General features: G+C 45.0%; 2 protein-coding genes and 1 long non-coding RNA gene across 3 annotated transcripts; 2 read left to right on the top strand and 1 right to left on the bottom strand.

Annotated features, from left to right (window-relative positions):
* Positions 1 to 6,202: 6,202 nt before the first annotated feature.
* LSG1 (large 60S subunit nuclear export GTPase 1) lies at positions 6,203 to 33,103 on the bottom strand. The gene is made up of 14 exons (XM_060404399.1): positions 32,929 to 33,103; positions 31,328 to 31,454; positions 27,175 to 27,295; positions 26,906 to 26,992; positions 26,328 to 26,414; positions 22,333 to 22,393; positions 21,084 to 21,260; positions 15,706 to 16,101; positions 15,159 to 15,260; positions 14,862 to 15,014; positions 14,310 to 14,424; positions 12,059 to 12,138; positions 9,916 to 10,089; positions 6,203 to 8,374 (listed from the first exon to the last, which is right to left on the bottom strand). The coding sequence occupies exons 1-14, from the start codon at positions 33,025 to 33,027 to the stop codon at positions 8,195 to 8,197; spliced, it is 1,959 nt and encodes a 652-aa protein (XP_060260382.1). The 5' UTR covers positions 33,028 to 33,103; the 3' UTR covers positions 6,203 to 8,194.
* A 13,723-nt stretch (positions 33,104 to 46,826) lies between these two features.
* On the top strand, positions 46,827 to 49,851 carry FAM43A (family with sequence similarity 43 member A). The gene has a single exon (XM_012108037.4). It carries the CDS (start codon positions 47,757 to 47,759, stop codon positions 49,020 to 49,022), a length of 1,266 nt encoding a protein of 421 aa, XP_011963427.3. The 5' UTR covers positions 46,827 to 47,756; the 3' UTR covers positions 49,023 to 49,851.
* A 4,015-nt stretch (positions 49,852 to 53,866) lies between these two features.
* Positions 53,867 to 60,289, top strand: LOC132658383 (uncharacterized). Its single transcript, XR_009597972.1, has 2 exons — positions 53,867 to 56,320; positions 58,338 to 60,289. It is a non-coding gene; the product is annotated as an uncharacterized LOC132658383 (long non-coding RNA).
* Positions 60,290 to 127,041: the final 66,752 nt, after the last annotated feature.

Here is a 127,041-nt window from a genome sequence, read left to right as displayed (position 1 = left end):
CGAATCACAAATTTCGTGGTTTAAAGCAACAAAAATGCATTCCCTCACAGTCCTGGAGGCCCAAAGTCTGCAATCAGTGTCACAGGACTAAAATCAAGGTGTTTCCTGGGCTGCCTGCTCTATCCCCTGGTGGTATCTGGTGCCTGCCCTACTCCCTGGCACTTTAAGGGAGAAGCTCCTTCTTGTCCCCTCTCTTCCAGCATCTGGTGGCTGTGAATATTCCCTGCCTTACAGCTGCATCACTCTGATCAGTCTCTGCCTCCTGTCTCCAGGTCTATATTGCCTTTTCCTCTTCTATGTTTAATCTCCCTCTGTCTTTCTTTTATAAAGACATTGTGTTTGCGGCCTCCTCAAATAATCCACAATAATCTCCCTGTCTTAAGATCCTTAACTAAACGACACCTGCAAAGACCCCTTCTTCCTACAAGGTAACATTTACAGGCTCCAAGGATCAGGACTTGATATCTTTGGGGGCCATTATCCAGCCAACTAACTGCACTGTTTTATGCAAGCTTCCTTGGAGAGGCTTATGAGAAACAGGGTTATGAGATGGCCCTCGCTTGGGGTGGAGAAAATGTGGGGAGCTGTTTCCAGTCACTGGATATCTGGGGACATTGGACAATGGATTAGGAAAGTGTGGGTTTATGATAATCTTCTACTGGAATTCACATGCTGCCTCCTTGCAGCTATGACTGGGTAAAGCGCTGATCCTTTCTGCACGGGAGTATTCTTACCTGTAAACTGATAACAAGAGTACCTACCATAGAGTTACTATGATTATTAGAAATCCTGCAGATAAAGCATCTGGCACATGCCAGTTGTGGCAATTGTTACTGTCTTTCCCAGGAAGAGCCTCAGATCTACTTAAAAACAAATGTGGAAGGACTTAACTGGTGGTCCAGTGGCTGGAGCTCTATGCTCTGGTCTGGGGACTAGGTCCCACATGCTGCAATTAAAGATTCATTGCACCACAAATAAGACCCAATGCAGCTAAATACATACATACATACATATCAGTTCAGTTCAGTTCAGTTGCTCAGTCATGTCTGACTCTTTGCGACCCCATGAATCGCAGCACGCCAGGCCTCCCTGTCCATCACCATCTCCCGGAGTTCACTCAGACTCACGTCCATCAAGTCCATGATGCCATCCAGCCATCTCATCCTCGGTCGTCCCCTTCTCCTCCTGCCCCCAATCCCTCCAAGCATCAGAGTCTTTTCCAGTGAGTCAACTCTTCGCATGAGGTGGCCAAAGTACTGGAGCTTCAGCTTTAGCATCATTCCTTCCAAAGAAATCCCAGGGTTGATCTCCTTCAGAATGGACTGGTTGGATCTCCTTGCAGTCCAAGGGACTCTCAAGAGTCTTCTCCAACACCACAGTTCAAAAGCATCAATTCTTCGGCACTCAGCCTTTTTCACAGTCCAACTCTCACATCCATACATGACCACAGGAAAAACCATAGCCTTGACTAGACGGACCTTAGTCAGCAAAGTAATGTCTCTGCTTTTGAATATACTATCTAGGTTGGTCATAACTTTTCTTCCAAGGAGTAAGCGTCTTTTAATTTCATGGCTGCAGTCACCATCTGCAGTGATTTTGGAGCCCCCCAAAATAAAGTCTGACACTGTTTCTACTGTTTCCCCATCTATTTCCCATGAAGTGATGGGGCCAGATGCCATGATCTTTGTTTTCTGAATGTTGAGCTTTAAGCCAACTTTTTCACTCTCCTCTTTCACTTTCATCAAGAGGTTTTTTAGTTCCTCTTCACTTTCTGCCATAAGGGTGCTGTCATCTGCATATCTGAGGTTATTGATATTTCTCCCAGCAATCTTGATTCCAGCTTGTGTTTCTTCCAGTCCAGCATTTCTCATGATGTACTCTGCATATAAGTTAAATAAGCAGGGTGAAAATATACAGCCTTGACGTACTCCTTTTCCTATTTGGAACCAGTCTGTTGTTCCATGTCCAGTTCTAACTGTTGCTTCCTGACCTGCATTCAGATTTCTCAAGAAGCAGGTCAGGTGGTCTGGTATCCCCATCTCTTGAAGAATTTTCCACAGTTTCTTGTGATCCACACAGTCAAAGGCGTTGGCATAGTCAATAAAGCAGAAATAGATGTTTTTCTGGAACTCTCTTGCTTTTCCATGATCCAGCGGATGTTGGCAATTTGATCTCTGCTTCCTCTGCCTTTTCTGAAACCAGCTTGAACATCAGGGAGTTCACGGTTCACATATTGCTGAAGCCTGGCTTGGAAAATTTTGAGCATTACTTTACTAGCATGTGAGATGAGTGCAATTGTGCGGTAGTTTGAGCATTCTTTTGCATTGCCTTTCTTTGGGATTGGAATGAAAACTGACCTTTTCCAGTCCTGGCCACTGCTGAATTTTCCAAATTTGCTGGTATATTGACTGCAGCACTTTCACAGCATCATCTTTCAGGATTTGAAATAGCTCAACTGGAATTCCATCACCTCCACTAGCTTTGTTCGTAGTGATGCTTTCTAAGGCCCACTTGACTTTACATTCCAAGATATCTGGCTCTAGATTAGTGATCACATCATCATGATTATCTGGGTCGTGAAGATCTTTTTTGTACAGGTCTTCCGTGTATTCTTGCCACCTCTTCTTAATATCATCTGCTTCTGTTAGGTCCATACCATTTCTATCCTTAATCGAGCCCATCTTTGCATGAAATGTTCCCTTGGTATCTCTAATTTTCTTGAAGAGATCTCTAGTCTTTCCTATTCTGTTCTTTTCCTCTATCTCTTTGCATTGATCGCTGAAGAAGGCTTTCTTATCTCTTCTTGCTATTCTTTGGAACTCTGCATTCAGATGCTTATATCTTTCCTTTTCTCCTTTGCTTTTCACCTCTCTTCTTTTCACAGCTATTTGTAAGGCCTCCCCAGACAGCCATTTTGCTTTTTTGCATTTCTTTTCCATGGGGATGGTCTTGATCCCTGTCTCCTGTACAATGTCACGAACCTCATTCCATAGTTCATCAGGCACTCTATCTATCAGATCTAGGCCCTTAAATCTATTTCTCACTTCCACTGTATAATCATAAGGGATTTGATTTAGGTCATACCTGAATGGTCTGGCAGTTTTCCCTACTTTCTTCAATTTGAGTCTGAATTTGGTAAAAAGGAGTTCATGATCTGAGCCACAGTCAGCTCCTGGTCTTGTTTTTGTTGACTGTATAGAGCTTCTCCATCTTTGGCTGCAAAGAATATAATCAATCTCATTTTGGTGTTGACCATCTGATGATGTCCATGTGTAGAGTCTTCTCTTGTGTTGTTGGAAGAGGGTGTTTGCTATGACCAGTGCATTTTCTTGGCAAAACTCTGTTAGTCTTTGCCCTGCTTCATTCCACATTCCAAGGCCAAATTTGCCTGTTACTCCAGGTGTTTCTTGACTTTCTACTTTTGCACTAGGACCACAGCCTTGTCTAACTCAAAGAAACCAAGCCATGACAGCGGGGCCACCCAAGACGGGTGGGTCATGGTGGAGTTCTGACAGAATGTGGTCCACTGGAGAAGGGAATGGCAAGTCACTTCAGTATTCTTGCCTTGAGAACCCCATGAACAGTATGAAAATGATAGGATACCAAAAGAGGAACTCCCCAGGTCAGTAGGTGCCCAATATGCTACTGGAGATCAGTGGAGAAATAATTCCAGAAGGAATGAAAGGATGGAGCCAAAGCAAAAACAATTCCCAGCTGTGGATGTGACTGGTGATAGAAGCAAGGTCCGATGCTGTAAAGAGCAATATTGCATAGGAATCTGGAATGTCAGGTCCATGAATCAAGGCAAATTGGAAGTGGTCAAACAAGAGATGGCAAGGCTGAACGTCGACATTCTAGGAATCAGCGAACTAAAATGGACTGGAATGGGTGAATTTAACTCAGATGACCATTATATCTACTACTGCTGGCAGGAATCCCTCAGAAGAAATGGAGTAGCCATCATGGTCAACAGAAGAGTCCGAAATGCAGTACTTGGATGCAACCTCAAAACGACAGAATGATCTGTTTGTCTCCAAGGCAAACCATTCAATATCGCAGTAATCCAAGTCTATGCCCCAGCCAGTAACACTGAAGAAGCTGAAGTTGAACGGTTTTATGAAGACCTACAAGACCTTTTACATACACATATACATATTATGTATAAATGTGGTTCAATGAAAATGTGAAAAGGAACATCAACTAATGGAGACACAGCTTAGTTCTTTGTTCTCTTTCCTACCACGTGCCAGGAGCATCCGTCTTCTGCTCCTGGGTCTCTGGAGTGAATTATCCACAGCTCAGAACTCCCACACTTCAGTCTCACATAGCAACTGCCTTTGTGACATGTCTTGCATAGCTTAATTGAGCACATCTACAATGAAACGGGATGATTTTCCTTTCCAAAGCTGCTCCACCTGGGTGGTCTTCCCTTACAGGTGATCAGGCATCTTGGTCCTGAGGGGTCCATTGCCTGCGCTACTCCTCTGTTAGGGACTTTCAAGCATGCTAAGTGTTGTCTTTCTACCAGGCTGTGAGCGCCTTGCCATGGTTTTGTTCCTATCTGTCTCCGCAACTCAGTGCTTGGCACATGGTAAGGAAAATACATATGGAATGAAAATATTGACTTTTAAACAGGCCAGAGAGATATGTACTTAAGAACATACTGGAAATGCTCTAACAATACCTAGTACTGTGTGAGTATGCTAGGGAAGGCTTTCAAGAAATACATTAGCTGAGCTTTGGAGATCAGGTGCTCGTGCTGGCAGAGGGGGCTGGCCTGCGGGCACAGGCAGCAGCAGAGGTGCTGCAGCAGGTAGAGCCAGGTGAGAGGGGTGGTCGGTCCAGTCCCAGGGGAGCCAGGACTCTGTCCTGTAGGGGACACTTAGGATGATGAATTCTAACCAACTCCCTCCCTCCCTCCCAAATTTTTCCAGTACCTTCCTTAGGGCTCTCCACTTGATCCATCCTCAGGAAGTGACTCAGTTCCTTCACCAGGCTCCTCCCAGGCCCAGGAGTGAATGTCTTCTGGCCATGGTCCAGAGTTTGACAAAAAGGAAAACTTAACAAGGGAACCATAACACACGTCCTCCTCGCACGGCTCGGCTCGTAAGCACATCCTGTTGGCAGAGGCACTGTAGCCACTGGCATTGTCCTAAAGAAGGAAGGGCTGCAGCAGGCTGACTAGCCCTGCCGGAGCGGGCAGCCAACTGGACCAATCCCAGCTGCCTGTGAAGAAGGGCGGGGTTGGGGTGAGAGGGTGGGAGGTGGCTGTGGGCAGCTGAGCAGCTCAACAGCTTTCCTCTTCTGAGGACACACTGTCTCCTGTCAATGTTCTTATAAAATGCATTATAAAGAGAAAGGGCTCGTGGCTACTCCTCTGCCATCTATGGGGTCGCAGAGAGTCAGACATGACTGAAGCGACTTAGCAGCAGCAGCAAAAAAAGTTCATCAATTTAATTCACCTGCTATGTAGAGAGAAATTAATTCTAAGATAATACATTTTTTAAAAATGTATGTTTACCTACTTGGCTACCCCAGGTCTTAGTTGCATCACACAAGATCTTTGATCTTTGTGGCAGCATGCAGGGTCTTTAGTTGAGGCATGTGGGATCTAGTTCCCTGATCCAGCATTGGGAGTGTGGAGTCTCAGGAAGTCCCTAAAGTATGCATTTTGAAACACTGGCCGTTCCAAATCTTAAGCAGTCCCATTGTGGACAAACTGGAGTTGAGATTGAAGTGATAGGATTGTTAGGGTCCTGAGTTCTATTTAGAACTTTGCCATCAACACACTGCACATCTTGAAAAGAAAAAGAAATCATTTTGTTGTTGTCTTGGCATGCCATGCATCACGGGAGATGTTGCCACACAAAGGACTGAACTCGCGGCCCCTGCAGTGGAATCGGAGCCTTAACCACAGGACCAGGTAAGTCGTTTCTAAATTGCTCAAGATGGTGGTTGTTACCTTTTAGTAAAGAGCCTTTTGAAAGCACTATCTTTCCTTTCTGTATGGCCTCTCACCCTCAACTAGTATACAGTACATTGAACACAACAGACAATAAATGGCTGTAAATGGTGGAAACTTAAATTTTCCTCACTTCTCCACAAAGACTGAAGAGGGGAAAGGGCTAATAAAACAAGGGAGCACTTGGATTTCTGGCCTGCTACCAATTTTTCCTGTTTATCCACGAAGAAAACATTGCTATTGGTTTCTTGACAAAACTTTACTTCCTTCTAATTTCCTCAAAGTAAACAGACGACACACATATAGCACATTCTGCTTTAAAAGGATGGTATGTCCCCTGTAATAAAATATGGGAAAAAACTTCAAAACAATAAAGTGATAATGACTGCCCTTCAAAAATCTCCAAATACTAACCTCTACAAGGGTGGGCATACTATTTACAAATTTCAAGTTTGCTTAACAAGACATATTCTAGGCAGAAGCAAAAGTGAAAACAGAAATTCTCTTTCAGGATGTCCTAGTTTGGATTCCTCAGACTCTAAGCAAAGGTTCAGTTAGTTTATTTGGGAGGCAACTCCATGAAGCAGAAGTGAGGAAGCAGCGAAACCGAGACAGGGTAGGGAGAAGAGCAAGGAAAGGTGAGTTAACAAGACAGTTTAACCGTGGGCAAATAGGGCTCAGTTCCACTAAGGATCTTGTGAGAAACTAGAATGTTCGTGCTGGGTGACAGGAAGCTGGAGTACTTACCAGCCGGCCCCCACTTCTTACCGGCTGGGGGCTACTCTGCGGGGGCTCAGCCTCCTGCCCTTCCAAGCTGCCCTTTGTGTAGGCTGAGCAAGCTCCTGGGGGTGCAGGGAAAGTCCTCAGGTGGGAAAGCAGGGAACACAGGGCTTGTGGCAAGCGGTCGGCCTGTACAGGAACTGGGCTGCAGGCAGGCGGATGCCATTTCACACTGAGGGATGTGGAGTGTGTATGTGTGTGGGGGGGCATCTGCAGAGACATCCATCTCTTACAAGTTATACTTGCTAGAAAGCTGAGTCCGATACTATTGACAGTGGTTATCCACTCATGAACGTTTGACTTGTCAAAGGTACATCTCTAGAAATGCCCTCACATTTATGCTTGATTTTCCACAAAGGTGCCCAAACAACTAAATGGGAGAAGACGAGCCTTTTCAATAAATGGTGCTGGGTCTACTGGATATGCGCCTGTGAAAGAATTAAGCTGATCCATTTCCTAACTCACACTACGTACAAAAGTGAACTCTGGTCCAGAGACCTGAATTTAAGAGCTAAAACCCTAAAACTCTTCAGAAAAAGAAAAATGAGTATATCTTAGTAATCTTGCATTTGGCAATACTTTGATTCTAACACCAAAGCACAAGCAACCAAAGAGAAAAGATAAATTTAGACTTCATCAAAATAGAAAAGTTGGTCAATGAGTATTTGTTAAATTGGTGAATAAAAAATTTTAAATTCCCCAGATAGAACACATTTTCAAATATACCAAATATATTACGGTCCGTTAAAGGCAAGTCTTCTTAACTGTGAATTCATGAACTTTGGGATTTACGACTCTCTAGATACATTTTGCATATCTGCGTAGGTGGTAATGCACATTTTTCTGGACAAAGTGTCCATAACTTTCATTAAATTTCCAAAACCATCTATGACACAAAAAAAACACATGCTCCCAGCTCTGAGGTGGACACTCAAATCTTCAGTAGGTCATGCTCTCCACAGGCTTTAAAACTCATCCATGCCAATCCCTGTTCCAAAATCTGATATGCCTTCTGCCATATCAGGGGCATAAGTTGGGTATGCGTGTGAGGCTGAGTATCACAAATTTAATCATGTACTAAAAAATCCAGCCATGTTTTAGCAAGTTAAAATCATTTAAAGAATCTGAAATGTCCAAATAGCAATAAATCTATAGGAGCCAATAAAAAACCCACAAGTAGCAGCTGAACTTTAATCTTTCCCCCAAATTCCCAATTTATAAATTACTCTGCACTTGTGTATATATTTACACAAATATACATCATAAATTCCCTCATCTTAAACTCGGCCTTCCACAGGAGCAGGGTCCTGGGAACCTGAGACAACTGTTAGTCTGAGCTGGTGCTCTAAGGAGCCCCTTGGTCTTAACACCGGCTGCTGTGTGTGCATCACAAGGGCCCACCCATAGCACCACAGATGCACAGCAAAGGTGCCAGTTCTGCTGCGTCCAAGTTCACGTATCCAGGTGCTTATAGAGTCTGCGGCTTTTCTCTTTTTTGTTTCTGTTGCCGTGTTTTTTCCAGGGCTTCCCAGCCCCCCTCTCAGAGCTCACAGCAGCTGCTGTCATCAAGCCACTCCCAGGCCTGTAGCCCATCACAGCCTGGACTCCTTTGGTCAGAGCTCTCACGTTTTCCTAGGAAATAAGGGAAGATATTAACGGCGGTGTCAGCAGTCTCCTTCAGAGGATACGCACAGAACTGTTTGTGGAGAACTCCAGGACAGTGGACTTCCGTCTCTCACTGCTCTTCTTTCTCTCCCCATTCTCGAAATAAGTTTCTCAGAGTTTTGTCTTCAATTCATTCTGCCTTCAACTTTTGTTTAGTCCCATGGCTTCAAACACCATCTATATCAATACTCATAATACCAGCTATTTTCTGGAAATCTCTCTCGATATCAAAATTCTACTTGTGCAACTCAGTTAGTTAGAAGCTGACTCTACATTCTTTATTTCGGCCAGTGGTATAAAAACCTGCTCAGCCCCCAAGATGACACACTCCATCTTATCTGTCACAACAGTTAGGCACTGAGTTCTGTGGACTCCAGTCTCTAGAACTTTGTACATCCTCCCCTCTTTTCCATCCCCACTGCTTTAACCCAGGTGTTCACTGGCCTTTACTGGGCCACCGCAAGACTCCTTGAGTCCGGAGTCCACACTTCCATCAGAGTTCTCTAATCCGTATCTAAGTCCTGTCCTCACAGATCTCTGAAGGGCCCCTGCAGACTGGGAAGCAAGTCCATATTCCTTCCAACAGCACACAGGGTCACCTGCAACATGGGTTTGGTGCTGATAAAGTCCACACTCCCATATCTTTTTGCCTCTGTTCATCTACTCCTTCTGCCTGGAAATTTCATCACTTCTTCCCACTGACACATTTTTATTTGTTTCTCAAACCCTAGCTTAAATATCTCTACCTTTCTGTAGTTTGGCAAGGATGTGGCGATATTAGAACCCTCATACATTGCTGGTGGGAATGTATAATGGTGTAGCCACTTTGGAAAATATGTCTGTCTGGGAGCTACTCAGAAGGTTAAATATACAGCAATTCCAATGACCCAGCAATCTTACTCCAAAGTATGCACCCAAGAGAAATGAAATACATGTGAACAGAAAAACCTTCATGTGAATGTACACAGCAGCTGTATTTATAATATACAAAATGTGTAAACAACCCAAATATCCATCAACTGATAAATGAATAAACAAAATGTGGTATATTCCATTTAATGAAATATTATTTGGCAATAGAAAGCAAAAGAAGTATGGATACGTGAATGAACCCTGAAGCTATTAGGTTTAGCTAAAGAAGCCAGCCACAAAGGATCATACAGTATATGATCCCATTTATATGAAATGTCCAGAACAATCTATTTATAGAGAAAGTAGATGGCTGGTTAGAAGTGGCTAGGGGAAGTGGGGAATGGGGAGTGAATGCTAATGGGTACAAGGTTTCCTTCTGGAGTGATAAAATGTTCTAAATTAGATGGTGGTGATGGTTAACACAACTCTGTGAATATACCATAAACTATTAAATCATATATTTTAAAAGGGTGAATTCAATGATATGCGAATGACATTTCAATAAAGCTGTTACTAAATAAAGCTGTTTCAATAAAGCTATTCAATAAAGTGTATTGGATCAGAAGTTAAAAAAAAAAAAACTTTAAAAAACTCACCTGATGGAAAAAAGCTTTGTCCACTACATTTTCAATCTGATATGCCTTTTTATTTCTAACCACCTGCAGTTTTATTTCCCCACCATTCACTTTTTTCTGCAGGAGTCGCTGGTGTTGGTACTGAAAGGTCACAGGATCTCTGCCAGGAGGAGGATGACAGTACAGGAGTTTACCCTGCAGAGATAACACATGTGGTAACAGCACACCCTCAGAGCATCTGTGTGAAGTTCACAGCGGTGGCCTCTCGCCAGGGCACATTGATGGAACTTTCGTTCTTTTCATAGCCGAGATGAGTTCTGGTCACTGCGACCAGACAGTCCTAACACCCAGACGACTATCCTTAGCGTTCTAGAGGCCTCACTCCTTCCATAGTCCTAAGTTAGAATGTAGTCTTTCTACTCTGTGCCCCTCTTTATCTTGTTTAATGTACTCCTCAGTACAAGTACGTGATTATATTGGGTTGGCCAAAAAGCTGTTTGGGGTTTTTCTGTAACATCTTATATAAAAACCTGAACAAACTTTTTGGCCAATCCAAAACTTAATGTGGTAGTTGGGGGTTTAGTCACTCAGTCGTGAACAACTCTTTGCATCCCCAGGGACTGCAGCCCACCAGAATCCTCTGTCCAGGGGATTTCCTAGGCAAGAACACTGGAGTGGGTTGCCATTTCCTTCTCCAGGGCATCTTCTGGCCCAGGGATTGAACTGGCCTCCTGCACTGCAGGCAGGCTCCTGCACTGTAGGTGGGCTCTTCACTGACTGAGTCTCACCAGGGAAGCCCTGTGCTTAATGCATTCTCCACAACAGAAGCCAGGCTGCAGGTGGACAGTGTGGCTGCACTAGTGGGGACACTGGGCCTGATGCCATTGCTCACTGGGTGCCAAGGTTCCTCTTCCTCCCATGTGTACTCTAAAGACTGTGCTTGTTTTTAAACTCATTTTCCCCATCCTCCACCTAGACAGCATATTAAAAACCAGAGACATCACTTTGTCGACAAAGGTCCGTCTAGTCAAAGCTATCGTTTTTTCAGTAGTCGTGTATGGATGTGAGAGCTGGATCATAAAGAAGGCTGAGCTCTGAAGAACTGATAGATTCAAACTGTGGTGCTAGAGAAGACTCTTGAAGAGTCCCTTGAACAGCAGGGAGATCAAATCAGTCAATCCTTAAGGAAACCAACCCTGAATATTCATTGGAAGGACTGTTGCTGGAGTTGAAGCCCCAATACTTTGGTCACTTGATGCAAAGAACTGACTCACTGGAAAAGATGGTGAAAGGGGGTGAAAGAGGATGAGATGGTTAGATACCATCAGAGACTCAATGGACATGAGTTTGAGCAAGCTCCAGGAGATGGTGAAGGAAGGGAAACCTGGCGTGCTGCAGTCCATGGTGTTGCAGAGAGCTGGACACGACTGAGCGACTGAACAACAATCACCACCCCTCTATCCTTCACAGATTGACAAATGGCAAAGAATAATTAATAAGTAATTCATCTGTACAAGTGCTCTATTTTCTTCCTAAACTGAAAAAAAAAGAACACGGCTGTCCTCTTTTATTTCTGTGCTCTCAAAGCCCCAGTGATGACATACTAAGACAAGGAGGGAATCAAGTGACATCCTCACAGCCAATTATTACAAGCCTCCCAGAATACCTTTTGTGGAAAGCAGCAGCTTACTACTGCTAATAATAAAAACTACTGGGGCTAATTTTACACTAGGCACAGAGCTAAGTGGTGTTTGTGTACATGGGGGTGTCTGTCTCCAACTCATATACACCATTCTCATTTATTTCCCACAATAATCTCATGAGATAGGTACTATGAACTCCTATTTTGCTGATGAGAAAAACCCAAAACTTACCATGTCTTCACTGTAACAGGGAAATAATAGCTCACAGGCTTACATACTTTATCACCTTTACTGATAACAGATATTCAGGGATGTTCATCTATCTCGTATCATGTCAGTCCTTTCTACGTTTTATATGACGCTGGCTCCCCTGGGTCAAGAGTATAATTCCAGTTATAAAACAGTATCAAAAAGAAAATATCTCCTTTATAACCCAGCTGGTTGCCATTACCCTAAACACATGTAATGGAAAAAGACCTCCTTACTTATTCGAGAGGGAACAAAAGGCAGGGCTCACTTACACTGACGTAATCCTTCAGGACGTAGCGCGCAGATCGAGGCTGGTCTGGCTGTCCATGTGCTGTCATGAATCCTCGCATACCTTGAGGAAAAATGAATTCCGTAAAGCCTCAGTTAGAAGGCACTGTAACAAGGAAACCTGAAGTTAATGGAAATCTAGCCTTTTCTGTTACTACACTGCATTCTTTTGCTACCTTAAAAAAAAATCAATTAACAACGTAGGAAATATTTTGGTTAGCATTACAAATATATCTGATAATCCAGGACCGGCTATACCGGTACATTTGATCTTTTGACAAACACCTAGCAACATGTTGTGATAAACACGTTCAGTCTCTCTCTACTCTAGTTATTTCTTTGATCTCTTTGATTTTAAACACTGATTCAAGGAGGCTACTTGTAGAATGCTATGTTGTCATTATCAGCAAAACCAAAAGCAACAGATCAAGTTTTCTTATTTAATGATATACCTACACTTTTTTCAGTTTTCCAAACATACAACAAAGATCCCTTTAATACTAATCCAATTAGAAGGGAACCACAGAGCACAGCTGATAATAACACAGGCTTTAGCTGACAGGTTCAAAACCCAGCTCCTCGTACCAGCCCTATGTTGGGTCCTTTAGTTTAGAAGAAAGTAGTTATAAATATACACAAAAATACCTTTGGGAGGACGATGAAAATCTAAAAATTAAAAAAAAAAATTATAGGAAAACAGCTTTTCCCAAGTAAAACACCAAACCCAACAAAATTAAAAACCGAACAAAACTGACTTCTAGAGAGCTGAAGAAAATATACATCAGGAAACACATTTGAAACATAGGTGGCAAAGAACTGCTACAAATCATTAAGGCACAAATGATGCAGAGAAAAAAGTGATTCTTAGAAGATAAAATGGTTAACAAATACACGGACAGATGATGAACTGTACTAGTATTTTAAGAATGTTTAGGCATGTGTTTTTACAAACTGGCTTTGTCCTCACTTTTTGATTTACCAGAGAGAATTAGATGAAAAATTTGAAAAGCCTCATATTACTTTCAGTTTTCTCTGGATATCAAACCAGATGGAAAGTCTGAAGCAAAGTCTACTTTTCCCAGTCTTTCAGGCCAGCACAAGGGAGAGATGGATTAGGAAAGAAACCTAGGTTCTCACTGAGGCTATGCCATGGACCAGACACCGCCTTGGGCAAGTCATTTCATGCTCGGAGCTCAGATTACTTGTTGTAAGGAAAGGGAGATGGGGGATGGGGGCATCTTTAAGACCCCTTCTTGTCCTATGATTTTGTGACTATACTAGTCTTACCACAAGTGCTTAATATCCATCCTCTTTAAAATATCTCAACTAAGACAAAAATTCAAGGTCTGATTTAACTGTGGTTTATATCAAATCACCTTTCTCTGCCAGTAAGCACTCCAATAACCTGAACTCTTTCCTAGCTGAGGGCAATTTCTTGAAAGGCAAGATACATATACATGGAAATTTTTTAACACTGATATTTCTTAAGGTAGATACAGGTCTCTCCAGATTAAAGTTTGTGTTTAAGATAGTAAATCACAGTCAACTGGAGAAATGACAAAGATAATTCTCATGTGTGTGTATGCTAAGTTGCTTTAGTCATGTCTGACTGTGCAACCCTATGGACTACAACCTGCTGGGCTCCTCTGCCCATGGGATTCTCCAGGCAATACTGGAGTGGGTTGCCATGCCCTCCTCCAGTGGATCTTCCCAACCCAGGGACTGAATCCTCGTCTCTCATGTCTCTTGCACTGGCAGGCAGGTTCTTTACCACCACCACCACCTGGAAAGTTCCTACATGGAACTCCCATGAAGAAAAGCCAACAGAGCCTCAGATCAGAACCCCTACGTCTACACTTGGGTCCAAGGCCTCCTACAGGAAAAAGCCTGAGACCACAAAGGCCTGGGAAGACACGTTTCCCAGGCACTGATTTCTATGATGAACACCTGAGAAGAGGCAAGGCACACAGCACACCTCCTTCTCCGACTCTAAAATGCACCTAACATGAAGTAAAATACCACTCAGGCAGCAGCCGGCTCCCCCTCCTTTACTGCTGGACCCCAAAACCACTACCAAGTCAGCTACCTGGAGGCTATTCTGCAGGAAAGACCAAAAGGATCACAAAAATATCAACCCTGAAAGACGACAAATGCTAAGGGAAAATTCTGAATTTGTTTCTGTCAGTAATTATATTGTTATTTTTTGTTCACATTTTAAAATAAATCACCACTCACATCCATAAGCCGTCAGCAGTTCTTCTGATGTTGGAGGTCGCTGGGGATCTTCATCCTCTCTAGGCTTTATGATGTCAATGCCGTATGTAGCTTCTAAAACATGTCTTGGAATATTCTGGCAAACATAAGCTTGTCAAGGAATCTCCTTCCCTGAACTGACCCTCCTCCTCCTCCCCATGGCATCTTCTAAGAACACTGTATTTCAGTACCATGGTGCCAAAAAATTTTCCACCTCTCCAAAGTAGTATGATTATTCTTAATTTTAAAAGACTTTCAGTCCCTCTTTTAAAAAAAAGCCTTATGCACCAATGATTACTTCCAAATGTATCCTTTAAAAATATTATCTCTGAAACAGACTTCAAGATGACAAATTTTTACCTAAATACACTACAGATTTGTGAGAAAATCCTAATTCAGAGATAAATCACACAATCTTTGTTTCTAATCCTTACAATTATGTAAGGAGGGATTATTTTTTCCTCCCCTGTTTAATTACCCAGATTTTTTTGAAGCTCCAATATACACAGAACCACCACAATTTTGGCATAGCACCAAGGATATCAGTGATACAGGTGGGACATGATCTCTCATCTGGTCAATTGGGAGGATTCCACTGCAAATCATCTCGGCTTTGGTAGAGACAAAGGACGGCATCACCAGGCCTGGGCAGTCACACAAGCAGAGGCCAGGCTCTACATAGAGAGTCTGAAGGACAAGTAAGGCGGTTAGGCTGGGCACACAGCACAGGAAGGGGAGAAGAGCAGCACACGAGTGGCAAAGAACTTCAGAAAACACTCAGAGGGAGGAACTGTCTGAGGAGTAAATGCGAGGCTGATGCTGTGCAAATACCTGAAAATGCTTGGTGTGACCAGGCGTAGCAGACACAGACACCTTCTTGTTGCCTAGGATGGTGTTGATTGTTGAACTCTTACCAACGTTTGGATAGCCCACCTAGAAGGGAGTCAGACGGAATGTCTACAGTTAAGGTTGGCAATCATCACAGGATGCCAAAAGCCTACCCTATCTAAAAAGCCTGCATCACAGGATGCCAAAGGCCTACCCTATCTAAAGGAAAGAACACTGGACCGGAGGGCAGAAGACAACCTTAAAAGTTTGCATTCTGGTATCTCTTGTAAGTCACGAAACATGGAGGGATTAACTGGGAGACTGCAGAAGGTAACTAATACGAACAGGGGTGTAACCAGTTTAAGCCTTGAGAAAGTTCATTCTTTGAGTTGGGCTTTGCCTGTCACACATGGCCTGCTCCCACGACGCCCATGGGCAAGAAGAAGTCTTTAGTGTTCCCTGTGACACCAGGGCCTGACTGGTCTCTGGGGTTCCAGTGCATGGGAATACAGACCCCCATGAATCAGTGTTATGACATATCTCATCTTACCAGTCCAACAGTAAGCTGTCCATCCTTCACCTTCTTTCCAGAGTGTAGCTGCTTAAAGACCTTGAGCAATTCCTGCTTTGATACCAAGTGACTAAAATTGTGTATTTGCCTCTTTTGTGGGGCGTTCCTTCCTTGAGCCTCAGAATCCACAGTATGGCCCTCCTTGCAGTCCTGGCCACAGGCTTCCTCATCAGGGCCGCTGCTGTCTTCCAAACACGTCTGCCAGTCCTCCTCCTCCTCCTGACAGTCCTCATACTCACTCTCATCTTCTTCACTACTGGCAACTTCACCAAGTGAAAGATGTTCAGTCTCTTTGTGTAGAATTTCAGCTTCGTCACAACTGGAGTTTTCAAACTCGGCTGTGATAGCTTCCCCAGGGTCTCCGTTTACTTCTTCCTGATGAAATAACAGAAACCACATTAAGTTCAGAAGCGTGTAACAACTGCACTTTTCACTCTGGTGAAAACACTCAGAGGTGGTTATCTAAGATGAACAGAGGACAAAAAACATGAAGAAGAGAAAAGGTGATAGATGGAGGAGATAACATGAGACTATAACTGAGCTATCAACAGTGGTGCCCTCTAGAGGTGGACCTTCACATCACACATTTTTATATTACTTGAACTTTGAACAAATAACATCTATTCTTTTTCTAACAGATAACTCTTGTCTAAGGCCATACTACCCTGAACACCTTGATCTTGTCTAATAGATAACTCTTTTATCTATTAAAAAAAGAGTAAGAATTTAGAAAAGCCTGTGTCAAGCTGAATTCCTTGGCAGTACTTTTGCAATGGGCTGTAGAATAAAATAAAAACATTCTCATTAACAGTAAAACAGTTAACATTCTCTTCTCTGCACAAAGCAAGACGGGTATAATTTATAATTAATATATATTTGCATTTTCAAAGACAGTGATTCTCACAGTTAAGAAAACTATTCTTTTATAACTGCCTTTAATAAATCAGAGCACCATGGAGCACAGGTCCCTGTGTGTGAAATATGAGAGCGACAAAACAACACCGTGCATGGAAATTATTCACCGAGCAATGATTTTTTTTTTTTGGAAAGAGAATGGTAAAAATCATTTACAATTCATGGGTATATTACTCCTGGATGAATTACAAGTTGGAGTCAAGATTGCCAAGAGAAGTAACAACCTCAAATATGCACATCATACCACTTCAATCACAGAAAGTGAAGAGGAACTGAAGAGCTTCTTGATGAGGGTAAAAGAGAAGAGTGAAAAAACTGGCTTAAAACTCAACATTCAAAAACTAAGATCATGTGATCTGGTCCCATCACTTCATGGCAAATAGATAGGGAAAAATGTAAACAGCGACAGACTTTATTTTCCTGGGTTCCAAAATAACTGTGGACGGTGACTGCAGCCATAAACTTCAAAGATACTTGCTCCTTGAGAGAAAAGCTATGACCAACCTAGACAGCATATTAAAAAAGCAGAGACATTACTTTGCCGACAAAAGTCTGTACAGTCAAAGCTATGTTTTTTTTCCAGTAGTCATGTATGGATGTGAGAGTTAAACCATAAAGAAGGCTGAGCATCAAAGAACTGACGCTTTCGAATTGTGGTGTTGGAGAAGACTCTTAAGAGTCCGCTGGACAGCAAGATCAAACCAGTCAATCCTCAAGGAAATCAGTCCTAAATATTCATTGGAAGGACTGATGCTGAAGCTGAAACTCCCCTTGGCCACCTGATATGAAGAACTGACACAGTGGAAAAGACCTTGATGCTGGGAAAGATAGAAGGCAGGAGAAGGGGACGACAGAGGATGAGACGGTTAGATGGCATTATCGACTCAATGGACATGAATTTGAGCAAAGTCCGGGAGATATTAAAGGACACAGAAGGCTGGTGTGCTGCAGTCCATGGGACCACAAAGAATTGGACATGACTTGGCAACTTAACAACAATCATTCTGAATTCTTATGGACACTAAAGCAGAAATACAACAATTTACAGTATTACCAATTCTTATCAATAAGGGTGAATTGATTTAGATTTAGAAATGATGCAAACCTGTCATTTCCAAATAATCTGCAGGAGAGGGCATGATGGACTCAGTTAAACAGGTACCCTACATTGTAGGGAAGAGAAACAGTCAGTGAGAAGAGGCATGATTTCACTGTCATTTCAGGCGACTCAAAAAGAAACTTGGCGTTGGAAGCAATTTCTATAATGAATGTCAAGAAGTCAGTATGTGCTATTCCGAATCACTTAAGAGTATGAAAGAGGCAGAACACAAGAATGTGAACTAAACGTGGGTATGTACTAGGAAAACTAAGGCTTGAAGCAGTTCAGGTTCAGGAAAAATGATACAGGCAACAAAAGGACTTTGCGGTAGTTACATCAAAAATTAAAAGAAAGAAGGGACCAACTGAAAAAGTATATATAGCTCCCTTGCTAAGACTAGAGTGAGGCACTCTCCACCCCCTTCTGATGTCTATGTCAGAAGCTTTATCTGTCCCTTTTCCACTTTAATAAAACTCTGCTACACACATACCAAAAAAAAAAAAAAAAAAAAGAAAGAAAGAAGGGAAAAGTCCATCTTTTGGGAAACACAGTGCAATTTAACAAATGGCCAAGAGAAAACAAAAGTACTCAATTAAAAAAAAAGTCCCATTAAAAAAAAAAGAAGAATGGTTAAACAACCACGGCGGCTGCTGCTGCTGCTAAGTCGCTTCAGTCGTGTCTGACTCTGTGCGACCCCATAGACGGCAGCCCACCGGGCTCCTCTGTCCCTGGGATTCTCCAGGCAAGAATACTGGAGTGGGTTGCCATTTCCTTCTCCAAACAACCATGGAGAAAGAACTAAACTTCAGATAGGTGAAAAAATAGTGAATATCTATTTTTAATAAGTTCATGCTTGATATTCAAATGACAGATGTGATTAGATACGATATCACAACAGCAGCTGGTAACAACGTGGAAGATCACGAACAGAGATTTCAGAAGACTTCAGTTGCTCAGTTGTGTCCCACTCTTTGCGCCCCCATGAATCGCAGCACGCCAGGCCTCCCTGTCCATCACCAACTCCCAGAGTTCACTCAGACTCACGTCCATCGAGTCAGTGATGCCATCCAGCCATCCCATCCTGGGTCGTCCCCTTCTCCTCCAGTGTCTTTTAATTTCATGGCTGCAGTCACCATCTGCAGTGATTTTGGAGCCCAAATATATATGGTTCAATTTTTAAAAAGGAAAAAAGAATATCTTCCATAAACCAAGCACTGGTAATCCAGTCTGACAGGGAAACAATTCCCCAAGTTAGCTGACAGTCAGCAACAGGAGGCAGCAAAGATTACCTGAGAACAGATCTTGCAAACAAATCCCATTTCCCTTGGGAATCTACTCCTTGATTGTCAGTTCAGGGAATACCACAGATGTAAAAACTGATCCTTTTCCCACTTTCAACAGGGCCACTGGGTTGGTGCATCAGGGCTGAGTGATATATTGATAAATAATTATTCAGCACCACAACTAGACACCAACTTCCAGGAAGGATTTGAAACAAGAGAAGCCATGGTGAAGGGGACAGACTATGAAGCCAGATTGCCCAAGGATTACAAGCAGTTACACTCTTTCTGGAGAAGATGAAATAAAACACAGCAAGCACTCAGAACAGCAGCGCCTGCTAAGAACAGGTTTTCTGTGGATTAGCTTTTATTAACAACAGTAATAGCACAATAACCACTTTTATAGCCTTTCAAATACATCTTAAATGCTTGGTACACCTGTGCTTATTAAGTCCACGAAAGGTCGCCGAACTCTGTCCTCGGCCCCAGACTACTCAACAGCGTTATCCATGAACATTAAGAATAAACAGAAGGACCAACACAAAATCTGCAGATGATTCAACGCTGGAAGAAGAGAAAAGCAAATGACACATCCGAAATGAATTCTACCTTGTCCGCAAACCACTAATATTTAAAAGGAACATGTCCTAAGCTGAGCTAAAAATAAAGTGAGAAACTCCCCCCCCACATGTAAAGATAGATGAGCTCTGCTTGGTAAAATCTTATCTTTTAAATACTGAGTTGGCCAAAAAGTTCATATGGGTTTTTCCTTTAAGGTAGTACAGGAAAATCAGAACAAACCTTTTGGCCAACCCAATATTTGAGGGATATGGTTGTACATAGGTTTAACGAGCCAAAAGCATAAGCTCCTTTCAAAGGAGGTGAATTAACAAAAACTCTCAATTCCTGGGAGTATCCTGACCACAAGAAATAAGAACACATGTCCTGGGCAAACCACACCTGAAAGACCACACTGGATCAGTGGCCACCCATTTTAGGTGCTCTCCTGACTGAGGCAGAGAGGCCCTAGGGTGAGGAGTGCACTGGAGGACAGGTCTGTAAGGAGCAGCAGAGCGGAAAAATGTGTCTTCTGCAGAAGACAGAACACAGGGAGAAAGTAAGAGGCCTTAGATCAAGGTTAGGAGAGCTGAGCCTCACTGGACTGAATGAAGAACTTTCACCCTGGAGAGAAAAAGAATGAGACATCTGGTATGTATGGCCCCAGAGAGTATGTGACTGTCTGCCAGCGGGGTAGAGGGAAGAAGTCCTTCACAGAGATAGAGCTCACTAACTTGTGAGCTCACCAACAAGAAGGGGCTGTATTCACAGCACCCAGCTCAGACCACTAACTAGTCAGCAATGGCTGATAAACAGAGGTGAGACAAAAGGAGGTGGACAGGAAAAGATACGACTTTAAGTCTCTTTCAGCTCTAAGATGCTATTGCTAAGTTCTTTCCATAGCTGGTTATCATTAATTTTTATTAGAAAATAACTCTTAAACTGTTTCTATCAAAACTGGGTTAAAACACATGGTTTATCTTAATTTAGTTATTACCTCATTTCTTTGTTTTCAAAACAAAGTCAAAAGAGATTCTAGTTGAGTCCAGAGAAATTATTACATTCAGTTGTATCTGAATTTTGGTTTTGACTTCTCTTAAAAGCAACTGTTAAAGTCATTAGGAAACGTCCTATACAACTTTCTGCCTAACATTTAAAAAAATTATGTGTCTTCAGAGAAAGCAACTTTGCAACTCACTTGTCTGTAAGTCATCATACTACCCTACTGCTGCTGCTAAGTCGCTTCAGTCGTGTCTGACTCTGTGCAACCCCATAGATGGCAGCCCACCAGGCCTCTCCATCCCTGGGATTCTCCAGGCAAGAACACTGGAGTGGGTTGCCATTTCCTTCTCCAATGCAGGAAAGTGAAAGTGAAGTCGCTCAGTCGTGTCCGACTACCCTACTATAAATAAAGCCCCACAAATCAACAATAAGAAAAAACAAAGTGCACTTAATAAACCGAAATCTTGCTCCCTGAAGCCCAACCTGAAGAAATCCCCAGTTACCTTAGAGTTATCCATCAGTTGAATGGCTTCAGCCAAAGCTGACCAGAAAATGACCTTCACATTTTCTTTTTCGAAGAATTCAGCCCAGGCACTCCGCTGCTCCGTAGTCAACAAGTCTGCCTTATTTATTAGAATAACATTCTCCTTATTGTCATCAATGGTTTTCACATAACATTCCTAGGCAAGACAAAGATACTCAGATATTTCTCCAAATGGGCAAAATTTGGCTAATTATACTGAAGACCCCCTTCCCCCAGTAGCTATTACTAAAAGGTCTTACTGTCCCAGTTTTAAAACAGTCCTAATATAAAAGATTTTTAATCATGGTACATTCTATGGATCCTTTCAGCAGGCTTTGAAAAGAAGTTAGGTCACATATACTTACAAACTCTTCAGATAAAAAACTAAAGGGTAAAAAAGAAATGCTTTCCTGCCCTGTTCTCATTTCTTTATACAGTTTCTTTTAAGCAAAAATAAAGAACTGCTGATTTGTCAGTCAGCAAGAACTATTTTCAAGCCAAATGATGACAGCCAATAATAATCTTACCGTTTATTACAAAAAATATTTTTGAAGTCTAAAAGGAAAATAAGACTCAGTGATTAAATTAACTCCCAAGCATAGCTTTCCATTAGGAAATACCCTAAAAATATTGAAAGCTGAATTAATAAGAGTTTCCCTATTTTGAATTTTGCTATTCACCAGTAAATTTTAAAACAATGGTTCTACTATGGTCCTCAAACGGAAGCTGGAATACTTCACGTGTGTTCAGTCTTATTAATTCAAAGCCTGTATCGCCTCATTTCTAGTGATCCTCACACCTTAATGATGACCCCTGCAGTATTTTACAAACTTAGATCATTTGTTGAATACCACAGAAGGTAGCAACTATGGTGTGAGAAGAGAAAGCTTAGTGGGATGAAGGGACTAGGCATATGCCAAAATCAGCAAAATGCTACTTCATTTACTGTCTCTTCAAAAATGAGAAACATTGGCGAATGCCTCTGAACAAAGTGGCTTCTAAACTAAAATCTAGAAAGTTCGAGTGTTTGTGTGTTCCTGCAGATGGAAACAATTGTCTGAAGAAAACATCTGTCTAAAGGGTACCACTATGCAAGCTCCTGGCCTTGGAAGGAGTCGGGGACCTGACAGGGTGCAAAGGCTGGCCCAGAGTCACTGCTGTCAGTGACACTGCTCTCCCACTGCTGCTCCAAGACCTCTTAAGTTTGAATCTTGTCACGTTTTACTTACCAAATCCTCACACCTAAACAGGAGCGGATTTCGAGCATCTACTATCTGGACCACGATATCACTGAAAAACAAATGTGAGACACGCCAATCATTGTGAAGTGAAAGGAAATAGTATTGAGAGCAAACATTCTCCATATGTTAGGCACTGATATAGTTAACTTTCAATGGGCACAATTATCCCCAGTTTATATGTGAAGAAACAAGCTTGGAACAGCTAAGTGGTCCATTCAAAGTCACAAGGTACTAAGTGATGGAGCTTGAAGGGGAACTCAAGCACTCTGGACCAGAGATCATGCTGTAACAGTAACATTTTCCTGCTCTCAAAATGCTGTAATTTTAAACTATACCTTCTAGTCATCTCTCCTGGAAAGATTAGAGTTATTCCAAAGACTTCAACCCAAGGTGAGGTCTACTGTATACTCAGCACCCAGTCTACACTTGTGTTAAGCAAGGCCTCAAAAAGCCCTAATACATCACCTGATCACAGCTGCCACTATAAACCTCACTGAAACCCTTCTGACGTCTAGCAAATCATCACCCACCAGTTTCAAGAATGTGCTTAAATCCAAAAATTCAAAACAGTGAAGTATCAACTTAAGTTGCCACAGTGAAGCAGGAAATGATGAATCCAACCCCCTTCATCCCACAGAAGATGATGGAGCAATGTAAAAACTTTCTGCACAGACAGCAAGTCCCTCAAATTCCTCACAAAGGTAGCGGGGACCAGCAGGCCAGCACTGTATGAATAAATACTGCCCTTCTCCGGTAGGATCCTCCCTGCCCTCAGCCTCTGCGGCTAGGACACTGTGACCACCGCTGGGAGGGAACAAGCTGCCATGTGCCAGCACCTTCTAGTAGTCTTCCCAATCCATGTCTGGTTCGCTCTTCCTCAAGTAACTCTTATGAAACCATGCTGAACACCAAGGAAATGTGTTAAATCAAGGCTACCAATCAGGGCAGAGCTTTTGACAAATCTGGGTTTGCATTTTCCTTCAGAATAAATTTCCAGCATAATCTTGTGAGTAAAGGAACTCATAGACTTGCTAATTTCTGACAAGATGCTTAAAAAGTTCTCTAGTTAAGTGGGTCCTAGTATTTCCTTCTTTAAGGTAATATCCACTGCTTTCCAACTGTAAGGATTTAACAGTAAATGCAAAAATGACTGCAAAAAACGGACAAAGTCTAATGAACCAAAGTCCATAAACATTATGTCTACCTGCCAAACAGGCAGAAAGAATAACCAGCTTAGACACACCAGTAAGAAGACAAAGTGTAAGATGGCTTGCTTCGTGTACTGAATTAAGATGCAGGGCAAAGTGCCGGTTATGTGCTGGGAAGGGTTGATGCAACGCAATGGAAACGCCCTGTCTGACTGGAAGCAGCATTCTGCTTCCCTCCGTGCCTCAGCAGTTTCCTGCATTTCACTGACATGTCATACACCAAATCCTTTCTGATAACTATTCTTGAACTTAAAGAGGCAGATGACATAGCTAGCCTGTTATCAAACAGGAGACATCTGCTGTTTTACAGAACATATCAATAAATGTTTCCTGTTAAGAGACAGGGCAGGAGTCACTTTATTGGTGTTTTTATGTAATTCAGATCCACTTCCATGTGATACAGCAACGGAACAAGTGATGCTGTAATCCAGTTGAAGCTACAAGTTTCAACAGGTCCAAGCTTACTCTGGGGAAACAAACAGCTTATTTAGGGGCATAAAAAATAAGGGCCTTCCTGTTAAACACGGAAGAATTCATATGGTTACCTTTGTTCCCTCTTAAAACCTACAAAAATGAAAGTAAAGGCTGGAACTCATTAGGACAAAAAGAGCAACTCAGAAAGTTAGTCAATGAGAAGCAGGCCTGTTCACACTCCAGAGTTCCGAGAAAGCTCAGGATCAGAAGCATGAGACGCAGCTTTTGAGACAAGGGCAAGGTGTGGGGCTAAAACCACTCTGAACAGGGAGTGATTAGGTCCATTCCCTTGTTCCATTCAGCCAGGCAGCCACACCTCACCCCACAGCCCCTCAGCCCCCTATCCCAATGGCAGAGGCCAGGCTTTATTGTGGAGAAGACGAACCTGAGAGGCTCCAGAGCTAAGACCTCAAGCATAGGAGAAGGTGGGAAAGAGATGTCACACTGAAGAGAGGAGGATTAACGTAAGTCTACATATACCCCAAATGGTGGAAAGGCCCAGCTGCCGTGTAGTATATGATCACCTTTACCCCGTTCCTGGCAGACGATCGTGCTTCTCTTTAAGAAACTCACTGATCCTAGGGAAAACACCCATAGATACTAACATCTTAGGGTATCCCAACAAAATAAAATTGATCTCTGCTCAGTCACCATACAGAGAAGTTCACCTGGTGGCAAAATCACCCAAACAGAAGTCCTGTCAATCAGCTTTGTAACACTTTGTTTTCTTAAATACAAACAGATGGCAAACATCACTTGATACCTGTGGAGAGCCTCTTACACAAAAGTCAGAAACCAGAATAAATAGGGAAAAAAAGAAATGTGGAAAAAGACAGACAAAATAGGAAATAGGAGAAAATCTAGAATTAAAAAATAAACTAAGAGTGTGCAGATAGGGGCATTCCTTCAAGGTAGAAGTTTCAATATTCCACATTGTTACCAATTCTCTTTGGAAATAAGGGCATTTTCAGCAATATACATCCTAACTGCAGGAAGAAGAGATCAGTCCACGCCAGTCCCCAAAAGAGCCATAATGGGTCTTCCTAAGCCCCATTCAAACCTAGGTCAATCTAAGAGGTCTGCATGGAGCCTGGCAATTAGCAGCAACCTTCCCCTTCCTTCAGGCTTAGAGATTTGCCATAATATTCTCACCTCCTCACATCCCAGCCCAATGACCCTCTCTACCCAAGGGAGCAAGACGGGTTAGAGGCATGTAAGTGACTTTAAAGAAAAAGAGATAATTCATGTTATCATAAAATTCATCCTTTTAAAAGTATACAATTTAGTGGTTTTTAATAAGCCACAAAATTGTATAACTATCACCACTAATTCCAGAGCATTTTCATCACCCTAAAAAGAAATGTAAGTGACTTTTACAAATTTAATACAAGTCCTTTTTCTTGGTAATAATGCTAAATGTGCTAATATTCTTTCCTAAGAATCCCAGTGAAAGCATCCTGTTTCCTAACATTCTTACTGAGTGTATTTTATAGATTAAACACACACACCCCTGCCCCCTTAAGGCTTATTGTTAAAAACATCATTTCAAATATAAGGTTAATTTAAGGGGTCCTTATAAATAATTCATACACTCTTTTGACAAAAATAAAAACCCTTTAGCAATAACAAAGAATGAGATTGAAGAAAGTTGATTCATCAGTTTCTAACAATCAGGACATGGCAATGATCAAAAATCTCCCATTCTCAACTTATCAAAGTCATTCTCTTCTTTTCAAATCCCAGCTGAAACAAATCACTCCTAAATTCCCCCAATACTACTAACTGTTCCTTCTGCTCTGACTTGGCCCGTGATCCTTCCATCTGTAACACAGCAGGACTCACACTCCACCTTGTATTTTACTAGTATTTCGTCAACTTAGTGCAAGGATTGCATTTCATCTATCTGGGTGTCCCTGGTGTTTGACCTCTCCCCAAAACACATTTGCTCTCTGCAAGCAGACACCAATCCTTTTTCACACCTATATTTTCCATGTTACTAGTATGAATTTGTATACATTTGCTGAAATAACTATAGGTGCTTCACAACTCATCTTACAGAAAACAATAAACATTATTTTAAGTTTATCAATGTGTTTATTAATAACAAACCCCCTCCTTATATTTTAAAAGAAATGTAGGATCACAGTTCCAATTTTTATAATAATTCTCAGTAGCCCTTTGTATAGCTTGATCCTGTTTCCTTAACCCCTCCCTGGGCTCACAAACATATATAACATGCAAATCTAATGTACCACCACCACCACCACATCCTCCTTACACCAGAAGAAAATGGTAATCTACCTTCTCTCAATCACCCTCCAGAGTTGGCGCCAAAAGTCCAAATTTCTTTCAAATGGTGTCAATATCAGGTTTTGTTCCTCTTCCAACCTGGTTTTAGAATGAGAAGTTTATATTTCTGCTAGATTTTGATAGTTAGGTTTCAAGTAATATAAATACTCAAATTCATTGCATTAAAAAATAAGCACACAAATATTAATTGTCAAATGATTTTTATATCCTTTCTGTTGAGTTTGTATAATTTAAATTTTCTACTTAAGTTTTTAAGTCCTAGAGGTTTATACATCACGTTGGAAGAAGACTCCAGGGAGCAGTGATCAACTCCAGAGTGACAAACGGCGGGAGAAGGACATGAAAAGGAGAAAAGGCCAGGAATGCAGCAATGAACTCACAACCTTTGTGCAAGGAAACACATGCACAAAGCAATGTGGCTCGCACATACACCTATTTGCACTTATATGATGAAATCTACCATTCCTCTTTAAAAGAACAAAGCCTTAAAAATACAAACAGCAATGCAAGCACACCAACATGCCTAACTCAAAATTTCAAGAAAATTCTTCATGGAGGTGAACACTCACCGGACAAGCTGACGTCTCCATTCTAGAAAGTTATCTTTCTCTGCCTGTTTGAGTTCTTCTGGGCTAGTTTTTTGGTCCCACTTTGGTCTGAAACAATCATTAAAAAAAAAAAAAAAACCCACATGAGTTACCAAAATAGAACAGGATAACTGGATTTAATAACGGCAGTTGAGAAAAGAAAGCAGAAAAAAGTGAACACCAAATAAAAAATTTTACATTCAGTGGTTTCATTTATGCCTTTTAATATCCTACATTTTTACTCAACTCACCTCCTTGGGATACACAGGAACTGTTTGTTTTCTTCATGGAGTTTCTTAATTCTCTGGTTCTCCTCAAAAGATAGCAGTCCAGTTCTAGCCTCAGGAGGCACAAATTTAATATTAAGCTTCTCTGTCCATAGGGGGAAAAAAAAAGTACTGCTATTTAAGAGGCAGTATAGAGAGTGAATTCATTACTTAGAATATTAAAAATATGAGCACCTAAAACAGAATTTAAGCTTTCTTGATTTATATAGATTCCCCTAACCTAAAAAAAAAGGAAAGATCTTTACTAAATGTTTCAAAAGGCCAACCACTTTTTTCAAGTGCTGATTTTTATAAAACTCCATATACTAAATGCATTTCTTGGAACCAGAAACAATAGGAGTGGGAAGCGATAGTGAATATTCATTACAACCAATCTCCTCATTTTACCTATGGAGAATAATTGTAAGCCAAAGGGACTGAGGGGAAAAGCAAAGTTCAGCAAGGAGACGCACTCCGGTCAGAACTGGTACTACAAAGCTAGAATTTACAGAGAACATTTATAAACACTCACAATTAAGCTGTACAAGAATTTAAAGGAATAAAAAAGCACCCAGTGTATGTATAACCAGAGGCCTCTGCTCTAGGCTCTATCCCCCCAGGCTGCTCCAGGCCTCTCCACTGCACCTCTCCACACAGCCACCTAGTCTCCGGGGCAGATGACTCCAGTGAGATAAGCACTTGGGAGCCAGCTACGCTTCTTACCAAAATGCCAAGAGGAGGTCCTATTCAAGGATAACAGGTCATCTTCAGCAATGGTTCTCTTGATCTTTAGGCAAAGACGGCAATCCACTACCCTCATGTGACCACCAATACTGAACGGTCCAGTCACCCAGTGTACAAACAGCCAATTCAGTCACCATTCTCATCATGTCATCCTTAACCACCAGCCAGAACACACACCCCTCCAACCCCATACCTGATCATTTCTGACATTAATTTCTCCTTCCAATGTTCCCACTTTGCTTGGTCCAAGCTCTGTAAATCCCTCTAGCCCCTTGATTCTTTCCTCTTTTCCCAGTCCGCCATCCAGCTTATAGCTTCACTTTTTTCCCTATTTAGCTGAAACCGCAGAGTATACCCATTCCACACTCTGACTGAACATCAAATTCCTTAGTGTACTGCAGCTGCTCCCAAATCTCAAATCTTAGGGAGAGTCAACTACCCATTCCTCTTCTCATCTCAGTAGCCATAAGCAGGAAGCACACGATGGATGATGCAGCCACCTGTCTCTGAACTGCTTTCACTACCAACACTTCTGACACCAAATATATGGGTTTTCTCACGCCAACAACCAGTTTTCCAACTTTCCAGACACCAACTGGGTGTCCTACAGTTCTGTTCTGACACTATCAAGAGACTGCCCCCACTTCAGATGCCTAATCTGCGAATGGGTTTTTATGGAGGCCTCATTACACGGGCGCCACTGTTACATAGTTGGGCACCGATGACTAACTCAATCTCCAGGACATCTCCCATCCCCAGGGGTTCAGGGAGGAGTTTCAAAAAGTCCCAACCCTCAAATCACAGGGTAGGTTCCTGTGGCAATCAGCTCCCAGGCAGAAGCACTGTCCATCCTTCTCACAGCAACCTCAGGTCACCTCATTAGCATAAACTCTAGTAAGGTTGAAAAGTGAAAGTCGCTCAGTTGTGTCCAACTCTTTGCGATCCCATGGAATTCTCCAGGCCAGAATACTGGAGTGGGTAGCCTATCCCCTTCTCCAGGGGATCTTCCCATCCTAAGGATTGAACCCAGGTCTCCCACATTGCAGGTGGATTCTTTACCAGCTGAGCCACAAGGGAAGTCCAAGAATACTCGAGTGGGTAGCCTTAACCCTTCTCCAGCAGATCTTCCTGATCAGAAATCTAACCAGGGTCTCCTGCATTGCAGGTGGATTCTTTACCAACTGAGGTATCAGGGAAGTCCAACCTAGTAATGTTGAAAGGGGCTTATTATGAATAATAAAAGACACTCCTCTCGCCCCTACCACTCAAGAAATCACCAGGGTTTTAGAAACGCTTGTATCAAGGAACCAGAAATGAAGACCAAATATAAACGTACTTCTTTTTATGTCACAATATCATACCTTCTGCTTATTTGCTGAGTGTGGCCTTTGCCATCTTTTAAAAGTGAAGAGTTCCCAGTGAACACTTAGCATTTTCCATTGTTCTGCACTCCTTTGTTAAGGTCAGGGATCCACGAGAACCAGTTTAGAAACCATGGACCATCACCCTATTCAAAAGTGCACTATGTACATGTATACACACACACGTACGATTCTGCCTGCAATCTCAGGGGTTCGTGGACAGCTGAAACTTGTAGTCTTCAGGTTAAGAATCCCTGTCCCCTTGTGTCCACAAGACAAGTGCTGTCTGAAAGACACAGAGAATTGAGGAAAATCCTATCATTAAATAATTCTCCATTACTAAGCGAAAGGGAATTAATTTCCAGGAGGGATTTTTATGGATTTTTTGAAAGGCTTATGGAAATCTCGTTATGGAGGTATGTCATTGGTCATTAGTGATTTACTTAGTCTCCAATTCCTCTTTCCCTCACGCTCAGGCTCAGTGTCTTCCGTTGTGTCCAGCTCTTTGGGACCCCATGGACTGCAGCCTCTGTCCAGGCTCCTTTGTCCATGGGATTCTCTATGCAAGAATACTGGAGTGGGTTGCCATGCCCTCCTCCAGGGGATCTTCCCAAGCCAGTGATCGAACCCACATCTCCTGCATTGCAGGTGAATTCTTTACCACTGAGCCCCCAAGGAAGCACCCCCCTGCCCCCCTTCTCCTGAGTGGGACTGAAAATTCCAACCTTCTAATTACGATTACATTGCTCAGAAGACCAACCCGTATACCGAAACTATTTAGGAGTACTCATTAACATGCAAAAAAGACACTCTTTTCACTTACTCCAGCCTCTCTACAAAGTCTGGTTTAGTCTAACCACGAACAGTTTTGTTTCTGTTCTTTTCTCCATTCTTCTCTTTACTACTCTTTCAGCCCTGGCCTGATTCGCTTGCTGGACTAAAGCAACAGTCTCCTAACTGGTCTTTCTTGTTCAAAAGCCATCGGTGATCTTTCAAAAAATATACTTGCTTACAACCAACACCTTTAAAGACCTCATTCCTGGACCTGGCCCTTCCTTCCTCCCTAAGTGTTTGTTCATCGCCTCTTGTACCCATGTACTTTAAGAACCATGAGATTTTTTCTAACCATTTTCTGAACAAAGCAGGCTGCTGCTCAGATCTTAGCTCCTCCATTATGATGTATGATGATGTAACCTCCTGCATCATCTCACCTGTCCCGCTAACATCAACTCATCTTTTAAGGCTCAGACCCTGGGTAAAGAGTTCCCTGACCAGCCCCAGTTTTCCTTCAGATAGAAACGGACACCTTTTATCCATCTCTTATTACTCTGCTACAGACTTCTTTTATAGCACCTAAGATAAAATTCTGTAGAAATAAAAATTTCTCTTACTCAATACTATACTTTTAGTAGGCACACAATACCTGAAAGTAACTGGGGTTCAATAAAAGCATTTTGAACAAATCTGCTAAACAGCAGTTATAGTAACAGAAGGGCAATAGAAACAGTAGTTTGTGAGGGTATCTCTGTGCCAGGTAGCTCGCTAAGTGCTTAGAAAACACACATAAACACACACATACAAAAAACCACAAACAAAAACAAAAAAGGGCAAGCAGTGACTAAAATACAATTATATGCGTGGAAAAATGCACTCCAGCGTGTGACAAGTACTTAAATTTAATTCAGGATTTTGCTTCTAACAATGGTAGCAGGAAACATTTTCTGGTAAAAGCTGGTTACTGTTCACCATAATGTTAACTGGTCTCTTCCCTGATGAGAGACTGAGTTTCTCGAATTTGAAATGATAGGTAACCACAGATGCTTTTTCGAGCTGAATTTTACAACTGTGGCACATTTTGTACTTCCCTGTTGAATTCAACTGAACCTTCCGCACTGCTCCTGAGATATCTGCCTTTGGGTTAAAAGCAGCTCCCTTATGAGTTTAGGAAGACTGGCAAAACACCCCCCAGTAGACTTGCTTGTATCTAGTCAGCAAAGACAGAAATGTGCCGGAGGCACTCAGCAACAACTCACCAGCTACAAACTCTGTTCCTGCAAGTTCCGCAGTGGCAAGGAAGTCATCCAGGGAACTCTGTTCTGTCACGGACTGAAGATTAAGTCGACCCCAATCATAGCCATCGTTGAGCTCACTTGTGTGCAGCTATGAGTAAAACACAGGAGGGTAAGAGAGCTGCTTTCTTCTGCTCTTCACATCCAAATAAACACTGCTGCTGCTGCTGCTAAGTCACTTCAGTCGTGTCCGACTCTGTGTGACCCCATAGACGGCATCCCACCAGGCTCCCCTGTCCCTGCGATTCCCAAAAAAACATTCTATGGCCTTGAGGGTGGTGTTAGCTCTTTTAGTCAACACTAGTAACAGTTAACATTTAAATGAGCACTTTCTTACCTCGTGATAATTATTTTCCGTTTACTTTCTTATATAATTTTCAAAATCTTTTGAAATAAACTTCATATCTCGATCAGGATTAAACTGGATAGAATAAATTGCCTACAGTCATAAGCTAATAAGTTGCAGAGGTATTTGAATCTAAACCCATAAACCATATACTCTGGTTCTGGCAGCCACTGTTGGTCAACTTTTTTAGACAGACACCCACAGTAAGAAATACACTTCACGTAGTGACTTAAATGCTGTGAGATACTGTGAGATGCTGTGTACCATTCAGTAAAGTGAAAACAAAAGAATCCTGAAAGTTACCTTTATTACATTACACACAATGTGGTATTTTCTTGAGTTTTATTCTGTGGGGTGAAAAGCTTGGCTAGTTGCCACTTACTGATCTGATTCCAGACACACCTCAGTTTCATAAGATAAACATCATCCTAACCTACATGTTCTGTACAGGTACAAATAAATAAAAAAATTGAAGGCTAAAAGGCTAGGTGGTTTGCCCAAAGGCCACAGAATCAGCAAAAGTCAGGGTAAGGATTAGAATCTAGTTCTTTACTGAGAACTTCGTGAATTCTCAAACACTTCGAGGAATAAATGTCAAAATGACAATTACAAATCAATCAAACCACTTCATCCGCTCTTCAAGGATCCTAAAACTATGGCCGTTTCCAGGCCCAGGAAGCTACTAGGCCCGCCAAACTTTGGAGAAATGCTGTCCAGTTCTGAGTAACACCACTAGGGAATAAAAAAAAGTGCAGCACGAATCTGAATTATTTTGTACTTTTGCTACCAACCAGCGGCCCTTGGAGGATCAATTCTTTAGAAAAATGAATACAAGAAGAAGTCGTTTTTGCGTAATTCCTGTGCAGAAACTTCCAAATGCTTCCACGGCCTACAGGATAAATATCAAACTTTTGCCCTGGTTTTCAAGATCTCACTCCGACCTCATCACATTAGCCTCCACCTCTGGGCCGTGTCTTGCTAGGAGGGCCTGTTTATCCGCCTGGTTGATTCTAACGGTCTTGAGCATTTGCGCATTTCAGTATCCGAGAGGGTCTGGGGGTGGGTCTAGAACGGATCCCCGCCGTTACCGGGGGCAACTGTATTCATCCCTAGAAACCCTACTTTGGCATCATTTGCTTTGGAATATTTTCCTGAGAACTCTGACCGTAAATTTCGCAGCGTTCAGACTCACAACTAGGCAGAAAGACAAGGTTTTTACCCAGGAGTCAGGGTGGCGGTGGCTACGGCTCCGTTGAACTTGCTGGCGGATAAGAGCCCGGCCAAGGGTTCCACCCTCTGGAGCTCTCCTCCGACCCATGCTTGTCCAGAAAACGAACGAAAAGCGGCAGGCATGAGTCACACCAGTTTTCTGGGTATTCAAGAGCGCGATCTCCGGAAGTGACGTATAGGCGAGCCCAAGTGGTTAAGGCCCGAAGTAGCAGGGAAACAGAATAATTTGCCTCAAATCGCCACTTATATATCTCACATTTGCCACTACGATAGAAATTAAATGCAAAAGGTGGTTTTAGAGCTTAATTTTCAATATATTTTCCTAAGAATATCTCAAAGTTGGATAAGGCGAGTAGATTAAACGAATGGTACCGTCTAAATTTGTGCGTCGATTTTTAGTGTTCGGGGTACAACTAGGAGACTCGGAAAAAAGTGGCCGGGCATAGTTGCGGTAGCAGCCACGCCTCCTTTTAATTTCGTCAGGAGGAGGTGGAGACCTGCGTGAAGGGTGTTCCTGCAGCGCTAGGTGGCGTTGCTTCCTGGCGCTAATTTTCGGCCTAGTGTTTTAAGGTGTGGCTTCATCGCGGTCACGCCTGGCAACTAAACAGCTTTGTGTTTACTTGGTCTTCCTAAGCTGTGAATTGGTGAGAAGAGTTCCTGCGTGGATGGCAGTTTGGAATGGAAAGAGCTTGACAAGGTTGCAAGGAAAGCCAAAGGAATCTGACTTAAACGTTTTTGGTTATTTTTCCAAATAGCTTTTTAAAAAGCATTTAAAACTCCTAGCTAGAATTGTATTTAAATTTTCCGATAAATTAAAATAAAGTGAAAGCAGTGACCCCGCTCCACTCTTTGTGGCCTTTTGCTCCTCACTTTATCTTTAGAGAAGTTGGATTAGAGTTATGAGGGTGTTGGGGGTTTTAACTATTCTCATTAATCAGAACACCTCATTGTTGTGATGCTCTGAGAGCAAGCAGCGTGCCCAAATCATAGCTGAAATATATTCGGTCAGGCATCAAACCCAAGTCTCCTCAATATTTTATCCGTTCCTGGGGGGGATGAGAGGGGAAAATGTCGGTTGTTATTGTGTATTTTAGAACCTAGTTCTTCCCCAACTTTGATGTGCATGTGAACCCTCTAGGAATCTTACTAACGTGCTGATTCTGACTGATAAGGTCTAGGGTCTGGCGGCACTGGGTCCTTCCAGGAGATGATGATGATGTTGGTCTGGCCCACAGGCCACTCTGAAGAGCAAGAGAAGTCCATTTCCTGCTGGTACAGATGAAGACCCTGAAGAGCACTGGCTAGAAGTCAGTCACAGCAAGTTTGGGTCAGGAAGAGCTGGAACCATATCCCCCACCCATGTCTGCATTCCCTGCTAAGCCCTGCTGTGGGCTGTATCTCACTGCTGACTCTAACTGAATTGGAGTGCACTTTCACCAGATAGCTCAGTTGGTAAAGAATCTGCCTACAATGCAGGAGACCTGGGTTCGATTCCTGGGTCGGGAAGATCTCCTGGAGAAGGAAATGGCAACCCACTTCAGTATTCTTGCCTGGAGAATTCCATGGACAGAGGAGTTTGGTGGGCTACAGTCCATGGGGTCACAAAGAGTCGGACACGACTAAGCAACTTCACTTCACTTTGGTAATGGCAACCCGCTCCAGTATTCTTGCCTGGAAAATCTCAGGGACTGAAAAGCCTGGTAGGCTACAGTCCATGGGGTCGCAAAGAGTCGGACAGGACTGAGCAACTTCACTTCACTTTGGGAAACACGCAAAGGATTGCTGACAAACCATGTAGCAGTCGGCATGGCTTCGGGAAGGTGGTGCTCACAGATAGTGAAGGAAAGCATTATAATGTGCTTTCTCCCATCTCTCAACTTAGAGACAGCATATCTTTAAAAAAAACCTGAGGAATTTCTGTGGCAGTCTACTGATTAAGACTCCACCCTTCCACTGCAGGGGGCATGGGTTGGATCCCTGGTCAGGAACTAAGATCGTACATGCATTGAGGTATGGCCACAATAACATACAATAAAATTGGATTACTAAAACAAACAAACAAAAAACCCCCAAACCTGAACATCATCTCCAGAACTAAGATGGAAGAGAGAGTTTCTGGCATTCTCTTAGAGCTGAGTGGATAAAGAAAGAAAGAAAGAAAATGAATTTGCTCAGTCATGTCCGACTCTTTGTGACCCCATGGATTGTAGCCTACCAGGCCTCTCCGTCCATGGGATTTACCGGGCAAGAGTACTGGGGTGGGCTGCCACTTCCTTCTCCAGGGGATCTTCCTGACCCAGGGATCGAACCCAGGTTTACTGCGTTTCAGGCAGGCGCTTTACCCTCTGAGCCACCAGGGCTCAGGGGACAAAACTAACTCATAAAGCAAGATTCAATGAACTTTATATTCTAGTGACAATAATAATGAGAGGATGTAAACAAACCTGCCACCTAGAGCTCAGTTAGAAACTTGGGACTTCACCTTCATTTCCTCTTCCAGATTTTGTCACCTTCAGCAATTTAAGGAAAACAAACACTTTTGGTCTCTATTGTCATTCTTCTCCTAGGCTTCAAAAAATCTGGATCAAATAAAGTGATAATTTAATCAAGATAGGGCATCAAAAAGACACTGGCATCGTAAAATGTCAACAACTACTCTTAGCTGACAAGTAAGGCATTAAAAAAAGTCTACTCCCCCCCTGAGATACTCCTCAAATCTACCACTGACGAAGAACTAAATCTCAGCTTTCTTATCTGGTTAATGAAGATAATAATAATTTCTGTCCTGCAGAGGTAGTAAATGAGATAATGCTGCAAGATCATTGCCTAGTATTTTGTGTTCATTTTCACAACTGAACAATTTTTTTCCCCAACAACTGGACAATGCCGGTGAGATTCCAGATGTATAATTGGTTCATACTGAAGGATTATGAGGCTAGTTCAGTGAGAGGGCAAGGAGGAAGGGGAATTGAGGATGCTGATGAGACACGATTGTGGGATCTAGATTCAGAGGAACAAAGTGAAATGGGGACACAGGGAGTGATGATGGTGATGGTCAAGGGTGGAGAAGGTGTTTGTTGCTGCTCCTGAGTGAGGAAGTTGCAAAGATGAATCAGCCCAGTCCCTACCCTCTAACTACAAAAGCCATTCCACCCACACATTTCAGGGAACAACACAACCCAGCCAAACTCCCTTCATCACTTTGTCACGACAGTGGAAATGTTTGTGTCTGGAAGACTAGTCAGATCTTTCTAATACCCCATATAGCTGAGACCTGTTGAGGCCAAGATTCCCTAAATAGCTGACCCTTGGGGAATGTTGCATTGATTTGGAGATTTGGAGCCTCCTGTTCAGTTTCCAAATAGCAATATGGGGTGTTCCTCATTCTTGATTTACTGTGATTCAACAAATGCAATTCCAAGTCCCCCAAACCCACATGCAGGAATAAACCTTGGAGCAGCTTTCTGCTCTCCAGCTTCACACTCTTGTGCTTCTGAGCTCCACCTCTCTCTGGGGATGGAGTGGGATGAGTGGGTGGGTTTCTGTTTTGGTTTTCACCCCTTGGCCAACAATGTGTCAGTGGCAGAAAAATGATCCCAAGGCAAGCTTGCAACCTTGCCCTCCCTCTTTCCCATTCTCTACACCAACTTCTTCCACAAGGACATTAAAGCAGTTTGCATAAGCCTGAGAGTTGTGAAAATAGAAGTCTGGCAGTCTCTACAGAGTCACTGAATCAGTAGGAAACGCCCTTCGATTATCTACGATTCTCAATTTATCCCTGTCGAAAATGGGTGGATTCCTACACATAAACAAGTTTCAGTAGTTCAGCAGTGACTACAAATGGAAAGTTTGAGTCACTTCAAACATTGCTTTCCCGCTTGTGCGAGTCACTGTGTGTTCAATGGAACATGTAAAAGACCTCTCGTTTTGGTGGGCAGGCTACAAGATCCTATGTGTACTGTATTTGAACCCATGAATTTTTCCCAACTCTTGGAGTTAGATGTGGAATTTCTGTTGTTTTTTTTTTTTATTCACAGATGAATATTATTTTTTCCCTCACAACAGCAAGTAAGAAAGGGCACTGTCAGTTTTCTGAACTTTTGGCAGTAGAAATTGAGATCCAGTAAAGTTCAGTGAAGTAATACAAAATAAAGAAGGCTCCTAGTAGAATGAATAATCAGCAACTCTAAAATCTTCAGATGGAAAGTGCCAGGTTTCTTTCATTTTTTCATTCATTCATTCATTACTAGTCTTTGGGGTTCAGCAATGGACAAATTCCCTGCTCCCATGAGCTTATATTTTAGCGGTCATCAGTCCAACAGAGGGACTCATCCAAGGTTAAATAGCTCAAGTCAGTGGTGGAGTGATGAACTATAAGTAAGACCCTAATCCACTGGGAAGGGCTTCTGACCACTGAGATTTCACTGTTTGTCTCTAACTGTGGCCCCTCCCCTAAATCATTTTAATAGATACATCAATAATGTTAGCAGGTACACTTGGATGGCAGGGAAATGAGAAAAAGTTGGAGGAAGTGTGAATAGAGTCAGGAGAAAATACATAGGGCTGTTTCTGTTTATCTGAAGGACTGTCATAGGGACAGGAGAGGATTGTTCTGACAAGGCAAGTGGAACTAGAACAAATAGGGAGAAACTACAGAGTTGCCATGTCAACCTGTGTAAGCCTTCTTACAATTGAAGTGGTTCAAAGATGGAATGACAGCTTTGAAAGGGAGTGAGCTCTCTGTCGCTGGAGGTGTTTAAGCAAATGCTAAATAATCAAGCATCAGGATGTTCTCAAGTAGGCTCATGCTTCAAAGTGGGTGTTGGAATAGATAATCACTAAGGTGCTCGATTAGGTAAGGTTCTTAGCTAATAGACTCCTTGCCCCTCCTGCTTATGCCACCCTTTGTTTCACTCCAATATCTGAAATACTACTGGCACAATGATGATCTCAGAGAAGGTGCCTAGGCTGGCAATATCAGCATGGTACCTTCACTATATAACCCAGGAAGAAGAGTACCTCCTGCCCTCTTTGCCATGTAAGGGTCAAGGGCATCATGAGCCAACAATCTAGCAAATGTGGTCATTATTATTTACAAGTACTGCCAGCACTTATTCATTGGAAGGACTGATGATGAAGCCGAAGCTCCAATATTTTGGCCACCTGATGCAAACAGCTGACTCATTAGAAAAGACCCTGGTGCTGGGAAAGATTGCAGGCGGGACAAGAAGGGGGCGACAGAAGGAAAATGGTTGGATGGTATCACCAACTCAATGGACATGAGTTTGAGCAAGCTCTGGAAGTTGGTGATAGGGAGGCCTGGCATGCTGCTGTCCGTGGGATTGCAAAGAGTCAGATGTGACTGAGCGACTGAACTGAACTGACTAGCACAAATGAAAATGTGAAGATTGAAGGCTCCAGTTTTAAAGATAACCATGCAGGCCTAGCAGTTTCTCTGTCCTCTCTCTGCCTTTTGAGGGAACAAACCTGGCATTCATTCCTTGCCTCTGGTGGTGCTGATGAGGAAGGCTCACTTGCAATACTCATAGTTTCACTTCTCTTGACTGCCTTCTTATGCCTTTGCATTTCTGCCAGGCCCTTCTCCAGGTGGTAAACATTCCAAGCAAGCAGTGCATGAAACGCAGGGCTTCAAGGCAAGCAAAGTCAAAAAAAATGTGAGAACATTTTTGGGGCCTTTAGGACACCGGATGACCTCCAGAGTTTATAGACATCTAGTCTGCCTCTTTTCTTCTCTTACCCTTGCAGTTTCCTACTATGGCCTTTGCTTTGAGTTGAATGCTGTCTTTCAAAAATAGAGATTCCAGTCTTAACCTGATAAGATATTATTTGAAAATAGGATCTTTGCAGATGTACTAAAGTGAAGACAGGGTTACATGTGACTAGAGTGGGGCCTACTGCAATGACAGATGTCTCTATAAGAAAACACAAATTTGGGCACACACAGAAAAGATACAAAATCAGGGGAGAACATCATCAGAGGAGGAAGGCAGGGATGCGGGTGATGTGTCTACAAGCCAAGGAATGCCAGGGATTGCAGAAGCTAGGAAGAGGCAAGGAAGGATGCTATCTTCTACTAGCCTCAGGAGCTATGAGAGAAAAAAACTCTATTATTTTCAGCCGTTCTGTTTATGGTAATTTGTTATGGCAGCCTTCGAAAGCCAACATAGCTTCTTATGATCTTAGAACCAGAGGGGAATTTGCTCAGCTCACAAGCAGGAAGGAGAGGGCCCAGGAAGAGGCAGCATCTTGCTCTGGGACCCTCAATGAGTCAGAGCTGGGACATGGGTGTCTGAGCTCTGACTCTGATCACAGCATATCCCTACTCAAAGGCCTCCAGTGACTCACCCAGCTTGCAAGATGCCTCTACCTGCTATTCAAGGTCCTCCAGACTCAGTCCCTGACCTGACTCAATGCAAAGAGCATAGCCTGGGAAAAAATATTTGCAAATGATGTGACCTACAAGGGCTTCATTTCCAAAATAGCTCATACAAACAGCTCATACAACTCAGTGACAACAATAACAAAATCCAATTGAAAAAATGGGAAGAAGATCTAAGTAGACATTTCTCCAAAGAAGACATACAGATGGCCAACAGGCACATGAGAAGATGCTCAACACTGTCAATTATTAGAGAAATGCAGATCAAAACTACCATGAGATACCACCTCACATTGATTAGAATGGCCATCTTCAAAGAAGCCTACAAATAATAAATGGTGTGGAGAAAAAAGAACACTCCTACATTGTTGGTGGGAATGTGAATTGGTGCAGCCACTATGGAAAACAGTATGGAGTTGCCTCCAAAAAACTAAAAATAGAATTGGCATATGATCTACAATTCCACTTATGTCCAGACAAAACTATAATTCAAAAAGATACATGCAATTCTATGTTCCTTGCAGCACTATTCATAGTAGCCAAGACATGGAAACTATTAACAGATGAATGGATAAAGAAGACGTGGTACACATATCCAATGGAACAGCCTTAAAAAGAATGAAATAAAGTCATTTCTAGCAACATGGATGGACCTATAGATTATCATACTGAAGTCAGAAAAGGACAAATACCATATGATATCCCTTACAGGTGGAATCTAAAATATGACACCACTCTAACTCTCTTACATCCTGCTTTCATTTTTAAAAATTGATGTAACATAAAATTATCCCTGTTAAAGGGAATAATTAAGTGGTATTTAGTATATTCAAAATGTTATGCAACCACCACCTCTGTCAAGCTTCATAACATTTTCATCACCCCAAAGGAAAGCCTGCATACATTAAGCACTTGCTCCCGTTCCTCCATCCCTCCAGCCCCTGGCAATCCCCAGCCTGTGTTCTGTCATTAGGGTTTCACTTCAGCACAATGCTCTTGTAGATCTCCACTTTCACAGACCATGGTGATTAGAATGAGCCCATCTGGATAACTCAAGCTATTTTCCCCGGTTATTTCCAGTTGGTTGGCAACCTTAATTCCATTTACAATCTTCCTTTCCCTTTGCCTTGTACTGTAACTTATTCACAGATTCTGGGGGTTAGGACATAGGCATCTGTGGTGGGGGTGAGGTTGCTGTTGGTGGTTGTGGTTGATGTTCAGTCGCTCAGTCGTGTCTGACTCTTTGCAACCCCATGGACTGCAGCACACCAGGCTTCCCTGGTGTCCTTTGCCATCTCCTAGAACTTGTTCAAACTCATGTCCATGGAGTCAGCGATGCCATCCAGCCATCTCATCCTCTTTCGTCCCCTTCTCCTCCTGCCTTCAATCTTTTCCAGCATCAGGGTCTTTTCTAATGAGTTCACTCTTTGAAAATCAGGTGGCCAAAGTATTGGAGCTTCAGCATCAGTCCTTCCAATGAATAGTCAACACTGATTTCCTTTAGGACTGACTTGTTTGATCTCTTTGCAGTCCAAGGGACTCTCAAGAATCTTCTCCAACACCACAGTTGAAAAGCATCAATTCTTTGTGCTCAGCCTTCTTTATGTTGGTGGTGGTGATCACTCTGTCTAGTTAGGATGGTCAGAATGTGTCGAGGCCCTGTCTGAACAACTGGAGGATTCTACTCAGTGTTCTGACTCCAGGAGCAGGGCACAGAGACGGTGGTAGTAATCCAGGGAAGGAGTGGTTACAGTGCACAGAAATTGTGAACCTGATGCTCATCCAGAAGGTCCTGGATGAGGAGGAGGGCAAGGATAACAGGTTAGGAATAGGCTGATGGTGGGAAAAATGAAGAGGGCTAAAGCAGAGCTCCCTGCACTTTAGTATCTGTTCGATCATGAGAAGTTGAAGCACACATATTCCCAACCTCTAACTCCAGATATTCTGGTTTATGGGTGGGATCCAGGAATTTTTCCACGGAATTCTGATACAGCCAGGGGGTGAGTCTGCTCTGTGAAGAATGCTGATGTGATAGGAGTCAGGAATGAAGAGGGCTGGAAGGGTAAGAGGCTGTAATCTCACAGTAAAATTTTGAAGTTGGGGAGTCCTTGGACCCACTGCAGTCATTCCCACCTTGGGGTCTTCACACTGTCTGTGCCCTCTGCCTAGCACAGAGCTGTCCAAATGCATGGTTTTAAATGTTCCAGCAGCCACATTAAAGAAGTAAAGGGAAATGGGAAAAATTAATTTTAATAGCATATTCTACTAACTCTACAAGCCAAAATATTATCATTTAATATATAATTACTATAAAATTATTGAATATTTTACATTCCTATCTAGGTCTCTATTATTTTTTTAAAATTTTACTTTATTTTATAATACTGTATTGGTTTTGCCATACATCAACATGAATCCGCCACGGGTGTACACGTGTTCTCCATCCTGAATCCCCTTCCCACCTCCCTCCCCATACTATCTCTCTGGGTCATCCCAGTGCACCAGCCCCAAGCATCCTGTATCCTGCATCAAACCTAGACTGGCGATTCGTTTCTTATATGATATTATACATGTTTCAATGCCATTCTCCCAAATCATCCCACCCTCTCCCTCTCCCACAGAGTCCAAAAGACTGTTCTATACATCTGGTCTTTAAAATATTGAGTGTATTTCATGTTTGCATCACATTTCAATTTGGACCCAGTACTTTTCAGGTGCTTATTAGCAGCATTTGGCCCATGACTACTACCATTTTGGCCATCACAGGTTGGAATGTTCTCTCTCCATTTCTTTGTCTGGCTGGCTTCATCCCATCCAGGTCTCTGCCCAGGGAGGCCTTCCCTGGCTATGCAGTCTAAACCAGCTACTTCCTACTCCTAACATTGCTTTCTTTTCTTCAGAGACTCTTCACTAACTGATATTTTCTCAGTTGTTCGTTTGCTTGTTATCTGCCTCGCCACAGGATATAAATCCCATGAGGGCAAAGACCTGTCTGTCTGCTTTGGTGCAGTATCCCCAGCAATGACATCACATCCACAGTGGACTCTCAACAAATATTTGTTGAATGACTTTGAAGATCCCAGGTATGTCATTTGTCATGGCTGAAGCCAATGTTCATTCAGTGGGATACAGGGGGAGGGGGACCAAGCAGGAAGAGCATTATGCGAGAAATAAGGTGGGAGAAAGCCAGCCCCAAAGCTTCGTGCAAGCTAAAAGGCTTACTCTTAGATGTTATGTTAGAGGCAGGGTTTCTTTCCAGCTGTTACTTGGCTGTGTGTTGATTCAACTGCTGTCTTATCTGGTTCTGTGAGAAAATGTTTCACCAAGTGTCACTTTTGCCTGGCACCAGTAGATGGGGCAGTGTCATAAAAAGCAGCCTATGGTCCATGCAGCTTCAGTCAGCCCTTGCCAGCTGACTTTGCTGAGGCCTATTCTGGAACTGTTCCACATCTCAGGTCTACACGCTCTGTGTCTTACACATCGGAGTGCTCATATTTGCCTAAACCTTCTCTGTCCTCCCAGGTTGAAAATAAGCTTACTAAGAAGATAGCCCAGGAGCAGCTCTGTGAGCCTGTGCGTCTGGGACATTGGGTCTGCTGGAAAGCCTGGCCCGCCAGTGGAGTCCTCCCTGTTGCTGTGCACCACTGGTTTCTCTGCCACTGCAGGAAGCCCAGGAGGTGCCTCTTGTGGAGGCTGAGACAAGCCCTAGCTCCCATCACCAGCGCCTCCACTTCCTCCCTAAACCCTTCTGATCCTTGGTTGTTGTTCATTTTTGTTCAGTCACGAAGTCGTGTCCAACTCTGGAACTCCACGGACTATAGCATACCAGGCTCCTCTGTCCTTCACTGTCTCCCAGAGTTTGCTCAAATTCACTTCCATTCAGTCAGTCGGTGATGCTATCTAATCATCTCATCCTCTTGCCGCCCCCTTCTCCTTTTGCCTTCCATCTTTCCCAGCATCAGGGTGTTTTCCAATGAGTTGGCTTTTCGAATCAGATGGCCAAAGTATTGGAGCCTATCAGCTTCAGCATCAATCCTTCATTAGAATATTCAGGGTTGATTTCCTTTAGGATTGACTGGTTTGATCTCCTTGCAATCCAAGGGACTTTCAAGAGTCTTCTCCAGCACCACAATTTGAAAGTATCAATTCTTCAGCACTCAGCTTTCTTTATGGTCCAATTCTCACATCAGTACATGACTACTGGAAAAACCATAGCTTTGACTATATGGACCTTTGTCGGCAAAGTGACGTCTCTGCTTTTTAATGTGCTGTCTAGGTTTGCCATAGCTTTCCTTCCAATGAGCAAGTGTCTTTTAATTTTCATGATTGCAGTCACCGTCCACAGTGATTTTGGAGCCCAAGAAAATAAAATCTGTCACTGCTTCTACTTTTTCCCGTTCTATTTGCCATAAAGTGATGGGACTGGATGCCATGATCTTAGTTTTCAAATGTTGAGTTTTAAGGCAGTTTTTTCACTCTCCTCTTTCGTCCTCATCAAGAGGCTCTTTAGTTCCTCTCTGCTTTCTGCCATCAATGTGGTATCATCTGTATATCTGAAGATGATATTTCTCCTGGCAATCTTGATTCCAGCTTGTGCTTCTTCCAGCCCAATGTTTCTCATGATGTACTCTGCATAGAAGTTAAATAAGCGGGGTGACAATATACAGCCTTGTCGTAATCCTTGGACCTCTGAGTAATTTGGAAATGTTAACTGCTTGGACATGATGTCTGCTTTTGTAGAGTCTAGACTTTGAGATATGGACTAGCTAAAGGTCACTTAAGTCGCTCAGTCATGTCTGACTCTTTGCGACCCCATGGACTGTAGCCCACCAGGCTCCTTCGTCCATGGGATTCTCCAGGCAAGGATACTGGAGTGGGTTGCCATTTCCTTCTCCAGTGGATCTTCCCGACCCAGGGATCGAACCCAGGTCTCCCGTTAGAGGCAGACGCTTTAACCTCTGAGCCACCAGGGAAGCACAAGTTAATTTGGTGTGTTTTTTCTAGGATTTTTTTTGTTTGGACCACTTACTCTCTCTACTTCATTGCCACTATAAGATATTCCTGAAATGCAAGCAGAAGAGGAATTAACCTTGGTTTAAGTGGCTTATTACAGTCCTAACCAGCTCCTTCCAACATCTTGCCTCCATTAACCTATCAGTGCAGTTGAGGGTTAAGTCATTATAGCTCTGATCTAATGACATTCTGGGCCCAGCCAGCCATGAAAAGGCCATTCCTTCTCTTAGAGACTAGGAGAGCCCAGAAAGCATGATCAGGAGAATTCCTTGTTTGATCAGGAAATTTTCCTCTTTCACTCAAAGAAACTATTTAATTTATTTTGTTTTGGCTGCCCTGGGTCTTTGCTGCTGGATGCAGGCTTTCTCTAGTTGCGGAGAGCAGGGCCTGTTCTGTGGTTGCGGTGTGATCTTCTCGTTGCCAGGGCTTCTCTTGTTGCAGAGCACAGGCTGAAGGGCACGTGGGCCTCGTTAGTTGTGGTACATGGGCTTAGTTGTCCCATGGCGTGTAGAATCTTCCTAGGCAAGGGGTGGAACCCACGTCCCCTGCATTGGCAGGTGGACTCTTAACCACTGAACCACCAGGAGAGTTCTCCCGTTTCATTGTTATTAAATGCCAGCCTCAACTGCACATGTGCATTTTTATGTTCTATGTTTGCTATATCTGGAAAGCCCTTTAACTCTTTCCGGCTTGGGGATGTCTCATTCATTCTAAACATAACCACCTCTGTGGAACCTTCTTTGATTTTCCTAGTCACAAAGACTCTTTTCTTCTCCAGCTTCTCAGAGTACTCTGGGATCTTCGCAGGGCATTTGATCCACTCCGTCTTCTTGTTTACATGCATGTTCCATTCATTCATTCAACAATTAAGTGGTGCCAGGCACTGAGGCAGACAGGGTGCTCTCATAGAATTTACGTTCCAGCAGAAGCCCAGAGTTGGGTGAAGTTTATATCCTTCACTGGACTGGGAGTTTCTTGAAGACAGGAATTAGGTCTGTAAGATCCCAGTTCAGGGCCTGGTACCAAAAGGTACTCAGGAAAGTTAGTTAAACTGAAATTCAGTACCCATGACTCTAGCAAATTGAGTCGTGGCTCAGCTGGTAAAGAATCTGCCTGCAATGCGGGAGACCTGGGTTCGATCCCTGGGTTGGGAAGATCCCTGGAGAAGGAAAAGGCTACCGACTCCAGTATTCTGGCCTGGAGAATTCCATGGACATACAGTGAGTGCATGAGGTCGCAAAGAGTTGGACACAACTGAGTGAATTTCACTTACTTTCAAAGAAAGGTTAAAAGTTAGCAAAAATAGAGGGCCAGAGAATCCCCAGGAGGGATTATGGTTGTACTGAGATCAGGACCTGGCACGGAAGCCAGAAACATCCAGATCCCCAGAAGCCTGGGCCTGGAGAGTGGGAGGGTCTATTGTTCTCCTGTGGGATGAATTTGGGTGTTCCATGCAGGGTTATCAGGACAATTATTACACATTCCCGCTACAAGGGGTTTTGCTTTGAGTGAGTAGACCGTAGAGGAAAGCTGGGCCCAGAAATGAGTTACTAACCAAGGGTCAAGCCAGCCAGATGATTAAAGCGACAGTGTCAAGCTGGCACAAGAGAATGATTAATGTTAATCATTCTCATGGAGGGTGGGTGGGCATTATTTGAAACAAATAAAAGTCATTTGAATTTTTACTAGGAATTTTCATTCATAATGTGATAGTGATGTAATAAAACTAAATGACTGGCAAGCCAAAGTAAACTGAGTTCTTCACCCCACACCAGGTTTATTTAGAAACTGTATATATCTCAGAAAAGTGCTCTCCCGCTTAGGCCCTGACAGAAGGCAGGGCCACTGCTGGGAGTTAGGAGCTTATTTATCAAATACATACTTTAGTGTTCACTCCAACCATCTTATTACCACTCATCTCTCTTTTCACTATCTGCTCTTCACCTGTGGAGAAAGGGCTCCAAGAAAGTGAAAGATGTTTTCTCTGCCCTTCTTTATTTTCTTTGAAAGAATAAAATTCTGCGGAAAAAAATAGCACCCAGTCATTCTCAGAAAGCTCTCACACACAGAAAGAATTACTATTTCCCCAACCTTTTTTGCATATTAGAGTGTAAATCCCACCTTCCACCGCCTCCCCCAGAAGTTTCGATGGAGACATACATTTATTTAGTGAGTTGCAATTCAGCCTGGGGGTGGAGTGTCAGAATTCAAGTTGCTTTTCCTGCGGGGTAACCCCAGGTCTTGGAGATTTCTGTAGATATAGGGGATATTGGTAAATTTGGGATGAAATTGCCAGACTGGAGCGGTCTCCCCTTTCCCCCAACCAATGGCTGCAACCAGATCCCTTTAAGAGATTGGCAAACCGCGAGGCGTCCAAGCCTGAAACAGATCCTTGTCTCTGCTCCTCCCCTGTCCCCGCGCGGCGAATGGTTTGTGCCGGCCTATATTTACCCGAGATCTTCCTCTCGGACGGCAAGGATGTGAGGCTGGCGAGGCAGCTACCGCTCGTAGCACCGGAGAGGGCGCGCTGCAAAGGCTGGCAGCCGAGCCAGGGTATCCCGGGAGCCGAGTCAGACACCCTCCGGAGAAAAGAAATGAGGTAGCGACCGTCCCGGGAGCCGACCATGCGCACGCCTGGCCCTCGGAGCCCCGCGCTGCCCCCGCCGAGCCAGCCCTAACAGTGAGCCGCGGAGCCCAAGTCCTCGGCGTCCTGCCTGTGGGAAGATGCAGTGAGCCACGGGGGGATTGCTGCGCGGGGCCCGCCGCGGCCATCCGGACCCACCATCCGAGCGCACTTGGAGCAAGCAACTGCTTCTGGGACCCGCTCAACCAAGGGGCTCTCTGCCTCCAGCACCCCTTGGAGGTGGGGAGTAGCGACCCCTGGGTACACTCGCGGTTGAGTTTCCGCGGTTTCTGGCCCTAGCGACTGTGTGTGTGTGTGAGAGGGGGGCCCTTATTCACCTTCGCCGAGGAGTTCCTGCGTATTCTCGCACCACCCCGGCTGCTTTTTCTGGGGGCTTTTTCATTTATTTGCACGCGCACATCTCTTTTTTTCTAAAGACGTTTTCCGCCCCACTCTTGTGCTGTCTTTCTCTCATTTTGCCTGCTTAAGACTCTGCCCTGATCCTGCTCAGGCTGGGGTAAATCTGTGTGCTCCTTCCCTCCTCCCCCTTGCAGTTAAATCTTAAAAAAAAAAAGAAAGAAATTCGACCCCTACCTCTTTTGCTGGGTTTTCGAGCCTTATACACCCCCATTCCCCCGCCCCCACTCCTGATTGGGCCACTCCCAGCAGTTTTATTTTTCGGTCTTGCCCGGGCCGAGCCCGGCCGGGGCGGGTGGCTCAGCCGGGCTCTCAACCGGCGCTCCGCCGCCGCCGCCCAGCTGCGCGGGGGCACCCTCCGGAGATGCTGCCGTGGAAGAAGCACAAGTTCGAGCTGCTGGCCGAGGCGCCGCCACGGCAGGCGTCCAAGCCCAAGGGCTACGCGGTGAGCCTGCACTACTCGGCGCTCAGCTCGCTAGCGAGGGCGTGCCCCGAAGGCGCGCTCAGCCGGGTGGGCAGCATGTTCCGCTCCAAGCGCAAGAAACTGCACATCACCAGCGAGGACCCCACTTATACTGTGCTCTACCTGGGCAATGCCACCACCATCCAGGCGCGCGGCGACGGCTGCACCGACCTAGCGGTGGGCAAGATCTGGAGCAAGAGCGAGGCGGGCCGTCAGGGCACCAAGATGAAGCTGACTGTGAGTGCGCAGGGTATCCGCATGGTGCACGCCGAGGAGCGCGCGCTGCGGCGTCCTGGCCACCTGTACCTGCTGCACCGCGTTACCTACTGTGTGGCGGACGCGCGACTGCCCAAGGTCTTCGCCTGGGTGTACCGGCACGAGCTCAAGCACAAGGCGGTCATGCTGCGCTGTCACGCGGTACTCGTGTCGAAGCCCGAGAAGGCGCAGGCCATGGCCCTGCTGCTCTACCAGACGTCGGCCAATGCTCTGGCGGAATTTAAACGGCTCAAGCGGCGGGACGATGCGCGTCACCAGCAGCAGGAGCTGGTTGGCGCTCACACCATCCCGCTAGTGCCGCTGCGCAAGCTGCTCCTGCACGGACCCTGCTGCTACAAACCGCCGGTGGAGCGCAGCCGAAGTGCGCCCAAGCTCGGCTCCATCACCGAGGACCTGCTCGGCGAACAGCAGGAGCAGGAGCTGCAGGAGGAAGAGGAAGAGGAGCACGCGGAGGGTTGCCCCGAGGAGGAGGACCGAGCTGGGGAGGGAGAGCCGGCAGAGCCAGAGGCCGAAGCGAAGCGGGCGCTGGTGGTGGCCATGCACTTCGAATGCGGGGACTTGCTGGACACGCTGGAGAGTGGCCACGAGGAGGCGCTAGGGGGCGGCGGGGTCTCGCCGGGCCTTGAGGCTGGGTCGCCTCTGCTGCTGGGCAACACCTCCGACATGAGGGCCGAGCTTTCGCAGCTTATTAACGACCTGGGCGAGCTCAGCTTTGGCAACGACGTGCGCAGCCTGCAGGCGGACTTGCGGGTGACGCGCCTGCTGTCGGGCGAGAGCACGGGTAGCGAGAGCTCCATTGAAGGAGGGGGCCCGGATGCCAACACTGCCACCGCCGGGGACCCATCCGGCCCTGCGGACTGCGCCAGCCCAGACGAGCCCCACTCGGGCTGAGCTCCCAGCAATGTCCTGTGCGCACCCCTGGCGCCCGATCGTGACCCCGACGCGTCTCTCCACCACTTCCTTACCTCCCGACCTGGCCCAGGAAAGGGGAAATGGGACACTTGAGGCCCAGACCCTCCCTCTCTACACCCATACAAATGGCTGTGTTTGAAGCGGGGCTCAGATTGCAAGTGGAGATACGGGGGAGGGGAACCCTACAAGGAAGGGGAAAGAGGTCGCCATCTGGGGTCTGGGGAAGGGAAAGGCCGCTGGTGTTAGCAAGTTTCCTGTTTGTGGGGCAGCTGGGGCCTGAGGAGGAGGGGTTAACTTCCTCCCCCACCGGCCATCTGGGAGGGCCTAGCGTTGTCATTGACATGGCAGTTTTTGTGTGTGTGTGTGTGTTTTTTTTAATTGCTTTCACAGTGTTTGAGGCTTTAATGCCACCTCCTTGGACCCAGTCTTTTTGGTGCGAGAGCTTGGGTTGTTTACCTCAGACTCAGACCCTTGAAATTCTGCCAAATTCCTCAAATAACTAGTGGGGAAGGGAGAGGGGTGAAAGAAAGTCGCATTTTGTTTACAGTTATTGACATCCAATACCTAGAAAAAGTTTTCCTTAAGAAACACACACACCTTGCTCCTGCTCAAAAGATCTCACTCCGTGATACTGTGTAAAATATTTTTGCACTGTTGTGAAGTATTTTTGACATCTTTTTGGTTTCCTTGTACATAACTGTGTTCTCAGAGTCCAATGTTTATATCTTTTGCTGTGCAAAAGGGACATGTAAAATTTTGTTCAGTTGTATATACAGAAATGTGTATAAAACATTTTGTTATTTTTTAAGAGTAGCCGTGCTCTGGTTCTGTTTGCACGCCAGTGGGGAAGAGAATAAAGAGGAAAATTGAACAGAACAGGTGAGCATCCAAAGCTGCTTCAGAACATGCTTGGCCATGGGGGTGGGCGGGAGAGGGTGTGACGATGACTAGGATAGGGTTGGGAGGCTCATCTTTGTCCTTCGAAGGGCTTGGAGGTGATTGAGAAGGGGGAACCTGCTTTTTGCGTAGTCTGGGGCCTTTCTTGTCCTCTGAAACTCTGGGTACCGCAGCTAGGTCCGGATTCTTCGCTTATTCAGTTCTATAAGCATCAGCTGTTTTGACCTCTTTGAGGCAATTCTTGGAGATGCCGGGTCCTCACTGCCAGACCTGTGAGATGATTTAGGGAGGGGTAACTTTCAAGGTCTTCTAGGGTTTTACCACCTCCTGTGGTTCACCTTTTCCTTCCCAAACAGCTCAAGGAGCTGTAAAGATGAGAATTAGAGAATGGATGGAAGTCCCTATGAGGTTCTCTTAAGGAGTGGGAGCATCTCTGTTTTTCCTGAAAGGAAAAGCAAGGAGAAAGGAAAGTTAAGTTCTAGTCATGGCTTGAATGAGTCACAGTGCAGGTGGAGTGGGGTGGGGAGCAGGTGGAAAAGCCCATTTTCTTTCCTTCTACAACCCAGCCTGACCCAGTGGGAGAGTGGTTTGGAGGTCAAGGCAGAGGACTGCTCAGTCTGTGTGTGTGTCTTAGCGTTTTCATGCTTGCTCTGTGTTTGTTTCTGTTGTAAACTCCAAACAGATGTCTCGAGTTTGGCTGCACCCGATCAGCTGGAAGCTGTAATAAGATGCTGCCAAAACTGTGCCTTCTGCAAATTGTTTTTTTCCCTTTGCCCCTGTGGGCCCTTTTTTCCTATGTTGTAGAAATTGATTGCTCTCTTGGCCTTCCCTGCTGTCCTGAGGCCCTTGGTTTTGTTTTCATTGTAAATGTGTTCGGAGCAGATACACCCAGTGATCCTTAAGGAGTCTAGAATTCACTGAAACCATAGAGGAAGGAGGGGTTGGGGGGGGGGGTGGGGAGAAGAGATTTTTTTTCCTAATTAACAAGTTAATAGGTGATCCTTATTAGAAAAGCAAGTGTGGGTGGGTGGGAATTTGAAAAATATTCAGTCACTTCTTGAGGGCCTTAGAACAAGGTCCATCTTTCTCTTTTATTATATTTTGACTTGGTTGAGAGTCCCTATCCTTTTTCCTGAATACCTCAGATACACATTATTGAATGATGTTTTCAAACCCCCAGGTAGAGAGAGGTCAGGAAAGTCAGCTGTGTGGTCCATCACTAGTTTGCATGCTTAATCTCACATTTCAAATTATTGCCATACACGGCCAGGTTCCTCTGCTGTTTGAAACGGATGAGAGCCTTAATCAGGGTGAAGATCATTTGACAAATACTTGGAGGTGGGGCAGAGTCTACATGTCATCCTTCTTAATCCAATTGAGTCCAGAGAGAATGCCATGGTGGCTTTTGTCTGTGATTAATGGGGTTACAATGATGGGTCAGAAGATTCAGACGAATGACATTCAACACCAATACCATCAATAAATATAAGACAACTATGTCTTTAAAGTCTGATTTTTCCTATTCTCTGATTTATAAATAGGGAAGGGGTGTTTAGAGGGTGAGGAAGGAGGAGGAAGAAAATAAGCAGACTGCAGAAGAGTCAGCTTCCTCTACCCACTGCGCCCTCCCCTTCCCTCTTTCCTCCCCTCTACTTTTTGGCTTTTATCCCCACTGCACCCCAGGGCTCTGGCTGTTGTAATTCTAGATGCGATAGGAAGGTGATACATGATTCACCTCTTCTTACATCTCAGTCTTCCAGGGATGATATCACTAGAGTAAGGAGAGATGTTTTGAATGAAAAAAACAAAAACCCGAAAACCAATTTACTCATAACACTCAGAGGGAAAAGAGTGGTGTGGCATAAGTACAGTGAGGCAGAGGAGATACAAGTTACACATTATGGAACGCACCTGAGGTCTGGTTTATTCATCAAACAGCTTTTCTGTCTTGCAAGGTGAGGCTCCTCTTTCTCCTTTACAAGCTGATGGTACTTTAAATGCAGTGAGACACTTGCTGCATTCTTCGCCAGCGTGAGTAATCCTCCATGTCCCACAAGGAGGCATTGACTGCATGAGATAAGGAGTGACTTCTGGTGGCAAGAGAGATGGCTGCAGGGGTGGCGTGTACATCCACAGAGGAGGTGTTCCTCCACCTCCCTCAGCACAAGCATCCCATATTTGCACAGTTTGTTGTGTGTGTTGAGGCAGAGGAGGGAGGAGCAGGATGGTGTAAAAGAAAAAATAGTATTATGTACCCTTTCCACTATTACAGTGTCAGACAAAACACCCACTCTACACACACATGCTCCCCCCTAAAGAAAACCTTCTCTCACACTGCCTCATAGTCAGCAGAAGAGTAGATTTTAAACAAATTAGAAAGGCCCTGTTATACTAAGCAAGCGTGATGCCCTCCCAGGGACAGAGCTCCTTTTAAGAGTTCAGCTTGTGAAAGGAGAAAGATCTGGCTGATAGAATCCACCCCTGGCACCACACTGGAGATTAGAAAACCTCATGGGAGTTGCCAAGGACCATGAGAAACATAATTCTATTACGAGCTCATTGCCCTCATTTCTACCAGGATTTAGTAATGGAATAAGCAGAACTTTGCTCTGTGTAGTATGCATCAGTAGCCTGAATATTTGCTGGTCAGTGATGCACAACAGAGCTAGAAATGTGCACGGACAGCTGGGGCTAGGAGCCCCGTCTGACACGTGGGAAACTATTCAGGGCTTCAGGCATGCAGGCAGGCCCCTGGGGCCATGGTACTCTGTATTCCCTGCACCAAGTTTTTCTGTACTTGGCCACATCTGTCTCGAGGTAGTTTTTGATTTCCTCTTTGATTTCTTCCGTTGGTTGTTTAGTACCATATTGTTTAGCCTCCACATGTTTGTGTTTTTTGCAGTTTTTTTTTTTTTTTTCCCTTATAGTTGATATCTAGTCTCACAATGTTGTGGTCAAAAAAGACACGTGATGTGATTTCAGTTTTCTTAAATCTACCAAGGCTGGCTTTGTGACCCAGCACACAATCTATTTGGGAGAATGTTCCATGTGCTCAGCACATCTGGATCTGGCTTTATGGTTAGCTGGAGCCTTTCCTGCTTCTGTTGGCTTATCCATGTTCACAAAATGCCTGGGACCACCCCAATATACCACCCATACCCCCAGCTCTGGAGTGACCTAATTTGAACAGCCTTAAGTAATCATCATTTTGGTGGTTTGAATGGTTAGGTGGCCCTGGAGCTTAGCACTAATTCCATCACTTTTCTAGGACTGTTCAGTGACACCAGCAAAGGCCCCTGTTTCCTACCCCCAAGGAGAGGAGCCCTTGTGACTGCTTCCTTTCTGGTTTCTCCTCTTCATCTCTCCAATCCCAGTTCCTCCTGTAACACATCATTCCCCTCAGGCGTCACCTATTACCCAGCTTTCTACCTGACCCTGGCTTCATTTCTCTTCCTTTCCACAAACCTAGTTCAGACTTGAGTCACATAAACGAAAGGAAAGCCCAAACTTTAAAAGAAAAATAAGCCAAGCAGTCATTCATCAGCACCAGTCCTGCAATCCCAGGGCATGCTCTGGCCCTGCCCCCACTTAGAAATGAAGAAATGAGGCACACAGGGGTGATGTCCTGCCCAGGGTCATACAAGGAAACACCATGACCATGGGGTCCAAACTCCTAAACTCCTCTTTTCACATTCCTCCAGTTTTAATGGCTCATAACTAGGTTTTCGGCTTTGGGATCCAGAAACTGGCTGTTTCTCTCTAATGTGTCCCTACATTTTACACATGGTAGATGCTGGATAACATGTGTGCCCTTCATCAACAGGCCACTCTCCCCCCCAAGTGTGCATGCGTGTCTACTGGCCACATGATGCTGGAGGAGAGGGGCCAGGTGTCTCTTCCTGGCAAGGACCCTGCTGCAGGGGTAGAGTGGCAGCCCCCAGAGGAACCTGGTCTCCACTTGCTTTACCTTTGAGATCTGGTCTGGCAAGGTCTTGCCCTAGAAGAGCAGGTGTAGTCTGAGGGTGGGGGCGCTCTTTCGATGGTACCATGTTTATTGATCATCTGTATCATTCCTGGTTGGCTGAGTTCTCCAAGGACAGGCATGTAACTTTAGGCCTGTCTGATCCACCAGATTTAACATAGAGCCCAACACTTAGTAGGTGCTCAGGAAATGCTAAGGAAGGAATAAAGGGGTGATTCCACTTCAGGATAGGAGAATAGGGCTGATAAAGTTCAAGGTCATCACCCAGATGGAGGAGTCAAGATTTTAAGGATATATGGATTTATATATTTTATATTTATATTTTATATATATTTTAAGTAAAGGAGGGAAGGATTGGGATTCAGTTGACTTCTCCACTCTATATAAGTTAGATTCAGTTCTCAACTTTTTCCTTGAAACTTCCCTAATCTTCTAAGGGAAGGATGGTTCTGGTTAAAGAAGGGTGGTTTACTTGTAATTGTCTTTGAATGGAATCATGGACCAAATCTTTCCCTGTAACTTGAGCCAAGTAAAGGTTCACATAATGTGGTATGGCAGACGTCTGTAGGGAGAGTCTTGAATCCAGGCCTTGAAGTGATCTGGACTCTGGCTGCACTGAGCCAGTCAAGTCATTTTCTCTCTCTAGTCTCAGGATCCTTGTAGATAAAATAGATGGGTGTCACTGCTGTTCAGTCACGACGTCATGTCTAACTCTTTGTGACCCCATGGACTGCAGCATGCCAGGCTCCTCTGTCTTTCACTCTCTGCTGGAGTTTGCTCAAATTCATGTCCATTGAGTCTTTGATGCTTTCTAACCTCTCATCCTCTGCTGCCCCTTCTTTTTCCTTCAAGCTTTGCCAGTATCAGGGTCTTTTCCGATGAGCTAACTCTTTGCATCAGGTGGCCAAAGTATTAGAACTTCAGCTTCAGCATCAGTCCTTCCAGTGAATATTCAGGGTTGATTTCCTTTAGGATTGACTGATTTGATCTTGCAGTTTGATAATTGCAAAACTAATGTTCTGAGTTAAAAAGGAGAAAAGGTTAAAGTTAAATGTGTTTCTGCTTTCCTCTATCTCCTAGTAGGTAAGAATAGAAGAAACATCTGCCTGTGGGCTAGAAACTGTTTGGAGCTTTGGGAACACCTTTAGGTCTCACTGTGGCCTCGGCCATCACCACAGTTTAATTTGGAAGTGATATTCCTCTTGGCCAAGGCAGAGCAGGAGTTGCCTGACAGACATCCCGTTCATTACCTCCAAACTTGGAGGCCATGCTGTGTCCTAAAATGCAGACTGATATTCTACCTAAGGGCCAGGTTGTGTGTGCTTGGTTGCTAAGTCTTATTTGACTCCTTGGGACCCCAAAGGACTGTAATCTGCCAGGCTTCTCTGTCCGTGGAATTTTCCTGGCAAGAATACTGGAGAGATTTCCCATTTCCTTCTCCAAGGGATCTTCCCAACCCAGGGATTGAACCCGTGTCTCTTGCGTCTCCTGCATTGGCAAGCAAATTCTTTACCACTGCTCCACCTAGCCAGGTTAGGGGACATAAAACAATGTGTCCAAGATCACTCAACAAGCTGGGCCAGAAGTCAGATCTCCTGACTCAGAGTCCTACACTCTCGTCTCCTATATCTTTTTTTTAAAAATTTTATTATACTACTGTATTGGTTTTGCCATACATCAACATGAATCCGCCACAGGTGTACATAAGTTCCCAATCCTAAACCCCTCTCCCACCTCCCTCCCTATACCCCTGTATCTTTTTGTATTGGGATAAGTTAGTTTGCAAGCAACCCAGCTACTCTTCGAGGAAAGAGCCTCGATCTCTGATCATGAGGGAACCTCGAAGCACTGGAGGAAGTCTGGGAGTAGGAGGGAATTGGCATCCTGAGGCATCTTCCTCACCACCTTGCTCTTCCCTGCTCCAGGACCCATCCCAATCACAGATCCCTGTCCTAGGAGAATTTGTTCTTTGCTGCCTGTCGGGGACTCCCCATCCCTTCTGTCCCAGGATTAGCCACCAATGAATGGTTCAGGAGGTCACCAGCTCACTCCCAAGATCATCTACTCTTTCTGAGAGTCTGAGGGCGAGACCGAGCTAGTCAGTTCCTTCCTTTTATGGATGAGAACACTGAGCTCAGAGAGGGGTAAGGACTTGTTCAAGTGACGTGGGTAGCTTATCGCAGAGCCATGATTAGAACTCAGGCTTCTAATGTCTCTCAATCTCTTTCCAAGATGCCATACTACTGCCTCTTAGAAGTCCTCAACAGGAACACAGGGGGCCTCTCTGCCTCAGTGACGTGGGCTGAAGATGTGTGTGTGAAGTGCAGGGCCCGCCTCCCTTCCAGAAGTGCCCACATTCATGCTTCACCTTTTCAAGCTATTGTTCCTAAAGCCAACAGTGAGTCCCAAATTCTTTCCTAAGTCACTTTTTCAGGAAACTGACATTTTAATAGGGGTCTCTTGGATTTTAAAGCTTTTAAGATGTAAAAGGCTGAATAATAGAATTTCAGGCACTGTGTTGGAGGAGGCCACAGTGAGCAGGAAGAAATATTTTAGTGCATCACAGATGCACTCTCCTAACATCACAGATGTTCTGCGGTTATAAGCCATGTTCCTAAAGGTTGCACTTTTGAAGCTGGACTCATACACAGAGAAAGCGAGGTTTCCAAGATCACCTGAGTTCAAGGAGGGAGGGTGAGTAGGGCCCCTGGGTCCTACTCTCAGTTCTGTGTACTCAGTCAGGGCTGGCAAATGATTCCCAGGCACCATTTAAAGATCTACAAGACCAAGAACTGCAGTTCCTCATCCACAGCTGCTGTCTGTCCTCTCCCAAGGTTTCCTTGGCAGGTAAACCTGTCTTAGTCCTTGCAGGCCAATGCATTTCATCCTCCGCGTCCTTGACTCCCAGGGAAAATGCTCACACTGCCTGGCTTCCAATAGAGGAGCTCATCTCTTTAAAGGAGCACTATGCGATCAGGTGCTCCTATTTATGCTGCTTGTTCGAATGAGATATGGAGCCACACCAAGGTGTGTGGGGCTCTTCTCACATCAGTAATGCTGATTAAGGAAGTTCGCAGAGCCCATGGCTGGTCAGACCCTTTTGGAGGTGTTCACGTTGATGAAGTCCAAAGAGACTTTAGTTTTTTGTAGTACGTATCTCTGCTACTTCCTTCCTTTGACCCAGGTCTTAGAAGATGTCCAGTGTTAACTGACAAGTGTGAGATTGGGGGGCTAAGATGGAGTGGCCACAGTATTCCTGTGTGTGAGACTGTGGGTATAGCTGAAAGAGAAGTGGACTTGAGGCTTGGTTCTAGCCTTGATTTTCCCGTACATCAGCTCTTTGACCTTGGGCAATTTCCTTTGGGGGGCCAGTTCTTTTTGTGCAATGGAGATAGTGACAGCTAACCAAACCATCTCTCAGGTTGCTTTGAGGCTCCAAATCTAAATGTTGAACAAGTTGGTGCTCTTGATAAAGAGCAGTGCAGGAAAGGAGTGGTGTCTGCTGGAGTATTTGGATTGAAATAACGCAGTTGGGATGAGTGAGCATTCATGGGGCTCCCCCAAAGAACAAATGTGTACCTGGGCAGGGACATTTTCCATGAAACATGTTCCAGAACCCAAGGAGGGAAAACAGGCAAATGAGGAAGTAATCTGTTAGGAAGAGGAAACAGTAGGTGGGGGTTTGAATGGCATGCTTTCTGTGGAAATATTATGGGCTAATTTTCCATGTGAAGTTCTAGATACTCACCTAAGCAAGTGGCTCCATCTCCAGCCCAAACTCTTCCACCAGCTATGGCAGAAGAGATGGCAACTGTCTGTGTTCTCGGGCTGGAGTTTTGTTTGTTCTCTGTAAAGAGAGTCGTTTTGTCTCATGTGGTCATCAGGCCAGATCAGTATTTCTCGTGTGATTACTGTTCTATACTCAGATCAACAGGCATACACACTACCGCCCCAAAATATTTGCAGTCATTGACCTCTCTAACAGATGGCCCTGAAATGGACAGAGTCCTCTTTTCTAGAAATGTGGAAGCTCTAGGTTGTTTCTTGGGAGACATGCTATATACATGGGGTATATATATGGAGTATACACAGGGGTGCTTAGGATCTCTTGCCCTAATGCAGCTGGTGTGTGTGTGTGTGTGTGTGTGTGTGTGTGTGTGTGTGTGTGTATGTGTGCATGCATGCATGTTCCTGTGGGTATGCCTGGGACCGTGCTCTAGGGCACAGCCGAGCTGTACTGTAAACTCAAACTGTTGTGCTTGGCGTCATGGGGAATGATCAGTGAAAACTCATAGCACAATGCGAGAGCTATGCTGATTCTCCCAGAGTTTGGCCAAGAAAAACTTCAAGTCGCATCTCCCTTTCCTTTCCATTGTACTCTGAGTCTTCTTTTTTGTTTGCTTTTAATCTTAAAGGGTCCTTAAGTGAAGAGGAATCACCAGTTTCCTTGAGGAAGCCTCTGTGTCTTGGGGGCCCATGATCCACGGAGGCCTCTACTGGGACGGCTTAGCTGCGGCTGGCGGGATCTTCACTGTGGCATGAGAACTGGTTCACTTCAGACAGTTCCCATTGACACCAGTGTCTTCATGTAATTATAGTAGAGCCATCTTTCACTTTCAAAAGTGACCTAGTTTGGATGATAAATTATACATTTCCCTACCTATTACCTAGATAATTTTGACCTTAACCTGTGCGTGTCTTCATCCATTCATTCCCATTCTCTCCTTCACTGAAAAAAATTTATATAATGCACCTACTGTGTGCCAAGCACTCTTCTGGTTGTGGGCGTGAGGTGGGTGAGTCTGAGGAGGGGATTGGGGTGGACCTAGGGAGACAAGAAGGTATCTCTGCTCCCATGGAGATTGTAATCCAGTGGAAGAAATGAAAACATGTAATAGCTGTGTGCTTAGTCACTCAGAGACCTAGGGAGGGACTAAAGAGTGGAATGGAGCAGAAAGGAAGGCCACCACAAGTGATTAGCACCTACTGTATGCAAGGCAAAGGACTGGGCAAACCAAGTGCGTGCCTCTCATCGTAGTGGAGTGAGTAACAGGTAGATCTGAGACTATGGTCCAGGTCTCCAGATTCTAAGTACTCTACGTGCACAGACTGATGTGGGGCAGGGGGATTATGAGCAAAGGATACTGGAGGCTGGCTGGGTAGACAGGAGGGAGAGTAATAGGGAGGGGCCAGAGGGGGTAAAGAGGGGAGGTTGGCAACTGGCGAGCATGAAGCTATGGGTGGGGTCTGGGCCATAGTTTCCATTATGTGGCTGTCATCAAAGTGCCCAATAAATAAAGGTTTGCAATTACAAGGAGACAGGGGTTTGGGACTCTCCCAGCAGCAGGGCCCAGATGTTAATTAAGCCTAAGATAGGTTATTATCTCTCTCCATTGGATTGAACGGAGGGAAATTGATGCAGATGGCAGGTTGGGGACTTGCCCATGTGGCTGTTATATGTTATTATTTCTGGTTTTTAAGAGGCACTCAACCTGGGGTTCTGGGGTGCAGCCGAAGGGAAGAAGCCACATTTACGTACTAGTCACTGAGGATGTTTCCCGCTCCTCCCTCACAGTTCAGGAAGGGCCTGCCCAGGCACACGGCATTTACCCTGTGGCTTTCTGAAGTCACCTGACTTGTGTTCCCACAATGGGGCTGCCACAGAGCCAGAGAGCAGAGCATGGGGTGCAGAGTGGTGGAAACTTCAGGCTGGAACAGCCTGAAGTCCTCAGTGCAGATAGGCAGAGAGGTTATTAAAATAGCCAACAACGGGCTCACCATGTTCACCCACCCTTCTGAACAGACACTGGCTGTAGCATTGGCCTGGTGTGGGTCTTAGAGGTTTCTGTTTGGCCAGGTGCTAACTCTTTGAGAGCTGGGTCTTAGACAGGTTTCTGTGTGTGGAGGGGGAGCGGGTTCAGAGAAAGGGCCCAGGGTCAGGGTGACTCAAGAAGTACTACTACAGAGAGGCTTGGGTCAATGGTTTTCTACTTAAAGAGAAATAATTCAGTGTTTTACTGCTCATACGTCTGTAGCCAGCAGAATATCAATTATGAGAAACGTTCTTTTTTTTTATCAGGTAGTGCAGTGGTGAAGAATCTGCCTGCCAGGGCAGGAGATGTGGGTTCTGTCCCTGGGTCAGGAAGATCCCCTGGAGAAGGGAATGGCTATCCACCCTGTATTCTTGCCTAGAGAATCCCATGGACAGAGGAGCCTAGTGGGCTACAGTCCATGGGGTTGCAAAGAGTTAGACATGAGTTAGTGACCGAGCACCTATGCACTTTTTTTAATCTATAAATTAACAAGTATCAAAGGTTTTGTAATAAGAATATTTTACTACAAATAATAATATTTAATCCTTTCACAATAACACCATTGGGCTTTGCTTTCTTTCTTTTTTTAAAAAAATCATTGTATTTGTTTATTTATTGGCTGTGCCGGGTCTCAGTTGAGGCATGTGGGATCTTTGATCCTTGCTGGGGTGTGTGGGGTCTCCCAGCTGTGGCACGTGGGATCTAGCTGTTCTAGTGAACCTGGACCCCCCACACCAGGAGCACGGAGTCCCGGCCACTAGACCACCAGCAAAGTCCCTGGACTTTGCTTTCATGCCTGTTTTCTAATGGGCTGCTTTCCAGATACCAAGAGGATGTTTATGTTTGGCTGGTCAGTGGACAGGGAACCTTGCTAACACTTGCTTTTTGGATATTGGGGAGAGCAAGTTTTTCTTTCTTCCTCAGTGTCTTCCATCAACAGAGTTTTAACATTGTTGCAAGACAGACAGTCATCTGTGGATGGGCCACTTGTGTCTATCCATCTTTGCAGACCAGGTAACTGCTTATTGATGAAAAAGTGAGTTGCTTAGAGTCAACCTTTTTTTCTGAGCATCATTTGGAACCACTGAACAGGAACTGCACTCCCAACATCACATGTGAGGTGGGGGTTACAGATGAAGAGCCGGGGGAGAGGGAGACACAAGCAGGAAGACAGCAGGAAAGCTGGGTTAGTCGCTATTCACACCCACAGGTATTTATCAACAAGCACTTCTTGGCTAATCTATCGAGCAAAAGAAGAGGAACATTCTTTGGTTTGTGGCTCAGAAAAGCGGTCAGCCATCATTTTCAGGCAAAAACTGTGGAGCAGCATGGACCTCTTTTGCCGTCCCTGGCTTCAATCCCTCCAGGAGTCCCAATTCTTAAGGACACTACAAAGATTTCCTAATTAGACTTTTACTGTGCTTAGAGACATAGGGATGTAGGCTGCTAGGCAGAGTATGCCCATGATCTGGAAGATCAAAGTAAGACGTGGCTTACTTCTGAAACTTGACCTTGGCTTTCAAGGGCTGAATAATAATAATAATGATAATAAAAAAAGATGGAAGATGTTTTGAAATACTATAGTGACCTAGTTATGTTCCATCTGGGAAAGGCAAACAAGCATGAGTTACTTTAATTCTCTTCAGCACATCTGTTAAAAGACTGATTGAACATTCAGGGCAAGCCTTAGAATGAGCAAGCTTGCCCAGATTGTAATGGCCAGTCCTTTGTGTAGATCTTGCAGAATAAAAAAGCCATAATGAAAATGATGACTACAGGCCTGGCCTTTGACTGTCCATGGCTCACCTAAGGATGTCTGACTTATGAGTTTGCCCGACTACGTGCTGAGTCTCCGTTTAGGAGATCTTGCCTTGAATGTACTCTCCATGTTCTACTAAATTCATAGTCACAGGATGACTACCATCATGTTAAAATTTTATTTAAGTCATTCAGTAACGTTTATAAAAGACATTTGGCACACATTAAATTTCACAAATAATAACTAATATTTTATAGCTATAGCATACAGAAATATTTTTATATCCATTATCTCATTTGATCTTCACTAGGCCTCTGAGATGGGTAGATATTATGACCTTTTTATAGATGGGGTCTTCCCAGGTGGCTCAGTGGTAAAGAATCCACCTGTCAATGCAGGAGACGTGGGTTCGACCCCTGGGTTGGGAAGATGCCCTGGAGTAGGCAACTCACTCCAGTATTCTTGCCTGGAAAATTCCATGGACAGAGGAGCATGGCAGCTACAGTCCATGGGGTCACAAAGAGTTGGATACGACGAAGCGTGTATACACACACACACACACACACACACACACACACACACAGGAGGAGATTAAAGTACACAGAGAGGGAACTGGCTTAGAATCATAGTGTCAGACATATTAGTGATCAGCTGGTCACTGATTTTCTTTTTTCAGATGGAAAAGCCAGCTGGAGGGAAGAGACTTGCTGAATCTCTTAGTAACTGAAGCAGAGCTAATTTGCCCAAAGTTGTTTTCTTACAATTATTTTAAGAAAACTACCTGAAATCCAAGTCATTGTCCATTGATTTGGGGCTTAAGCTTGAATGTGACTGGGGAAAGGGGAGTGGCTGCCCTCCAGCCTTGGGGCCAGGACCTGGACCAGAGCCACTAACGTGTGGCCCACTAGTTGTTTTGAGCCTATAACTGTTCAATTTAAAACACATAACAGACACAGAACCTAAGAGATGGGGTTTTAATTATGCAAGTGGCCTATTTGGTCCTTGAAGAAGGATAGAGAAAACAGATGGAGGCAGAGTCTTGGGAGCTTCAGCCACTATAGAAAGTTCTGGAAGGGCTCTTGGTCCTCACTTCCCTCCCTCTACATCCCCCACCTCCCTAAGCAACCTGTACCCCTGTATGCCAGGAGCCTTGCTAAGCTCTGGGGTCAGAGAAATCCTTAGCTCAGCACATTCCCACTGCCTCACCCCGCTGACCTCCCAGCACCATCTTCCCTCCTCCAGACCCAGACTCTCCCATCACACAGGACACAGCGCCGGGCGCTGAAGACAAGGAGACTCACTCTAGGATCCTGCCCTCAAGGAGCTTGCGGATTTGGTGAGGGGAGGAAAAGCAGAGGTACACAGAACTAGCCATGACTCCCCAAAGTTCCCCCGCTGAGCTCTCCCTAAAATACCATGTGGATACAAGGGGAGCAGCCGGAGGAAGAGGACAATGCTGATGTGCCCAGAAGGAGGAGTGGGCCTGTGACTGGGAGCAGGGCGTTGTAGGGTGTAAGAATATCAAGGGGAGACATGAAGAGTATGGTTGTTCATCAGAGAAATGCCTTGGGATTCAGTGCGTGTGTGTGTGTGTGTGTGTGTGAGAAGATGGATCACTGGTCACAGACAGCCTGTACACCCAGCAACTCTGACCTTTCCATGGAAGACTGTGAGTGTGAAGGATGGGAAGGATGGGAAGCATGGTGCTGAGAGAAGATGCGCAGGAGGTGGGAGGGAGGAGGGGCAGGCGTGAGGAGGGAGGGGACAGGGAAGTTGTTGTTTAGTCACTAAGTCATGTCCAGCCCTTTGTGACCCCCATGGACTGCAGCACACTAGGCTTCCCTGTCCTTCATTATCTCCTGGAGTTTGCTCAGATTCATATCCACTGAGTTGGTGATGCTATCCAACCATCTCATCCTCTGTCATCCCCTTCTCCTCCTGCCCTCAATCTTTCCCAGCATCAGGGTGTTGTTGTTGTTTTTTTTTTTTTTTTTTCCAATGAGTTGGCTCTTCACATCAGGAACAAGGAAGAAGCTCTCAAAATAGTCCTGGCAGGAGATGATGAAGACCTGGGCTGAGGGGGAGATGCTGAGTGTGGGGGAGGGGAACAGCTTGCAGGAACATTTCAAAATAATCAGGAGGATAAAATGAGGGAGAGTGAGGTGCAGGGGAGCTGGCTGGCACTGGCACTGGCTCAGGGGACCAGCTGTGTACATCCTTTCCCAACTCTACCTCAGGAACATCCTATTGGGAGATTTAAGTCAACGGCCAGAGAAGCATTAAGGCCACAGAAATCAAAAAAGTCTGTGAACCAAGACCTTTCTCCTCAGAGAGCCAGATGTTTAGGAACATTTGCACCGCTGAGGAGTTTCTCCTGCTGTGGGTGATGTGGAGGGCGGGGTCGGAGAAGTGGCCTCTGGAGGTTTCAGGGGCATTTGAGATAAGCCTTGGGCAGGGGATTTTTCTGGTCGGTAGGGTGTGAGGGAAGATACTTTCTGTGAACAATCAGTGTGAACAAAGCCCCTCCCCCTCTTCCTCTGGAGTGTCTCGGCACAGAGCTGGGAGCTTAAGAAATGCTTGGTGGCCTTCTGCGGGCAACTGCTAGCAGAGTCTTCAAGGAGATTTTTATGAAACGGTAGAGAAGAGGCACCACTAAAATGTTTCTTAAATACTTACATGTCCATGATGCACGCTTTCCATGAACTAGCCTATCTATGCCAGGAGTTTCTCTACACGCAGAACACTCCCTAAATCCTGCGGTAATGGTTCTTGAATTACCTTAAGAATGGCCCAGAAATTTTCCTGCATTATTTTTATCAGGGGAACACTAGAGAGTGTTCTAAAGACTTTCTCAAGATCATAGCTAGTTAATGACCTTCACCAGGATCAGCCCTTTAGACACGGAGGTTGTGTTAGTTACCTATAGATGCAGAGCACTCCCATCTTTTAAAAAAGCAGTTAAAAAACTGGCTCAAAACAACAATAAATATTTATTATTGCAGAGTTTTTTTGAGTCAGGAATTCAAGAGTGATTTCGCTGTGGGGATTTGGCTTGGGGTCTGTGTTAGTCAAGGTCTTTCTGAGAAATAGAAAGGATAATTTTATATACATTATATATATATTAGATAGTATATATCATATATTATATAATTTATATATTACATACTATATTAATGTATAGTATATATATTATAGTTTATATAATATATATTATATAAACTAGTATAATATATATAAATTATGTAAGTATATATATAACATATACATAAAATATATGTTAATATGCATAATTTTATTATCAGAAATTAGCTCACATGCTAAAGGTGCTAAGAAGCCCCAAGCTCTGTCTACAGCCTGGCGTCTAGGAAAGCTGGTGATGTAATTCAGTCTGAGTTCAAAGGCCTGAGAGTCAGGGGAGCCAATGGTGTGAATCCAAGTTTGAGAACAGGAGAATCTGAGATAAGATATTACAGCTCAAGCAGAGAGGCAGGAAGAAGAGGAATGAATTCCCCCTTCTCTACATTCATTCTATTCAGGCCCTCAGGGGACTGGATGATGCCCACCCACACTGGGGACAGCCATCACCCATACCGAGTCTACAGATCCAGATGCTAATCTCCTCCAGAAATGCCTACACAGACACACCCAGAAACCATGTTTCATCTGGATGCCCCATGGCCCGTCAAATTGCCACAGGGAATTAACCAGTGTGGGCGTGCATGTGTGTTCTGTCATGTCTGACTTTTGCAGCCCCATGGACTGCAGTCCACTAGGCTCCTCTGTCCATGGGCTTTCCCAGGCAAGCATACTGGAGTGGATTGCCATTTCCTTCTCCAGGAGATCATCCCTACCTAGGGATCGAACCCACGTCTCCTGCGTCTCCTGCATTGCCAGGTGGATTCTTTAACACCTGGGAAGCTGTAAGCCTCATGGGAGTCTCTCATTAAATTACCCTAGAGATGTCGGCTGGGGCTGCAGTTGCTGATGGGGCTGGAGGATCTGCTGGCATGGCAGTTCACACAGCGGGCCCTTTCATGCTGGTGTGGGCAGGAAGCTGCAGTTCCTCACCCGGGCCTCTGTGTGGGTCAGCTGGGGCATCCACGCAACACAGGAGCTGATTCTTCCCGAGTGAGTAATCCAGGGAGATCGAGGCAGAAACTCCAACGTCTTTTATGACTTAGCTTCAGAAGTCATCGTCATCATGCCCATCGTATCCTCGTAAGTGAGTCTTCTTCAGCGTGGGAGGGGCTGACACAAGAGGCAGGACTCATCAGGGACCAGCTTGGATGTTGGTTACCAGAGAAGCCAACACAGGAAATGAGTTAAAGCCAGGAGTCTCTCGAAGTCAGAGGACACGGTTCCGCCATCTGAAAGGTAGGGATCCCATTAAAGACTCAACCTCCTTTATCTAAAAAGAGGGACTATTGGTCCTTCTTTGCTTGCTCTAATGGGCTGTGATGAGGACCAAGCTGCAAAGAACAGTACAGATGTTAGTTCTGGTGCTTATTCCTAAACTATGTTTGTTTAAAAACAAAAAGTAAGAGAAGAGAAACTTACATCCTTGCTATGGATCAGTCCTTGCTGGCATCCATGCTGGCTCTTCAACAAAGCCGAGGGGTTCAGGCCTCCAGGGGAGGGAGCTGCAGTGTGGTGGGTACAAGGATGGGGTGAGGCTTCCTGGGCTCACAGCTCAACTCCTCCTCTCACCAACAGTGTGACCGGGAGCCAGATACTCAATTCCTTTGTGCCACAGCCTCCATACCTATTTCTGTGGAAATGATGACAGTACCAGCTTCAAAGGAACATTGTGGTAGTTAAATTAGCTAATTCAGGTGAAACATTTAGAACAATGCCCCCTGACAATTTAGTGACTGCTTGATGTAAACCTAGCTTTAGCTCCAGCATGGCCGCAAAGTCTGGCAACGTAGCTATTATTTTATTATGCATTATAATGTGATATCCATAAACCATTTATTATATATGTGCCTGTGTTGCCCGACTTAGTGGCCAACCTATATTATGCCCTCTAATCCTGATTGTCCAGGCAGTATACTCTGTCCTTTAGTTGTGCCTGTGATCCAGTTGGCAGATCTGGTTTAAGATTCTAATCTCTCATTAGAGGGGAGAACGCTATCATTTTGCTTATTAATGTCGGCCCCACCTCTAAGCTTCCCCAGATGTGGGGCTCTGTTAACACTGCTCTCCAGTGTGTTGCTCACCCTAGTGGGCCTCATCCTTCTATGAACACAGGACAGAGCAAGATACCCTGTGCTATTAAGCTGGTTTTGCAAACTGCAGTGGGCCACCACAAAATGGTGTAAAGATACACCTTACTTCAAAGAGGGCAGGGTACCAGACATCAAATGAAAGGAGTTCCAGACAACCTGTGAATGTCTCCTGGGGAAGGAATGGTCTACAGTGGGCAAGTTTAGAGTTCCAGAGATGTATCCCATCTTAGCACGATTGAACTTACAAAATTCTGAGCCTAGAAACTGGTAGTTTTGATGGTGATAAAGCTTATGTTATAAAATGACTCTGCAAATAATTTACCAGTTTCTGTAAATACCCAGCTGTTTGGTTTGTTTAAAATATTTTTTTTGTTCATTTTCTTTTTTAAAGGATTTGAGGATCTTTTTGGAGAACATCTATCACCTGGAAGGTTTTCCCAAAATATGTTCTTGGAATAGTAATCCCATGGGGTGTTACTGGATGTTACATTAGGAAAGGTTACAATGATAAGATGAGGTCAGTAAACATAGTTGCATGTTTCCTTTTTACAGTTCTTCTCAGAGCCATTAATAACTAAGATGCCTTATGAGGCTTTATGAGAGTGATACAATCATAAGATTTCCCCATATTTATTTGATCATAAACCCTTTTGGGGAGGATATATTTCAGAAAAAGTATTAAGTGAAGTATAGATACAGGAAAACATAGACCTAACAATTGCAAGCCTACTACTATTTTGTGTGCGGTACATCCATACTGGATTGTTTCTGGTAACATCATGCCCCTCTCTTAAGAACTGCTCGCAGTCCCATTCGTATGGTCCCCGGGGATGGGTGTTTTCTTGGCCAGAAGCAACACATCTAGCCGTAGGAGTGAGCACTAGACCTGGGCTGGGCCACTCATCCCCTTTTCTGAAATCTTTGGATTTGGGACCAATAATCCTTTCCCAGGTGACTGAGGCTATAAGACATAAACTGTAAAGAGCTATTAGTTGTGTTTTCAATTATAGAAATATAGAAAGCTATTCTGTGGTGGGGTTTAATCGTACTAAAGGAAGAGAGAAAAGCATGGGAGATGGAGAGTCCAGATGCATTTGATTCCTTGGTTCTGGTTCTGAACTGCTCATTCCATTCCCACTTGTGTGTGGTTTGGATCATCTGTCAGTTCCACTCAAGGTGTGGTTGTGGACCAGTGCTGGTTCCCAAACCGTGCATTACCAGTCCATGGTGAGGTAAATTCAGAAACTGAGTGGTTAGTAACTTTTATAGTAATTGACATTGCTGAGAGAGCAAGTGGCATTTTATTTCCTTAGTTACTAAAGTGTTGATCTATAATGGATTTTAATAGCAATTGTAAAAAACCTAACTCTTTAGCTCAGATGGTTTGGGAAACTCTGTCCTATAAGGTATTCCAGCAGGACTGCCACATACAGTTGTGTAGGTAGTACACTGCACAACTCTAGGAAGGACCTTTTGTATAGATGGCAATGTGAATGATTCCACCCTGCCTGAGTTATACATTGCGCAACAAGCCCAGCAGTTGACACAGCCCTTTGATCCCAGTATCCTTCCAACAAATCCCTTTTCTGTTTTACTTAAATTAGCCAGAGTCTTTTTATTGTTGTTGCTTTCAACCTATGGAAATTTAAATAATACATCTTCTCCTGTCCCAGTGGCCTACTTCAAGTGTCTACTCTACATGAGACCTGGTTCTGGAGTTTGACTTTCCCATGGTATGATTCATCCATTTTGCTGTCTTGTTAGTTCTCATAGAAAGAAAGCAGCTTAGCACATACTGCTTGGAAGGACGCCAAACATTCTACTCCACCAACCTGACAGTCTGTGGCTGGGCACGCTAGCACTTAAAGACTCTCTTTCCTTCCACTTCTGAGCCCCAGTGGAACAGACTCTCACAGTTACCATGGGTGAAGGCAGGCCAGCTGAGCATTCTGAACACTTTTTCAGTGGGCTTGTAACATGGGTGTCTTTCTAGAACAGTTTTGTAATATATAAAGCTTTAAAAATGCCCTTTGCCTTTCTGAGAATTACATTTCTAAGATACTCTCTTGAGGATCTGAAAGGTCATTAAAGGCTTATGCCCAAAATGGCCACTATGTTTTGACTGTAAACAAAGAGATTAAGAATAACCAGAATATCCAATATATAGTTGACCCTTGAACAAAACAGGTTTGAACTCAGGGCCCACTTATACCAGATTTTTTTTCCCAATAAATAAGCAGTTGGATATTCCTTATTTGTGGGCTTTACATCTGTAGGTATGGAGGGCCATATGCACTTATTGCCATCCACCGTTTCATATAAGGGACTTGGGCATCCCAGGATTTTGTTACATTTGGGCACTCCTGGAATAAATCTCTCTCAGATACCAAGGGGGACTAAGTAGATAACCGAGGATCTAATCAAGTAGATAATAGAAAACTAGTGAAAAAATAATCTGAAGTCATTAAAATTGTATATAGAGTTTCTTACAGTATGGAAAATTATATATATATTTCATTAAAAATAATAACTGTGGTTTAGTAGCTCAGTCATGTCTGACTCTTTGAGACCCTATGGACTGTAAGCCGCCAGGCTCCATAACATTTCCTAGGCAAAAATACTGCAGTGGGTAATCATTCCCTTCTCCAGGGGATCTTCCCAGCCTATGGATCGAACCTGGTCATAGTTTGCAGATGGTCTTCTGCATTGCAGGCAGATTCTTTACCAACTGAGCCACCACTAGACTATATATGTAAGGGGAAAATGCTAAGAAAAAAGACTGAAGAGAAATAGGCTAAAATGTGAATAGTGACTGTCTCTGAGGAGTGATATTTTGAGTAACTAGCATAAAACGTATTTTTCTAAAATTAAAAAAAATTACGTTAAGGTTACATATTACTTTGATAGTCTGGGAAAAATGAAGTTAACTACTTAAACAGGAAAAAGAGAAGGTAGCTGTATGTTTGAGGTTGGGCCCTGAAACACTGCTCGTGGGGTCACTGGAGGCTTCAGGTCTCAGCCAAACAGTTTGATTTTCTTGGTTCTTAGAGAACGCCTGGCGGAGAAGGCAATGGTACCCCACTCCAGTACTCTTGCCTGGAAAATCCCATGGATGGAGGAGACTGGTAGGCTGCAGTCCATGGGGTCGCTAGGAGTCAGACACAACTGAGCGACTTCACTTTCACTTTTCACTTTGATGCATTGGAGAAGGAAATGGCAACCCACTCCAGTGTTCTTGCCTGGAGAATCCCGGGGATGGGGGAGCCTGGTGGGCTACCGTTGAGCCTGGTGGGCTGCCATCCATGGGGTTGCACAGAGTCAGACACGACTGAAGCAGCTTAGCAGCAGCAGCAGCAGGGAACACCCAGACCAGAGGCCCTGACAAGCATACACAGCCCAGCTCAAGATAGGCACTCACATCTGAACTGAGAGCTGATGCCCAGCAGTGCATTTTCCCATGAGTAGCATCTCCTGATCTTGTCATCCGTTCCAGGAGTGCCTCTTTCTGGGGAAATACTCATGATAGCAAGGTATGCGCAAAGAGGCTCAAAAGAGATTGAGTCATGAGAGGAAGGCTATGCATTCCCCACCCCAACAACACTGCTCCTGGGTACATGGCCTGGACAAACCCAGGCATTTGCACAAAAACTTATTATGCCATTGTAATACTAAAAAATTGGAACATTGGGGATAAAGTGGAAAAATTGCTTTCCATCCAAAGAAGAATGGTATATAAATTATAATATTTTCATATAATGAATACTTTATTATTCAGCATCAAAGTAAATGAATTAGCATTAACATAGGTGAAAACCTGATCAAGAATGTCAGCAAAAAACAAAGCACGGAGCAGTTTGATTCCATCTATATTGATATTACATTTCATATATTATTTATTATACAAAACATTATCATTTATTAACACTATATTAATTATATTATTTACATTTATCATCCCGTTAAGTTAAAACATGTGAAAATACCATTATTTATGGATGTTCACATGTAGTGAGAGTAAAGTCTGGCATGAGAATAATAAACATCAATTTCCAGAGAGTGGTTTCCCCTGGGGATAAAAAAAAGGAAAAAGAAATCAGGGAGTGGCATATGGAGGCTTCAGAGATACCGGTTTATATCCGTTTACATATGGTTTTACCTTTAAAAATGTAAATCTGAAGCAAGTCTGGAGAGGACTGTTAAGATCTGACAAAGCCTGATGAAGTGCTCAAGTTATATCTTTGTCTATTCTCTTTTGCCTTTTGGAACTATTTCATAAAAAAGAAAAGAAAGTAACAAATAGAAAGGGCACCATCCCAAGAGGTTCTGAGCGTTAGATAGGTGGAAGCAACCAAGGAGAGAGGGTCTGTGCTCAGGATGTAAGTCTAGACGTGGTAACACCAGGCTGGGAGGGGAGGGCCACGGATGCCGCCCTGCGTGGTGCCGTCTCAGCTCTGCCCACCAAAACATGTGGTGCCTCTTCCCCTTCGAGTTACCATGTCTGCTCAGACGGAGCCTCTCTGATCTGCTATCTGCTGGGAATTACGCGTCTCAGCACTTGGGTTCAGCCCCTGGCTGCCTTTGTGCTGATGGACTGCCTGCCTTCATGCACCCCCTTGGGTGGCTCCAGCCCTTATTCTTCTGGGGCTTGTGCAAGAACAGCATAAGTTCACACCCACCTCCTGCTAAGCGACAGGGGAATCTTGGAGGCCTGGGATTCTGGTTGTTTGATTTCCTGCAGGCTCTCCCAGGTGCTCAGACAGTGCATGGGTCTCCAACTTCCTGGTTTCAGGCACTTATTAATCTGTCTGTCTCATCTTTTTTATTCTTCATAAAACTGGGTTCAGTCCAGGTCAGTGCCAACATTCCAGGAAAATCCAGTTTGGACCTCCTCATCTGGTCTTGGAATATGGAGACCTACCTGCTCTGGAATCCCAGCTCTGCCAGCAAGCAGCTGGATGACTTTAGGCAAAGCGTGTCATCTCTCTGAACCTCCCTTTCTTCCTCGGGGAAATGGAGCATGGATGCTTGCCTCACCAGGTTGGCATGATGTCATGATTGCAGAATGTCTCACTTTGTCAAGGCTCCAAGCATAGCATCTGCACAAGACACAGCACATTCATTTAACTTTTCCTAGGGTCAAATCTAGCAATTAATGTTGGCATGCCTTTCAGGTTCTGATCATTTCTTTCTTCCCACCAAACTACTTTCCCCCTCTTCCTTCCTCTGCCATCTCTTCTCCCAACTCCCTTTCCCCAGGTTACCTCTTGGTGCCCAGGCTCCTACAGCACAGCCTGAACCCCAGCCCCAGCCTCCAGCTCTGGATAAGACTTTCCAACAGTGATTCTCAACCTTGCAGAACCTTAGAACCCTTAAGGAGCTAAAAGCCCCAAACACCAAAACAGTACAGTAACAATCTCCCATTCAATCCCCAGCCCCACCACCTGGAGAATATGATTCACTTGGCCTGGGGCTAGGACAGGGAATAGGCATTGTATTTTCTTCCCCTCCCCACCTCCACCCTCACTGGGCAGGTGATTCTAAGGTGCACTTGAGGATCTGATGCCTGCAAGCACTACAACTTCCTCTCAGCCCCCTCCATCCTTGGGATGCTCCCCTATTACCAAAACAATGGGGAAATCTACTGTGTCTTCACTTTTTCCATTTCCCAAACGTTCTTTTAAACATTCAATAGTTTGCAGGTTCTTTCTGAAGTTTTCTCTTAACTTTGACCTTGAATAGCTTGTATGGTAGACGGAGCAGAAATAACCCTCAGACTGCCCTGAAGGTTGAACTGGGTTTTCCTCCCAGAGCTAATAGGTTCTGCTTGCCTTGTGACCCAGCTACCAGTTTTTGCATGGAGCTCACATTTCCTTTGCCACAGATATCTGGAATGAACAGCCAACATGGAGCCCAGCTTATTCGAGCCCACTGTGAAGACTCTGAACTCAAGTGACATTTCCTATTTATTTTTGGTTCATCTACTCCTAAGACAATGATGCTCCACTATGGCTGGTACGTTTGAGCAGCCCTGTGTTCTTGGCCCTTTCAGACATTGTGGATTTGAGGGTCCTTCTGGAATATTCCACCTTCCCTGTATGGCTCCTCCTAGCTCACTGGACTTCCCAGATGTGTATGACATAGTAAGACTGGGTGGTTTCGTTCTCTCTGAGCCTACTTCTCCAACTGTAAGCCCAGACCTCAGGCTAAAGGAGGATCCAAAGCCTGGAGAGTGGAAGTGACTTAACCAAGGTCATGGCTGTGGCCACAGCAATTGAAAACGGTGTGGTTGTTGGGCCAGTGCTTGGAATTATTGGCTTTGCTTCCACATGTCCAGAGGCTAGTGCTGGGGCATTGCATCTGGAACCACAAACTTATAACAGCAGCATTAGCTTTGAATGAGCAGCATGGCTAAAGTCTATCTTCCAACAAAACGAGATGGTGATGCCCTGGGAGGTTCCACAGGCCTTGGCTTAGAACTTATGTGGGAGGTGAGGAGGAGGCTCATTTAAACACTCATATCAGGATGGGGATAAACAGAGAGAAAGAGGAGTACCAAGGAGGATTGACTGAAATTTGTGGACAATACCTACAGGTTGAATATAACTAACTATATATTTTTTAATATTTGGTCAATCTCTCAATGGGTAGGTGGAATCTCATACTTTGCTGATCTATGCCTGTAAAACAACTTTTTGTAGAACATGGCTTATGCCATTTCAGCCTCACAACACCCCTGGTTGAGATCACCATCCTTGTAGTCTGAGGACCAAAGAGGGCCTGTGTGTGGGCTAGGTTGTCAGAGGAGCTGGGACTGGCTATGGCTCCTTTCCCCACGTATCCTTTCTCTGATTTTTCACCATTAGCCCATCAGTTTTCTAGGTCTCTAATTCACTATTGCATACCAGCCCAGTCCATTTCAAAGCAAGGATTTACCTGCTGGTAAGACTCTATTTTATCCAGGTGATCTCCTGGCTCACAACCTGGCGGTATCAAAAACTATGTTGGGGAGAGAGGTTTTATCTCAGGTTCTGAACCCACTTTAGTTCCCAGGCCCACCCCTCTAGCCTTACACCACTATGGCAAGAAGCAGCCAAGTAATTATTTCTCTGCACATTCACTGAGTACCTTTCATGTGGTGTGTCCTGGAAAGGGTTCATGGGAAAACAGAGATGAATTCAACAGGTTTCTACAGGAATGGCAGATGGGAGGCTCCAGTAGGCTCACTCTCCTTTCTGTACCCAGGGCAGGCATGACTAATCTATCAGCCGTTCCTTCCCATTAAGTCTGATCATGACCTCTCAGGACTCTGATCCAGGCATCCATGAACATTCAGGAGAATTGGTGCTCAAGTTAATAAGAGCTAGAATTTGCTAAGCACTTACTATGTAATGGGCACCAAGCTCCATACACTATCATATTCCTTCTGTACAATTCCAGGAAGCAGGAGGTGTCATTATCTTCTTTTTACAGATGAGCAAGCAGGCTTGCTTGAAGTTAAGTGTTTTGCCACCCCTCTCCAATTTTTCTAACATTTGAACCTAGCCAGTCCAATTCCAGAGCTTGCATCCTTGTTCTTTTTACTATTATCTGTTTTCCAACCCCAAACTGCTTTTTTGGGTAAAGAGCTGGTGGCAACTTGTAGGTGAGAATAAGTTAGCATCTGCTGGCCGCTCTGCCAGCTCCCCTGAGGATTCATAGCCAATGATCACGAGCCTCATTTCACAGAAGGAAGCACATGTCAGCTGTGACATCTCAAAGGTGACAGCTCAAATAACAGGAAGAAATGGGAAAAGGAAGAGTGAATCCCCAAACCTGGATATCTAGGTCAGCCCAGGAACCTCGAGGACTTTGGGGGTTTTCTAAATGCCTTTTCTCATTCCTCAAAGCCTAACACAGTTTAATTTTGCGAATACATCTGGGGCGCGGGGCTGAAAAGCAGTACAAACAATAGATCTGGCTGAAACTTGCTTGGGTTTTATAAAATAAGTTACTGATGAAGTAGAAGCAACTGGTATTAAGTGCTGTGCTGTGTGCTAAGTTGCTTCAGTCGTGTCTGACTCTTTGAGACCTTATGAACTGTATCCCACCTGGCTCCTCTGTCCATAGGATTCTCCAGGCAAGAATACTGGAGTGGGTTGCCATGCCTTCCTCCAGAGGATCTTCCTGATTCAGGGAATGAAGCTGAGTCTCCTGCATTGGGAGGTGGGTTCTTTACTACTAGTGATAGCAGGGTTAAATGATTATTTCATAGGAATTCCTATAAAGTCTCACTATCAGCCTGGGCTTCTGGAATGCAAAAGTAGCAAGTCAAGAAATACCTGAAGTAACAAGCAAAATTGGCCTTGGAGTACAGAATGAAGCAGGGCAAAGGCTAATAGAGTTTTGCCAAGAGAACGCAGTGGTCATAGCAAACAGCCTTTTCCAACAGCACAAGAGAAGACTCTACATACGGACATCACCAGATGGTCAATACCAAAATCAGATTGATTATATTCGTTGCAGCTGAAGATGGAGACGCTCTATACAGTCAGCAAAAACAGGACTGTGGCTCAGATCATGAATTCCTTATTGCCAAATTCAGACTGAAATTGAAGAAAGTAGGGAAAACCACTAGATCATTCAGGTATGACCTAAATCAAATCCCTTACAATTATACAGTGGAAGTGACATAGATTCAAGGGATTAGATCTGATAGACAGAGGGCCTGAAGAACTATGGACGGAGGTTTGTGACATTGTACAGAAGGCAGTGATCAACACCATCCCCAGGAAAAAGAAATACAAAAAGGCAAAATTGTTGTCTGAGGACGCCTTACAAATAGCTGTGAAAAGAAGAGAAGCTAAAGGCAAAGGAGAAAAGGAAAGACATACTGATTTGAATGCAGAGTTCCAAACAATAACAAGGAGAGATAAGAAATCCTTCCTCAGTGATCAATGCAAAGAAATAGAGGGAAACAATAGAATGGGAAAGACTAGAGATCTCTTCAAGAAAATTAGAGATACCAAGGGAACATTTCATGCAAAGATGGGCTCGATAAAGGACCGAAATGATATGGACCTAACAGAAGCAGAAGATATTAGGAGGACGTGGCAGGAATACACAGAAGAACTGTACAAAAAATATTTTCATGACACAGATAATCACAATGGTGTGACCACTCACCTAGAGCCAGACATCCTGGAAAGTGAAGTCAAGTGGGCCTTAGGAAGCATCACTACAAACAAAGCTGGTGGAGGTGATAGAATTCCAGTTGAGCTATTTCAAATCCTACAAGATGATGCTGTGAAAGTGCTACACTCAAATTTGGAAAACTCAGCTGTGGCTACAGGACTGGAAGAGGTCAGTTTTCATTCTAACCCCAAAGAAAAGCAATGCCAAAGAATGCTCAAACTACCGCACAATTACACTCATCTCACATGCTAGCAAAGTAAAGCTCAAAATTCTCCAAGCCAGGCTTCAACAGTATGTGAACTGAGAACTTCCGGATGTTCAAGCTGGATTTAGAAAAGGCAGAGGAACCAGAGATCAAATTGCCAATATCCGTTGGATCATCAAAAAAGCAAGAGAGTTCCAGAAAAACATGTACTCCTGCTTTATTGACTATGCAAAAGCCTTTAACTGTGTGAGTCACAACAAACTGGAAAATTCTTAAAGAGATGGAAATACCAGACCACCTGACCTGCCTCCTGAGAAATCTGTATGCAGGTCAAGAAGCAACGTTTAGAACTGGACATGGAACAACAGACTGGTTCCAAATCGGGAAAGGAGTATGTCAAGGCTGTATATTGTCATCCTGCTTATTTAGCTTATATGCAGAGTACATCATGAGAAATGCTGGGCTGAATGAAGCACAAGCTGAAATCAAGATTGGTGGGAGAAATATCAATAACCTCAGATATGCAGATGATACCACCCTTATGGCAGAAAGCAAAGAAGAACTAAAGAGCCTCTTGGTGAAAGTGAAAGAGGAGAGTAAAAAAGTTGGCTTAAAAGTCAGTATTCAGAAAACGAAGATCATGGCATCTGGTCCCATCACTTCATGGCAAATAGATGGAGAAACAATCGAAACAGTGAGAAACTTTATTTTGGGGGGCTCCAAAATCACTGCTGATGGCAATTACAGCCGTGAAATTAAAAGACACTTACTCCTTGGAAGAAAAGTTATGACCAACCTAGACAGCATATTAAAAAGCAGAGATATTACTTTGCCAACAAAGGTCCGTCTAGTCAAAGCTGTGGTTTTTTCAATAGTCATGTATGGATGTGAGAGTTGGCTTATAAAGGAAGCTCAGCACCAAAGAATTGATGCTTTTGAACTGTGGTGTTGGAGAAGATTCTTGAGAGTCCTTTGGACTGCAAAGAGATCCAACCAGTCCATCCTAAAGGAAATCAGTCCTGAATATTCATTGAAAGGACTGATGCTGAAGCTGAAACTCCAATACTTTGACCACCTGATGTGAAGGACTGACTCATTTGAAAAGACCCTGATGCTGGGAAAGATTGAAGGCAGGAGGAGAATGGGACAACAGAGTATGAGATGGTTGGATGACTTCACCGACTCAATGGACACAAGTTTGAGTAAACTCCGGGAGTTGGTGATGGACAGGGAGGCCTGGTGTGCTGCAGTCCATGCGGTTGCAAAGAATAGGACACAACTAAGTGACTGAACTGAACTGATCAACCTGGATTCCCCTTTGAGCTTCCTGGAGCCATCTAAATGAATAGTTACCACGTTAAATTGCAACAATAAAAGGAGTTCACAGTTCAGTTCCTGTTTGTATGTTCATTTGTTATACAGTCTGTCAAGGTTCATTAGGAATAAAATGAGTTGATTACACTTTAAATGTGACATATTTCTTATTTCTGAACAGGTATGGAACCAGCAAAATGGCTAAAAACGTGGAATGAAATCCAAAAAAAACCCCACAAGCATAATTCCTGCTTTTTTCATCTATCTGTGTTGAAAACACTTAAAGGCCAACCTAAACAGCCAAACTGTGTTTCTTTAACTATGGGCTGATGGTTTTCTTTCTACTGCTCTATGGAAGGAGTACGTCCATAGCTAGACTTACAGGAAGACTGCGATATATTTGTTCCATCTGCATCCTAGAAATGAAGAACAAGAACAGCCACCAACAGTATGCGAGCTGTACTGGGTTCAGTAATGTCCCCTATTCGTGTTCTTCTAGAACCTGTGAATGTGATCTTTCTTGGAAATAGGGCCTTTGCAGATGTAATCAAGTTAGATTCCGGTCACACCAGATGAGGGTGGGCCTTACATCCCATGACTGGTGTCCTTAGAAGGTGAGAGACACACAGAGACGCAGGGAGGAAGGTCATGTGATGAGAGGCAGAGAATGAGGAGATGCAGAGGTGACCCAAGGACTGCCAGCACCCAGAAGCCAGGAAGAGGCAAGGAAGGATTCTCCCCTAGTGCCTTAGGGAAAGCCTGTCCCTGCTGATCCCTTGGTTTTGTATTTCTAACCTCCACAACTGTGAGAGAATACACTTCTATTGGTTTACGATACCTAGTTTATGGTACTTAAAGCAGCCCTACAGAAGTAATAAATAAGGGAATTTGAGGTGGAATTTGGACTGACATTCTAAGCTTCCTAGCTTAGATACCCTTAGATTAAGGCCTTGATGTGGGTAAAGTGTTCTCCAGATGGTCTCCCATTTCATCAGGTGGTGAGAAGAAAGAACCCAGTGTATGACAGTTTCTGGAAGTCAAGAACAGGCAACAGGCAACATTTAGGAAGGCTTTTCTCTAGCTATCAATACCTGATTCCCATATCAACTGATTGGGGCACCTTGGTGGCGCTAGTGGTAAAAAACCTGAAACGTGGGTGGATCCCTGGGTCGGGAAGATCCCCTGGAGGAGCATGTGGAACCCACTCCAGTATTCTTGCCTGGAGAATCCTATGGACAGAGGAGCCTGGTGGGCTACAGTCCATAGGGTTGCAAGAGTCATATAACTGAAGTGACTTTAGCACACACCGTATCAACCGATAACTGGAGACCAGAATCCACTTTCATTTTACAGAGCACATGTTCTTCCTAGAAAACAGCTGACGAAAGCCAATAGTGTTGGGAGGTCTGCTTCAGGCATGGGCATGGATTTATTGAGTGGCAAGGAGGGATACCTCTGAACACCCATTTAGAGAAGAGAGTCTGACATGGGTGTTTGACCTGGGCACACTGGAAGCACCCAGAAACTTAAAAATATCTTGATGCCTGGGTCTCCCTCCAGAGATTCTGATATAACCAGTCTGGGGTAGTGTTGGGCATTAGGATTTTTAAAAACTCTGCTGGGTGATTCTGAAGTGCAGTTAGGGTGGAGAAGTACCCACAGAAGTAACTGTGGATCCCAGTCATTGAGGTGACACTGCCCAATGATTACAGTAAATTAAAGAAAATTAGTAAAAACATTAATCTATATATTAGAGAGAATAAGATAAACAAAAAGGCAACATCTAGGATGAAATCAGACTCTTTAGTTAGGTCCTCAAACATTTAACCAACACAACAGCTACTTTGTAAAGAATGATCCCACAAGTGCAGCTCTGAGGTCAGTGGGCTGAGTTTGAATCATTTTGTTTGTTGGAACTCTCAGCACAATGCCTGGCACAGAGCAGGCTTCAAGAAACATTGGCCGATGTCATCTCTTTAAGAACAAGAGAAAGGCATGCTTCAGATTTCCCTTGGCAGCTTCTTTCCTTCTCCAAAGAAATCTGGATTATCCAAATTATTCCCCAAAGCCTTCTTAATTCCCAAGAAGGTAAACCCAGTTCTTTTAATTAAAAAGTTAATTACCATTTATTGAAGTTCCTATATTCATGTTAGATGGGTTGAACTGATGATTCAGGAGAGTTCGGTATTCTTACGTGGTATATGCGCACTTTATGAACACTGACTAATCCATCTACATACTTAGGACCATTTTAAAGGACTTTAAAGCTTCACACTTGAATTAATCATAGGAGATTATTGCTGGATAACTTTGTATGACATGTTGTTGATCATCTTTGTGATTTATCTGCTGCCAAGATCTTAATTATAAACACAACCTCCAATTATTCTGTATTTATAACAAAATATAATCCACTTATTATTATTTTTGGCCCTGTTGTATGTGGGATCTTAGTTCCCCAACCAAGGATCAAACATGTGCCCCCCGTGGTGGAAGCACAGAGTCTTAACCATTGGACCACCAGGCAAGTCCCATAATCCACTTATAGTATGACTTTCAGAAATATACCTTGGTAAAAGATTGGGAATTGCCCATCATCCCATGAACTAGCAGGTGCTAAGCAGACAGCTTAAGGAGGGGATGATTGTGGGTTGGAAATATTCAACTCTCTGGGGCTTCCCTGGTTGCTCGGTGTTGGAGACTCCACCAGTCACTGCAGGAGACACAGGTTGGATCCGTGGTCTGGGAAGATCCCACTTGTGGTGGAGCAACTAAGCCCGTGCACCACAGTACTGAGACTGTGCTCTAGAGCTGATGCTCTGCAGCAAGAGATGCCAGCACAGTGAGAAGCCTGTGCATTGCCGCTAGAGACTAGCCCTCACTTGCCACAACGAGAGGTAAGCCTGTACAGCAACGCAGACCCAGCACAGCCAAAAAGAAACAAATAAAATAAAATAAAAATTACTTAACTCCCTGGAGGTGGATGGGTTTGAGTCTAACTTTCATGACATAGCATCACTGCCATCATCTCCTTTTGGTTTTAAGCATGTATATGGTAACCCACTCCAGTATTCTTGCCTGCAGAATCCCATAAACAGAGGATTCTGGTGGGTTACATGAGGTTACAAAGAATTGGACACGACTGAGAGACTAACACTACTACTGCTACTATGTAAATATACAAGTGTTGTACTTATTATAGTATTATCCTTAGCAAACATTATACTTAGCAAGGAAGATCAATAAACTTATTTGCCAAAACAGATAGATCCATTGGTAGTGACTGCTTGGGTTACTGGGTTAAAACAGTTCTGAACCCAAATCCACATTCAGAGGGAAAGGGTACCAAGCTAGACTAGCAAAGTCTTGGTGCACTCAAGAGGAGGGAACAGATGCATGAATGCCAAACATTTCCTACGATCATCTTAGACACTTTTTTGAAAGACAAGAGTCAATAGGCCTTATACTTGTCACAGAAATTTCTTCTTATTTTCTAAGCAACTATATGTCCATGTTGGAAATTCAGTGTGTGGTATAAAGCTGTGTGACTTTTGGCAAAGAATCCTAGTTGAGAAGTTCCCTAATAAGGTGAAGCATTTAGTATGAGGCCAACTAAGATCTGTACAATCCTTTCCATTTAAGGCTGTATACTAGCTCTCTACTAACAATTATTCTATTTTTATTCATTCATGATAAAGAACTTTGCTGTTTGTGAGGTGTTTAAGAATAAACATAGTGCAAGAGGCCACACTCTGTTTCAAAGAACAATGCTCGATGTCCAATCTTGATGTGCAGGCTTGTACTCAGCAGTCTTTTAGAGAGCTGCTCATGGCATTTCTGCTCTTTCTCCTGTTATTTCCCATCATTCAGCCTCACCGTGCTGACAGTTTGGGTGCGTTGTACGAGAGAAGAGTCAGGATGACTATTCTGATCCGAGAAACTGAAAGGATGAAGCTGCCATTCCTGAGATAAGGATGACTGTGGGAGGATCAGGTTTTGCTTTGTTTTTTAGTTTATTTATTTTAATTGGAGGACAATCACTTCACAACACTGTGGTGGTCCCTGACACACATCGGCACGAATCAGTCATGGGTGCACATATGTCCCCCTGTCCTGAACCCCTCTCCCATCTCCCTCTCCACCCCATCCCTCTGAGTTGTCCCAGAGCACTAGCTTTGAGTGCCCTGCTTCATGCGTCGAACAGGTGTTTAGGAAACAGACCATGAGTTCAGTTCTGGATATCTGAAATTTGATATGTCTATTAAATATCCAAGTGAGCAGTTAGATAGAAGTGTCTGGAAATCCAGAGGGGGGATATATGGGCCACAGATACCGATCTGAGAGTGAAATTTAAGAACTTGGAGCTGAAGGAGATCACCAGGGTAATGAGTTCAGAGAGGGAAGGTGGTTGAAAAGACTGAGCTTTGGGGTAACATCAAGATAAAGAGGTCCAGAGATGAGGAGGAACTGACAGGCTGAGAAACAGTGGGATGTAAAGCCAGCAAAGTGCCCTGGCAGCCAAGGGAAGGAAGTGCTTCAAGCAGGAGGAGCCAATAACTAGGTCACATGCTACTGATAAGCCATTAAGGCAAAGACTGGAGAACCGACTGTTGGATATAGCAGCGTGGAGGTCACTGTTGTGATGGAGTTCTGAAAGGATGGAAAGTGGAAGCTGCAAGCATTAACAATGTTTTTAGCAGTTGTGCCAAAAAGAGGAGGAAGTGAAGTGTTTGCTGGAGAGGGAAATAAAGGTCAAGAGCATCATTTTTAGGGGGATGGGAGAAATGACTGCACGTTTACGTGCTAGTGTCAAAGGCCCAATAGAGAGAACAGGTTGGTGATGCAGGAGAGAGAGAGGGGGTAAGGCTGGAGCCATGTTCTTGAGTAGGCGCGAAGGGAAGGGGTTATGCGTAAGTGTGGAGAAGCTGATCTTTGCCTGGAGAGGACAGTTTATACGCAAGACAGGAAGAGAAAGGTTGATGTGATGGAAGGCACTTTTGCAAGGTCTCAGTGGCTTAAAGATCTGATTGTGCCTGACATCGCAGAGTCCATTAAGCTCTGCCTGGGATGCAGGTTGTATCACCCTCCTCAGCCACTCTTGGCCCTTTTTAATCCCCATCTCCAGTCTGCAATGACACATGGTAGTTGTCTCTGCTTGGACTGCTCTTCAAGACCCAGTTAAAACATCACCTCCTCTGTCCCTCTGGGTTCCCATATTTATCAGCTCAAATCTGTATCATAGTTCTTTATTACACTGTAGTTTTGTGTTCACTCATCTTTCTCCTCTCAAAGCCATGATCTTGATGGTGAATACTTTTTCTTCTTATTTGTCTCTGTACAAAGTCACCTCTACCCATCTCTCCCCTAGGGCATGTCTGGCACAGAGGAGGAAATAACAATTGGAGATCCTGGAGACTGAAAAGGGTTCTATGCATGCTTTTAATGTAAACTTTTCATTGAACTGTAACACATATGTAAATATACATACACATACACACAAATGATAATTGTTTAGCTCTATGTATTTTCAAAGCAGACCTACCTTCATCAATAAACAGAGCCTTACCAGCACTCCAGAAGCTTCCTTCACACATTCTCTTTATGCAAAGATAACCACTACCTTGACTTCTAACATTATATCACAGATTTGTTTTGCCTGCTTTTGAATTTCATACATATGGAATCAAATCTCATGTACTATTGTGCTTCTGACTTCTTTTACTCAATAGTTTATTTCTGTGGACAATACACTGTGTGTGTATAGCAGTAGCTGTCCATTGTCCTGGCTATGTAGTGTTATATTGTGTGAATATACCACAATTATTGACCCATTTCCTAGTCTCCTGAAGCTGGACATTTGGGGTATTTCTGAATTTTACAAGTAGCCCTGCAAAGAATGTTCTTGCACACATTGTTAAACATGTGTACATTTTCCTGTGGGATATACACCTGAGAATGGGATGGCTGGGTCACATATTCAATTGCTATATTTGAAATATATGTTCAACAAGCCTGGAAGCAGAGTTCTAGACCTTGGAACCACACAGTCCTAGTCTCCGCAGTCTTCTGGCCTCTGAGATGGTTGGTCCAGCTCCTTCTTTTTCACACAAGAAGCCTGAGACTAAGGCTATAAATGTGACCTGTCCCGGTCTCCTTATTTCCCAGCCAGTACGAATCATGACTCAGGTTGGTCAATTACCTCTTAGTATTCACATGAGGGAACGCTCCTCTCTGACCCAGGAATGATCACACACTATTGCAATATGTCTAACAAAACTCTTGCTCATTAAATATCTGTCAAGCGCTGGGCACATTGTGTCATGTGTATGAGTGCCAAGTGTTTATATTATATATGATCTCTAATCCTTACAACAGTCCTTCAAGATGAGCTTAGAAGGTGAAGGTGAAGTTGCTCAGTCGTGTCCAACTCTCTGTGACCCTGTGGACTGTAGCCCACCAGGCTTCTCCATCCATGGGATTCTCCAGGCAAGAATACTGGAATGGGTTACCATTTCCTTCTCCAGGGGATCTTCCCAACCCAGGGATGGAACCCGGGTCTCTAGCATTGGAGGCAGACGCTTTAACCTCTGAGCCACCAGGGAAGCCGAGCTTAGAGGGGATGGACAACTCACTCAGGTTTCTACGGGACATGGCAAAGGAGGGGTTTGAGCTCTGCTTATAACTCCTTGGGAGAGGAGCGAATGCCTTCTAATGAATATATTGCTGCTTGGGGACAGGGATACACTTTATTTCCTTCAGGAATAAGGTTCTTCTTGAGTATAGATAGTCTAGTTTTCTATCACAGATCGTGAGGCTCACAGACGGTAACTCAACAGGCATGCACTTAATGTATGCTCAGCTTTCCCCGTAAGGGACTGCTGACAGCCAGTCAGCAGTGAGGATAAACATCTCTATTCAAAATTTACAGAGAAGGAGCCCTTGCTCCGCCTGCTGTCCCCAGGAGCCTCTAGAAGAGGGAAGCATGATGTTCCGAGGCTAACTGAATCCAGCTCAGAGGAGCTAGAACACGGGCCTCATTATTCCAAGAATCTTCATAGATATCCACTTCCTGTTCCTGTCCTATATCCAATAGGATATTGCAAAAAGGATAATAAAAAGATAAATGATAATCTTTAACATGAATTAGGTACTTAATTGTGCATTACATTACTGACTGATTGCTCTTCCATGAATGATTTCATTTAGTCCTCCCAACGACACTTAGAGATAAGAGCTTTATTATCCCCAGTTTACAGATGAGGAGGTAGATGCTTAGAAAGATGAAGTAACTTACCTAAGTGGTGGTGGTTGTTATGCAGTCACTAAGTCATACTGAAAAGCAGAGACATTATTTTGCCAACAAAGGTCCATCTAGTCAAGGCTATGGTTTTTCCTGTGGTCATGTATGGATGTGAGAGTTGGACTGTGAAGAAGGCTGAGCGCCGAAGAATTGATGCTTTTGAACTGTGGTGCTGGAGAAGACTCTTGAGAGTCCCTTGGACTGCAAGAAGATCCAACCAGTCCATTCTGAAGGAGATCAGCCCTGGGTGTTCTTTGGAAAGAATGATGCTAAAGCTGAAACTCCAGTACTTTGGCCACCTCATGCGAAGAGTTGACTCATTGGAAAAGAGTCTGATGCTGGGAGGGATTGGGGGCAAGAGGAGAAGGGGACGACCGAGGATGAGATGGCTGGATGGCATCACCAACTTGATGGATGTAAGTTTGAGTGAACTCCAGGAGTTGGTGATGGACAGGGAGGCCTGGCGTGCTGTGATTCATGGGGTCGCAAAGAGTCAGACACGACTGAGTGACTGAATTGAACTGAACTGAACTGAAGTCGTATCCAACTCTTTTGCAACACCATGGACTGTAGCCCGCCAGGCTTCTCTGTCCATGGGATTTCTCAGGCAAGATTACTGGAGTGGGTTGCCACTTCTTTCTCCAGGGGAACTTCCCCACCCAGGGACTGAACGCTTGACTCCTGCATTGTCAGGCAGATACCGAAGAGCACACATTAAATGAACGAGCTGGGGCTTCACTGCGGGCCTACACAGCAGTGGTGCTCTGCTCCTGTTGGGTGAATTGATGCACAGGCGCACACAAAAAACGTTTGTTTATTAATTGATAGCTCCCTTTGATTAAGATTTTTGTTATTATTTCTTGTTTTTTTTTTTCAGTCATTTATCTGGGAATGTTCATAGTCTTATCACAACCACCACAAGCTGACAAAGTGAATCCTGTGTTTGTGAGAACAATTCTCCCCTACCCTCCACCTTGGAAAGGGAGAGGATTTTTTTTCTTACTGAAATCAGCTTAAATAATCTACTTAGTTAAGAAAGAAATGGGGGAGGGCAGGGAGAGCAGTTCTGGGAGCATCTAGGTGTTGAGGAGATTGGAGATGGCAGTGTGGGTGGTACTATATAGCCACGGAGTTTGGTTTAGCTTCTAACCGGTCTTCTTTGACTGACCCTCCTTCAGCATGTTCTCCTCTATTAATAGGGTTTCATGGTAGCAGATGGGTGGGGTAAGTGTGTTTGTGCGCTATTATTTTTACGATTTTTGAAAAACATTAAGAGGATTGGCACTGTTTTGAAATTAACTGGTACTGTTAGGGCATAGGTCTTAATTTTTTGTTTTGTTATTATTTTATAAATAGAGCAAATTTTATGAAAAGGACACTCCAGGTTTTCAGTGTTCACCTCCTCTGTTTTACAGACGGAAACTCAGTGTATCAGCAAGTGACCCGTCTTTGTGGGGATACAGGTTTCCTGCTCATTCTAGCCTCTCTGCACTTTGCATTGACTAAAAAGCCCTTCTAGGTCTGCAGAATTCGGAGAAGGCAATGGCAGCCCACTCCAGTACTCTCGCCTGGAAAAGCCCATGGATGGAGGAGCCTGGTGGGCTGCAGTCCATGGAGTCACAAAGAGTTGGATCTGATTGAGCGACTTCACTTTCACTTTTCACTTTCATGCATTGGAGAAGGAAATGACAACCCACTCCAGTGTTCTTGCCTGGAGAATCCCAGGGACGGGGGAGTCTGGCGGGCTGCCGTCTATGGGGTTGCACAGAGTCAGACACGACAAGCAACTTAGCAGCAGCAGCAGCAGCAGCAGATCTGCAGAATTAGCAGGTGACTCCCTGGGCCACATGCCCAGGAAGAGTGCTATTTTACTCAAGTTCACTGGAAGAGGAGTGTAGAAGGCACCTGAGGTCTGCTGGCTTATCTCTTTTCTCCCAGACTCCCTCCACCTGACTGAATGATCTGGAGTGAGTGTGTAGGTGGAGCAGGGAGAGCGCTAGAAAGCGAAGAAAGGGAAGAAGAAGAGGGAGGAACAGGGGAAGGGAAGAGGAAGGAGAGGGAAGCGGAGGGAAGGGCAGGAGGGGGAAGGAGAGGGGAGCAAGAGGAAAGGAAGGAGAGGAGGGGGGAAGAGAAGGGGCAGGAGAGACTGCATATTCTGGGGCTTCTGTCCCAAGGCAGGCTGTAACACAGAGCCAAGAACTTTTAGTCTGTTAAAACTGCCTCCCATTCTGCCAATACCTAAAATGGTAGAAGTGGGGGGAAAAAATCCTTTGGGTGGAAAAATGCTGACTAAACCATTTCCCAAAGCCACATTCTAAGAGATAACCCTGGGAACAAACACTTGAACATTTTTCTTTCTTTGTAAAAAAAAAATTGCCCTGTGCTTCTTTTCCCTCTAAAAATCTCATTTTACCACTGGGGACATGAATCAAGTTGGTGATGGAGTCATTTCAGATGGCAGCTAAAAGCCAGCAGACGAGTGAACTGCATGACCTGTACGAGACTCCACATTTGGCAAAGCTATTGTAGGCTGTCAGGAACGATTCAGACTTGAGAGATGGAGACAGGCAGTGTATGGCGTGCGTTGGGAGGAGACTGGGTGTGGCGCTATCATAGACCTGTTGCCATCTCCATGGTGAAATTTTGCAGCAGAGATTTCCAACCTATTGGGATGAGAAGGTGTTCTTAGTTTTCTGTAGTGTGCAGTGCAGATGTTAAGAGATTCACTTACTCCTCTGATTAAAATCTAAATGGCTATCACTTTCACAATATGGAGAACTCCACCACTTTGGGGCTATTTTAATTTTCCTTTGTGTTCAGGGTTTGTATACAACTTGCTTAGAACACATTGATTTAGAAAAGCTTTTTGAGCCAAATAAGATGGAACTCACCTTAAAATGTCTGGGGAGTATTTAGATAGGACACTGATCCTCTAAGTGTGGATTACTATAGGGCAGGTGCTGTATTCAATTCGTGCCCTACAGGATGCTGACAATCTAGGACCCGGCCAAGAGGCTACAATCTTACTCTTAAGCTTATTTGATGTGCACTAATGCCAGGCAGAGCAGTGGTAAATTATCCGCCTGCCAGTGCAGGAGATGCAGATTCCATCCCTGGGTCGGGAAGATCTCCTGGAGTAGGGAATGGCAACCCACTCTTGTATTCTTTCCTGGGAAATTCCATGGACAGAGGAGCCTGATGGGCTACAGCCCATGGGAGGTCACAAAGAGCTGGACATGACTGAGCACACAGCATGCAATGCAAAAAAAGTGCCCTTGCAGTGACAGGGGGGTGACTTCACCAGAAGAGCCATCATCCACAGGGAACTTGCAATGGCTTCTCATGTAGTGCCCACAGCAAAGAGAAGTTCCAAGCAGGGACACAGCTGTGAACTTCAAGTTCTCAGGCTCTGAGTCACCAGGAAGTCCTTGACCCCAAGTGTCAGTCCCAGAGGCTGGGGTCCCTGGCAGTCTGGCAGACTGCTTGGAAGGTAAATTCAGCAAGAGTGAACGCCCATGTGATGAATTCCCTACAAAGAACCTGTTTCACGGCGCCTGAAATGTGTTATATGGGAAGAACAAATTTCAAGAGCCTCTGAATCGTTGGGGAAAAATGTCTTGTTCAGGGAGTGACTGGAATCAGGTTCCTATCTGATCCTTTTGAATTTTTGGATTTTCTCTCTGCTGCATTTAAATGATGTTTGGGAATAAACTGCGCAAATATGAGACACAGGCTGCTGCTGTGGAAACAGAGAGGGAATAATGATTACCTTGTGTTCTGAGTGAAAGAAAGTTACATAGATATCCTAATTCTAGAGATCTAAAGGATGGAAATTAGAAGGAATGAAAATAGAGAAGAAAATATCCTAGGGCAGAAAAGGAATCCCCAAAACTAAGGTGCCCAAGATATCCTTATTTATTCTTTAATAGAACATCAGTAGTTGTACATGATCTATTTTAAAGACTTGCCTGTGTTAGGTGGCTAACCTATAGACTGCACATCACGCCTTTTGGACATGCTGTGTGCTTCATGCCCACTTCCTGTCCGTCTCGAGAGGAAATGGAAAGTTTACGTCACTGGTTGAAGTAATGGAACTCGGAACTAAACTGCCGATGACAAAATCTCCCCTCGGCTCTGGTTTTTAAGGCCACTTTCAAGCACAGATGCTCCGACAACAGAGGGAGCAGGAGGTTTTGTTTCTTTGGGGAGATTAGTCTCACCTCCTCGTCTACCATGTCACTGTTAGTTCCAAAGACTGTCTGGGGCCAGAGGGGTCTGAAATCAGTTACACTCAACAAAAAACACAGACCGAGTCCAGCGGGCCCTGGGAACCAAACAGCCCGAACTCATCAGTATCATTCTGAGGATTCTGAGTCCCAAGATGGGAAAGAATTTGCCTAAGCTCATAGGATTGATTGGTAGGGAAAGGGTTAAAATACCATCATATTTGCAGTAAAAAAATCTCTCTCTGGATATACCCAGGAGTCGAATTGCTGAATCATATTGTAGTTCTATTTGTAGTTTTTTGAGGCACCTCGTACTGTTTTTCCACAGTGGTGGTGGCAGTGGTGTTCAGTCACTAAGTTGTGTCTGATTCTTTGTGAGCCCATGGACTATAGCTCACCAGGCTTCTCCATCCACGAGAATTCCCAGGTAGGAATACTGGAATGGGTTGCCATGTCCTTCTCCAGCGGATCTTCCCGGCCCAGGGATTGAAACTACATCTCTTATGTCGTCTGCATTGACAGATGGACTCTTTTCCCACTGAGCAACCAGGGAATCCCTTTCCATAGTGACTATGCCATATGTTCAAAGAAAACAGAAACGTTAATTTGAAAAGATACATACACCCCAATATTCAGAGCAGCATTATTTACAAAAGTTGAGATATGGAGGTAATTTCAATTTCAATATTTATCAACAAATGAGTGGATAAGGAAGATGTGATGCACACACACACCACGGAATACTACTCGGCCATAAAAAAGAATGGAATTCTGCCATTGGCAGCAACATGAATGGACCTATGCGTGGTGAAGTCAGATAAAGATAAACACTGTGCGTCATCACATATATGTTAATCTAAAAAACAAAACAGAAACAGACTCACAGATTTAGAGATCAAGCTAGTAGTTACCAGTGGGGAAAGGGGAGAAGGGCAATACAGTGATCAAGGATTAAGAAAAACTGCATGTATAGAAAAATACTTCCAGGTGGTGCTAGTGTTAAAAAACCCACCTGCCAGTGCAGGAGAGAAAAGAGACGTGGGTTCCATCCGGTTGGGAAGATCCCCTGGAGGAGGGCATGACTACCCACTCCAGTATTTTTGCTTGGAGAATGCCATGGACAGCCCATAAGTTTGCAAAGAGTCAAACACGACTGAAGGGACTTAGTGTGCATGCATAGGAAAATAAGCTACAAGGATATACTGTATAGCAAGGGAACTTAGCCAATATTTTATAATAACTTTAAATGGAGTATAACTTAGAAAAATTTTGAATCATTATGTTGTACACTTGAAACTAATGTAATGCTGTACATTAACTATGCCCGGATAAAACAACAAAAAAAATAGGATCAGTCTGGTGGCTGCAGATCTGAGACCATCAAGGACACTGGGCTCTAGAAGGGCCGTAAGAGTAGCTTCAGCCAGAGTGATGCGGGTGGACATGGAGAGGAATGGACAGGTTTGAGAGAAGATGTCGCCTTTGCTGACCATCATGGTCAACTGATGTTTCAACATATGAAGAAACCGTTGAATTGGAAAACTGGCCTAGGAAGGTGAGTTGAGGGATCTAGTGAACCACGGCCGCACAATGCACAGAGGCCTCCTTCCTTCTTTACTCAGGAAAGCCCCAGAACCTTGTTCCTCCCACACCATAACCATTTCTTTTGTCTGTGGCTCTTAAAGCATTTTGCAAACATGCTCCATCATGGACAGGGTGGGACAGACAGCTTGGTCGGCTATTAAGTATCTTGAAACGTCACTGATTTTACTGTAACTGCAAACTTGGCGGCAACCCAGGTAGATGCAAGGTTACTGGTGGGGGTAGTTTCACCCAAAGTGAAGAGGATTCGAAGAAAACACTGATTTGAGAAGATGGTCCTAATCCTTCTTATTGCCAACATGTTAAAGGACGATAGCCCCCTTGTTCCTGAAATACTTCCAACTTTGACCTGCTCAGACTGAGAAATTTTGCTGCCCACTCAGGTTTTAATATAATTTTTCTAATCCATTATTAGGCACTTATCATGCTGTCTGGGCTGGGGCACAGGTGGGGAAGGCGGTCAGAGCACAGCGCTGGGTCCAGAGCTGCCACCGGGTCTGCAGGGCCTGCCAGGAAAGTCCAGAGTACATCCTTCATTCCTGAAGCCTGAGCTATGCTTGACCTGGTTGACCAGTGCCTGGAGCAGGTCTAGAAAGGGAGTTCAGTAGCTCAGTCGTGTCCGACTCTTTGCGACCCCATGGACTACAGCACGCCAGGCCTCTCTGTCCATCCCCAACTCCCACAATTTACTCAAACTCATGTCCATTGACTCGGTGATGCCATCCGACCATCTCATCCTCTGTCATCTCCCTCTCCTCCCGCCTTCAATCTTTCCCAGCTTCAGGGTCTTGCCAAATGAGTCAGTTCTTCATATCAGGTGACCAAAGTACTGGAGTTTCAGCTTCAGCATCAGTTCTTCCAGTGAATATTCAGGACTGATCTCCTTTAGGATGGACTGGTTGAATCTCCTTGCAGTCCAAGGGACTCTCAAGAGTCTTCTCCAACACCACAGGTCAAAAGCATCAATTCTTCTGCACTCAGCTTTCTTTATAGTCCAACTCTCACATCCATACATGACTACTGGAAAAACCACAGCTTTGACTAGATGGACGTTTGTTGGCAAAGTAATATCTCTGCTTTTTAATATGCTGTCTAGGTTGGTCATAACTTTTCTTCCAAGGACCAAGCATCTTTTAATTTCATGGCTGCAGCCATCATGTGCAGTGATTTTGGAGCCCCCCAAAATAAAGTCAGCCACTGTTTCCACTGTTTCCCAATCTATTTGCCATGAAGTGATGGGACCAGATGCCATGATCTTAGTTTTCTGCTGCTGCTGCTGCTGCTAAGTCACTTCAGTGTGTCCGACTTTGTGTGACCCCATAGATGGCTGCCCACCAGGCTCCCCTGTCCCTGGGATTCTCCAGGCAAGAACACTGGAGTGGGTTGCCATTGCCTTCTCCAGTGCTTGAAAGTGGAAAGTGAAAGCACTCAGTTGTGTCCGACTCTTAGCGACCCCATGGATTGCAGCCCACCAGGCTCCTCCATTCATGGGATTTTCCAGGCAGGAGTACTGGAGTGGGGTGCCATTGCCTTCTCCCCTGAATGTTGAGTTTTAAGCCAGCTTTTTAACTCTCCTCTTTCACTTTCATCAAGAGGCTCTTTAGTTCTTCGCTTTCAGCCATAAGGGTGGTGTCATCTGCATATCTGAAGTTATTGATATTTCTCCTGGAAATCTTGATTCCAGCCTGTGCTTCCTCCAGCCCAGCATTTCTCATGATGTACTCTGCATATAAGTTAAATGAGCAGGGTGACAATATACAGCCTTGACATACTCCTTTCCCGACTTGGAACCAGTCATGTCCAGTTCTAACTGTTGTTTCTTGACCTGCATACAGGTTTCTCAAGAGACAGGTCAGGTGGCCTGGTATTCCCATCTCTTGAAGAATTTTTCACAGTTTGTTGTGATCCATGCAGTCAAAGGCTTTGGCATAGTCAATAAAGCAGAAGTTGAAAGGGCAGTTCCCCATTATTGTCATTAAAGACCTAGACACCACAGGTAAAACCACTGTGACCTGGTCAATTTCAGATCCACTCAAAGCTGTTCTCTTGAAGTCACCATCTTCTTGCATCAGTCACTGGAGGAAAATATTTGATGATGAACCAACTATCATTAGAAGAGTTGTTTATTCTTTGGGCAATTATGTTGTGGCTTCTGAAACAGCTAAAGAATCTGCCAAATCACCTGTGACTGTAGACAGGTATTGGCACAGCACAGCCACCTATGCCATAGCCATCGAGGTGAGTGGGGGCCTCCAATACCTGCCCCCTCCATCACTCTTTATACCAGTGACCCAGGGACCTGCTCAAACCTGACCTGGTCCTGCTGCTCACTGTGAGCCCCAAGGAGAGGATGCAGAGGATTGAGGGCCCAGGCATAGAGAGGACCAGAGAGGAGGCCGAGCTGGAGGTGAACAGCGTATTTTGTCAAAAGGTAGAAGTGTGCTACCAGTGGATGGAGAACCCTGGCTGCCATGTGGTGGACGCCAGCCCATCATGAGAAAAGGTCCTCCAGATGGTAAGTGTAATCCAAAATAGTTGCAATTAATTATAGTCACTCCAGGCCAGGTGACACAATTTACTAAATTTGATGCGGTTTGATACATCTAAGCCTTGACTGGACAGTTCACTTTTCCCTAAATTGTTGTTCTCCTGACCAAAGGACCCATCACGACCGAGTCTGGGCACATCCCAGGGAAAGACAGTGGCTGCCATCTGCCAAGTATAACAAATGTGTTCTAGGAATAGATTCTGAACTACAACCCCACCGAGTTCTTCCAAGGTTTGTCTCCTCTGGAAAGCACGAGGTGGACAGAAGCGACCAAGAAGGTCCGTGGAAGCTCCTCCAGCTTCCCCCGCATCTGTGCAGGCTCCCGGCTGAGATGCTGATGTGCCCCGAGTCAGCTGCCTCCCAGCCTAGCCACACTCCATCTTTGTGAGCCCAGCCCTGAGTCCTAGAACTGAGGAATCCCAAAGAACACTTCTGTGTGTCCCAGCTGTCAGAACCCATCTTGTGGTAGTGCAGTCTGAGCAAGAACTGTCTGGCTTGTGTCTAAGGCTTATGGCCCTGCACTGTTCCTCATGGTTAAGCACTTCAAAGTCAAATGCAGAGGAGGCCACGCTGAGATGCCCTGAATACAAACACAATCTCTTCTGCTGATTTACATTCCTCTCCTTTCCTCCAAAAAACAGGAGTGTTCTGCACTGAGCTAGGTGCATTAAGGGCTTCCCAAATGGTGCTAGTGGTAAAGAACCTGTCTGTGACAAGAGACATTGGTTCGATCCCTGGGTGGGAAAGGTTTCCTGGAGGAGAGCATGACAACCCACTCCTGCATTCTTGCCTGGAGAATCCCATGAACAGAGGAGCCTAGCAGGCTACGGTCTGTGAGAGTCGGACACAACTGAAGCAACTTAGTACACTTAGCACATGCTGTGCTAACCTGCCTCAGTTGTGTCTGACTCTTTGTGACTATGTGGGATTCTCCAGGCAAGAACACTGGAGTGGGTTGCCATTTCCTCCTCCATTGCATGAAAGGAAAAGTGAAAGTGAAGTTGCTCAGTTGTGTCCGACTCTAGCGACCCCATGGACTGCAGCCCACCAGGCTCCTCCGTCCATGGGGTTTTCCAGGCGAGAGTGCTGGAGTGGGGTGCCGTCGCCTTCTCCATCTCCATTGGCAGGTGGGTTCTTTACCACTAGTGTGACCAGGGAAGCCCTAGTCATTTATTATATGCTTCCTCTAATAATGTAGTAACTAAGAGTAATTGAGCATTTATTCTCTGCCATGTACTGCTCTAAGCCATTTACATGCAGTAACTCTGAGTGGAGGGAGGTACCCTCTTACTGACAGGAAAACTGAAGCTCAGAGAGGCAGGCTGGTTACTTAGCCAAGGTTCCAAGCACTACAGTGCTTGGCATTTCATTGGATGCTATGGAGAGAAAGGCATCACCAGGTATTTTCAAAGTAATATTCACCCAACCTAGGAAGCTTCCTTGCAATGATGAGGCTGAAGAGTTTCCTTTCTGTCCTTTCCTTATTCCCTCTGGTTTTCCCATTTTACCCCAGCTCTTGCTGTTACTTGGAATTCCGCCTTGCCACAGATCCCAGCTTTCCCCTTCTGACCCTATCTCTTTCCCTGCTCCCTCCTTCCTCCACCTACACACGGCAGAGATCCCTCCTCTGTGTCACCCTAGTGACCAAGTTGTGGGGGTCCTGAGGGAAGGGAGAAGGGTGTGTAGATTCCACACAGATGCTGTCTCCCCAGGTGATGGCCCCAGAATGTTGGCTTCACTGTTATGTTGCCATGGATTTTCAGGTGGGGACATCTCCATAGGCTCTGGTTGGGGCAGGACTCAGGAAATGAATGCTGGCGTCCTTGGGGTGAATGAGGGAGGCTTGACAAGACCCCACCCTCTGCTGGACCTTCCCAGAGCCTGAGACTCTCTGCTCAGGCCCTGCCTCTCGCTTAGTCTGGGTCATTCCTTGTTTGAAGCCTGGGGTGGCTCTGTGGATTCTGGCTCTTAAGAGGAATTTGGCAGGGGTCTGCTCTGGGGACAGGCTGGATCTCCTCACTAGATCTGGAGGTAGGCCTGATGGACTTCCTGGAAGGAGTGACCCTGCAGAGGACAGGGGACCCTGGAGGGTTTCTGACCAGCCCTGCTCTCTCTCTCTCCCCTTAAGCTCATCCTCCAGGGTCTGGAGGTGTCTGCACTTCAGCACCGAGGTCCCTCTGGACCCCTCCCAGGCACTTCTGGTCAGTGAGGTGGGATGAGTCCAGTGGCGTGTCTTCCTAAGCAGGAAGACTGTCTCTTTACAGGCCTGACCTCCATGTCAAAGACCTCTTGAGTGGGAGAGGAATTGTTTCCTGGGCAGGCTTGTCAGGATCCCCCACTACGATGCTTGCTGTGCTCAGCTCTGGGCGTGAAAGACTGGTATTTGATCCAGGCCACCAGCCTGGCTGAAGGTGTGAGCCTTGGATACACCCCTTTCTTGGGAAGGGAGCCCTTCTTCCTCACCCCAATTCCGTGTATTAAATTCCACCTTCACCTGTTGACTCAAAACTCAAATCCCATCTCTTTCTAAAGCCTCATTTCCCAAATTCTGGGGATCTAGAGATCTGGAAGATTGCTATCCCTCCACTGACCACTAGCACTGCCCTGCCCTGCCCTGGACTCGGAGCTCCTGGGAAGTAGGAGCTGTGTCCTTGGTCTCTGCTCGGCTCTCAGAAGGCGCTTGATCGAATTTCTTCATTCGTGTTTTTGTTTGAGGAGCATTTTCTGCTTGGCCTGCAGCCTCGTTTTTAGGCCCAAACAATTAGAGTTGCAAGAGCCTCTCAGCGGTTCACCTGCCTCTTTGGCTCTGGCAGGAAACTGGGCTTCGTGGAGCAGCCGGTGCCCAGGCAGCTCTGCCTCCTCCTGTCCTTGACCCTGCGTGGATGCCCCGCCTCTGCCCGGGCTCTGCTGCCCCTCTGCCTTCTTTGTGCTCTGGCTTCTGGTCCTGCTGCGCTGGCTGCCTTTCTGCTCTGCTTTGCTCTCTGCTTTTCCTGCTTCTGCCGCTACGCCGCTGTCTTCCTTCTACCAGCCCTCCTTCCTGCGCCTCTCCTTCTCCATCTCCTCCTCCTTCCTTGTCTTCCTCTTCCTGTTTCTCTCACTTCTGCTTCTGCTCTTTTCCTGCTTGGGCGGCTCCTGCGTCTTATGCTTTCCTTCCACTTTCGCTTTCCCTTCTTTCTCCTGTGACAGCTTTTCCAGCGGCTGTGGCTTTGGCTTGAGCTTCTCCTTTGGGGGCTTAGGCTCTTCCCACTTCTGTTCCTTCTCCTCCTGCTGCTTCTGCTCTGGAGACTTCTCCTCCTTCTCTCGCCTCCTCCCTCCCTCGTCTTCTGCCTCTTTCTCTGCCTCTTTCACTTCTGCTTCTTAAGCATCTGCCCCTATTTCCTCTACTTCTGCGCTGGCTGCCGCTTCTGCTTTTTTCCCCTACAATGGCTGCTGCTTCCTCTTCTGCTGCTGTTTCTCCTTCTCTTCCTCTTTCTCCTTCTCTTCTTCTGCGGCTTCTGCTTTTTCTGCTTATCTTTTCCCGCTCTTCCTTCCCTCCTGTTCCTTCTCTTCCTCCCTCTCCCCACTCCTCCAGGTCCTCCTCCACTTCCTTCATTCCGTCTCTTCCTCCCGTGCCTCCTCCTCCTCTAACTCCTTCTGACTTTACATAGTCTCCTCCTGGTCAGTTCTGAATGTGCCAAGTGTATGGTGCCTATGAGACATTCTTTCTTTAGAGTTTCCCAGTGCTCTTTAAGAGCTCCAAATTTCTTGCAGACTTGGAACTGGCTAGTCAGCCTCCAGTACAGTCTCTTTGTGAGTGCGTGCTAAGTCGCTTCAGTTGTGTCCGACTCTTTGCGACCCTATGGACTGTAGCCCACCAGTCTCCTCTGTCCATGAGATTCTCCAGACAAGAATACTGAAGTGGGTTGCCATGCCCTCCTCCAGGGGGTCTTCCCGACCCAGGGATTGAACCCTTGTCTCCTGTGTCTCCTGCATTGCTGGCAGATTCTTTACAGTTGGGCCACTGGGGAAGCCCCACAGTCTCTTTAGTAAGTGACAAATATTAACAAGAAGTTCTCACAAAGAGACAGTGCTCTATAACTCAGTTCAGTTCAGTTCAGTCGCTCAGTCATGTCCGACTCTTTGCAACCCCGTGAACCACAGCACGCCGGGCCTCCCTGTCCATCACCAACTTCCAGAGTGCACCCAAACTCATGTCCATTGAGTGGGTGATGCCATCTAACCACCTCATCCTCTGTCATCCCCTTCTCCTCCTGTCTTCAATCTTTCCCAGCATCAGGGTCTTTTCAAATGAGTCAGTTCTTCACATCAGGTGGCCAAAATATTGGAGTTTCAGTTTCAACATCAGTCCTTCCAATGAACACCCAGGACTGATCTCCTTTAGGATGGACTGTTTGTATATCCTTGCTGTCCAAGGGACTTTCAAGAGTCTTCTCCAACACCACAGTTCAAAAGCATCAATTCTTCTGCACTCACCTTTCTTTATTGTCCAACTTTCACATCCATACACGACTACTAGAAAAACCATAGCCTTGACTAGACGAACCTTTGTTGATAAAGTAATGTCTGCTTTTCAATATGCTCTCTAGGTTGGTCATAAGTTTCCTTCCAAGGAGTAAGTACCTTTTAATTTCATGGCTGCAATCACCATCTGCAGTGATTCTGGAGCCCAGAAAAATAAAGTCAGCCACTGTTTCCCCATCTATTTGCCATGAAGTGATGGTACCGGATGCTCTATAATTAACTCAGTATTTAAAAACTCATTAGTTTGTTTGATGCTCATAGTTCTCAAAATGAGTAGAACAAGGGAACTAAGGCTCAGAAAGTTTCCATACTTCCCCAAGCCACATAGAAAGTCACAGGGCTTTGATAAGAACTTAAGGCTCCACTCTCCACCAGGTTTACTGTAGGGTCTAATATTTTTGCTTGCTTGTTTGTTTTATTTTTAAAAAATTATTATTTTTGGCTCTGTGGGTCTTTGTTGTTGAGGAGGCTTCTCTAGTTGCAGTGCATTAGCTTCTTATTGCAGTGGCTTCTCTTGTTTCAGAGCGTGGGCTTTAGGGAATGTGGGTTTCAGTAGTTGTGCACATGGGCTCAGGAGTTGTGGCCCCCAGGCCCTAAGGCACAGGCTCAGCAGCTGTGGCACACGGGCTTAGTTGCTCTGTGGCTCTATAGGATCTTTCCCGATCGGGGATGGAACCCGTGTCTCCAGCTTTGACAGGCAGACTCCTTACCACTGAGCCACCAGGGAAGCCCCTGCTTCTTTGTTTTAAAATAGACTTTACTTTTTAGATGAGTTTTAACCTGCTTGTTCTCAGTTGTGTCCGACTCTTTGTGACCCCGTGTACTGTAGCCCTCCAGGCTCCTCTGTCCACGGGATCTTCCAGGTAAGAATATTGGAATGGGTTGCCCTGCCCTTCCTGACCCAGGATTGAGCCCCCTGTCTCCTGAGTCTTCTGCATTGCAGGCAGACTCTTTACCACTGAGCCATCGGGGAAGGCCAGGTAAGTTTAAGGTTCATAGTAAAATTGAGTAGGGAGTACAGAGAGTTCTTACAGACCGGGCCTTATATTTTAACGAAACTTAAAAAGTCCTTTTGTATCCAGGATTTCACTTGTTTAAGAAACATGTAGAGAGGATATCAGCCCAGAGAGAGAAGGGATTTGGCCATGGTCACATAGCAAGGTAGTGACATCTAACTGGGATGAGGGCCCCAGCATCTTGTCCAAGGTCTGAGAAGGGGCTGGTATTGTTCAGAAAAGCAGCGGGGTGGTGAGTGGTAGTGGTTGGCATCAGATCAGCTTTCCTTCAATATGTCACCAGCCTCTCTCACTCAGGTCCTGGCATGGGAGACACATCCAGATCTGGTTCTACGAGCCCTCCTATCCTTAAGGAAAATTCTAGTGACTCCAATTCAGGGCATGAAACCAATAAGCACAGGAGTAGCTTTTCAAGAAAGATTCAGTTGAGAGGTTGAAAGTGCCACAAGGCCACAGGACAATTAAGAGTGTGCTGGGCTCTGAACTCTGAGCAGATGTCATCCTGGTTGGGAGCCAGGCTCCGGGAAAGGGAACTCTGGCCCTTCTGTACCAGTCCTGGCAGGGCCTTGCTAGGCAGCTGGTCTCCAGCCAGTAGCTCCCTTGCACTGCCAGCGTTGCATGGGCCCCAGGAGAATGGAAATGGAATTTGGCAAAATTCATACCTCGCCTTTTGAGAATGAGTAGGAGTGGCCCCCACATATGGGAAGTAGTAAATTATCCATCAGCCCCATGAGGGCAGGCCTCACCTGCTTTTACCAATCTTTGTATCCTGTTAAAGAGAAAATGATTCAGTGATATCTGTTAGAGAATAATCAGGCAGGCTTTCTTCAGGGAGACCGACCTGATAGGCAAAGGTACTATTCAAAAGAATAGTTTTGCAATAGGGGGTAGAGATTGGCCTCAATTCTAAATATGGCATGGGTGAGGGAGAGTTTATAACTGACGAATGGGGTGGGGATCAATATATAGAATTATTAAGAGGAAATATTGGGGATAAGTGGGGTTCTGGCCAAACTGCCTCATTAGGATTCTTGCTAAAGGCAGACCAGGCTCATCAGATATCAGCTGGGAGGTAGTGGAGAATAAGTACAATTCTGATCACCAATTCTAATTGGTGGTGTCCTCCCTGCCTCCACCCCAAGCAATTCTCTGACAGCAGCTGGGTGTCTTACAATTCAACTCAGTTTTGACACCATCTCCCTGGAGAATCCCAGGGACAGCGGAGCCGGGTGGGCTGCCGTCTATGGGGTCGCACAGAGTCGGACATGACTGAGGCGACTCAGCAGCAGCAGCAGCAGACACCATCTCCCTGGAGAGAGCATCAGATCCCACAGGTTAAGGGCTCAGTCCCACAAGACTGCCCTTGACTTCAGATGTCAATCACCTGGGCTTGTGACTGGCTGGCTGTAAATCAGAGGTTCAGCCATCCCTCCTTCACTAGAGTGGCTCATAGAGCTCAGAGAAACATATTACTGCATTATTGGTTTACTATGAAAGGATGTAATTCAGGGAGAGCCAAATGGCAGAGGTGCACAAGCAGGGTGTGGGGAAGGGGAGCAGAGCTTCCACACTGTCTCCAGGCACCCACCCCCCACCAGCCAGCACCAACCAGGAAGCTCTCTGAACCCCAGCCTCCGGGAGTTTTAGGGAGTCTTCATAGGCATGATTGATTTCACCAGTGGTCACTGGTGATTGATTCAATGCCCAGCCCTTCTCCCCTGGTTCTCACCCTTCAGTTACATGATCTGTACCCCTAGCAATCAGCCCCCATCCTTCGGTGGTTCAAAAAGTCAACACATTAACATCAACTCAGGTATGGTTGAAAGGGGTTTGTTATGAATATTACGATACCCTTATATCTCATCATTTTGGAAGTTCCAAGGGTTTTATGTGCTCTGTGACAGAAATGGTGAGCAAGACCAAATATATATTTCTAATTGTAAGTCATAATATCACAATGGTAGACATTAGACATCTGATCAGACATCTAGAGTGATCAGACATGAAGGATGAGTGAAAATGTTAGTCACTCAGTCATGTCTGACTCTTTGTGACCACATGGACTGTAGCCCTCCAGGTTCCTCTGTCCATGGAATTCTCCAGGCAAGAATACTGGTGTGGGTAGCCATTCCCTTCTCCAGGGGATCTTCCCAGCCCAGGGACTGAACCCGGGTCTCCTGAGTTGCAGGCAGATCCTTTACTGTCTGAGGCACCAGTGAAGGACGAGGGACTCTAGCTAAACTGACTTAGCAGGATCCTTGCTAAAATTAGACAATGCAGAGACAAACAAGGAAGTTATGGAGACAATCTTTGTCAATCCTCAGGGCTAAAACCAGTACTGAGCAGATAACAGGTACTTAAAAGTATTTGTTTATTGCTACCTCCATGCCAAAGCCAAGGAAGGAGGTTTCACTACTCCCTAGCATTTCCAACTCCAGCATTTTTATGTTTGTAGGACTCCTGGTGGGTTCTGATTTTAAGAGCCTGGTATCTGGGGTGGGAGTGGAGCATCAAGAATAACAGGGTAACAGCTTCCCCAGTCAGGCTTGAGTTTAGAGGTTGCCCAGAGGATAAAGGAAAGGAGGTAGCTTCAAAGGGGAGGGGGAAGCTGGCCAAGCCTTGGGCTTACGGCAAGGAAGGAAAGGAGACCTCAGAGAGCCCTTTGGACATGGGAAGAGGGCCTAAGGCTGAGAGGTAAAAGGGCTGGTGGAAGCAATCTTGTCATTTAGCCATTCACCAAACATGAACATGCCTCCTCTTTGTGATGAACTCCATAGGAAAGTATTGCATCTCTGTGGAGAGAAGAGGCTCCTCCTGCATCAGTCCTTTTCAGGAAGTCCTTTGAAAGCATGGCTTTACAATTCAGGTGCCCAAGTGCCAAAGGCACAGCATGCCACTGTTGCAGTGCCCCCCTGAAAAGAGCAATCTTTGGGGCTCCACTAGGACCACGTCTGCCTACTAATAAGAACCAGCTCCCAGGCACACTGATCACGGCTGCGGCTGCGCTGTGGTGAAGAGGAAGGGCGTGGCTCTCAGAGGTGGGAATCTCCAGAGGAGGTGGCAGGGGCTGCGCCTGGAAGGGCAGGGTAGAGCTGGCTGCGGGGAGGGCAGCGTCATCAAGGCGAGGAGGCCCCAGTGCTGTGCATGCACTGGTCCTCCCCTCTGACTTGAGTGGGAAGTGGCGGCTGTGGTTGGGAATCTCAGCCTGGGCCATCAGGTATTTCTGTGTCCTTCCTTTTGATGTTTTCTGACTTTGAGGGGAGAGATTGAGTTAATCATGCTCTCTAGTTCATGACACATGGTCATCACTGGTCCTGACAAATTGCCTCTCTGTTTCAGTGATTTAGTTCCATTTTCCCATCCATAAGCCATTTGCTCTAATATGCTTGAAATCTTTTGTTCTGTTTGTACATGTTCTTATATAAGGTGCACAGTTGTTGAGTTGCGTAAAAAACCCATTATTCTAACCTATGTAAATGAGTTGGATTTTCCCTGTCTCACTCCGCTTCTGGGATCCATCCATCCCTCCATGGATGTCCCATCCATCCTCTGGACATAGCACTGCATGAAGCCCACCCACTACATTCTGCTCCTCTGTCCCCCAGGGGTGGATGAGAGACACTGTTGGGCATGCTCGTGTCTTCACAGGGTTACCACAAGCTCATCAGTCAACAAGAAACCTGTGAGTTCAGTGGGCTGTGTCTGGCCAGAGCGGAAGTGGCTGTGACTTCAGTTCCTGAGGGACCTGCAAGGCTGGTGCTGGCTATCCATGTTCACAGTCACCATGTAATGTGGCGACACATGGGACAAATATTAGGTCTCTCCTGGCTTTGCAAAGACAATGTGTTCTTTATGCATAAGAGGAAGTTTAGGAAGCAAATCCAGGATGTCTGTTTTCCTGAAAGTTGCCTGTGAGTAAACACGGCCTTTGATTTGATGTGGGGACAGGATTGGGGGAGGGGTATGAAATCAGAAAAGTATGTATGTGTGCGTGTATGAGAGAGAGGGTGACTGGGCCAGAGAAGAGGGTGGAAGAGGGAAAGGGCATGGTTAGGGAAGACTATCTTCCTTCCCTCTTACCTAGCCATCCTCACCGTGACTTAGAGATAACCTGGGGCTGGTTTCTGAGTAAAGCTCTTCTAATGGAAGAGCTTGCAGAGTAAGCTGTTGTTCTTCCTTTAACAGGGTTGGCTCCTGTCTGTGCTTCCTGTGTTTCAGGAGAAGTTGGTTTTGATTTGGGGAAATAACGACATGCATGTACAGTCCAGAGGGTTTATTTATGCTGCATCAGTATCTCTGTTCTTCTGATGCTGCACAGGGACTTGGGCAACCTGAGGTTCTGTTTTGCTTCTCAAATCCTTCTTTCAGGTTGGCCCAGGTGGCCCTGCCTACAGGCTAGATATGGTAAGAGAGGGTGGGGGAATCATGGGGAGCAGTCATGGGATTCCAGGCATTTCCTCCTCCAGTTCTAGGATCGAAGAGTGAAGGCTAGATTGAATACATCAGAATTCCTTGGAATCCCCAATTTACTTTGATTGACTAATTCTTTCCACACAAGACACATTGCTCAGACAACTCTGCCAGTGAAAGGATTAGAGTGGTTCCACAGTTGTTCTGATGCAGAGGGCAGACGCATATTGATATCAAGCATTAGAGATTCATGGAGCCATGGGCTTGCTGTTCCTAGAAGGGTTCTTTCCATTTTTTCACCAATGCACCACAACATCTAGTATAGTCCCTGGCACAGACCTTATTTTGGCCCATAAGACCCTGTACGTTTGGGTAATTTCCATTTTTCTCATTGCTCAAGATGCTCCAGCCCAGTTGGCATTTCTGGAACTCTAATGTAACCAGACTGTTGCAGTCCTGACTCAGGACCTTGGCACCTGCTGTAACTGCTTCCTGGGACTCTTTACCCCTCAGATCTCTAAATGCCTGGCTCCTTGCCATCATCATGGTCCCGGCTCTAGCATCAGCTTTTCAGGGATGCCTTCCCTGACAATTCCTGCTAAAGGGTCAGCTCTTTACCTCCCTGACCTGGCCATTCTCTATCCCCTTACTCTGTTGTGTTTTCTTGATAGCACTTGCCATTCTGTCAAATTCTCTTATTTATATAATCATTTTTAGCACTTATTGCCACCTCTCCCTCTGGACCACACACTCGGTGAAAGCAGGGATGTTACCTGGCCTGCCACTGTTTCCCCAGGGCTGATGCCACGCTTCATGTACAGTATGTGCTAGCTAAATTAGCGTTTGACAAATCAGTCAATGAATGGATGTGAATGAATGAATAAGCCAGCTGAATGGGAGGCAGTGCAGTGGAAAAGAATCAGGACCAGGGAAAGGAAACACTTAGCGGGAAATCCTTGCCCTTTTCACCGGAGCCATTGATTCTGCAAAAGCCCCTTCCCCTCTGTGAGTGGTAGCTTCCTCATCAGAAAATTGGAGATGACAATACATTCACTGTGTGCCTCACCAGACTGTGAGGGGAGGATGCAAGAGCTTCTACTGGTGTAAAGCCCCACCCACTGGCAGAGGTTGCAGAGGTGCTCAGTGGGGACATCTCCAGCTGGGATGTAGAGGAGCTGCATGGTTTGGCTGCCTTGTGTGTTTCTGTTTTTATATTGAGCAGCCAGGGGGAGTTTCCTGGGCACCATTAGATGCCCAGAACTCCCAGTGACTGGGGTCTGCACAGGAGGTGGGGCCTGATCTCTGATTTAATTGGAGACAGTGAGCAATGCTGGCCAACTCTATTAGTCATAAGTCTAATGAGCTGAAATGGAACAAGCCTGAATAAAATCCATTAACAATAGCCATATTTACACTTCTATTGTCATACACACCATTTGTTGGTTTAAAACAAGCTGATTTTATTAGAGTCATTATTTCTGTTTGACAGAGAGATACAGAATCTGCATTTCGAAGGTGTGTGCACACAGCTGAAGAGGACCCATGCCTATACTTGGTGGGTGTTTTTCAGAACCAGTCTTTCTCAGAATGGTAGACTTTTTACTAATTCTAGGAAGGAAGTAGCTTCACTCTAGAGCAGTAGAAAAGACTCCAGGAACTATGTTTGCTAAGAGCCTTCTTTTTTCATTTTAACTGTTGTTGTAATACACCAGGATCCTGAATCCTTGGGGGGATAGGACCAGAAGAATCATAAGGAGGAGAGTGAGGTGTGAGCAGGCCAGGCTCGAGCCTCAGGCTGAGATGAGTATGGCATTTTCTGGGTACTGCAAGGAGGTTGGCCTCCTGAGAGGAAATGGGAGATACTGTTGGGAGGATATGGCAGGTGCAGTGAGTGACAACTCGAGGAATGTTGTGGTACATTGTATTTTTCAAAGATTGCTGCCACTTGTCCAGCCTGCATGCTCATCAGAAAATGTGACCTTGACCCCATGTACCCTCTCCTCTTGAGCCTGGAAAAGCCTGCCTTAACCCCAAGAGTGTGGCAGAAGGGATGTCATGTGGATGCCAAGGCTATGTCACAAAAATTCCAAGCACCTCCAGTTTTCTCTCTTGGGGCATTTTCTCTCAGAATCCCATTAGTATGCTCTGCAGAGGCCCAAACTGACGTGGAGAAGCCATGCACAGGTGTTCTGGCAACCACCCAGCTTAAGGGCTCACTGATGGCCAGCACCCATCACTAGCCATATTGATGAAGATGACTCTGGATACTTCCAACTGCTGAGTAACACCTCCCACCTCCATCTTCACGTCTTCTCAGACAAGGCCTCAGATACTCTGGAGCAGAGATAAACTACTCTGGCCAATCCTTGTCGAAATGCCTACGTGAGTGTGGGTGTGCTAAGTTGCTTCAGTAGTGTCCGACTCTTCGTGACCCTATGGACTACAGCTTGCCGGGCTCATCTGTCCATGGGATTCTCCAGGCAAGAATACTGGAGTGGGTAGCCGTGTCCTCCTCCAGGGGATCTGCCCAACCCAGGGATTGAACCTGCATCTTCTGCAACTCCTGCATTGAAGGCAGATTCTTTACCACTGAGCCACCAGGGAAGCCCTGAGATTCCTAACTCTCACTCTAGATAGTATAATGGTTATTTCATGCCATCCCCCAGATGGTCCCAGGGGGTGGTTTGTTGTACAGAAGAGTCATTGGAACAAACCCACACTTCAGTGGGAAGCCATTAAGGGATCAAATAGAGAGACATGCTCAGGAATCCCAGGAATCATCACTGAGGTCATCTCTGTTTTCATGGATAAGACAGGTGCTACCGAGATTGCCATCTCTCTTTACACGTAAGGAAACCGAGACTCAGAGACTCGCCACCTCAAGGCTCTGCAATGAGTAAGTGACAGATCAAGCCAGTAGGCCCCGCACCCAGCAAAGCAGCATCTAAGCCCTCTTGCTGCAGTCACTGCAGGATACAGCAGATATCTCTGTCTCCTGCCCTCCTTGGTAGATGAGGAAGCTGGCCAGAGTCCTGATGCCTTGTTCAAAATCCCTGGAGCTCGAGAACAACACCCAGTGACTCAGGATTCATCCTGCTGGGCACCCAGGACTTCCAGGGACATGAACTTCTCTGTTGACTACAGTTAGCCTGGTGTCTTAGGTCCACCGTGACGGGGACCATGTCATAGTTTGTCTAGACTAACTCCTCATTATATCCGTGGGGAAGACCAGAGTCTATCCATTCTTGAAGGCCCATCCCACCTGCCACCCCCTCAATAAAGCCTTCCCGGACGTCCCCACCATGAGTAGCTCATCACCCTCCTCTTGAGCTCCAATAGCGCTTTGCTCCTATATCTAATGGAGTACATTTCCTACATATGAAACAGTTCCATTCCAAGAGCATGTTCACAAGTCCAATTTGTTCCTAAGTCCAACCAAGTTAGCCTAATACGGTCAGTATATAGCATGGTACTGTAATAGGTTTATAATACTTTACAAACAAATAATATATAACAAACACAAAAAATGAACATTTTTAATCATCAGTACAGTACCTTGAAAAGTACAGTAGTATAGTATAACAGCTGGCATCCAGGAGCTGGCATTGAGTGAACAGGCGAGAAGAGCTACACCTGACTGGAGGAGAATCAGGGGGAGATGGTTGAGCTGAAGGATTGTCAGCAAGAGGAGACAGAGGGCAAGCGGCAATTTCACTGATGCCTGACGTTGATAGAATGCTCGTTTGCATCTTTGAAAGTTCACAGCTTGAAAGTTTGTTTCTAGGGGACCTACTATATATTACATGGCAGTATCTTTGCTTACTTGTCCAGAGATTAGTGCTGTCCACTGGGTGTTTAGTTGGCCTCTTGCTAGAACACTTACACATGGTCTTTACATGTCATCTCTCCTCATTAGCAATAACAAATAAATATTTATGAACAAGAAACACATCTGCAATTTCAGCCACCCAGTGGGGGAATGTAAGTATGTCTGAGGGGAGAGGAGCAGGGCAGGTGAGTAGGTTTGGAGGTGAAGAGAGACGGAGGGAAGTGGGCATTCAAACTAGATGACTTCTTAGTCCCGAATTCTTCTGGAATGTTTCACATGATCTACCCAATAGCAGACTCTCTGTCAATGCATCCTGACAGAAAGTTGTGTGCCCAGCACAGGGCTAAGTCAGGGCTATACTTAACAGACCTGGCCAGGGCCAAGCAGAGGTCGGGGAGGGGTGGGGGGGGGGGGGTCTCTGCTTGTGGTTCCAATGCTGATCTGCATACAAGCCAGAAGGCCTACGGCAAATCTCAGCCAGACCTCTCGCTTCAGTGAACATTTCATGAGCATCTACCTACTACCGTTTGCTGCCAGGTAGCAGCAGGGCACAAAGGAGTAAGAACCAGTCTCCCTACAGGAGCTTACACACAACGTGGAAACATTTTTAAAATTGGTTTTTGGTTGTGCTGGGTCTTTGCTGCTGTGTGCAAGCTTCTCTAGCTGCAGAGGTCGGGGGTTGCTTTTTGCTGCAGTGCATGTCACAGTGGCTTTTCTTGCCAAGCACGGGCTCTGGGTACGAGGGCGTCAGTAGTTTGGCACACGGGCTTAGTTACCCTGTGGCATGTGGAATCTTCCCTGACCAGGGATCAAACCCACGCCCCCTGCATTGGCAGGCAGAATCTTAGCCACTGGACTGCTATAGAAGTCTCAGTAACTTGGAAATGTTTGTAATTTCTCTTTGGCTTATTTTTTTTTTTAATCTGTAAACATTGAGCAAATGTGAAAACATTTTGGCTGGTGGGCATGTGGCACGCTATGTATTCTGGTTGAAACCAAATGTTCTCACCCCTCCCCCTCAGATCCTCATTCCACATATTTCCCTTTCTCAGGAGGGCGGCCAAACAGCAGATCTTTGGGAAATCAAGAATTGTTAGGACATTCGCCAAGCCTGGCTGGCAACATTAAAAGCACTAAAAACAAGTGAGCTTCCAGAATGAAGGAATTAAGAAGAAAGGGTCTGAATTCAGAAGAAAGGGCCTGAATTCAGAGGGTGATGAAGGAAAACTGTAACAACTAGTCAGATTCCTTACTAAACTCTTTTTTTTTTTCTCAAGAAGCTCAAGTCACTTGCCAGTTCACTCTAGGGCACGGCGCTTCTTCCCAGCTTCTGTGATGGCCAATGGTCAGCCCAGGGGATGGGGACAAGGGACTTGACCACAGCAACCAGTGGCTTCAGGGACAGTGGAAAGAGCTCTGGGAAGAGCAGAGAAGGGGGAACCTGTCTGGGGGCCACATCTTAGGATAATTTGCTTTCTTGTCGCAGTCTTTGCTCTCCGTAGCATGAGGGGGCCAGCCACAGGAGTCAGCCTGGCCCTGCTCCCTCCCCCTGCCTCTGAGCGTGCCACCTTCCCTCCCCAGCCCCCAGGCTCCCATGGACACCCCTCCCCACTCTGCTGTCTCCTCTACTCCTCTTCCAAAACAGAGCTTCACCGTGAGTCACCCCTCTTCTCAGGCCACAGCTGACCCTTCCCCTCCCCAAATGCTTCTTCCTCTGACTCTCGGCAAGTCTTTCCTTCCTGTGCATCCTGAATACCAGAGCCCAAAGGCACTTTAGGGGTAGGGCACTTTAGTGCCATCCTCACTGGCTGCTCCATCCGGACCTTTTTCCATATTAAGCTTGGGCTCACCCTGAGCCAACCAAGGCAGATGTTCAGTATCTTCTAAAAGCTCCCCTGGTCGCTCAAAGGTGCATCCAGGGCTAAGAACTAAAGGTGGCCGGAACTCAGTCCCATGTGGATTCAAATGACCTCTTCCTTTCCTAGAAACAAATTCGTGGCCCTTCCAAAGCCACTCTTCCTGGCATCTCCTGGGCTTGGCTTACTTTGGTCTCTTTTTATTCCTTTTCTTTTTTTTTTTTAATTTTGCACCTGAATTCCAGAGGGCTGAGTTAATGCTATTTCTCAGTTCCTGGTGTGTTCATGTTTGGAGGAAACGAAATTATCTTTGGGCTCCTCTCCATTCCCTTTCTTTACCCAGAGAGCACCATTTTTGTTTTATTTCATTTACGGTTTGTTTTGTTTTCTTTTTTAAAAAATTTTTGTTTGTGTTTTGAGACCACCATTTTAATGCGCTTATGTTTATCTTTCTACTTGAATATGTTCTGGCAAAAGGTGTATTCTTTTGCAAAGATGTGCTTTCACTTGTGTGAGTCACATGTTAACATGGCTTATTCTGTATCAGCAACTTGTCTTCCTGACACTCCACACTTGCATTTTCACACAGGCCAACCAGCCTATTCGTGGGTTTCTTTCCTGAACTCACCATTCCCCTTTCTGAGAGAGATGAGACAGGTCAGCCTCCAGGCCCAGAAATGTTGTTGGGTATGTACCTGTCCTCCCATCCATTAGCCCTGTACTGGGAGTCCAACCGAGAGACCGGTGGAGGAGCGCCCTGTTTGCCACGTACCGCTGGACTCGACCTCCACCCAGGACAGAGGCACTGGATTCAGAGTCCTAGGAGGCTGTGGTCTGTGTGTTAGCATCTGACAAACTGCTGCCCTGCCCACCTTGTCCCACTGGCCCTGGTTTTACAATTGCTGATATGACCTCCCAAGTTCCTATTGTGAGATCTATTATCAGATCTCACAATAGCCCCAGAGCACCATTCTGCATGCCCTGAGCACCCTGGGGGGCTGCTGATCAGCTCACTTGCGCACACACAGGGACAGGCAGTAGCCTGGTGCCCTGGACTGAAGGTGCTGATGTCCTCCACCCTAAGGGTTGGAGCTGATGGGATCTCTTCACAGCAGAGCCTGGTGCTAAGACCTGGTGCTGAGCTGTGTTTCCAACCATCTGACTTGATCTTGAAAGGACTGCATTTTCCGGCCACTTGCTGGTAGATTCCGGCTTGGGGCGTGTTTCCTGGATCTGGCTGTCTTATTAACCCCAAACTGCTAGCTTTGGCATCCAGCTGGATAGGTTTTATGATCAACAGAGCAAACAGTCACACTGAGCTGGAGCAAATGGATTATCCTTGGTCTTTTTATGCAAAAACAAAACCACAATGTTTCTGAGTCTGTGTTTGGAGCAATGCATTTGGGCAGAAGGGCAGTGCGTTAGATGCCGCCCAAGCTCCTTTTCCTCTTGCAGGGCGGAAGCTGAGGCCGCAGGGACTTGCTCAGGGTGATAGAATTAGGACAAGAGCCCCCAGTAGAACCCAGGTGTCCCAATCCCTGAACTGATCTTTCCATGCACTGGCCTCTGCTCTGTATTTGATCACTCCCAGGGTGTGTGGCCTCATCAGTGTGGTGACCGGATATTTTGCAGGACAGCGGCAGCCTTCTCTCCTGTGCTGACCGGTTGAGCACAGGTCATAGAGCACGGACCATCCTGCCCTGTGCTTTTGTCCTGGCCTTGCCTGGGATGAGCTGTATGAATTAGGACACGTGATTTCAATTTCTGAGCTTCAGTTTCTAACCCCAGGAAAAAGGGATAACAATAGCTATAACATTTGCATCAAGAGTCTTAAAATATTTATACCCTTTAATCCAGTGATCTGATTCTAGGCACTTAACCTGTAAAAGCAACGGAAAGTGTATAAAAAAAAGCTTTATGCTCAAAAATGTCCATTGCCATCACATATTATGTCTACACAGACGATTTTTGATAGCATGGGGAAATGTTTATGTTAGTTCAGTTCAGTCGCTCAGTCGTGTCTGACTCTTTGCGACCCCATGAATTGCAGCACACCAGGCCTCCCTGTTCATCACCATCTCCCGGAGTTCACTCAGACTCACATCCATCGGGTCCATGATGCCATCCAGCCATCTCATCCTCGGTCGTCCCCTTCTCTACCTGCCTACAATCCCTCCCAGCATCAGAGTTTTTTCCAATGAGTCAACTCTTCTCATGAGGTGGCCAAAGTACTGGAGTTTCAGTTTTAGCATCATTCCTTCCAAAGAAACCCCGGGGTTGATCTCCTTCAGAATGGACTGGTTGGATCTCCTTGCAGTCCAAGGGACTCTCAAGAGTATTCTCCAGCAACGCAGTTCAAAAGCATCAATTCTTTGGCCCTCAGCCTTCTTCACAGTCCAACTCTCACATCCATACATGACCACAGGAAAAACCATAGCCTTGACTAGACAGACCTTTGTTGGCAAAGTTATGTCTCTGCTTTTGAAGATGCTATATAGGTTGGTCATAACTTTTCTTCCAAGGACTAAGCGTCTTTTAATTTCATGGCTGCAGTCACCATCTGCAGTGATTCTGGAGCCCCAAAAAATAAAGTCTGACACCGTTTTCACTGTTTGCCCATCTATTTCCCATGAGTGATGGAACCGATGCCATGATCTTCGTTTTCTGAATGTTGAGCTTTAAGCCAACTTTTCGCTCTCCTCTTTCACTTTCATCAAGAGGCTTTTTAGTTCCTCTTCACTTTCTGCCATAAGGGTGATGTCATCTGCATATCTGAGGTTATTGATATTTCTCCTGGCAATCTTGATTCCAGCTTGTGTTTCTTCTAGTCCAGTGTTTCTCATGATGTACTCTGCATAGAAGTTAAATAAGCAGGGTGACAATATACAGCCTTGACGTACTTCTTTTCCTATTTGGAACCGGTCTGTTGTTCCATGTCCAGTTCTAACTGTTGCTTCCTGACCTGCATACAGATTTCTCAAGAGGCAGGTCAGGTGGTCTGGTATCCCCATCTCTTGAAGAATTTTCCACAGTTTCTTGTGATCCACACAGTCAAAGGCTTTGGCATAGTCAATCAAGCAGAAATAGATGTTTTTCTGGAACTCTCTTGCTTTTTCCATGATCCAGCAGATGTTGGCAATTTGCTCTGTGGTTCCTCTGCCTTTTCTAAAACCAGCTTGAACATCAGGGAGTTCACAGTTCACGTATTGCTGAAGCCTGGCTTGGAGAATTTTGAGCATTACTTTACTAGCATGTGAGATGAGTGCAATTGTGCGGTAGTTTGAGCATTCTTTGGCATTGCCTTTCTTTGGAGTTGGAATGAAAACTGACCTTTTCCAGTCCTGTGGCCACTGCTGAGTTTTCCAAATTTGCTGGCATATTGAGTGTAGCACTTTCACAGCATCATCTTTCAGGATTTGAAACAGCTCAATGGGAATTCCATCACCTCCACTAGCTTTGTTCGTAATGATGCTTTCTAAGGCCCACTTGACTTCACATTTCAAGATGTCTGGTTCTAGATTAGTGATCACATCATCATGACTATCTGGGTCGTGAAGATCTTTTTTGTACAGGTCTTCCGTGTATTCTTGCCACCTCTTCTTAATATCTTCTGCTTCTGTTAGGTCCATACCATTTCTGTCCTTTATCGAGCCCATCTTTGCATGAAATGTTCCCTTGGTATCTCTAATTTTCTTGAAGAGATCTCTAGTCTTTCCCATTCTGTTCTTTTCCTCTATTTCTTTGCATTGATCACTGAAGAAGGCTTTCTTATCTCTTCTTGCTATTCTTTGGAACTCTGCATTCAGATGCTTATATCTTTCCTTTTCTCCTTTGCTTTTCGCCTCTCTTCTTTTCACAGCTATTTGTAAGGCCTCCCCAGACAGCCATTTTGCTTTTTTGCATTTCTTTTCCACGAGGATGGTCTTGATCCCTGTCTCCTGCACAATGTCACGAACTTTATTCCATAGTTCATCAGGCACTCTATCTATCAGATCTAGGCCCTTAAATCTATTTCTCACTTCCACTGTATAATCATAAGGGATTTGATGTAGGTCATACCTGAATGGTCTAGCGGTTTTCCCTACTTTCTTCAATTTCAGTCTGAATTTGGTAATAAGGAGTTCATGATCTGAGCCACAGTCAGCTCCTGGTCTTGTTTTTGTTGGCTGTATATAGCTTCTCCATCTTTGGCTGCAAAGAATATAATCAATCTGTTTTCGGTGTTGACCATCTGGTGATGGTCTTCTCTTGTGTTGTTGGAAGAGGGTGTTTGGTATGACTAGTGCATTTTCTTGGCAAAACTCTATTAGTCTTTGCCCTGCTTCATTCCGCATTCCAAGGCCAAATTTGCCTGTTACTCCAGGTGTTTCTTGACTTTCTACTTTTGCATTCCAGTCCCCTATAATGAAAAGGACATCATTTTTGGGTGTTAGTTCTAAAAGGTCTTGTAGGTCTTCATAAAACCGCTCAACTTCAGGTTCTTTAGCATTACTGGTTGGGGCATAGACTTGGATAACTGTGATATTGAATGGTTTGCCTTGGAGACAAACAGAGATCATTCTGTCGTTTTTGAGACTGCGTCCAAGTACTGCATTTCGGACTCTTTTGTTGACCATGATGGCTACTAGATTTCTTCTGAGGGATTCCTGCCAGCAGTAGCAGATATAAGGTCATCTGAGTTAAATTCACCCATTCCAGTTCATTTTAGTTCGCTGATTCCTAGAATGTCGACGTTCACCCTTGCCATCTCTTGTTTGACCACTTCCAATTTGCCTTGATTCATGGACCTGACATTCCAGGTTCCTGTGCAATATTGCTCTTTACAGCTTCGGCTATTGCTTCTATCACCAGTCATATCCACAACTGGGTACTGTTTTTGCTTTGGCTCCATCCCTTCATTCTTTCTGTAGTTATTTCTCCTCTGATCTCCAGTAGCATATTGGGCACCTAATGACCTGGGGAGTTCCTCTTTCAGTATCCTATCATTTTGCCTTTTCATACTGTTCATGGGGTTCTCAAGGCAAGAATGCTGAAGTGGCTTGCCATTCCCTTCTCCAGTGGACCACGTTCTGTCAGACCTCTCCACCATGACCCACTCGTCTTGGGTTGCCCCGCAGTCATGGCTTGGTTTCATTGAGTTAGACAAGGCTGTGGTCCTAGTGTGATTAGACTGAGTAGTTTTCTGTGAGTATGGTTTCAGTGTGTCTGCCATCTGATGCCCTCTTGCAACACCTACCATCTTACTTGGGTTTCTCTTACCTTGGGCGTGGGGTATCTCTTCACAGATGCTCCAGCAAAGCACAGCCGCTGCTCCTTACCTTGGATGAGGGGTATCTCCTCACCGCCACCATTCCTGACCTTCAACGTGGGATAGCTCCTCCAGGCCCTCCTGTGCCTGCGCAGCCACTGCTCCTTGGGTTGCTCCTCCCGGCTGCAGGCCCTGGCCTCGGGCTCGGGGTGGCTCCTGAGGGTCGCCGCCCCTGGCCTTGGGCGCAGGGTGTCTCCTCTCGGCCGCCCCTGATCTCGGACGCGGGGTAGTTCCTTCCGGCCATCGCCCCTGATCTTGGACCCGGGGTAGTTCCTCTCGGCCCGTCGCCCCTGACCTCGGACGCGGGATGTCTCCTCCCGGCTGCCGCCCCTGACCTCCGACGTGGGTAGTTTCTCTCGGCCAGGCTTAGGGAGCCGGCTCTCGCAGCTGCCCGCGCTGCTGAGTGTAAATTGTTTTTAAAGAAGAAATAAACCAAAAGTGATGGGTTGCTCAGAGGGTGGGCTTATGAATAATTTTTTCCTTATTCTTCTCTATACTTTCCAAAAATTTTTGCAATACCTATGTATGACTTTTATAAGCAGGAAAAAAATTCTTATATCATTAAGAATCAATAATGAAAGAAAAACATTTAAACACCTAACCTGATCTATCTTCTTCTAAGAATTTTCTTCAACGTCTATTATCAGATCTCACAGCAACCCCCAGAGTTAAGAATGACTCTTTACAAACAAGGATGCTGGGCAGGGTGGTGAAGGGACTTTTCCTACCGGTGACTGGGAACCAGCAAGGGAGCCAAGCTCCTGGCTTGGGTGACAGAGCCCCCATTGTCACTGTGCCCTGCCCCTCGGAGCCACAGTGCAAAACTGATCAAGGAGAGATGCAGGGTAATTGTTAGGCACTTTCTGAGGTATCTGAGTAGGGCAGATGGCTTCCCACTTGAGACAGCCAAAGGGGAGCCTGAGGTTCTTGACCCCCTTTTCCCCAGCTAAATCAGAGGAAGGGGAGATGCGGGGATCCCCACAGAGAGGCTGCCTGGGATCTGGATGACTTGTCCTGGGGCTGTGTCTTTGAGCTCATAGATGGGAAGTGAGTGGCATCAGCTGAGGGGATTAGGGGGGTGCGGAGAGGGTCATGGGTGACAGAAGTCAGACAGAATACTCCATACTGGCACCACTACACAGCCTCAATCTAGAAGGTAATAGCAGCCTGCTTGTCTGAGCCATCAGGAGTGGCTTTGCCAGGGGCAGTGGTGCCAGCCAGGGGCAGTTGTGCCAGCAAGGGGCAGAAAGTCCACCAAAGGTCCTAAGTGTTTCAATCTGCCTTAATGCCTGCTTCCCATGCATTGTGTCTTTCCTTGGAACCTCAGCAGCTTCCCCGGAGAGGATGCAGGCCTGGTGGCCCTGAGTTAGGAGAGCTCAGGCAGATCAGATGTTGTCTCTGAAGCTCCCACAGAGGCTGGCAGGAGGGGGAAGGCTCATGGGCTCACCTGCAGCCAGAGCTCAGGGTCCGGTGTCGGGAAAGAGTGTGCCTCTCCCTCCAGAACTGGGGAAGAGGACAGAGTTTGGGATTTTGAATGCTCGCTTGAGTAGTGTCTCAGCAATGCACCCTATCCAGGGAGCACAATTTTGCAGTAGCCCCATCTGTCTCACTATCTTTGGATAAGGTTTGCCTTCTCTGGATCCCCTATCAGAGCCCCTCCAATACATGAGTGGTGGCTATTGATGCCACTGGTGAGGGTGGGAAGGTATTCCCTGGCAAGAGTGGGGAAGACACAGGGTAAAACCTTTTCATGCAGTCCATTTGGCTGGAGTGTAGGGGAGGAGGGCAAGTTGTGAGGAGGAATTCCTAAAAGGGAGGAAGGTCAGGTGATGGAAGGTCTGAGACCCTGCCTGGCACTATCACCCTCTGCTGCCTCCCTGAGCTTACGAGGGCAGAATAAGATTCTGGCTAAGGGCATGTGGTGAACACTACAGCAAGGCATCATACAAGAAGGGGACTTTGGGGCTGACTCAGCTGTTTGCTGAGACGTGACCATCTTTACTTTCAAACCACCTGCTCCTGGATGCCTGGCAGTGCATAGTACTTGCCAGTGGCTCTCAAGTGGAAGATGCAACAGAATCACCTGGGAACTTGTTTAAAATGCAAGTCACAGAGCCCTTCTCTGAGAGTCTGCTTCAAGTCTGGGGTGATGCCTAGGAGTAAGCACTTTAACAATTTCCCCCAAGTGATTCTGATGCATGTAGTGCATGGACCATACTTGTGGATCACTCAGCTGACAGATTAATTTGACTTGGCTATAGCCAAATGTAACTACACAGGGTCCAGAATATATCCTTGGACCACTGCCATCTTATCTCTGGTCCAGAAATTCAACTGAGGCATCTCTACTGCCGGCACTAAGGTATTCCCCCCTCTTTCTCAGGTACAATTGAGAAGTCCTGTCAAGCATTTCTGCAAGTCCTCATGAAAGGAGTTCATGTCTTAACGATGCTCAATTTGGGGGAGCCAAAATATATATAAGTCCATCCTGCTATGGGTCACCTGGGACCCCAGTGCTCCATGATACTACAAATATCCCTTAACCCTTTCCAAAAACTCTTAATTGTAAGAAGGCTGTGGAATTAATGAAAATATCCATTTTCTTTGCTTCTGGTGGAAATAGATCCACTTAGTATGGTGACATTGGGTTGAATGCATTGCAGTAAACATTTATTGTGTTAGACCGGGCTGACAAGAAATTTACATGTTTACATTTCATTCATTAGTATATGGGCAAATGAACTACTAATTAATGCACTCAAGCGGTCGATATTGTTCAAAACACATGCTCTGTAAGGGAAGCTCAGCTGGTAAAGAAGCCACCTGCAGTGCAGGAGACCTTGGTTTGATTGCTGGGTTGGGAAGATCTGCTGGAGAAGGGATAGGCTTCCCACTCCAGTATTCATGGGCTTCCCTAGTGGCTCAGACAGTAAGGAATCCTCCTGCAATGCGAGAGACCTGGGTTCGATCTCCGGGTTGGGAAGATCCCCTGGAGGAGGGCATGGCAACCCACTCCAGCATTCTTGCCTTGAGAATCCCCAAGGACAAAAGGATCCTGGTGGGCTATAGTCCATGGGGTAGCAAAGAGTGGGACACGACTGAGCAACTAAGCAAAAACAAAACAAACCACACACACACACAAAAAAACCGGAGGAGGGGCAGAAATGAAGTAGTGACATTTAAAAGAAGAGGTTTGAAACCTTGCTCTGGATATCTAGCTCCTTGTATGTTACCAAGAGAAGGTTGTTTTAAAAATGTAAAAGGTTTTACTCACCTTTTCCCCTCTTTTGCTACAAGTGACAGCTGTAGCCTCCCAGAGAAGAATCTGTTCCTTGGACATGTTTCAGGGATGTTAATTTCATTCAGCCCAGGGCTGCAGGAAAAATGGATTGCTTGTAGGAGAAAGTGTCCACTTCCCATAGCTGCATCTAGGGAGGGCTGAGGGTTGGCCCCTGCTGCCCTCCAGCTTTTCTCCTGTTCACGTGGGCCAGGCTCATGTGTATCTTCCAGGATACCCAATTTTACCTGATATATGGGAAACTTAAGTAGCTACATTTAAGGCTCAAACATTAGTAGAGGACTCTTGTACTGCCTAAGGATGAGTGATTCATGTATTCCACCTGCTGGAGTGGACCAGGGGTCAAAAGCTCATTAGAGTTTACTGCTGCAGCTAAGTCGTTTCAGTCGTATCCGACTCTGTGCGATCTCACAGACAGCCCATCAGGCTCCTCAGTCCCTGGGATTCTCCAGGCAAGAATACTGGAGTGGGTTGCCATTTCCTTCTCCAGTGCAAGCATGCATGATTAAGCACATTTTTTATTGGCAGAAAGTGCAGACTTCTGGTGCTCAGTACCAAGATTCTTTTGGGTTTGGGGTACATTATAAAGGCACTCTTTCTCTTCTTCCTTGGAGATCTCAATATCTTCTTACTTTCATGAGCTTCCCATGGTGGGCATCAGAATCACCCCTAGAGATTCTGATTGAGTTCATCTAGGCCAGGCATCTGTAAGGAGATCCAACCAGTCCATCCTAAAGGAAATCAGTCCTGAATATTCATTGCAAGGACTGATCTTGAAGCTGAAACTCCAATAGTTTGGCCACCTGATGCAAAGAGCTGACTCATTTGGAAAGACCCTGATGCTGGGAAAGATTGAAGGCTGGAGGAGAAGGGGATGACAGAGGATGAGATGGTTGGATGGCATCACTGACTCAATGGACATGAGCTTGAGTAAACTCTGGGAGTTAGTGATGGACAGGGTGGCCTGGCATGCTGCAGTCCATGGGGTTGCAAAGAGTCAGACATGACTGAGTGACTGAACTGAACTGAGGCCAGGCATTTTCCTTTTTGAAATCCTCCATAAGTGACTCTGGGGCTTCCCTGGTGGCTCAGATGGTAAAGAATCTGCCTGAAATGCAGGAGACCTGGGTTCAATCCCTGGGTTGGGAAGATCCCCTGGAGGGGGGAATGGCTACCCACTTCAGTATTCTTGCCTGGAGAATCCCATGGACAGAGAAACCTGGTGGGCTACAGTCTATGAGCCCACAAAGAGCTGGACATGACTGAGCAACGAACACTTTCAGTTTCACTGTAGGTGACTCTGAATCACTCCAAAGTCTGAGAACCACTGACTGTATAGGTGGATGATTCTCAAGTTGACACTTTGCCACCTTCTGCCTTCTGGGGTGTCTGCATCTGGTATGTCTGATGGGCATTTCAAACTGGAAGAAGTGGAAGAATTGTGGGAGTCACTCAGCAGCTGCCTTCAACTCGGTCCTCTCTTTCTTTCTTCCAAAATATATCTCAGGTCTATCACCTCCTATACGGAAAATCCTGCCTTTTGTAAACAAAGTCTAACTGTCGCTGGATAGAGAAGCCATCTCTCTGATTCACAAGATTCCCCTTGAGAATTCCTAACTGTTCCTCCAACCACAGTGATCTGGGTAAGGTCTTGCTATTCTCCCTGCATGAACACATGCTTCTTTCTTTCCTTTGCTCCAGCAGAGACAGAACTGGACTCTTTGACAAGATTGGTTTCACCTAAGACTCAGCAGTATCAAGAAGGAAGTAAACACAGGGCACAATATAACACAAGATACCCTGGTATTCAAGGTGGAATTTCTCCCGGAAGCCTGTAGACCCTGCCTCATCCTGGCTCCTCTTCTGTGTCCCTACGGTGGGCGTTATCTCAGCCCTAGCCAAGCAGAGAATGTACCCATTTCCCTTGACTCTTCAAGTTTCTACTCAGGCAGCCAGAGGAAGGTTCTCCTCCTATGTATGTGCTCCATTTCTGCTTCTTGTCTGGGCACTCATCTCTTTCTCAGATGACTGGTGTTGGAAATAACCACTCCCTTCAGAGGGGGCCAGGTCTTCTCAGGGCTACGGTCTCATAGACTTCAGCACTGCCACCAAACCAAAATAAGATACAGTGACCTTGATATTCAGAAGGAATATACATCACCCCTCTGGCCAGCTCCAGTGCCTTAGTTCTGGCCCTCATCAGCTCTCGCCAGTACGGAGAAGGCTTCCATTGAATTTTTGACCACAGTCTTTCCCATTGTTGCAGGTCCACAATCCTAAAGTACAGAATATCATAATCTATGGGTTCTCAAACTATTGGGTCTCGAGGCTCTTTTACTTTGTTAAAAATTACTAAAGACCCCAAAGAAATTTTGTTTATGTGAGTTATAGCTATCAGTATTTACTATGTTGGAAATTAAAATGGAGTTTAAAAATGTTTGTTTACTAATTCCCTGGTGGCTCAGTGGTAAAGAATCTGCCTGCCAAAGCAGGAGATACTGGTTTGATCCCTGGGTTGGGAAGATCCCCTGGAAAAGAAAACGGCAACCCATTCTAGAATTCTTGCCTGGGAAATCCCATGGACAGAGGAGCCTGACAGGCTACAGTCCATGGGGTTACAAAAGAGACATAACTTAGCAACTAAACAACAACAACTCATTTTAAAATAGCAATAATAGACTTTTGGATAGCAGCCATTCTGACTGGTGTGAAATGGTATCTCACTGTGGTCTTGATTTGCATTTCTCTGATAATCAGTGATGTTGAGCATCTTTTCATGTGTTTGTTAGTCATCTGTATGTCTTCTTTGGAGAAATGTCTATTTAGTTCTTTGACCCATTTTTTGATTGGGTCATTTATTTTCTGGAATTGAGCTGCAGGAGTTGCTTGTATATTTTTGAGATTAGTTGTTTGTCAGTTGCTTCATTTGCTATTATTTTCTCCCATTCCAAAGGCTGTCTTTTCACCTTGCTTATAGTTTCCTTTGTTGTGTAGAAGCTTTTAATTTTAATTAGATCCCATTTATTTATTTTTGCTTTTATTTCCAGTATTCTGGGAGGTGGATCATAGAGGAACCCTCTTACACTGTTGGTGGGAATGCAAACTAGTACAGCCACTATGGAGAACAGTGTGGCGATTCCTTAAACAACTGGAAATAGAACTGCCTTATGACCCAGCAATCCCACTGCTGGGCACACACACTGAGGAAATCAGAATTGAAAGAGACACGTGTACCTCAATGTTCATCGCAGCACTGTTTATAATAGCCAGGACATGGAAGCAGCCTAGATGTCCATCAGCAGATGAATGGATAAGAAAGCTGTGGTACATATACACAATGGAGTATTACTCAGCCATTAAAAAGAATACATTTGAATCAGTTCTAATGAGATGGATGAAACTGGAGCCTATTATACAGAGTGAAGTAAGCCAGAAGGAAAAACACCAATACAGTATACTAATGCATATATATGGAATTTAGAAAGATGGTAATGAGAACCCTGTATATGAGACAGCAAAAGAGACACAGATATATAGAACAGACTCTTGGACTCTGTGGGAGAGGGAGAGGGTGGAATGATTTGGGAGAATGGCACTGAAACATGTATACTATCGTGTAAGAAATGAATCGCCAGTCTAGGTTCGATGCAGGAGACAGGATGCTTGGGGCTGATGCAGTGGGATGACCCAGAGAGATGATATGGGGAGGGAGGTGGGAATGGGGTTCAGGATGGGGAGCTCATGTACACCTGTGGTAGATTCATGTCAATGTATGGCAAAACCAATACAGTCTTGTAAAATAAAAAGAAAGAAAGAAAAAAATAGCAATAATAAACATGTCAAATAACATTTAAAAATATAAAGTAATCATATTAGAAAAGAGCCTCATGCTTGCAAAGATTGAAGGCAGGATGAGAAGGGGACGACAGAGGACAAGATGGTTGGATGGTCAGTGGACACGAGTTTGAGCAAGCTCCGGGAGATAGTGAAGGACAGGGAAGCCTGATATTCTGCGGTCCATGAGTTGAAAAGAGTTGGACATGACTGAGTGACTGAACAACAACAGAGTAATAGTATTTCTTCAAACAATAACCAAATTTACTGAGAATAATGACATTGTTATACTTTTGCAAGTTGCTTTAATATTTGGCTTAATAGTTTAAGCTAGAGTCTGTTACGCTATGCTGTTTTGTGCCATGTTGTGCTATGAAGTAAACGAGGAAAATCTGGCCTTATGCATATATGTAGTAGAAAAGGGAGGAGTATTTTCATGGCCTTCTTAGATAATGGTGGGCATTCTTTTTTTAAACTCAAGAAGTGGTAGTTTCTTAAATGTCTTTGCAATGCGAAATCTGAAACTATTATTATGAACGTTTTGCACTCTTACATTAAATCCCATTCCTTTGTGTTTTGGATGTGTCTTTTTCTAGCACCAGGCATTGGCCATTTGAAACATATTGGCTCACTGAAAGAAAGTGAAAGTGAAGCCATTCAGTCTTGTCTGACTCTTTGCGACCCCACAGACTGTAGCCTACCAGGCTTCTCCGTCCATGGGATTCTCCAGGCAAGAATACTGGAGTGGGTTACCATTTCCTCCTCCAGGGGATCTTCCCGACCCAGGGATCGAACTCAGGTCTCCCTCATTGAAGGCAGATGCTTTAACCTCTGAGCCACCAGGGAAGCCCATTGGCTTACTGAGTTACATACATTTTCTAAATATTGACACATTTCATTATCCACTGTTTAAAAATCACATCCATTAATATCACTATTAGAATATCATTGGAAAAGTCATGATATATTGGGAAGTTATCCTACTTGCAGCGGCAGACAGACACAGTGTTTTCAAAATTCGAATTCTCACTTGAAAGCTCAGATCTTGTCATTGGCAACAAATACTGTTGGTTATTTTCTTTGCAGTAACAGACTCACCAGATTCATTTTTGAGAAAATAGCTACCAAAACTCAAGTCTGAATAACCATAGTTTGTCTGTCAGCTGTTCCTTTCAAGTTAAAGCAAGTTTTCTGAAGAAGTAACTAGCACAGCTCACCATTCAGTCACTAAGTGATTTTCCTGGAGATAAGCACTGTACTTCCGTGTAAGGTAGAAGCGTTTATATATGCACTTAACAGTTCATCACACAGAATGTTAAAACAACATGTTACTCAGGGGTTGAGACTTAATACATTTAGTAATTTTGCTGTTTCATCAAGGACCATCATAGGTGAAACTGGCTTTCAAAACATCTATTTATTTATTTTACCATGAGTGTAAGATATGAAGGATACAGTGATTCTCCACATGGTAGAGTGCTTCTATCATGATTGTGCTAAGGGAGTAGTAGTTTTACTCACTGTTGCTTCTGTGCCATCTCTGCAAATATCAGCACGGGAAAGAAAGGCAAATGACTTCTTTGTACCACAATGAAAATAGTTCTGACCTCATGGAGCCCCTCAAAGGGTATTGGAAACACCAGAGACCCCTAGAAGAGACTTTGAGAATTGCAATACTAACTCATCAACTCTCCATGATTCCCCTTTCCTATAGGCTAAAGACTGGCTAGACCAGGAGTGGCATGAATGGCAATCTTCCTTCTTTTCTTCTCCAGGCTCTATCCATAAAGATTTGACTTTTAAGGAAGAGCAGCAGAGAGCCCACGAGAACTCTCTGTGGGGCAGAACTTCATGAGATGCTGGCAAGCCTATCTGTGAGTGATGCATTCAGGGGAGGTTGCTGGTGGGAAAGTTGACATCAGCTGGACAGCAGGTGCCTCTGGGGCACCTGAGCCAAAAGAACTTTTTGTGTCAAGCCTGGTGTGTTTTGCTTGAATTCCAAGGCTGTGTAAGCTGCTAGTTCCAACAATGATCTCATTACAACTGAGTGATTGAGTGAGGCAGGCGTCCTCCAAGGAGATCATCGGGTTTAGAGCAACTGTCTAATTAAACTGCACAGCAGCACCCTGCAGCTGGCAGGAAGGAAAAGCAATTTGGTTTTTGCAGATGGGAAACGGCATTTACAGAGGTAAATTGAATTGGCAACAGTAGTGGAGTGAATCAGCTTCATGGATTCAGAGACTTTTAGGGGTAGAAGTGAAGTTTGAAGTCAACTAGATAAGTTGAGTTGGAAGTAGTGGAAAGATTACTCAGGGTTCCAGCAGAGCTACTCCTACACATGAGTCCATAGGCAATCTAATAAAAGTGGTTCCACATCTTTTAGTGTCCCTTAGTGGGACAGCCTCCCCCCAAAGGAAGCCAGTTACTCAATGGATATTTGGTCTATTGATAATGTTTTGAGTGAGGCTGGCAGAAAGACTGTAAGTCATAGTCTATTATTCAGGTGAACTCGTGGGTAGCCTTAGCAGCTGGGAGGGGTCCAAGAATTTTCAGTTATTATTCTAGAACCAGCAAATGACCTGGGTTTGGTAAAGATCCCGAGTGGCTGGGCTGTGACCTCTCACAGACATCCACCTTCTTCTGTAGACAAATACACTATTGTACATTATTTCAACTGATTCCCAAGACAACCCTGTGAGACAGGTGAGCCCTAGAGCTTTCCCTCCATTTTACAGATGAGTCCCAGGGTAGATACCTGACGTGTCTAGATCACATTAGTAAGTGGAGAGCAAGATTGAACTCAAGGCTCCAAGGTCAAAGCCCCAGGCTCTATCCAAGAGCCTGTGCTCCTTCCTCTGAGCAGTGTTCCTCAGATTGTGGTACTCATGGAAGTGCAGACAGTCTGGTCAGTCCTAAAGGAGATGCACTGTATCTTAGCAACACACATCCCATACCTTTCTCAGCTTCCTTGGCCAGTCTGGCATGGTTTCCTCACAAACACAGCAAAGTGTATTGATACACTGGGAGATGCTCTAGGACTGGGGACCAATGACTTGTCAAACAGGACCATTCTTTTATCCATCAGGGTAGTAGGACCCTCCAGAGAGGTGTTGCTGTAACTAAAGTTCTAGGAATTCCCGTGGCTGAAAGCAGGCCTTGTAACAGATGAGGAGTGGACCCTGCTTCATGCTGGATCAGCTCATTTCGACAGCTTCGGTGGGATGGGTATGACATTTCCAGTGTGACTGGGTGCAAGACCCTACAGCTGCTGGTCTGTAGGCTCGCACCACCTCACAATGTGAGGCCCCACAGCTGTTCCAGCAGCACCGCACGCACTGTCCTGCCTGTTTTCCACTGTAAGGAGAAACACGCAGGTGCTGGCCTTCAAGCGTGGTTCTCAAGCACATGTGAAGAGGTCTTCTGGCAGCTTCTAGGCCAGAAGCCTGACTTCTCCAGGCAGCACTGTGCTGTGTCACATGGAGGGCCTGCGTGTATGACCTGAGCTCAGAAGCCAGACCGCCTGGGTTGGAATCCTGCCTGCTTACCACTCTGTGCCTCCTTTTCTCTTCTTCATAATGGGGTGATAACTGTACTGTCTTAGCTTGAGCCGTTATAACCAAATTCCATAAACTTGGTAGCTTGTAAACAGCAGGAGTTTATTTCTCAGTTTCTAGAGGCTGGGAAATCCAAGATCACAGTGCTGGCAGAATCAGTGTCTGGTGAAAACCCACTTCCTGATACATAGATAGCTGTCTTCTTCTGTGTCTGCAGATGGTAGAGGGGCCAGAGAGCTCTCTGTCTTATAAGGGCACTAATCCCAATCATGAGGGCTCCACCCTCCTGGCCTAATCACCTCCCAAATGCCCCAGCTCCTAATACCATTACCTTGGAGGTTAGGATTTCAGCATATGAATTCTAGGTGAGGGGTGGGGAACTCAAACTGTCACACCATAGCACTGTCATGAAGAAGAAATGAATTTAAATGTGTATTAAAAGCAGTTAGGAGAGTGCCTGGCACATATGGTGACATAGGCCTCTGCATAATCCTTTCCCGCATTCTCAGGATCAGCATATGCAAGAGCCGGAAGGGGCCTTGGACAGTCCACCTCACAGTTGCAGACACTGAAGTCCTGAGAGGAAGAGTAGTTTGCCTGTAGTCACACCCTCTGGCTGGGGGCTGGCTCCGTAGGGCAGAAGGAGAGGAAGGATGAGGGTGGGGTGGGCCGTACAGGTGGCGCAGGAGCTCTTCAGCTTCTTTAGGGACCATAGTGACTAAGGGGCTCCCTCCCTTGGGGCAGAGCAAGGCGGCAAGGTCGCTTGTGAACTCGTGGTCGCCTGGGACTCCTCCTGTCACTGTGCCTGCCGTCCTTTCATTCTCTTTTCTGTTACCCTGTGACAACGGTCTGTCACCTGATTTCTCTTTTCTTTCTGGATTAAGCTGATGAGGTTTTCCTTAGCCCAGGTTCTCCTGCTGATGGGTCTCTTCCTCTTACATGTTCAATTCTTGGGGCTGCTTTTGTCTTTGAGATCTTTGTTCTACTTTCCCCTCCTGTTATATTTTCTGCAGAGTTTGCCTGAGACTCCCATTGTGGAAATTAATGTTCTTCACCTGACTAATTGTATTTTCTTCCATTACTTGAGCATCTAAAATGCATCATGTGGTAATCATTTCCCCAAGATTTCTGATAGGCAGGAAAATCCTACTTTAAGAAACAACCCATCATATTTTTAATTTAACCATTATCTGTTTAGGACATGATTTATTTTCCTGAGGTATGAGCATTTGCTCAGCTTTATTTACTCTATCAGTCCAATAACCAGAAAGGCAGTGCAGAAATCACAGCAACCTGGAATGGATAGGAAAAACTCAAGCCCGGGGAGACGTTTTTCTTATCTGCTGCAGTGTTTGGTACAGGGTAAGCATTACTCAGTTAATACTCCTTGAAATCATCCTATTCCTCATCGTACCCCAGTTTTTTGTCATGTCACTTTTCTTCCTGATTTAAACAAATAAACTGTTGCCCCAAAGAAGTACAGGAATCATTTTTTATCTTTCCCTCTTTCTAATGCTCCTGTCTAACCAACCCCATTCCTGTCCATTCTATCTTCAAAATACCTGTTTCAACTACAATAAAGGTGTCACCTCACACCAGTCAGAATAGCTATCATTAAAAAGCCTATAAATAATAAATGCTGGAGAGGGTATGGAGAAAAAAGAACCCTCCTATATGATTGGTGGGAATGTAAATTATTGCAACCAGTGTGGAAAAAAGTATGGAGATTTTTTTAAAAGCCTAAAAATAGAGCTATCATATAATAGAGCAAAACAATGAAAACTCTACTTTGAAAAGATGCATCTACTCCAATGTTTATAGCAGTACTATTTACAATAGCCAAGACAAGGAAGTAACCTAAATGTCCATTGACATGAATAGATAAAGAAGATGTGTCATATATACATAATGGAATATTACTCAGCCATAAAAAGAATGAAACCATGTCATTTGCAGCAACGTGGATGGACCTAGAGATGCTCATACTAAGTAAAGTAAGTCAGGCAGAGAAAAACAAATATGTAATGTCACTTCCAGTTAAATAATACAATATATACAAAAATATTTTAAAAAATAATGCAAAACAACTTATTTCCAAAACAGAAACAGACTCACAGACATAGGAAAAAAACTTATGGTTACCAAAGGGGAATGGGGATGGGGAGGGATAAATTAGGATTGTGGGATTAATAGACACACACTACTATATATAAAACAAACCAGAAGGATTTACTATATTGCACAGGGAGCTGTATTCAGTATCTTGTGACAACCTATAATGGAAAATAATGTGAAGCCTTATACCTGAAATTAATACAATATTGTAA

Source organism: Ovis aries, chromosome 1 (genome assembly GCF_016772045.2).
Source record: "Ovis aries strain OAR_USU_Benz2616 breed Rambouillet chromosome 1, ARS-UI_Ramb_v3.0, whole genome shotgun sequence".
NCBI classification, from domain to species: domain Eukaryota; kingdom Metazoa; phylum Chordata; class Mammalia; order Artiodactyla; family Bovidae; genus Ovis; species Ovis aries.
This window is presented reverse-complemented; position numbering and strand designations above follow the sequence as displayed.

Excerpts from the sequence above, each read along its gene's own strand:
- LSG1 (XM_060404399.1), bottom strand. The coding sequence starts at position 33,027 with ATGGGTCGGAGGAGAGCTCCAGAGGGTGGAACCCTTGGCCGGGCTCTT. Across the intron at positions 22,394-26,327 it reads TGGAGGGTGATTGAGAGAAG|TGATATCGTGGTCCAGATAG; the intron begins GTAGATTACCAT and ends TTTGTTTTTCAG. Across the intron at positions 10,090-12,058 it reads TCCTGAAGGATTACGTCAGT|GGTAAACTCCTGTACTGTCA; the intron begins GTAAGTGAGCCC and ends TTATCTCTGCAG.
- FAM43A (XM_012108037.4), top strand. The coding sequence starts at position 47,757 with ATGCTGCCGTGGAAGAAGCACAAGTTCGAGCTGCTGGCCGAGGCGCCG.